At 42.7% G+C, this 120,746-nt stretch overlaps 10 protein-coding genes across 14 annotated transcripts; 4 read left to right on the plus strand and 6 right to left on the minus strand.

Annotated features, from left to right (window-relative positions):
• LOC102186304 (protocadherin alpha-1) lies at positions 702-2,674 on the minus strand. Its single transcript, XM_013965469.2, is given in 12 exon segments — positions 702-767; positions 770-846; positions 849-908; positions 911-959; positions 961-1,191; positions 1,310-1,487; positions 1,566-1,636; positions 1,871-1,954; positions 2,120-2,289; positions 2,292-2,469; positions 2,472-2,569; positions 2,572-2,674. Coding segments are annotated over 12 exon segments (1,365 nt in total).
• ZMAT2 (zinc finger matrin-type 2) lies at positions 45,751-51,246 on the minus strand. The gene is made up of 6 exons (XM_005683052.3): positions 51,115-51,246; positions 50,688-50,781; positions 49,624-49,747; positions 48,350-48,423; positions 47,772-47,917; positions 45,751-46,783 (listed from the first exon to the last, which is right to left on the minus strand). The coding sequence occupies exons 1-6, from the start codon at positions 51,130-51,132 to the stop codon at positions 46,640-46,642; spliced, it is 600 nt and encodes a 199-aa protein (XP_005683109.1). The 5' UTR covers positions 51,133-51,246; the 3' UTR covers positions 45,751-46,639.
• HARS2 (histidyl-tRNA synthetase 2, mitochondrial) lies at positions 52,068-59,238 on the minus strand. 2 transcript variants are annotated; one of them, XM_005683053.3, is made up of 13 exons: positions 58,940-59,238; positions 57,484-57,558; positions 56,979-57,098; positions 56,762-56,857; positions 55,813-55,938; positions 55,604-55,711; positions 55,244-55,342; positions 54,861-54,954; positions 54,261-54,388; positions 53,926-54,168; positions 53,654-53,770; positions 53,285-53,431; positions 52,068-52,869 (listed from the first exon to the last, which is right to left on the minus strand). In XM_005683053.3, exons 1-13 carry the CDS (start codon positions 59,045-59,047, stop codon positions 52,810-52,812), a joined length of 1,521 nt encoding a protein of 506 aa, XP_005683110.1. In that variant the 5' UTR covers positions 59,048-59,238; the 3' UTR covers positions 52,068-52,809. The 2 variants fall into 2 exon arrangements, with proteins under 2 accessions (XP_005683110.1, XP_017905758.1); XM_018050269.1 differs by lacking the exons at positions 55,813-55,938; positions 56,762-56,857.
• On the plus strand, positions 59,310-72,323 carry HARS (histidyl-tRNA synthetase). The gene is made up of 13 exons (XM_005683046.3): positions 59,310-59,476; positions 59,749-59,838; positions 65,211-65,330; positions 66,813-66,908; positions 67,523-67,648; positions 68,264-68,371; positions 68,516-68,614; positions 68,841-68,934; positions 69,118-69,245; positions 69,342-69,584; positions 71,123-71,239; positions 71,424-71,570; positions 71,893-72,323. The coding sequence occupies exons 1-13, from the start codon at positions 59,387-59,389 to the stop codon at positions 71,962-71,964; spliced, it is 1,530 nt and encodes a 509-aa protein (XP_005683103.1). The 5' UTR covers positions 59,310-59,386; the 3' UTR covers positions 71,965-72,323.
• On the plus strand, positions 72,416-75,728 carry DND1 (DND microRNA-mediated repression inhibitor 1). 2 transcript variants are annotated; one of them, XM_018050270.1, is made up of 4 exons: positions 72,416-72,575; positions 72,865-72,982; positions 73,352-73,813; positions 74,956-75,728. In XM_018050270.1, exons 1-4 carry the CDS (start codon positions 72,435-72,437, stop codon positions 75,417-75,419), a joined length of 1,185 nt encoding a protein of 394 aa, XP_017905759.1. In that variant the 5' UTR covers positions 72,416-72,434; the 3' UTR covers positions 75,420-75,728. The 2 variants fall into 2 exon arrangements, with proteins under 2 accessions (XP_017905759.1, XP_017905760.1); XM_018050271.1 differs by having other exon boundaries at positions 72,488-72,762.
• WDR55 (WD repeat domain 55) lies at positions 75,725-80,564 on the minus strand. The gene is made up of 7 exons (XM_005683051.3): positions 80,043-80,564; positions 77,412-77,512; positions 77,239-77,326; positions 76,960-77,139; positions 76,767-76,866; positions 76,510-76,679; positions 75,725-76,428 (listed from the first exon to the last, which is right to left on the minus strand). The coding sequence occupies exons 1-7, from the start codon at positions 80,231-80,233 to the stop codon at positions 76,110-76,112; spliced, it is 1,149 nt and encodes a 382-aa protein (XP_005683108.2). The 5' UTR covers positions 80,234-80,564; the 3' UTR covers positions 75,725-76,109.
• Positions 82,543-95,288, minus strand: IK (IK cytokine, down-regulator of HLA II). The gene is made up of 20 exons (XM_005683045.2): positions 95,151-95,288; positions 94,517-94,583; positions 92,354-92,446; positions 91,774-91,833; positions 90,606-90,773; positions 90,265-90,379; positions 89,728-89,798; positions 89,589-89,635; positions 88,357-88,520; positions 87,350-87,458; positions 86,959-86,998; positions 86,572-86,797; positions 86,314-86,332; positions 85,470-85,548; positions 85,094-85,174; positions 84,472-84,529; positions 83,309-83,397; positions 83,020-83,128; positions 82,813-82,847; positions 82,543-82,728 (listed from the first exon to the last, which is right to left on the minus strand). The coding sequence occupies exons 1-20, from the start codon at positions 95,164-95,166 to the stop codon at positions 82,701-82,703; spliced, it is 1,674 nt and encodes a 557-aa protein (XP_005683102.1). The 5' UTR covers positions 95,167-95,288; the 3' UTR covers positions 82,543-82,700.
• Positions 95,398-97,553, plus strand: NDUFA2 (NADH:ubiquinone oxidoreductase subunit A2). The gene is made up of 3 exons (XM_005683043.3): positions 95,398-95,572; positions 95,695-95,801; positions 97,241-97,553. Exons 1-3 carry the CDS (start codon positions 95,472-95,474, stop codon positions 97,330-97,332), a joined length of 300 nt encoding a protein of 99 aa, XP_005683100.1. The 5' UTR covers positions 95,398-95,471; the 3' UTR covers positions 97,333-97,553.
• Positions 97,511-103,103, minus strand: TMCO6 (transmembrane and coiled-coil domains 6). Of its 3 annotated transcripts, none has more exons than XM_018050273.1 (12): positions 102,922-103,103; positions 102,692-102,804; positions 100,847-100,962; positions 100,557-100,740; positions 100,151-100,255; positions 99,903-99,988; positions 99,566-99,682; positions 99,248-99,359; positions 98,958-99,144; positions 98,723-98,817; positions 98,174-98,341; positions 97,511-97,948 (listed from the first exon to the last, which is right to left on the minus strand). In XM_018050273.1, the coding sequence occupies exons 1-12, from the start codon at positions 103,004-103,006 to the stop codon at positions 97,835-97,837; spliced, it is 1,482 nt and encodes a 493-aa protein (XP_017905762.1). In that variant the 5' UTR covers positions 103,007-103,103; the 3' UTR covers positions 97,511-97,834. The 3 variants fall into 3 exon arrangements, 2 of the variants coding, with proteins under 2 accessions (XP_017905762.1, XP_017905761.1); XM_018050272.1 differs by having other exon boundaries at positions 97,518-97,948; positions 99,236-99,359; XR_001918296.1 differs by lacking the exon at positions 100,557-100,740 and having other exon boundaries at positions 102,922-103,060.
• CD14 (CD14 molecule) lies at positions 108,859-112,302 on the plus strand. Its single transcript, XM_005683042.3, has 2 exons — positions 108,859-109,532; positions 109,617-112,302. Exons 1-2 carry the CDS (start codon positions 109,524-109,526, stop codon positions 110,733-110,735), a joined length of 1,128 nt encoding a protein of 375 aa, XP_005683099.2. The 5' UTR covers positions 108,859-109,523; the 3' UTR covers positions 110,736-112,302.

Here is a 120,746-nt window from a genome sequence, read left to right on the forward strand (position 1 = left end):
AATGGAAGGTGCTCAGTAAGTGTTGCCTATTCAATGATCCTATAATAACAAAATCATTCCATATCAATCTTTCTAGAACCAGGAGAACTCAAAGTCATTGGCATCAGGATAGTGACCATAATGGCAACCAAAAAATAACTATTTTAATACAAAAATTAAAATATCATCCTAAAATATATTTTAAATTACTTTTGCTTAAAATGATTTTTTAAATTGCCCACTTTGAAACTTAAAATATTAAGGAAAGGCAAATGGTTTCTAAAAATTTGCCTATAATTTTTTGTCCGGAGCTGGACATTTCATTATGAGATATAAATAAACTTGAAAATGTCACTGTATTTGACTACATTAAGATCCTATGTTAAATATGCTCAAACCTACTTAATACTTCAGTATTTCTTTCAAAAGCATCCTGCTATTTAAACCAAGGAGTATGATGATTTGTCCCTATATGTGCTTGTTGTTTGACTCCAAGTTCCATTCAAGGTGCAGCAATATATAATAGAATAAACATCTACAATAAATGGTAAGATTTGTTCTGACTTTAGCGAACACTTGGAATACAGTTTTTAAAGTGACATTTGAAAAGATGGTTAGATAAGTTAAAAAATTAAAAAACTAAACCTAAAGCTTGGAAGTTGAATTTACATTACCAGAAAGATCCGAATTTGTTTCTGGATATTCATTTCCTCCCAGCGTGTTCAGACCTGAACAAAAACGGAGCTGGAAGCCATGAGGTCGGTGTTGGGTGGTCCCTCCCCAGAGCACCCGCCCTCTGCTGAGTCTGCTGAGAGTAAGACCAGCTCCCCACCATGATGGAGCACACCAGCTTAGGCTTCGTGGACCACATGCACCCTCGCTGGGCAGCACGGAGCACCACAGCGACGTGTACAGCGGCAGCATGACATCAACAGGCTGGACACCGCACAGATGGTGATGGTCAGGTACACGTTGACATCCCACTAACACCATTTCTGCTCCGGCGATGCCCATCGAAGCCCACAAAGAGGCCTTGAGCACCCGGCTGCTGTCCTCTGGCACAGTAGCCATGGCCGGCAGCGCGGGCTCACCCTCGTCCTTCACCAGCACCAACAGGTGCAGTGCGTCCACCTTGTCCAGGGCGTGCGTCGTGTGAATTTCGCCAGTGTACAGCCCCACGAGGAACGCGCTGTGCTCGCCACCTACCACCGGCTACAGCTTGTATGAGAAACACACATGGTAGCCCCGAGTCCTTAAGACAGCTTGTGGTATAGCCCAGTCCGCATCCACTGTGTGCGCCTTTGCCACCACGTGGCCCGCACTCACCTACCCTGCCACCAGCTGGCTCACCGCACGGCCCAGTCACCCAGCTCAGGAGGCAGCAGCCAGGCATGTTGCAGTTCACATTGGCCACCTCCACGAACATGTTGGTCGTGGTCGACAGGGAAAGTGAGCACCTTACAGTCACCATCACCACATATTTCAACATGCTTTCACAGTCCAGGGCTCTGTCCAACACCAATTAATTCTTTTAGGTGGACATCAGCTTGAAGGGGACATGAGGCCTCAGGGTGCAGGTCACCTACCCACTGACACCACAGTCACAGTTGGACAAATAGATGAAGGCAATGACAGTGCAGAGTGAAGGGTCCTCTAACTGGTAAAGAGTGTTATCATTTACATCCAGCACTCACTAAAACCTTGCAGTCATTTGATACTGGAGGACCTCCTTTATCAACTGCTTTTACCTGAATTTCATAGGGTTTCATTTCTTCGTATTCAGTCTACCAAATAGCCTAATTTCCCCTGAGCTGGAATTATTTTTGAAGCTGTTTCTTTTTATGTCAAGAGGGATATCATTGCCAAAGGAAAAGGCAGTTTCACCATTTACACCTTCATCAGCGTCACAGGTGTTTAATGTGATCACTAATGTTCCATTTGCTATAGTCTCTAATAAGTACACTGTGTACACGGCCTGGGCAAACAATGGAGCGTCAAGCACTGTGATCAGCAGCTGAACTGTACCTTCTAGTTCTGGTTTGCTCCCGTCCCAGTGGCTGTCAATCATAAATGAAGTTCTGTTGTTTCTTCTTATCCAAAGACTTCAATTCAAGTTAAAGTGACTTAGTTCACCACGTGCCTGTACACCCAAAGAGAAATAAACCCTGGAGCTGAGGGTTAGACTAGCATTGGTACCAATGTCTGTGATAGCAGCGCCCTCTATCGGGAAATACGAATCTAGCAATCTAGATTCAGAAATAAATTAACCTGTTTCTCTTGCTCCAAAGACCAGAGGATTTTTATTAAAGCGTGCACCTCCACATCCACAGGGAAAACCTGAGGCGGCCTGTCCACGATTACCTCTAGGTGGATACTACATTTGGCCCTCTGTCCACACAGCTTCTCCCAATGGATCTGAGAATTCACAAACAAAATGCCATTCTTCAGATTCATCTTCAGAAGTTCCCTGTGGAACCAGTTCCCCATGCAACCCAGAACAGGCATGGCACCAGCTCCACCAGCTCCAGCTCCAGGTCCTGGGTGATGCGACCCACGAAGGTGCTGTGTTTGGCTTCCTCAGGGACCAAGAATGTATCTGGCCACTGCCAATCCCTCAGGCTGTAAGGAGCAGAAGTGAGAGCAGCAGGCTCTGGAGTCTGGCCACCTCTCCTTGAAAATAGCATTGAAAAAGCATTACACCTTTCCTGTCACTCTCACTTTACTTTAAAATCTTGCTTTTTTAAAGCTTCATATTTGAAATAAATTATCTTTTTACAGTTTTTGTCTTCTCTCTGGTGGTGACAAAATGGTTTCCTTCTTTAGTTTTTGGTAATTAGTCTATGGAAACATGAGCTTCCTTGGTGGCTCAGTGGTAAAGAATCTGCCTGCAATACAGGAGATTCGGGTTCAATTCCTGAGTCGGGAAGACCCCCTGGAAGAGGGCACGGCAACCCACTCCAGTCTTCTTGCCTGGAGACTCCCCATGGACAGAGGAGCCTGGTTGGCTATAATCCATAGGGTCACAAAGAGTCAGACATGACTGAAGCAACTTAGCAGCAGCAGCAGCAGCATATGGAAACATAGGCTTCCCAGGTGGCACTAGTGGTAAAGAACCTGCCTGCCAATGCACAAGATGTAGGAGACACAGTTTCCATCCCTGGGTCAGGAAGATTCCCTTGAGGAGGGCATGGCAACACACTTGAGTATTCTTGCCTGGAGAATCCCATGGACAGAGGAGCCTGGTGGGCTGCAGTACATAGCATTGTAAAGAGTTGGACATGACTGAAGTGACTTAGCAGGCAAGCATATGGAAATACACAGAATCTCAAGGGACCATAAATAGCCAAAACAATCCTGAAAAAGAGCAAAGCCAAAAGACTCACATTTCCTGATTTCAAAACTTAATACAAAGCTACAGTAAACAAAACAGTGTGGCACTGTCATAAAGACAGACACATAGACCAATGGGATAGAAAAAAAGAATCCAGAAAGAAATTCTTACATATATGGTCAAACGATTTTCAACAAAAGTGCTAAGACCATTCAAGGGGAGGAAAAATAAGTCTTTTCAACAAATGGTGCTGGGAAAACAGGATATGCTAAATTGCTTCAGTTATGTCCAATTCTTTGTGGCTCCTCTGTCCATGGGATTCTCCAGGCAAGAAGACTGGAGTGGGTTGCCATGCCCTCCTGCAGGGGATCTTCCTGACCCATGGATCAAACCCACATCTCTTACGTCTCCTGCATTGGCAGGTGGGTTCTTTAGCACCACCTGGGAAAACAGGATATCATTATGAGTTATACCCTTACTGACCACCACATACAAAAATTAACTCAAATAGATCCATGACCTAAATTTAAGACTTAAAACTGTAAAATACTTAGCTGAATACATGGCAAAAGCTTCATGACTTTCAATTTGGTGATGATTCCCTGTATGTGGTACAGGCAACAAAATAAGAAATAGACAAATTAGACTCTGAAAAAGTTGAAAAATAATTTTTCCATCAAAAGACACTATCAAGGACTTCCAGTTTCTAGTTCTGAATGTAAGAGGTTTTGAAATCACCACTCCATTCTAACAACAAAAATTGAGCAGACTGAAAAAAGTCAACAACCTCTTTTGGATATGTAAGAGAAGGGAGGACATAGGGCAAACCACTGCCCCCAAAATAAAAGAAATAGGGAAATACAGAAAGTCAGAGATTACTGATACAGAGACCCAAGAGCAGAAGCCACTATGGGAATCAGAGCTGGAGCAGGAGTATTTAAATTATAATGCATAAAGTGCTTGAGGCTCAATGTGGAAGAGTCTCAGAGTTGAAAAATCTAGGGGGAAGCATTTTGAGGTGGAGGAAATAGGAGAAGGCAATGGCACCCCACTCCAGTACTCTTGCCTGGAAAATCCCGTGGATGGAGGAGCCTGGTAGGCTGCAGTCTATGGGCTCGCTAAGAGTCGCTGAGCGACTTCACTCTCACTTTTCACTTTCATGCAATGCAGAAGGAAATGGCAACCCACTCCAGAGTTCTTGCCTGGAGAATCCCAGGGATTGGGGAGCCTGGTGGGCTGCCGTCTATGGGGTCACACAGAGTCGGACACAACTGGAGTGACTTAGCTTAGGGAAAAAATATTTTGAAATTTATCTCCCAGAGCTTGACCATATGCCTACAGTAAATATCAGAAAAAAAATCCCTTCATGTTTCTGGCAGTGGGAGGGGAAAAGGAAACATTGTGAAATACCCAGAGTACTCTTTGCTTCTTAAGAAGCCTTCCCTCAGGGGAAACTAATTAATGGAAGTTTAATTATTTATTATTTATTATCAGAGCCTAACTGACCTAAAGGAAAGGAAATACCCAGTTCCAGCAGACTCTAACCTTCCATAAGACAGAAGAAAAATACCCAATTCCAGGGCATTCTAGCTATCCTGTCTGACCTGTAGTGGAGGGAATGAGAAACACTTGTGAAGTTCATAGTGCAGAAGCATAAGGTCACTAAAAGACTGAGACCTAATCATAGGACTATAGAATGTTTCCCTTCTCCCCACACCTCACTACCTCATTATGACTAGACTAGTTATAGCAGTTCTTTCTACCAGGTATATTATATCCAGCTATCAATAAAAAATTATGAGGTATACCAAAAGGGGCAAAAAACTCCACAATTTGAAGAGCAGAGCAAACGTCAGAACCAGACATGACAGGAATGTTGAAATTATCAGATTGGGAATTTAAATAAACTATGGTTAATATACTAATGACATCAATGGATAAAATAGACAATATATAAGAACAGAAGAGATGGGCAATGTAAACAGAGATGGAAGTCCTAAGGAAGAATCAAAAAGAAATGTTAGAGATTTTTTAAAAATGTAAAGGAAATGAAAGATAACTTTGATGACTAATGATGAATTTGATCTTCATTAGTCAACTGGACATGGATGAGGAAAGAATCTCTGAGCTAGAAGATACATCAATAGACTCCTCAGAACATGGTAAGCAAAGAGTAAAAAGGTTTTAAAAAAACAGGACATAAAATCAAAGGACAGTAGGCCAAATTTTTAAAAGTATAACATGCACATAATGAGAGTACTAGAAGAAAGAGAGAAAAGGAAAAAATATTTGAGATAATAATGACTGAGAATTTCCTCCAAATTAATTTCAGACATCAAATCACAGAACCAGGAAGCTCAGATAACACTAAGCAGAATAAATGCCAAAATATCTACATCTAGGCATATCAGTTTCACATTGTTAAAAATCAAAGATTAAATTAAAGTTATATTATTGTACTACAGTTTTACTCTATGTTATCATCAGGGGAAACTGGGTGAAAGGTACACAAGATCTCTCTGTATTATGACTTACAACTAAATTTGAATGTACAATTATCCCAAAATAAAAAGTTTAATTTAAAAAATCCTGAAAGAGGCCAGAGGGAAAATACACTTTACCTATACATGAACTAATATAAAAATTATATCTGACTTTTCCTCAAAAATCATAGAACTTTCTCAACTTGATAAAGTGCATCCATGACAATCCTATAGAAAATTCAGTCCCTCGGTCATATCCGACTCTTTGCGACACAGGGGACTGCAGCACACCAGGCTTCCCTGTCCATCACCATCTCCCGGAGCTTGCTCAAACTCATGTCCAGCAAGTCGGTGATGCCATCCAACTATCTCATCCTCTGTTGTCCTCTTCTCCTCCTATCTTCAATCTTTTCCAATATCAGGGTCTTTTCCAATGAGTCAGCTCTTCGCATCAGGGGACCAAAGTACTGGAGCTTCAGCTACAGCATCAGTCCTTCCAATGAATATTCAAGACTGATTTCCTTTAGGATTGATTGGTTGGATCTCCTTGCAGTCCAAGGGACCCTCAAGAGTCTTCTCCAACAACACAGTTCAAAAGCATCAATTCTTCAGCACTCAGCTTTCTTTATGGTCCAACTCTCACAACCATACATGACTACTGCAAAAACCATAGCTTTGACTAGATGGACCTTTGTCAGCAAAGCAATGTCTCTGCTTTTTAATGTGCTGTCTAGATGTGTTACAGCTTTTCTTCCAAGGAACAAGAGTCTTTTAATTTCATGGCTGCAGTCACCATCCAAAATGATTTTGGAGCCCAAGAAAAGAAAGCCTGTCACAGTTTCCCCTTCTATTTGCCATGAAGTGATTGGACTGGATGCCATGATCTTCGTTTTTTAAATGTTGAGTTTTAAGTCAGCTTTTCACTCTCCTCTTTCACTTTCATGAACAGTTCTTCTTCACTTTCTGCCATAAGGGTGATGTCATCTGCATATCTGAGGTTACTGATATTTCTCCCAGTGATGTTGATTCCAGAAAACATTATACTTAATTGTGAAGAACTGAATGTGTCAACCTCTGATTGGAAACAAGGCCAAATGCTACTCTTTAGCATAGTGCAGGAAGTTCTACTCCGTGCAATAAAGCAAGAAAAGGAAATAAGAGGAATATGGATGAGAAAAACAAAGCTGCCCCTAATTACAGATATCACAGCTGTATACATTAAAACCTCAAGGAATTTTTAAAAACCTCCTAGAAAAGTGAGTTCAGAAATGTCACAGAAAACAAACATACAAAAATGAATGTATTTTCATATACTAACAATGAAAATATACATACCAAAATTAAATTTAAAATACAATACTACTTACATTAGCTCAAAAAAGATACTTAGGTGTAAATGTATACCATATTCTGGAAACAACAAAACACTGATGAAAGAAATGGAAGAATATCTAAATAAGCGGGAATTTCTATTGTGTTCATGAATTGGATGACTCAATATGTCATGGGGAGATGTTACTTTTCCCTGAATTAACATATGGATTTAGCACAATTTTTACCAAAACCTCAACAAGATTTTCTATAGACAGACAAGATTATATGGAATGATAGAGGAACTATAATACCTCAAGCAATTTGTTAAAACAGTAAAAATTAGAAGGAACCAGTGTATCCTATTTTAAGAGTTATTATACAGCTTCAGAAATCAAGTCGTATTATTGGTACATAAATAGACAGGTAGATCAATCTATGGAACAAAATAAATAATCCAAAAATAGACCCACTCAAATGTTCTGAATTAACTGAATTTGTCAAAGGTGCAAAAGCAATTAAATGCAAGAAAGATAGCTTTTCTAGCAAATACTGTTACAGCAATTGGACTTTGTTAGGAAAAACAAAAAAACAAATTAAAAGACCCACCAAAGTCTCATATCTTATATTAAAATCAATTCAAAATGGATCATTAACATAAAATAAAACATAAAACTCTAAAACTTTTACCAAAAATAGGAGAAAATCTTTAAGATCTAAGGGTAGGGAAAGAGTCCTTAGACTTGATAGCAAAAGCATAGTGTGTAAAAGGAAAATTTTGATAAATTAGACTTCATCAAGATTTAAGAAAGTTTACTTTGTGAAATACCATATTTAGGGTATGGGAATAAAAGCTAAAATTTTGGAGAAATTGTCTGCAAGCACATAAAACTGACAAAGAACTCATATCTAGAATGTACAATGAAAAAACAAAATTCAACAGTAAAAAACTGAATAGCCCAATTATTTTTAAAATATAAATTTATTTATTTTAATTGGAGGCTAATTACTTTACAATATTATATTGGTTTTGCTGTACATCAACATGAATCCGCCGTGGGTGTACACGTGTTCCCCATCCTGAACGCCCCTCCCACCTCCCTCCCTGTACCATCCCTCTGGGTCATACCAGTGCACCAGCCCCGAGAATCCTGTATCATGCATCGAACCTGGACTGGCGATTTGTTTCACATTTGACATTATACATGTTTCAATGCCATTCTCCCAAATCATCCCACCCTCACCCTCTCCCACAGAGTCCAAAAGACTGTTCTATACATCTGTGTCTCTTTTGCTGTCTTGCATACAGGGTTATCATTACCATCTTTCCAAATTCCATATATATGCGTTAGTATACTGTATTGGTGTTTTTCTTTCTGGCTTACTTCACTCTGTATAATAGGCTCCAGCTTCATCCACTTCATTAGAACTGATTCAAATGTATTCTTTTTAATGGCTGAGTAATACTCCATTGTGTATATTTACCACCGTTTTCTTATCCATTCATCTGCTGATGGACATCTAGGTTGCTTCCATGTCCTGGCTATTATAAACAGTGCTGCGATGAACATTGGGGTACATGTGTCTCTTTCAATTCTGGTTTCCTCAGTGTGTATACCCAGCAGTGGGACTGCTGGGTCGTATGGCAGTTCTAGTTCCAGTTTTTTAAGGAATCTCCACATCGTTCTCCATAATGGCTGTAATTTGCATTCCCACCAACAGGGTAAGAGGGTTCCCTTTTCTCCACACCCTCTCTAGCATTTTTTGCTTGTAGACCTTTGGATAGCAGCCATTCTGACTGGCGTGAAATGGTACCTCACTGGGGTTTTGATTTGCATTTCTCTGATAATGTGTGATGTTGAGCATCTTTTCAAGTGTTTGTTAGCCATCTGTAGGTCTTCTTTGGAGAAAAGTCTGTTTAGTTCTTCGGCCCATTTTTTGATTGGGTCGTTTATTTTTCTGGAATTGAGCTGCAGGAGTTGCTTGTATATTTTTGAGATTAATTCTTTGTCAGTTGCTTCATTGGCTATTATTTTCTCCCATTCTGAAGGCTGTCTTTTCACCTTGCTTATAGTTTCCTTTGTTGTGCAGAAGCTTTTAATTTTAATTAGGTCCCATTTGTTTATTTTTGCTTTTATTTCCAATATTCTGGGAGGTGGGTCATAGAGGATCCTGCTGTGATTTATGTCAGAAAGTGTTTTGCCTGTTCTCTAGGAGTTTTATAGTTTCTGGTCTTATGTTTAGATCTTTAATCCATTTTGAGTTTATTTTTGTGTATGGTATTAGAAAGTGTTCTAGTTTCATTCTTTTACAAGTGGTTGACCAGTTTTCCCAGCACCACTTGTTAAACAGATTGTCTTTTCTCCATTGTATATTCTTGCCTCCTTTGTCAAAGATAAGGTGTCCATAAGTGCGTGGATTTATCTCTGGGCTTCCTATTTCGTTCCATTGATCTGTATTTCTGTCTCTGTGCCAGTACCATACTGTCTTGATGACTGTGGCTTTGTAGTAGAGCCTGAAGTCAGGCAGGTTGATTCCTCCAGTTCCATTCTTCTTTCTCAAGATTGCTTTGGTGAATAGCCCAATTAGAACCTTGACAGACATGAAGAAACATTTCACCAAAATATATATACAGATGTCAAAGAAACACATGAAAATATTTTCAATATCAGTAGCATTTGGGTACATGCAAATTAAAACTATAATAAGATATCATTATATACCTACCAGAATGACTAAAATAAAAAGTTAAAATATCAAGTGTTAGCAAGGATGCAGAAAACTAGACCATTCATAAGTGGCTTCTAAGAATATAAAACACAACAGTCATTCTGGAAAATAATTGCCTATTCTTTTGGAAAAAATAGACTTAAAATTGCACTCCTGGGTACTTATCCCAGAGTAGTAATAACTTACATTCACACAAAAACCTCTAGATAAATGTTAATAGCATTATAAGCATTGTTTACACTATCCAAAACACTGGGGGAAAAACAAGATACTCTTCAATAGGAAAATGGTATAAAAAACAAACCTGAGGACTTCCATTGTGGTTCACCAGTAAAGAATCTTCCTGCCAATATAGGAAACACATATTGGATCTCTGATCTGGGAAGATCCCACATGCTGTGGCGTGGCTTAACCCATGTGCCACAATTCTTGAGCCTGTGCTCTAGAGACTGGGAGCCACAACTACTGAAGTTCAAACATCCTAGAGCAGGTGCTCCACAACTAGGGAAGCCAACACAATGAGAAACCTACACACTACAGCTAGAGAGGAGCCCCCACTTGTCACAACTAGAGAAAAGCCCACGCAGCAATGAAGACCCAATACAACCAAAGTTTTTTTTTAAGCTGAAAAATACAATAACTGAAGTGAAAAATTCACCAGGGTAGTTCAACAGCCAAAACCAGCAGGCAGAATAAAGAATCAGCAGACTTGGAAGGTAGGACAATGGAAATGTTTGAGGAACAGAAAGAAAAAAGATTGAAGAAAAGTAACTGGAGCCCTAAGGGACTCATGGGACACCAAGAATTAGAATATATACATTATTGGAGCCCAAGAGTGAGAAGAGAAGGAGAAATGAGTAGAAAGATTATTTTTAAAATATACTGGCCTTCCCGGGTGGCTGCCAATGCAAGAGATGCAAGAGATATGGGTTCAGTCCCTGGGTCAGGAAGATCCCCTGGAGTAGGAAATGCCAACCTGCTCCAGTATTCTTGCCTGAAAAATTCCATGGACAGAGGAGCCTGACAGGCTACCGTTCATGGGGTTGCAAGGAGTCGGACATGACTGAGCAACAAAGTGCACACATGTATCTACAAATCCAATAAACTCAAGGAACTCCAAAGAATAAATATAAAGAAACCAACACTAAGACATTATAATTCCACAACAGAGATTTCAATACTCCACTATCAATCCTGTATGAAATAACCATGCATAAGATCAACAAGGAAACAGAAGACTTGAACAACTGTCTGTAGAAACTAGATACTAGAAACTAGATACAATAGACTTCTACAGAAAACTCCATCAATAAAATGTACACTCAATGTACTAAAATGTACTCAAGTACACATGAAACAGTCTCCAGGATAGACCATAACCAAGACATGAAGCAAGTTTTGATAAATTAAAAAAGATAACTCACTAAAGGGTGTTCCCCTTTAATGGAAATTAGAAATTAATAACAAAAAAATTGGGAAATGCAAAAAATATGTAAAAATTAAATAATATATTACTAAATGACCTATCATCAAAGGAAGAAGTGTCAAAAAAATAACAGTTTGTGGTAAATAAAAATAGAGCACAACATACCAAACCTTAATGGGAGACAAGTGCTTAGAGGGAAATTTACAACTGCAAGTTCAAAAAGAAGGATGATCTTAAATTAATAAATTAAACTTCTACCTTAAGACACTGAAGGGAAAAAAAGAAGAGCAAACTAAATCTAAATAAACCAGAAGAACATAAATAGTAAGACATAATGGATATTGATGAACTAAGGTACAGAAAAAAATAAAATATCAATAAAACTAAAAGACAGTTCTTTTAAAAGATCAGTAAGATTGACAAAATTTAGCTAGATTGACGAAAAGAAAAGGAATAAAATTACTAGAATTGGAAATGAGAGAAAGAACATGAGTACTGACCTTGTAGAAATAAGAATCATATATGGTAAGGTTCCTATGTTGTGAGCAAGTGTGGACCAACAAATTAGATAATGTAGGTGAAATGGGAAAATTCCTAGAAAGACACAAACTACCAAAATTGATTATAGAAAAAATATAAAAATCTGAATAGACCTATAACAAGTGAAGAGATTGAGTTAGTCATTTAAAAAAAAAAAAACAAACACAACTTTCTACAAGGAAAATCCCAGGATCAGATAGTCAGGTAGTCATTTAATAGAGGTTTTGCATCACACCTGCCAAAAAATAGAAAAAGAAGGAATATTTCTCAACTCATTCTATGAGGCCACTGATAGTAAAAGCAGACAAGATATTATAAGAAAAAAAAGAACATATAGAGACTTCCCTGGTGGTCCAGTGACTAATAAGGCTCTGTGCTCCCAACGCAGGGGGCCTGGGTTTGACCTGTGGTCATGGAACTAGATCCCACATGTCACAACTAAGAGTTTGCATGCAGCAACCAAAGATTTCACCTGCCACAACAAAGATCGAAGATCCCACAAGTCGCAAGTAAGATCCAGTGCAGCCAAATAAAAAATTTTAAAACCTACTCATATCTCTTATGAATATGACAAAAATACTCAACAAAATATTAGCACATTGAATCCAGCAAAATTTTGAAAAGATAAAGCATCATGACTAATGGTGATTTATCCCAGTAATGCAAGGTTGTTTCATCAACTGAAAATCTATTAGTGCAAAACTCTAAATCAATAAAAGACAAAACCACATGATCATCTTAATAAACATTATTCTTTTTTATTTTGGGCTATGGGAAGTCCAAACAATGACACAGAAATCCAAACATAGCTACATGTTGAAGTCTTTCCCAAGTGAGAACATAAAATTTAAGATGCAGTAAATGAGAGTTTTGTGAGTTGAGGAAAAGGAAGAGGGGTAAAAGTAAGGAATCAATGAAAATTGAACAAGGTCCTGGAAGTGAAAGATGGGTAATGGAAAAGTAGAAAAGATATGGAGGGGAATGTAATGGGCTTTTGTGGATCTACAAATAAGGCATTTCTAATTTTCTCATGATTTTAATTTGCTTTAAGCAATTATTATGTCAGGCAATTTTAAAGTCCAGTTTCAAGGTGGAAGAGTCCTCACAGAAATTAAATAAAGCACTCCACTGGGAAGTAGAAATATGATTTCCTTTGTGCCTCAAAATGTACAATCTAGTCTATATCAAAATTTCTCCAAAGTAACTATTATAATTCCAAATTATACCTGGTAAAACTGCACCAGTAAAAGACATAAGAACATAAATTAGCTTTTACTACAGAGTTTCTACACTACCCATTTTGTTTCTGGGATAGATATTCTGATTATCTACAAACAGAAGTATAAAAAATGAAGGCTTTCTTTGTTAATTAAATTATATTATGAATTCTCCCAAACTGAGAAAGATGTAAATGTTGCCTAAAGTTCTTCCTAAGTTCCTAAAATTTGTTTTCACCAGAATGAATTACTTGATGAAAACTAAGATATCTAACATGAATAAAGGTCTTTCCACATACCATGCATTCATAGAGTCTCTACCTGGTATGAATTCACTGAAATTGAGTAACCTGATAGCCACTATTTTAGGCTTTGCCACATATTTTATATTTATAGAATTTTCATCATTATGAATTCTCTTTTGCATATCAGGATGTCTTCTTTGATTAAAGGCTTTCTCACATTCCATATATTCATAATAATTCATACCAGTGTAAATTCACCGACATGTACTAAGGATTGAAATATGTCTAAAAGCTTTCACACATTCCTTACACTCAAAGAGCTTCTTGCCAATATGAATATTATCAAGGAACCTGTTGATGCATGCTAATAGTTTTCCCATTTTGATTACACGCAGAGGATTTTTTGGCCAATATTACTAAACTGGTATTAAGTAAGTCGTTCATGCACAGTAAAGACTTATTAAGTATTTTATAGTCATAAAGCTTCTCAGCAGTATGAGTTCTCTAACCTATAGTAAGGACTGAGTCTAAATATCTTTCCATGTTTTTTAAAATCTGTATGCTATATTGGAGAATAGTTGACTTCCAATGTTGTGTGTATATACTTATATTCATTTTCAAATTATTTTCCCATGTAGGTTATTATAGAATATTGAGTAGAGTTCCCTGCACTATACAGTAAATCCTTATTGCTTATCTATTTTTATTTTTTAGCATACCTATTTTAAATATAGTAGAGTGTATATGTTAATTCCAAACTCCCAATTTATACCTCCCCTCCCACACTTTTCCCTTTTGGTAACCATAAGTTTGTTTTCTAAGTCTATGAGTCTTTGTTTTGCAAATGAGTTCATTCATATCATTTTTTTAGATTCTGCATATAAGCAATGTCATATTACATTTGTCTTTCTGTGTCTGACTAACTTAGTATGAAAATCTGTAGGTCCATCCATGTTTCTGTAAATGGAATTATTTTACTCTTTTTACAGCTGAGTAATATTCCATTGGGGGCTTCCCTGATACCTCAGTTGGTAAAGAATCCACCTGCAATGCAGGAGACCCTGGTTCAATTCCTGGGTCAGGAAGATCCACTGGAGAAGAGATAGGCTGCCCACTCCACTATTTTGGGACTTCCCTTGTGGCTCAGGTGGTAAAGAATCTGCCTGCAATGCAGGAGACCTGGGTTTGGTCCCATGGTTGGGAAGATCCTCTGGAGAAGGTAAAGGCTATCCACTCCAGTATTCTAGCCTGGAGAATTCCATGGAATAGCAGAGTCGGACATTACTGAGTGACTTTCACTTTAACTATTCCATATCTTCTTTATCCATCAATCTGTCAATGAACATTTATGTTGCTTCCATGTCTTGGTTATTGTTAACAGTGCTAAAATGAATGTTGGGATGTATGTATGCTTTTGAAACACGTTTTTCTCCAGGTATATGCCCAGGAAGGGGATTGCTGGATCATATGCTAGGTCTATTTTTAGTTTTTTGAGGAACCTCCATACTGTTCTCCATAGCTCTACCAATTTACATTCCCACCAACAGTGAAGGAGAGTCCCCTTTTCTCCACACCTTTTCTAGAGTTTATTGTTTGTAGACTTTTTAATAACGGCCATTCTGACTCTTGTGAGGTGATATCTGATTATAATTTTGCCTCTCTCTAATAATTACTGATGCTGAGCATCTTTTCATTTCTTGCCCATCTATATGTCTTCTCTGGAGAAATGTCTATTTAGATTTTCAGCCCATTTTTTGATTGGGTTGTTTGGTTTTTTGATACTGAGCTGCATGAGCTGTTTGTAAATTTTGGAGATTAATCACTTGCCAGTCAACTGTTTGCAAATATTTTTTCCCATTCTGTGGGTTGTCTTTGCACATTTTAAAAACAATTTATTTTTAATTGAAGGATAATTGCTTTACAATATTGTGTTGGTTTCTGCCATACATCAGCATGTATCAGCTATAGGTATACATATATCCCCTCCCTCCTACCTCCCATCCCATCCCACACCTCTAGGTTGTCACAGAGCCTCATTTTGAGTTCCCTGAGTCATACAGCAAATTACCACTGGCTATCTATTTTACAAACAGTAGGGTATATATTTCCATGCTACTCTCTCCATTTGTCCTACCCTCTCCTCCCCTCCCCATGTCCATAAGTTTGTTCTATATGTCTGCGTCTCCACTGCTGCCCTGCAGATAAGTTCATCAGTACCATCTTTCTAGATTCCATATATATACATTAATATATGATATTTGTTTTTCTACTTCTGACTTTCTTCACTCTGTATAGTAGGCTCTAGGTTCATCCACCTCATTAGCACTAACTCAAATGCATTCCTTTTTATGGCTGAGTAATGTTCCACTGTACAGACATTTAGGTTGATTGCCTGTCTTAGCTATTGTAATTAGTGCTGCAATGAACATTGGGGTACATGTATCTTTTTAATTATGGTTTTCTCAGGGTATATGCCCAGTAATGGGATTTTGGGGTCATATGGTAGTTTTATTCCTAGTTTTTTAAGGAATCTCCATACTGTCTTCCATAGTGGCTGTATCAGTTCATATTCCCAGCAACAGTTTTACACATTTCTTATATTAATCAGTACCTCACCAGTATGAATTCTCTCATATTAAGTCACTTGTACAGACACAATAATGATGTTCTCATTTCTTGCTTTCGTACAGATTATCATCAGTATGAATTCTCTCACTTAAAGAGTGAACTCAATTCAGTCTAAAGTCCTTCTTTTATAGTCCCGCGATTTCTCACCTGTATGAATTCTCTGAAGTTGAGTAACTTGTCCACACATAAAGGCTGTCCTTTACTCCTTACATTCATAAAATTTATCACCAGTATGAATTCTCTGCCTTGAGGAAAGAATGCAATCAAGTCTGTAGACCTTCCCACGTTCTTTATATTCCTATGATTCTTCACCTGTATGAATATTCTCATGTGGACAAACTGTCCACACACAATGAAGGCCTTATCACATTTCTAATATTCATAAAGCATCTCACCAGTGTGAATTCTCTAATACATGGTAAAGACTGCATTAAGTCTAAATATCCTTCCATATTTCTTACATTCATTGGTTTCTCATCAGTATAAGTTACCAATGTTAAGTAATTTGTGTGCACATAAGAAAGGCTTCCCCACATTACTAATGGTCATAAAGTTTATCACCAGTATGAATTCTCTGGTTTACAAAAAGAACTCAGTTAGTTCTAAACAACTTCCTACATTCATTATATTCACAAGATTTTCCATCAGTATGGATTCTCTGGTATTGACTATATTATCCACACAAATAATGGCTTTCTCATATTTTTCTTTTTATAATTTTATTTATTTATTTAGGCTGTGCTGGGTCTTAATTGCTGTGCAGGCTTTTCTCTAGGTGTGTGGGGGCTACTCTCTAGTTTTGGTGCATGGGGTGCTCATTGCAGTGACTTCTCTTGTGGAGCACAGGCTTTAGGGCATGTGGGCTTCAGTGGTTGTGGTGAGTTGGCTAAATAGTTGCAGATCCCAGGCTCTAGAGCACAGTCTCTATAGTTGTGGCACATGTGGGCTTAGTTGCTCTGTGGCATGTGGGATCCTTACAGACCAGGGATCAAACCCATATCTCCTGCATTGGCAGGTGGACATTCTGCTACTGAACCACCAGGGAAGCCTTCACATTCTTAACATTAGTAAATTTCTAACCAGTATGAATTCTCTATGGTATGGTAAAGACTGACTGACTTAAATTTAAACATCTTCTCACAGTCATTGTGTTTTCACCAGTATGAGTTCTCTGATGTCTTTTTGTTTTGTTTTGCTTTGAGTTCCCTGATGGTGAGTAAACTGATATCCACTACTAAAGGTCATTCCACATTCTTTCTGATTACATTATTTCCAATTAGAGCATGTTTTCTCTCAATTTTGATAAAGGTTGGATTTATGTTATTGATTAAACAGAATTTCTGAGTTATATGTTAGAGAATGAGACAACATGATCATTTTTGTAGCTATTTTGTTGGTGCAGAAGTAATTGTAGTTTTCCATTGTTGAACTCTGCCATTTGATATTGGAATACATTCTTAAATGAATGTGGTTATGTTATACATCATTTTAACATGTGTTTCTCACTTTATATTTTTTTGCTAATGGTGTATTGTTGTTGTTGAGTCGCTAAGTTGTGCTTGACTTTGCAACCCCACAGACTGCAGCACATCAGGCTTCTTTGTCCTTCACTGTCTCCTGAAGTTTGCTCAAGTTCATGTCATTGAATCAGTGATGATATCTAACCACTTCGTCCTCTGCCACCCACTTCTCGTTTTACCTTCCATCTTTCCGAGTATCAGGGTCTTTTCCAATGAGTTGGCTCCTCATATCTGGTGGCCAAAGGAAGTACTGGAGCTTCAAAATCAGCATGAGCCCTTCCAATGAATATTCGTTTAATTTCCTTTATGATAAACTGGTTTGATCACCTTGCTGTCCAAGGGACTCTCAAGAGTCTTTTCCAGCACCACAATTCGAAAGCATCAATTCTTTTGTGCTCAGCCTTCTTTACAGTCTAACATTCATATCTGTACATGTCTACTGGACAGATTTGCTGACATATTGAGTGCAGCATTTTAACAGCATCATCTTTTAGGATTTGAAATAGCTCAACTGGAATTCCATCACCTCCAATAGTTTTGTTGGTAATAATGCTTCCTAAGGCCCACTTGACTTCACACTCCAGGATGTCTGGCTCTAGGTGAGTGACCACACCATTGTGATTATCCTGGTCATTAAGATCCTTTTTGTATAGTTCTTCTGTGTACTCTTGCCACCTCTTCTTAATATCTCCTGCCTCTGTTAGGTCCTTACCATTTCTGTCCTTTATCATGCCCAAATGTTCCCTTGATATCTCCAATTTTCTTGAGGAGATCTCTAGTCTTTGCCATTCTATTGTTTTCCTCTATTTCTTTGCACTATTCATTGAAGAAGGCCTTCTTATCTCACCTTGCTATTCTCTGGAACTCTGCATTCAGTTGGGAATATCTTTCCTTTCTCCCTTACTCTTTACTTCTCTTCTTTCCTCAGCTGTTTGTAAAGCCTCCTCAGACAACCACTTTGCCTTCTTGCATTTCTTTTCCTTTGGGATGGTTTTGGTCACTGCCTCTTGTACAATGTTATGAACTTCTATCCATAATTCTTCAGGCACTCTGTCTACCAGATCTAATCCCTTGAATTTACTTGTCACCTCTACTGTATAATCATAAAGGATTTGCTTTAGATATATCTGAATGACCTAGTGGTTTTTCTCCACTTTCTTCAGTTTAAGCCTAAATTTTGCAATAAGAAGTTGATGATCTGAGCCATAGTCAGCTCCAGGTCTTGTTTTTACTGATTGTATAGAGCATCTCAATCTTTGGCTGCAAAGAATATAATCAATCTGATTTCAATATTGACCATTTAGTGATGTCCATGTATACAGCCATCTCTTGTGTTGTTGGAAAAGGATGTTTGCTATGACCAGTGCATTCTCTTGGCAAAACTCTGTTAGCTTTTGCTCTGCTTCACTTTGTACTCCAAGGCAAAACTTGGCTGTTACCTCAAGTATCTCCTGACTTCTTACTTTTGCATTCCAAAATAGATATAGCTACAATAAGTTCCTAATGGACACACAATATAAAAATATGTAAATCATGACATCAAAAATATAAAATGTGTGAAGCAGAGTAAAAAGGTAGTTTTTGCATGTGATCAAATTTAAGTTGTTATCAGCTTAAAATAAATTGTTATATCTATGTTTCAAGTAAGCCACAGGATAACTACAAAAAACAAAAATCTATAGTAGATACAGAAAAGATAAAGAAAATGTAATGAAAGTACAATTGACCCTTGAACAACACAGATTTGAACTGTGCAGGTCCATTTATTCACAGATTTTTTTTCCCTAAAGTAAATTCTACAGTACTACACAATACGCAGTTGACAAATCCTAGGACATGGAACTGAAGATACAGAGGAACCATAGGTATGGTGGAACTGCATATACAGAAGGCCAATCATAAGTTTTATGTGGATTTTTGACTGCATGGGGTGTTGTCACCACTAACCACTGTGTTGTTCAACTGTATACCACTAACATGGAAAACCATCAATTCACAAACAATGATAGCAACAAAGGAGGAAAAGAACAAAGAACTACAATATGGCTAGGAAACAATTAACAAGATGGCAATAATAAGTCCTTACCTACCAATAATTATTTTAAATAAAAATGGGTTAAAATCTCCAACCAAAAGGCGGAGTGGCTAAATGGATTTTTTTTTAAAGACCTTGAATATGTGCTACCTACAAGACACTCACTCTAGCTTCAAAAACACACATAAGCTCAAAGAAGATATTCATGATTATGGAAGCCAGAAGAGAGCAGGAGTAGCTATACTCATATTGAACAAAATACTTTAAGTCAAATACTGTAACAAGAGACAAAGAAGGTCATTGTATAATGATAAAGAAATGAATTCAAGAGAATATATAAGTTGTAAATATATACATACCCAACATCAGACCACCTAATTATATTAGGCAAATAATAACAGATATGAAAGGAGTAATCAACAATAATAATTTCCAATTTTTTCCTATTTTATGTGTGCTCAGTTGTTAGTCAACTCTGCAACTGCATGGACTATAGCCCCCCAGGATATTCTATCCATGAAAATTTCCAGGCAAGAATACTGAAGTGGGTTGCCATTTCCTCCTCCAGGGGATCTTCCCAACCCAGGAATTGAATCCACATCTCCCATGTCTCCTGCATTGGCAGGTAGATTCTTTACCAGTGTACCACCTGAGAAGCACCTAATCAACAACAATAGAAGACTTTAATACACAAGTTTCTACAGTTGATAGATCAGCCAGACAGAAGCATTGAGCTATGCTTTAGATCAAATGGACCTAACAGAAATATATAGACTATTCCATTCAACCGCAGTAGACTATACATTCTTTAAAGCATACCTGGAACATTCTCCAGGATAGATCAGGTGTTAAGTCACAAAACAAGTCTTAGCAAATTTTAAGATTGAAATTATACCAAGTGTCTTTTCTTATCACAATGGCATGAAATTAGAATTCAATAACAGGAGAAAAACTAGAAAAATCACAAATATGTAGAAATTAAACAACACACTCCAGAGAAATGAATGGGTCAAAGATGAAATAAAAAAATCTTGAAATAAGTGAAAATAGAAACACAACATATAAAAACTTACAGAATGCAGCAGGAGTTCTAAGAGTAAAGTTTACTATAACTACATTAATTTAAAAATGAATGCTCTCACATAATAACTAAAATTTACACCTCAAAAGAACTAGAAAAATAAGAATAAACTAGGCCCAGTGTTAGTAGAAGGAAGGAGATAACAAAGAGAAAAACAAAAAGAAGATCAAGAAAAAAGATTTTTAAGATTAAATGAAATTGATAAAACTTTAGCTAGACTTACAAAGAAAAAAGAGAATTAAAATAAATAAAATTATACATGAAAGAGGAGACATTACAACAGATACCCACAAAGATAAAAAAGATTATAAGAGATTACTATATCCAATTATATGCAACAAATTGGTAAACCTAGAGGAAATAAATATATTCTCTTATCAACTGTGAATCATGAAGAAATAAAAATCTGAACAGACCAAGAACAAATAAGGACACTGAGTTCAGCAAAAACCTTCCCAATAAGTAAAAGCCCAGGACCAGAGGGCTTTATAGGTGAATTCTACAAAACAGTTACAGAAAAATTAATACAAATTCTTCTCAAAGTCTTCCTAAATTTGGAGAGAAGGAAACAATCTCAAATTCATTTTACAAGCCCAACATTACCCTAATATCAAAGCCAGATAAGGCTACTTCAAGAAAGCTACAGACTGAAAAAAAAAAAAACCTACAAACAAATATCCCTGATGAATACAGATGCAAAATCTCTCAACAAAATACTAACAAATCAAATTCAACAGTACATTAAAAGGACCAAGTAACATGAAAAAAAAAGGACCAATTAGGGAAATTCCCTGGCCATCCAGTGATTAGAACTCTGTGCGTTCACCGCTCAGGGAGCATGCTCAGTCCCTGGTCAGGAAACTAAGTAAGCTTCCCATTGGCCATGTAGCACAGCCAAAAAAAAGATCAAATGAGATTTACTCCTGGGATGCAAAGATGGTTCATCATATGCAAATTGATAAATGTGATATTCCATACAAAATTAATGAAAGAATAATAATATGATCATCTTAATAGAAGCAGAAAAAGCATTTGAAAAAGTTCATTATCTTTTCATGATAAAAACTCTCAACAAATTAAGTATAGACGGAACATACTTCAAAATAATTAAGGTCACATATAATAAGCCAACAAGCAACATCATATTCAGTGGTTAAAGTGTGAAAACTTTCCCTCTAATATGAGGAACAAGACAAGGGCACTCACCCTTGCCAGTCCTATTCAACACAGTACTAGAGTCCAGCTAGAGAAATTAGGCAAGAAAAAGAAACAAAAGGCATCCAACTTGGAAAAGAAGTAAAATTGTAGATGACATGATCTTATATATTTAAAAAATCCTAAAGACTCCACTCAAAAACTGTTAGAACTAATCAATGAATTCAGTAGTTTCAGCATTCAAAAACAATATTAAAAAATCTGTTGCATTGTTTTACACTAACAAACTATATGAAAAAAATCCCATTTAAAATAGGATCAAAAACAGCAAAATACATAAAAATAAATTTAACCAAAGAAATACATGAATTATACAATAAAAGTTATATGACACTGATGAAAGAAACTGAAAAAGAGAAGTGAAGTGAAGTCGCTCAGTCGTGTCCGACTCTTTGCGACCCCATGGACTGTAGCCCATCAGGCTCCTCGATCCATGGGATTTTCCAGGCATGAATACCGGAGTGGGTTGCCATTTCCTTCTCCAGGGGATCTTCCCGACCAATGGATTGAACCCAGGTCTCCCACATTGTAGGCAGATGCTTTACTATCCAAGCTACCAAGGAAGCCTGGAAAAAAAAAAAAGGGGGAAAAGACACAAATAAACAGAAATACATCACATGTTCATGAATTGGAAGAGTTAACACTGTTTTAAAATGTCCATACTATCCAGAGCCACCTATAGATTTAATGCAATCCCTAATAAAATTCCAATGACATTTTTCACAGAAATAGATATAATCTCCAAATTCATATGGAACCAAAAATGATCCCGAGTACTGAAAGGAATCCAGAGAAACAACAACACGAGGCATCATGTTTTCTGATTTCAAACACTATTACAAAGATATAGGAATCAAAATACTATGGTACTATCATTAAAACTGAAATACAGACCAATGGAACAGAATAAAGAACCTAGAAATAAACCCATAGTTATGTGGTCAGCTGATTTTTGACAAGGAGTGACGAACACTAAGTGGGGAAAGTATATTCTCTTCAATAAATGGTGCTGAGAAAACCAGATATTCACATACAAAAGAATGAAATTAGACCAAGCTCCTTTCTTACACTATTTACATATATTAACTCAAAGTAAACCAAGAGATTAAATGTAAGCTATGAAACCATAAAAACCCTAGAAGAAAAATAGGGCAATAACTCCTTGACATGAATCTTGGCAATGATTTTCTGGATATGACACCAAAAACACAAACAAGAGGAAATATCAATGAGTGATATTTGTTGATATTTATCAAACTAAAAAGCTTCTACATGGCAAGAAAAATAATCAATAAAATCAAAAGGCAACCTACAGAATGGAAGAAAATATTTGCAAACAGCATGTCTGATAAGGAGTTAATATCCAAAATAGGTGAGTACAACTAATTTAAAAAAATTTTCTTAGTGGGCAGATCTCTTGACTAGGTGTTTTTCCACAGAAGATATACAAATGGCCAACATGTACATGAAAACGTGCTTAATGTCATTAATCAGCAGGGAAATGCAAATAAAAAACATAATTAAATATCACATCTGCTACAATAGCTATTATGCAAAAAAATACAAGAAATAAATACTGGTGAGGATGTGGAGAAAAAGGGGCTTTGGGTACTATTAGTTGAAACGTAAACTGGTGCAGCCACTACAGAAAATATTTAGTATGGAGGCTTTGCAAAAAATTAAAAATAGAACTACTATATAATCCAGCAATCCCACTTCTAGATATATTTTGAAAGGAGATGAAATCAGTTTCTCCAAGAACTATCTGCATTCCCATATTTATTACAGTATTATTCACAGTAGCCAAGATATGGAAACAACCTAACTGCTGCTTCTCTCTCTCTCCTTTCACCTTTTATTTATTTATTTATTTTCAGCCTAAAAAATTAAAATCTGCCATTTGTGACAACATGGATAAACTTGATATTATACTAAGTGAAATATTAATAAGTGAAATGAAATATTATACTAAGTGAAATGCATCAAACAAAGAAAGACAAATGCTGTATAATCTCTCTTATAGGTGGAATCTAAAATCATTGAACTCATAGAAACAGTAGAAAACAGTAGTTGCCAAGTGCTGAGGAGTAAGGGAAAAGGGGAGGTGTTGGTTCAGTTAAGTTCAGTTTAATTCAGTCGCTCAGTCATGTCCAACTCTGCGACCCCATGAATTGCAACAAGCCAGGCCTCCCTGTCCATCACCAACTCCCGGAGTTCACTCAAACTCATGTCTATCGAGTCAGTGATGCCATCCAGCCATCTCATTCTCTGTTGTTCCCTTCTCCTCCTGCCCCCAATCCCTCCCAGCATCAGAGTCTTTTCCAATGAGTCAACTCTTTGCATGAGGTGGCCAAAGTATTGGAGTTTCAGCTTTAGCATCATTTCTTTCAAAGAACACCCAGGACTGATCTCCTTTAGAATGGACTGGTTGGATCTCCTTGCAGTCCAAGGGACTCTCAAGAGTCTTCTCCAACACCACACTTCAAAAGCATCAATGCTTTGGTGCTCAGCTTTCTTCACAGTCCAACTCTCACATCCATACATGACTACTGGAAAAACCATAGCCTTGACTAGATGGACCTTTGTTGGCAAAGTAATATCTCTGGTTTTGAATATTCTATCTAGGTTGGTCATAACTTTCCTTCCAAGGAGTAAGCGTCTTTTAATTTCATGGCTGCAGTCACCATCTGCAGTGATTTTGGAGCCCAACAAAATAAAACCTGACACTATTTCCACTGTTTCCCCATCTATTTCCCATGAAGTGATGGGATGCCATGATCTTCATTTTCTGAATGTTAAGCTTTAAGCCAACTTTTTCACTCTCCTCTTTCACTTTCATCAATAAACTCTTTAGTTCCTCTTCACTTTCTGCCATAAGGGTGGTGTCATCTGCATATCTGAGGTTATTGATATTTCTCCCGGCAATCTTGTTCCAGCTTGTGCTTCTTCCAGCCCGTGCTTCTTCCAGCCCAGTGTTTCTCATGATGTACTCTGCATATAAGTTAAATAAGCAGGGTGACAATATACAGCCTTGACATACTACTTTTCCTATTTGGAATCAGTCTGTTGTTCCATGCCCAGTTCTAACTGTTGCTTCCTGACCTGCATATAGGTTTCTCAAGAGGCAGGTCAGGTGGTCTGGTATTCCCATCTCTTTCAGAATTTTCCACAGTTTATTGTGATCCACACAGTCAAAGGCTTTGGCATAGTCAATAATGCAGAAATAGATGTTTTTTTGGAACTCTCTTGCTTTTTTGATGATCCAGCGGATTTTGGCAATTTGATCTCTGGTTCCTCTGCGTTTTGTTGAAAAGCATCAACTTTCAGGGGACTTCCCTGGCCATCCAGTGGTTAAAATTCCATGCTTCCAGTACATGGGGCACAGGTTCAATACCTGGTCAGGAAACTAATATCCCACAGGCTGCCTCAGAACAGCTAAAAAATTTTTTTAATTTATTTATTTAAATTGGAAGCTAATTACTTTACAATATTGGGGGTTTTTTTTGCCGTACATTGTCGTGAATCATCCGTGGGTGTACGTGTGTCCCCCAGAGAGGGGAGGGGTACAAACTTTCAAGTGTAAGATGAGCAGGTTCTAGGAAACTAATGTACAACATGGTGTCTAGAGTTAACAATAGTATATTGTATACTGAGAATATTATGTAATGTTCTCACCATAAAAACAACAAACTGGTAATTATGTAATATGAAAATGTGTTAAATAACTTAACTGTGATAAGCATTTTGTAATATATACATGCATTAATATCACACACAACAAAAATCAAAGATCCCATGTGACCCAGCACAGTCAAATAAATAAATAATTTTTTAAAAGACTCAGATGTAATCTTAGAATTAAAGAACACTTCCCTCCTTCCCATACACCTTACCACCACATCTTTAGGGATCCTGTAAAACAAAAGATTGCAACTGAAAAAAACATATATCAGATCTTACTTAACAAGTCTCTACATAGAACTAAAGACAACGAGGAAGACAAAAACAAGAACACTAGAGGAAATTTTAACCTCTCACACCTACAGCTATGGGTAAAAAAAGACTAACCCCCAGCCAGATGAAGAAAACTTCACACAAACAAATCTATTTACCTCATTTTCTTTTAACTGGTACATCCTGTTCAGCTTTCAACAAAAAAACTTACAAGCTATATTTAAAGGGATAAAGACACAGACTGAAGAGACAGAACAAGAATCAGAATCAGATATAACAGAGATGTTAGAATAATAAAGACTCTAAAATAATTATGTTATTTATTTTGTTTAAATTGTTAAAATAATGTTATTTATGTTGTTTAAAATAATTATTTTAAGGGCTCTAGTGGAAAACATACAAAAACAGATGGTAATGTAAGCAGAGATATAGAAACTCAAAGAATCAAAAGGAAATACAAGAGATGAAACTCAAATCAATTGCATATAACTTTTTCTAAAGAAAAATCCAAACAAAACAAAATTTCTCTCCAATTCTCCCAGAAAATTTTGCTTGCCACAAAGTGGCTATTGAAACTGTTGGAATACTATCAACTAAAATTAGAATGTTTCATGAATTTGAAGATGCTATGAAAGAAAGCACATATACACCATCTTTAACAGAAACCTAAAATGAGACCCAGTATCACTTCTTTTCCTCTTTCCTCATGGATAGGTTTTTCCCAAGTTATCCATGTAAAATGTCTTAGACCTACAATAACCTTTAAGTATATATTAATAACATAATTTGATACTTCAACTCCTCTATTATCAATATGGCAGTTATTTCAGGTGATAGATTGAACTTTCAAGATTTCATGAAGTAAGTCTGACAATTCACTCTGCCACTTGAAGAAAAATTATCAGGTACATAAGGATGAGAGCAAGATGACCGGAGTCTGTTTTCAGGCTTGGTATTTCCAAAGCCAAACAGAATCCTAATGATCATTATATAATGTTATGCTGGAATTGTGTTTCAGCTCTTGCTTGAGTCTGGAATATAAACAACCTTGAAATTGTATTTGGAGGGAAAGAAATTCTAAGAAGTGTTTATTTTTCAAATATGGATTTTAAAAGGGAAATAAATGTTCTAATTTACAAAAAAAGTAAATGCTAGAAATTGGCAACACTACAAGAGAAATGATGAATGCTCATCAGTAAACTGGGCACAGCTAAGGAAAGAATCACTGAGCTTGAAGATATTTCAAGATAGAAACTCCCAAACTGAAAAACAAAGAAAAGAAAACAGTGTGTTTTTGGGGTGGGGGGGGATGAAGAGAATATCTAAGAATTTGGGGACAATTACAGAGAAATAGAATCAATGGAATAAGTATAAAATAGAAAAGTATTTATTTTAAGAAGTTGGCTCATTCTATTACAGAGATTGACAAGTCCAAAATCTTCAGAGTGAGCTGTCAGGCTGCAGACAACAGAAGAGATGATGCTTCAGTTTGGTTCAGGTCTGAAAACCATCTCCTGGCAGAATTTACTCTTCCTAAGGGAAGATCAGTCTTTTCAAAGGATTGATGAGGTTCAGACACATTGTGGAAGACAGTCTGCTTTACACAAAGTCATTGACTTAAATATCAATATCATCCAAAATATACCCTCACAGAAATATCCAGAAAAGTATTTGACCACATATTTAGAGATTGTTATACAGGCAAGTTGAATTATAAAATTAGCCATCAAATCATGCAAACAAGAATAGAGCAGAATGGAATATTTTAGGTCTTGAAAGAAAAAACCCCATCAACCTAGAATTCTGTATCCAGTAAAGTTACTGTTCAAAAGTGAAGGAGAAATAAAGACTTTCTCACAAAGCAGTCACTGAAGGAATTTATCACCTGTAGATCTGCCTTGCAGGAAATATTTAAAAAGTACTTCAGAGAGAAGAAAAATAATATAGATCTATCTAATGAAAGGAACAGCATTTGATAAGGAATAATGTAGCCACACATTGACCAACACCCAGTAGCCAGGGAAGTTTAAATGCTCAACAAGGACCACCAGTGGGACAGCCAGGGCACCAGGCATGTCATTCAGCTATGTCGAGTGGCTGAAGGGTACGTCCCTGCTTTTTAAGGCCTGACAAAATGTGGTCTACTGGAGAAGGGAATCACAAACCACTTCAGTATTCTTGCCTTGAGAACCCCATGAACAGTATGAAAAGGCAAAAAGATATGACACTGAAAGATGAACCCACCAGGCTGGTAGGTGCCCAATATTCTACCAGAGCAGAGCAAAGAAATAGCTACAGAAAGAATGAAGAGGCTGAGCCAAAGTAGAAACGATGCCCAGTTGTGGTTAGATCTGGTGGTGAAAGTAAAGTCTAATGCTGTGAAGAACAATATTGCATAGGAACCTGCAATGTTAGGTCCATGAATGAAGGTAAATTTGATGCAGTCAAACAGGAGATGGCAAGAGTGAACATCGATATTTTAGGAATCAGTGAACTAAAATGAACAGGAACGGGAGAATTTAATTCAGATGACCATTATATCTACTACCATGGGTGAGAATCCCTTAGAAGGAATGGGGTAGTCCTCATAGTTAACAAAAGAATCCAAAATGCAGTCCTTGGTTACAGTCTCAAAAATGACAGAATGATCTCAGTTCATTTCCAAGGCAAACCATTCAACATCACAGTAATCCAAGTCAATGCCCCAACCTCTAATGCTGAAGAAGCTGAAGTTGAACGATTCTATGAAGATCTACAAGACCTCCTAAAATTAACACCAAAAAAGATGTCCTTTTCATGAGAGGGGACTGGAATGCAAAAGTAGGAAGTCAAGAGATACCTGTAATAACAGGCAAGTTTAGCCTTGGAGTACAAAATGAAGCAGAGCATAGCCTAAGGGAGTTTTGCCAAGAGAACACACTGGTCACAGCAAACACTCTCTTCCAACAACACAAAAGATGACTCTACATATGGATATCACCAGATGGTCAGTACCAAAATCAGACTGATTATATTCTTTGCAGCTGAAGATAAAGAAGCTCTATACAGTCAGCAAAAACAAGACCTGGAGCTGGCTGTGGCTCAGTTCTTCAGATCCTTATTGAAAAATTCAGGCTCAAATAGAAGAAAGTAGGGAAAACCACTAGGCCATTCATATATAACCTAAATCAAATATCTTATGATTATACAGTGGAGGTGATGAATAGATACAAGGGACTAGATCTGGTAGACAGAGTGCCTGGAGAACTATGGATGGAGGTATGTAATGTTGTATAGGAGGTGGTGACCAAAACCATCCCCAAGAAAAAGAAATGCAAGAAGACAAAGTGGTTGTCTGATGAGGCCTTACAAATAGCTGAGAAAGGAAGAGAAGCTAAAGGCAAAGGAGATAGGGAAAGATATTCCCAACTGAATGCAGAGTTCCAGAGAATAGCAAAGAGAGATAAGAAAACCTTAAATGACCAATGCAAAGAAATAGAGGGAAAAAATAGAATGGAAAAGACTAGAGATCTCTTTAATAAAACTGGAGATACCAAGGGAAATTTTCACACAAATATAGGCATAATAAAGTATAGAAATGGCAAGGACCAGCAGAAGCAGAAGAAGATTAAGAAGGGGTAGCAAGAACAGACAAAAGAACTGTACAAAAAAGTTCTTAATGACCGAGTTAACCAGGATGATGTGGTTGCTCATCTAGAGCCAGACATCCTGGAGTGTGAAGTCAAGTGGGCCTTAGGAAGCATCACTATGAGCAAAGCTAGTGGAGGTGATAGAATTCCAGCTGAGTTATTTCAAATCTTAAAAGATGTTGCTGTTAAAGTGCTGCATTCATTATGCCAGCAAATTTGGAAAACTCAGAAATGGCCACAGGACTGGAAAAGGTCAGTTTTCATTTCAATCCCCCAAAAAGGTAAAGCCAAAGAATGTTCAAATTACTGTACAACTGCACTCATTTCACATGCCAGCAAGATTATGTTCAAAATCCTTCAAGCTAGGCTTCAGCAGTATGTGAACTGAAAATTCCAGATTTACAAGCTGTACAAGAGGAACCAGAGATCAAATTTCCAACATACGCTGGATCATAGTAAAAGCAAGGAAATTCCAGAAAAACATCTACTTCTACTTCGTTGACTATGCTAAAGCCTTTGATTATGTGGATCACAACAAACTGTGGAGTATTCTTAAAGAGATAGGAACACCAGACCACCTTATCTGCCTCCTGAGAAACCTGTATACAGGACAAGAAGCAACAGTGAGAGCTGAACATAGAACAATGGACTAGTTTGAAATTGGGAAAGGAGTATATCAAGGCTGTATATTTTCACCCTGTTTATTTAACTTATATGCCGAATACATCATGTGAAATGCTGGGTTGGATGAATCACAAGCCGGAATCCAGATTGCCAGGAGAAATATCAACCTCAGATATTCAGATGATACCACTTTAACAGCAGAAAGTGAAGAGGAACTAAAGAGCCTCTTGATGAATGTGAAAGAAGAGAGTGAAAAAGCTGGCTTAGTCTGACGTAGGGTGCAGCTTGCTTGGGGCAGGTGCATGGGGATGACCCAGAGAGATGTTGGGGGGAGGGAGGTGGGAGGGGGGTTCATGTTTGGGAACGCATGTAAGAATTTAAGATTTTAAAATTTAAAAAAAAATAAATAAATAAAAAATTAAAAAAAAAAAAAAAGCTGGCTTAAAACTCAACATTCAAAAAACTAAGATCATGGCATCTGGTCCCATCACTTCATGGCAAATAGACGGGAAAAATGTGGAAAGTGTCAGATTCCTTCTTCTTGGGCTCCAAAATCACTTTGGACGGTGACTGCAGCCATGAAATTAAAAGATGCTTGCTCCTTGGAAGAAAAGCTATGACAGACATCAGTCAGTTCAGTCGCTCAGTCATGTCTGACTCTTTGCGACCCCATGAATCGCAGCACGCCAGGCCTCCTTGTCCATCACCAACTCCTGGAGTTCACTCAGACTCACGTCCATCGAGTCAGTAATGCCATCCAGCCATCATATCCTCTGTCCCCTTCTCCTGCCACCAATCCCTCCCAGCATCAGAGTCTTTTCCAATGAGTCAACTCTTCGCATGAGATAGCCAAAGTACTGGAGTTTCAGCTTTAGCATCATTCCTTCCAAAGAAATCCCAGAGCTGATCTCCTTGCAGTCCAAGGGACTCTCAAGAGTCTTCTCCAATACCACAGTTCAAAAGCATCAATTCTTCAGCGCTCAGCCTTCTTCACAGTCCAACTCTCACATCCAAAGCAGAGACATCACTTTACTGACAAAAGTCCATATAGTCAAAGCTATATTTTTTCCAGTAGTCATGAATGGATGTGAGAGTTAGACCATAAAGAAGGTTAAATGCGAAGAATTGATGCTTTTGAACTGTGGTGCTAGAGAAGACTCTTAAGCGTTCCATGGACAGTGAGGAGATCAAACAAGTCTATCTTAAAGGAAATCAACCCTCAATGTTCACTGGAAGGACTGATGCTGAAGCCAAAGCTCCAACGCTTTGGCCATCTGATGTAAAGAGCTGACTTACTGGAAAAGAACCTGATGCTGGAAAAATTGAAGGCAAGAGGAGAAGGGGGTGACAGAGAATCAGATGGTTGGATGGCATCACTGACTCAATGGAAATGAGCTTGAGCAAACTCAGGGAGATAGTGATGGACAGAGAAGCCTGAAGTGCTGCAGTTCATGGGGTTGCAAAGAGTCGGACACGACTAAGCAATAACAATATAAAATATTTTTTTTCTTATACTTAATTGAGTGCAGGTTGCAATTTGTTCAAAATAAAACAGAAACAATATACCAGATGGTTATAGCTGATGGATAAGTGATGATAGCAATGTTAGAAAGGGACAAGAAGAAATGGGGAAGACTTTGATTTAAGGTACATAATTACCCATAAAGTGATATAGTGTTATTTGAAAACGAATGTAAGACTAATCTTAAATGTAACGACTAATAAATTTTAGAAGAATAGTCAATATACTAAGAGAGGTCAGGAACTGAAATTACATAAAATGCTCAATTAAAAGCAGAATAGGCAGAAAAAAAGTGAAAAACAAAAAGGTGAACAAAAAACAAGGGCAACAAATACAGACACAAATAAGGTAAATATTAATCCAGCTATATCAATCATCACTTTAATGTGAATGATCTAAATATACCAATTAACAGATGATATAGAGTAGATAAAAAAAATAAGACCAAACTATATCTTGTCTATAAGAAACCCACTTTAGATATAAAGACATATATAGGTTAAAAATAAATAGATGGAGAAAGATATGCCATACTAACACTAATCAGAAGAAAGCCAGAAAGCAGAGAACCCAGAACTGTGCTCTGGGACAACCTAGAAGGGTAGGATGGGGAGGGAGGTGGGAGGGAGGTTCAAGAGGGAGAGGATATATATATATATATATATGGCTTATCATATTGATATATGGCAGAAACCATCACAATATTGTAAAGTAATTATCCTCCAATTAAAATAAAATAAAAATTTTAAAAAGAAAGCTGGAATAGTCATTTTAATTTCAGATAAAGCAGATTTCAGAGCAAAGAAAATGATCAGTGACAAAGGTAGACATTAAGGTGGGAGGGGGGTTCAGGATGGGAGACACAAGTATACTCATGGGTGATTCATGTCAATGTATGGCAAAATCCACTAAAATATTGTAAAGTAATTAGCCTCCAATTAAAATAAATAAATTAATTTTTTTTAAAGGTGGACATTACATAATTTTAAAAGGGACCAATTCTCTAGGAAGACATAACAATTCTGAATGCACATGTCCCTAACCACAAGCGTTAAAATACATGAGGCAGGGGCTTCTCTGGTAGCTCAGTGGTAAAGAATCCTCCTGCCAATGTAGGAGATACAGTTTCAATCCCTTGTCCGGGAGGATACCATGTGCTATGGAGCAACCAAGCCCATTTGCCACAACTATTGAGCATGTGCTCTAGGGCCCAGGAGACACAACTACTGAGCCTACAAGCTGCAGTAACTACTGAAGCCCCTGCACCCTAGAGCCCATGCTCTGAAAAAAGAGAAGCCGCTATAATGAGAAGCCTGTGCAATGTAATTAGAGAGTAGTCCCCACTCGCCACAACTAGAGAAAAAGCCATACAGCAACAAAGACCCAGCACAGCAAAAAACAAAACAAAACAAAAAACATACCTCTCACTAACATAATGGGTCAAAGAAGGAGTCACCAAAGAAATTTTAAAATAACTTGAACTAAATGAAAATTTAAGTATCATACATCAAAATTTGTGGGATACAGGGAATTCCCTGGCAGTCCAGTAGTTAGGACTCCATGCTTTCACTGCTAGGAGCCCAGGTTCAATCCCTGGTCAGGGAATTAAAATTCCACACCTGTGGCATAGCCACACACACACAAAAAATGTTATGGGATATAGCAAAAGCAGTACATAGAGGCAAATTTATAGCAATGAAACATATACTATTAAAGAAAGATCTGCTGCTGCTGCTGCTGCTAAGTTGCTTCAGTCGTGTCCAACTCTGTGCAGCCCCATAGATGGCAGCCCACCAGGCTCCCCCGTCCCTGGGATTCTCCAGGCAAGAACACTGGAGTGGGTTGCCGTTTCCTTCCCCAATGCATGAAAGTGAAAAGTGAAAGTGAAGTCGCTCAGCTGTGTCCGACTCTTGGCAACCCCATGGACTGCAGCCTACCAGGCTCCTCCATCCATGGAATTTTCCAGGCAAGAGTACTGGAGTGGGGTGCCAACGCCTTCTCCTAAAGAAAATCTAGAATCAGTAATTAAGCTTCCATCTTATGAAATAGAAAAAAAGCAAATTAAATCCAAAGTAAGCAGAAGAAATCTTTAAATACAATTAGAGGAGATATACTTAAAATTTGAGTAGAAGTCAATGAAATTGGAAACAGGAAAACAATAGGCAAATTCAATGAAACTAAAATCTGGTTGTTTGAAAATATAAATTGATAAACCTCTTGCCAAGCTAACCAAGAAAAAAAAGACAGAAGTTACAAATCACAAAGTCCACTGAAAGAAGCATTATAATTATTGATCCCTCAGACATTAAAAGAATAATAAAAGAATGGTAAGAACAATGCTGTCAATGCTGTATATTGTCACCCTGCTTATTTAACTTATATGCAGACTACATCATGTGAAATGCTGGGCTAGATGAAGCTCAAGCTGGAATCAAGATTGCCAGGAGAAATATCAATAACCTCAGATATGCAGATGACACCACCCTTATGGCAAAAAACAAAGAGGAACTAAAGAGCCTCTTGATGAAGGTGAAAGAGGAGAGTGAAAAAACTGGCTTAAAACTCAACATTCAAAAAACGAAGATCATAGCATCTGATCCCATCACTTCATGGCAAATAGATGGGGAAACAATGATAACAGTGAGAGACTTTATTTTCTTGGGCTCCAAAATCACTTTGGATGGTGACTGCAGCCATGAAATTAAAAAGATGCTTGCTTCTTGGAAGAAAAGCTATGACAAACTTAGATAGCATAATAAAAAGCTGAGACATCACTTTGCTGACAAAGGTCCATATAGTCAAAGCTATGGTTTTTCCAGTAGTCATGTATGGATGTGAGAGTTGCACCATGAAGAAGGCTGAGTGCCGAAGAATTGATGCTTTTGAATTGTGGTGCTGGAAAAGACTCTTAAGAGTCCCTTGGATCACAAGGAGATCAAACCAGTCAATCCTAAAGGAAATCAATCCTGAATATTCATTGGAAGGACTGATGCTGAAGCTGAAGCTCCAGTACTTTGGTCACCTGATGCAAAGAGCTGACTCACTGGAAAAGACCCTGATGCTGGGAAAGATTGAAGGCAAGAGGAGAAAGTGGCAACAGAGAATCAGATGGTTGGATGGCATCACAATGGACATGAGTTTGAGCAAACTCCAGGAGATGGTGAAGGACAGGGAAGCCTGGCATGCTGCAGTCCATGAGGTCGAAAAGAGTCAGACATGCCTGAGTGACTGAACAACAACAAAAGAACAGTGTTATACACACAAATTCGAAAACCCAGATGAAATAGTCTAATCTTTTGAAAAATACAATCTGCCAAAACTCACACAAGGAGTTAAATATATATCTATTAAAAAACTGAATCAATAACTAATAATCTTCCAAAATAGAAAGCACCAGTCTCAATGGTTTCCAATTCTACCAAACATTTAAAAAGGAAATGATACCAATTCTGTACAATGTCTTCCAGAAAACAGAAGCAGAAAGAACATTTTATAAGGCCAGTATTACCCTAACACCACAGACAATGATATAAGAAAGGCAAACTACAGGTCATTTTTCTCATAGCATAGATGTAAAAACTTCAACAAAATATTAGCAAATCAGATGCTACAAGATGCTATAATTATACTCTCTTAAAGAAAGAAAGAAGTATGACCCAATAGAATTTATCCCAGATATATAAGAATGAAATACTAGGAATTACATTTAGTATTCACCAAATCAATAGATCTAAGAAAAAAGGTAATAATTATTTCCATATGTGTTAAGTGCCCTTCAATAATACTTAACACACATTCCAGATTTTTTAAATAATTAAGATAGAAAATGATAGTAATATCACTATACTGATTATATGTATATATACATTATATGTATTATATCACAAAATATAATAAACATATTTTATGTATACATATACATAATTATGTTAAAGATGCATCTTAAAGGGGAAACAGTGGAGGAATTCTTATAAATGCCTGGAACAAGATAAGGATTCTTTTTAAAATTTATTTTATTGAGGTAGAGTTGATTTACAGTGTTGTGTTAATTTCTGTCACACAGTGAAGTGATTCAGTCATACATCTATATATGCATTCTTTTTTGTATTATTTTCCATTATGTTTATCATAGGATACTGAATATAGCTCCCTATGCTATACAGTAGGACTTTGTTGTTTTTCCATTATATGTATATATAATAGACAAAGATGATTTTGTAAATCTGATTATAAAAATTTTGTTTCAGAAAGATCATTTTGTTAATCCTAAGAATAAATAAGAAGTGCTTGTAAGCTATTGCAATGGTTCAGGCAAGAAGTGATAAGAGCCTGAGCAACAGCAGATAACTGCTAAGGAACCAAAAGAATGCTGGTTAAGTTCAAGCTTCCAGGTTGGGGAGATACATCTGGATAGAAAAGTCTGTATGTTATCTCTGTATGATATCAAATAAACCAAATAAAGATGCAGAGAAAAACATGAATAACTTCAAAACTTTAACCATCAGAAGAAAAAAAGTATGATTTTTATCTTGAAGTGAATAGTCTTATAAGTATATTGTGTACTTTGTCTTGTTGCAGTCAAGGAAATTTAAGTGAAGGTTTAATCTAATTAATGTTCTGTAAAAGCAACTCTAGAGAAGGTTAGTTATATAATAAAAAAAATTGGCAGAGTGCTAAATGAACAATATTAGGGCAATGGTCAATTAAATAGTAACATGTACTATCTTTGGAACATTTCATAGGTATGGACAATGTATTTTGGAGGGTATTTAGTAGGTTAAATAGTCATGATACAATGACAAGTAGAAAAGCAAGATACAAAACTGTGTAAACAGTACAATCCTAATTTTGCCAAAAAATATGTATCTAGGAGTGAGATTACAGGTAATTTTCACTATCCACTTGCTTTGCTTTTTTTTCACAACAGTAAAGATGTTTATCAGCTTTCACAATCAATAGTCAGACAAAAAATAAAAGATAAATACAATTGCAGGCTATAATGGGAACATGATTAACTTAACAATATAAAATAATAACATAGAATTTGGGGGCTCAAGCAGAGTGATGCGGTTAAGTGGAGGTGCATACATGTACATGTTTTCCATCCACCCAGCCAGTCTATGTCTTTTGGTTGATGCATTTAATCCACCTACCTTTAAGGTAGTTATTAATGTGTATGATCCTATTACCATTTTCTTAATTGTTTTGGGTTTATTTTCTATAGGTCTTGTGTTTCCTGCATAAAGAAGTGCCTTTAGCATTTGTTATAAAACTGGTTTGGTGGTGCTGAATTCTCTAAGCTTTGCTTGTCTGGAAAGCTTTTGATTTCTCCATCAAATCTGAATGAGAGTCTTGCTGGGTAGAGTATTCTTGGTTGTGTGTTCTTTCCTTTCATCACTTCAAATGTATCGTGTCATTCCCTTCTGGCTTGTGGAGTTCCTGTTAAGAAATCAGCTGATAACTGATGGGAATTCTCTTGTATGTTATTTGTTGTTTTTCCCTAGTTGCTTTTACTATTTTTTCTCTTTCATTTTTGTCAGTATGATTACTCTGCGTCTTGGTGTGTTCCACCTCGGGTTATCCTACCTGGGACTCTGCTTCCTGGACTTGGTTGACTATTTCCTTGCCCATGTTAGGGAAATTTTCAGCTGTTATCGCTTCAGATATTTTCTCAGGGCCTCTCTCTCTTCTCTTTTTAGGGCTCCTGCTGCTACTGCTGCTGCTAAGTCGCTTCAGTCGTGTCCGACTCTGTGTGACCCCACAGACGGCAGCCAACCAGGCTCCCCCTTCCCTGGGATTCTCCAGGCAAGAACACTGGAGTGGGTTGCCATTTCCTTCTCCAGTGCGTGAAAGTGAAAAGTGAAGTGAAGTTGCTTAGTCGTGTCCGACTCTTAGCGACCCCATGGACTGCAGCCCACCAGGCTCCTCCATCCATGGGATTTTCCAGGCAAGAGTACTGGAGTGGGGTGCCATTGCCTTCTCCATTGTAGGACTCCTATATAATGCAAATATTGATACACTTAATGTTGCCCCAGAGGTCTCTTAGGCTATCTTCGTTTTTTTTTTTTTTCCATTCCTTTCTCTATATTCTATTCTGTAGCAGTGATTTCTACCATTCTGTCCTCCAGATCACTTATGTTTTTCTGCCTCAGTTGTTTTGCTATTGATTCCTTCTAGTATAATTCATCTGTTTGTTTGCTGTTTAGTTCTTCGGTAAATATTTGCGTCTTCTCCATTCTGTTTCCAAGATCCTGGATCACCTTCATTATCATTATTCTGGATTCTTTTTCTGAAACATTGCCTATCTCCATTTCATTTGTTTTTCTGGGGTTTTATATTGTCCCTTCATCTGGGATATAACTCTTTCATCCTGATTAACTTTCTGTAATGTGATTTTTGTTCTAACCAAACTGTGGGATTGTGGTTCTACTTGCTTCTTCTGTCTGCCCTCTGGTGGATGAGGCTAAGAAAGTGAAAGTGAAGTCACTCAGTCGAGTCTGACTCTTTGTGACCCCATGGACTGTAGCCTGCCAGGCTTCGCTGCCCATGGGATTTTCCAGGCAAGAGTACTGGAGTGGGTTGCCATTTCCTTCTCCAGGAGATCTTCCCGACTCAGGGATTGAACCCGGGTCTCCCATGTTCTGGGCAGAGGCTTAACTGCTTAACTGTCTGAGCCACCAGGGAAGTCCTTAGATGAGGCTAAGGGGCTTCTGTAAACTTCCTGATGTGAGAGAAAGGGTGGGAAGGACTAGGTCTTGCTCAGTAAAGCTTTAATCCAATTATCTGCTGATGGGTGGAGTTGTGCTCCCTCCCTGTTAGTTATTTGGCCTGAGGCAACCCAATCCTGGGGCCTCCTACAGCTCTATGATAGGGTTAATGGCAACCTCCAAGAGGACTTTCACCAAGGGAGACCTTCCAGGACTGTTGCTGTTAGTGCTTCTATCCCTGTGGTGAGCCCCTGACAACACACGCCTCCACAGGGAGACCCTCCAGCACTAGCAGGTAGTTTTGGTTCAGTCTCCTGTGGGGTCAATGCTCCTTTCCTCTGGGCATTGATGCATGCAAGATTTTGTTTGTGCTCCTCAAAAGTGGAGTCTCTATTTCCCCCAGTCTTGTGGAAGTCCTATAATCAAATCCTGCTGGGCTTCAAGGTCAGATTCCTTGGGGATTCCCAGTTCTTTTGTTGAATCCCCAGGCTGAAAAGCCTGACAAGGGGCTCAGAACCTTCACAACACTTTGGTATTATTGTTCTTCAATTTGCGGGTTGCCCAGCCTGGAGGTGGGGTTGTATGGGATTTGATTTTATCATGATTGTGCCCCTCCTACTGTCTCGCTGCAGCTTTTTCTTTGTCATTGAACATGGAGTATTTTTTTTTTTTTTTGGTGGGTTCCAGTGTCCTCCTGTATATGGTTGTTCAACAGCTAGTTGCAATTTTGGTGCTTTTTCAGGAGGAGATGAGTGTACATCCTTCTACTTTGCCATCTTGAACAAGAAGCCAGGATGCTTTTTATTTCTACTACTATTTAACACTGCATTGGAGTAATTATCCAAAGCAATCAGAGAATGAAAAACAAATGAGGTATACAAAACTGGAAAAGTATAGAACAATTCAGCAAGGTGTTAGGACATAAAATTTACATACAAAAACCAACAACCTTCCTATACATAAACAATAACAAATTAGAAACTGAAGGCAATGGCACCCCACTCCAGTACTCTTGCCTGGAAAATCCCATGGACAGAGGCGCCTAGTGGGCTGCAGTCCATGGAGTCGCTGAGAGTTGGATACGACTCAGTGACTTCACTTTCAGTTTTCACTTTCATGCATTGGAGAAGGAAATGGCAACCCACTCCAGGGTTCTTGCCTGGAGGATCCCAGGGACGGCAGAGCCTGGTGGGCTGCCGTCTATGGGGTCGCACAGAGTTGGACACGACTGAAGCGACTTAGCAGCAGCAGCAGCAGCATGGAATATAAGGTCCTATTTATAAATAAAAAGTATAAATTATTAAAAGCAAACTTATCAAAAAATGCACAAAATTTCATGTATAGAAAACTTTGATGTACTTCTAAAAAACACAAAAGTGGGTTTGAGCAAGTAAAAAATATTCCTTGTTCTTAGAGTAAGTTCTTTTGACCTAACATCATAGAGATCTCAATTGTCTCCAAATTATTAGATAAATTAATATAATCCTAATAAAAACATCTATTTCTGCTTTATTGACTATGCCAAAGCCATTGACTGTGTGGATCACAATAAACCATGGAAATTTCTGAAAAAAAATGGGAATACCAGACCACCTGACCCGCCTCTTGAGAAATCTGTAGGCAGGTCAGGAAGCAACAGTTAGAACTGGACATGGAAAAACAGATTGGTTCCAAATAGGAAAAGGAGTACATCAAGGCGGTATATTGTCACCCTGCTTATTTAACTTATATGTAGAGTACATCATGTGAAATGCTGGGCTGGATGAAGCACAAGCTGGAATCAAGACTGCCAGGAGAAATATCAATAACCTCAGATATGCAGATGACACCACCCTTATGGCAGAAAGAACTAAAGAGAATCTTGATGAAAGTGAAAGAGGAGAGTGAAAAAGTTGGCTTAAAACTCAACATTCAGAAAACTAAGATCATGGCATCTGGTCCCATCACTTCATCACAAATAGATGGGGAAACAGTGAGAGACTTTATTTGGGGGGAGGGGCTCCAAAATCACTGCAGATGGTGACTGCAGCCATGAAATTAAAAGACGCTTACTCCTTGGAAGGAAAGTTATGACCAACCTAGACAGCATATTAAAAAGCAGAGACATTACTTTGCCGACAAAGGTCCGTCTAGTCAAGGCTATGGTTTTTCCAGTAGTCACATATGGATATGAGAGTTGGACCATAAAGAAAGGTGAGCGCCAAAGAACTGATGCTTTTGAACAGTGGTGTTGGAGAAGACTCTTGAGAGTCCCTTGGACTGCAAGGAGATCCAACCAGTCCATCCTAAAGATCAGTCCTGAATGATGTTGAAGCTGAAACTCCAATACTTTGGCCACCTGACGCGAAGAACTGACTCATTTGAAAAGACCTTGATGCTGGGGAAGATTGAAGGCAGGAGAAGGGGATGACAGAGGATGAGATGGTTGGATGGCATCACTGACTCAATGGACATGAGTTTGAGTAAACTCCTGGAGTTGGTGATAGACAGGGAGGCCTGGCGTGCTGCAGTCCATGGGGTCGCAAAGAGTCAGACATGACCGAGCAACTGAACTGAACTAAATAAAAATACTAACAATATATGGATGCAGACCTACTAGAAAAATAACATAGGAGAATAGAGAGGAATCATCTCATACCCATTAAGATGAACACTATTAAAAAAACAAAATAACAAATGTCAATGATATGGAGAGACTGAAATCCTTGTGCACTATTGATAGGAATGTAAAATTGTACAGCTGCCATGGAAAACAGTATGGAGACGCCTCAGAAACTAAAAATAAAATTACAATGAAAGTGAAGTCGTTCAGTTGTGTCCAACTCTTTGTGACCCCATATGTAGCCTACCAGGTTCCTCCATCCATGGGATTTTCTATGCAAGAATACTGGAGTGGGCTGCCATTTTCTTCTCCAGGGGATCTTCCTGACCCAGGGATTGTAGGCAGACGCTTTACCGTCTGAGGCACCAGGGAAGTCCAAAGTTACCATATAATCCAACAATTCCACTTCTGGGTATATATCCAGGAAATCCTATCACATGCCACAATACATTATACTAAATGAAATAAGCCAGTCACAGAAAGACAAATACTGACAATTTCATTTATATGAGTTTCCTAAAGTAGTCAAATTCATAGCGACAGGAAGTAGAATTGTGGTTGCCAGAAGCTAGGGGCAAGGTGGGGGTGGAGAGTTAATAGATATGGTTTCAGTTTTGCAAGATGAAGAAAGTTCTGGAGATGGACAGTGGTGATGGTTGCATAAGAATATGAACATAGTTAATTCCATTGAGTTAAATCCATCCATTGTACTCTTAAAAATGGTTAAGATGGTAAATTTTTTCTGTGTATTTTACAACAATATTAAAAAACAAAGAAAACTGACCTAGCTTCCAGGTTGCATAGAATAATGCTCAATATCACTAATCATCAGGGAAATGTAAAACAAAACCACAAAGAAATACCACCTCACACCTGTCAGAATGGCTATCATCAAAAAGACAATAAATGAAAACTGTTGGCAAGAATGTGGAAAAAAGAGAATCCTCATACACTGTTGGTGGGAATATAAGTTGGTGCAGCCACTATAGAAACAGTATGGAATTTTCTCAAATAATTTAAAAATAGAACTGAGGTATCCTAGAAAAATCAATTAGATTTGAAGAAAAAAAAAAAAAATCTTCTGGGCTTCAAGCAAAATGACCAAATTACTTAGGAAGGAAAAAAATCAGGTTGGTAACAGGTTTCACAACAGCACACAAGAAAGGCAGCAAATAAGTTTTTAAACACCCTTCAGAAAAGAAGCGAGACCCAAGATTTTATATCCAGCCAATATGTCCTTTATATACTAAGGCTATAGAAAATCAGTATTAAATATGCAAGAACTCAGAATACTGTACTCAGGAGCCTCTTTTGAGGAATTTACTAGAAAATTAGTTTCATCCAACCAAGAACTAACAGGAAAATTCAGAAAGCATCATGATGGTTAGTGTTAAATATACTAATTAGTTGTAGATCTGCAAGTAAAATAAAGGGGGTAACAAGGATGGGAAAGAGTATGCAAATTGTTTTCTGAAAACAATATGTCTCAATTTGGGAGGAGAGCAAGGGGAAAAAAAGGATAAAATAATTGATCTTTATATAAGTAATGGGTTGCCTCAGCGGTAAAGAATTCGCCTGCATTGCAGGAGCCACAGGAGAGGTAGGTTCCATCCCTCGGTCGGGAAGATCCCCTGGAAGAGGAAACGGCAATCCACTCCAGTATTATTGCCTGGAGAATTCCATGGACAGAGGAGCCTGGGGAGTCCATGGGGTCGCAGAGTCAGACACAACTGAAATGACTTAGCACAGCACATATAAGTAATGAGGGAGTCAAGATACAGCTGACAAAGTAAATCATACAGCCACCTATGGAAAAGTTATTTGAGGACTTAGAAAAGACAGAAGTATAACGGATAACTACTGAAACAAAAACGCAAACGTTACTTAACATCAAAGGTAGTTTTCAAAGGTTTTTTTTTGGGGGGTGGGGGGTGGGGGGGGGGAGGTTAGCACTTCCTTACTTCCGAGAAATTCTAGGTGAATCCAAGATGCGCTAGGTTCACATCTGTTATTTCCTGCCCCAGTTATAGAACCAGGCATTTCTCCAAGGATCCCCGGTTCCTAGTCGAACGGGAGGCTAAACAACCACTGGGAAAGGTAGTCACGTTGGCACTCCCGGCGGGGTAGGAATCTCAAAACGCTGTTTCCGAGCGGGATCACTGGGAAAACGAAGGTGGGACTGCGGCAAAAGGACTGGAGAGCGCCCGCGGGTCTCGAACCACTCTCAGAGAGAGTAATTTAATCACTTTGTAGTCGAAGGAACCGCTGAGCTACGGCCAGCCCGAAAAAGCTGACTGTATTATGTCCTCTTGACTGCTGAGCAAGAGTTGCGTCATACTAAACCAATCAGAGTATACGTGATCTAGGCTAACTTGGAGACCTTAGTAAACCCATCTGCTCCCCCATCCCGTCCAGATACTTGGAGTGCGCACCTGTGGACACACAACAGTGAGAAGGGCCCAAGTCTTTCCTCTCCTATCTCCTAGTAAGCTCTTCCGCAGTTGCTTCCGGGCCCTTTCCCTTCTATTACTCGGCAGTCACCTGGTCAACTAGTCTCTGGAGGTCTCCTCCAGCCTCTTGCTCCCTCGACAACACCGCCCCTCCCCACCCCGCCCCGCCCCCCCCACACACACGGCCGCTAAGTGAACTTAGCAATTTTCAGAGTGCCCTGAGTCAGATTTGTTATTCGGGCCTTATCTTGGAAATTTGCTTCTAACCAGGTAAACCCTAGGGCGCCTATCCCAGCCTGTTACACAGAACCGTTATCCCAGAACTGTTACACAATTCCCAGGTATTATGTAGTATTACTTGTTACTGTTTCACAAAATTATTAGAAACTGCATATGAATACCCTATTCCTTTTGTGTAAACAGCCACAATTCCTACTTTTTTCCAGTTAACCATGTTTACGATTTCAGTGTGCATCCCTTCAGTTCTATACACACTATAGTCTTGACTGGTGGGAGAGAGGGGCGCAGGTAGGCTTATTGGGGATTAGTTGGTTGGGTATTGTTTTGTTTGTTAACATGTCTTGGAGAGCTTGTCAGTATGTATATAGATCTAATTCATACATACTGTAATGGCTGAATTTTACTTGAGTATAAATGCACTATTTTTACTTAAAATGTTTCACTGTTATAGCTACACTAAATATCCTTGTATGTGTATATATACATAAGCAAGTCTGTTTTTAGGACAGATACTTATACAAGTAGAATTGCTGGATTAAAGACTCTTCATATTTAAATTTTTGGAAGTTATGGGAGAGATTTGAGAGGCCCTGGGGGTGCCAGAAGCCAAAGAATCATCAGAAGCCATACAGATCTTTCGTTCCCTAAATACTTTAATTGGCAATTCCACCAGAAGAATGTACATTCCATGATAGCTGGGGCCTTGATACCTTGTCCCAGAAGATACTACCAGGACCTAGAACAAGTTCAGCATCTCAGAACTCACTGAATGAATGAACTCACGTCGGCCAGTGACAGACAAACTCTTCAATCAGAATGCAAAATTTCCTTGGATTTTTAGAAAGACCACAAACATCAAGAAAGTTTCTCTTCTGAGAAATTCTTCTAGGATTGCTTTAAACTCCTAAATTTCCATCCCATCTCCTTCCTCCCCCACTTTTAATTCACCAGCTTGAATCCCTCTTAACACCCATGAGCTAGACAGATCCCTTGGAAACTCAAACCACTTGCCAGTCCCAAGGGAACGTAGAGAAAATGGACTTCAAAATTGCTTTTCAGTAGAGGTAACCAGAAGTCAGATTCCACCAGTATCAAAACGGGAGGGAAATCACTTGAAGTCAAGCTGAATTAGCTGCCTGAAGAATACTGAAGCACTGAAGGAACTCAGCACGTTGACAAATTCTCCAGTCTGTCTTGAAAGGGGGAACAAAAGGACCCAGGGGACAAAGGCAGATTCTTACCAGAGGACCTGTAGAACACAGAATCCTGCCAAGGAAAGCACCAACTAATATGCCTACAACAAATACTGTAGGACAAATTTTGAACCAGTAATGATGCTCTGTGTTTCCAGTGGCAAGATTCAGCATCAGAAATAAAATTAGGTAAAAGATATGTCTGACAGTAAGGAAATTTTGCACAGAAGTCCAAAGGGAAGAGTATGTAGTACTCTGAGGGACCTACAAGTGGTTCAGATGCTACATAAAGGTGTCAGAAGAGCTAGATGAGGCAGAAAATGTCAACAACCCATATGGTAGCAGCCTTGTTAACCAAAATAGAGCCCACTTTTCAAGGTACAGAACCAACTAACGTTGCTATAGAATTCACGTGCTTAAAACTCGTGTTAATTACCATTTGTGTTTTTTTACTTTAAGGAACTGATTTCCCCCTGCCCCCGCTCTGCATCCCTGGGACCTGGCATAGTATCTGATCCAGAGAATACCAAAGTCGTTTTTACTTTAACCAGTCTGTGCCATCTAATTCTCAAGTTAGACCAAACTAGGCAAGGCAGCTTCTTAATGGTTCTCAGTGGGGCTAGCGGAAGGAATTCTGTCCCTCCATCCCAACCTCCAGGGGACACAGACATCTTTAACTGTCACAACTTGGAGAAGGTGCTATTGGCAACTAGTGAGTAGATGCTAAAGATACTCTAAATATCCTACAATACACAAGGGTGCCCCCACAACAAAGAATTATCCAGGCCAAAATGTCAACAGTGCAAAACTGAGAACCCTGTGCCTAGCCTAACTGCAGATAGTTAAGAAAACACTAAGTTTTCAACCCTGAGCTCTGCTGTTCCAAAACCAGCAGATCAAAGGAGGCTAAAAAATAGGAAAAGTTTTTTTAAACTCCTCCAGGCACAGATCCCATCAGAGGGAATTATAACTCGTCTTGAAGGAAATCTAGAAAAAAAGTGACACGGCTCAAATACAGGGAGAAGAAAAAGTGTGGGGAAGAAAAAAAAAACAATACACAGGGAAGAATATGGAATGTTCCCACCAAATGTGAAATAGGCCCAGTCAATGTCATTTATTATACATGTTGAACAGCCTCTGAGACCCAAGGGCTCCCATATGAGGTTTTTTCCTTTTTCTTTTTTGCATCAAACAGGTTCTTCCAAGAGCCTGCTTACAAGGAAGACAAAAACAGGGTAATCTTCAATAAAATGAAACAAATAGGAAAAGCTGAACAGATTTTACATATGAAGAACAAAAGTTTAAAAACTCACCAAACAAAAACCACACCACTCATCCCATTTAATTTCCTGTTACATGCTCTGAAGAAGCTGAGAACACCAGGCCCCAAGGCAGTGATGCTCTTGAGGCTCTAGCTCAGGCTCCCTCTATGTGACAGATTCATGCACACGCACCCGCACATACCACAGATCCAGGCAGAAGTACACATGCATGCACAGGTGGCCAGAGAACCACAAGGGAGATGGAGAGAGGTTGGGGGGCGGGAAGGGGGAGTCAAGGATATACTGTCAACTGGAAACTGGGGACCCAGAGAACCCTTCTGCTGTAGGCTGAGTCAAAATTAAAACAAAGGCAGAACACAGGATAAATGTAGGATGCTCAGATAAGAGATGGACAGATGAAGAGGGAAAGATTCAAGGGAGTTTCGGGAAAGCAGCCTCAGAAGAGGGGTTTTTCTTTATTGGGAAATCAGATGGTCAGAGGTCCTGTGTCTCCAGTGATGTACTGAGGCTGACGGAATATGCCACAGCATGTTCCTTTGCATTCTGTGCTCTCTCCCAAGGCAGAGGAAAACCAGAAACACCCACCCTCTAGCCCTCCCCATTGCCACTCTTACCAACTTTCCCCAGTACCTCCCCCAAAATGACGCCCACACACACACAGTTAGGCCCAGCAAAAAGCCAAGCATAGAAAGCCTCAGTAACTCTTCTTGGTGGAACCAAAGCCAGAAAAGCCCATCACAGCTGCCATTTCATCATCCTCCTCAAATGTCAAGTCCTCCTCCGCCCTCCTTTTCTTCTCCTTCTGCTTCTCTTTCTTGTAGGCTTTGGCCTTTTCCTCCTAGAGGGGAAATCACTCAGAATCAGTTCAGACTCCTGAGCAAATCTTGCTGAAACAGAAAGGTGAGTGTCCTTCCCATCTTTAGAAGAAAAATATAGACAAGTAAAATTTCAAGAGCAGAGGAAAAGCCACAGTAAAGATTCTAAGGGACAGGAAAGAGAAGTTTCAGCCTGTGGAAAGCATTTCTTAATCCTACATCCCAGTTCATCTCTAGCTCACAACAAGGTGATAGGAGAAAAGCCACAGGGCATACAGTATAAGCCAGGAAATGGTCTAAGTGCTTCATGTATATTACATACTAAGATCTCTAATATGAGGAAACAGAGGTACAGAGAGGTTATATAGCTTGTCCAAGATTCACAGCCAGTAAGTGGAGGAAACAGAATTCTGACCCAGTCAGCCTGGTTCCACAGGCCTAATGGAGACTGCTGCTGCTGCTGCTGTTGCTAAGTCGCTTCAGTCGTGTCCGACTCTGTGCGACCCCATAGACGGCAGCCCAGAAGGCTCCTCTGTCCCTGGGATTCTCCAGGCAAGAACACTGGAGTGGGTTGCCATGTCCTTCTCCAATGCATGAAAGTGAAGCGTGAAAGTGAAGTTGCTTAGTCGTGTCCGACTCTTAGCGATCCCATGGACTGCAGCCTATCAGGCTCCTCCACCCATGGGATTTTCCAGGCAAGAATACTGGAGTGGGTTGCCACTGCCTTCTCCGAATGGAGACTAGGTGCACTTAATTAATAACTCAGGTAGTAAAAAGAAAAAAAAAGTATGGCCCAGAAAGTTTAGAAAAAAAGGACAGGTTTAGAGCCATTTCCTTTAGATTATGAGAGTCCCAAACAAGGGCAATAAATGTTTCCCTTACTGTATAGGAGTTCAGGAGACACAATTCTCCTCTGGGAGTGGGAGTGGAATGAGGAAAAGAGCCTAGTCATGATTCATAACATAAAATTTAAAGCTGAAGGAGAAGGGAGAGAAGGATAGTAGAGCCTACCTCTTCTCTGAGTTCTTTCATCCGTTCCTCAAAATCATAATCCTTCTGCTTCTCTTCCATCTTCTTCTTGTTTACTTCAAAACGTTTCTTCACTTGATCCAAGGTGGAACGTTCCACACGCATAGACATACCCAGGTTTCGCTGATCTGGGTAGGGTCAACAGAAAAAAAGGTAAGGTTCTTAAAACTTCCTAAGTCCCTCAAAAAGTCTTTTCCTGACATTAAAAACAAAACCAAAAACTCATAAAACATGCAGTAAAAAATATCAGGACTAAAAAATACTTCTTGGCAGCAGCCCCCAATAACAAGATAAAGCAGCTTTCAACTACTCTTACTGAGCAAATGCACACCAATAGTTGGGCCCAGGAGAAAACCATGTTTTGGACTTGTCGAGAGCCTCAAACATATTTTCACCTCATGGACTCCAGGAACGTTAAATAAAGTAAAGAATGGCCTATGCTGAAGGAACCAGAGAATGCCCTAGACGTAAAAAAGAGGCTCAATAGAAACTACCCTCTCCCTTACACCATCACCAAAATTCAATCTCAGCCTCAATCATAATCTACCTCCAAGCCTTACGTTTCTTTCCATTAATGTGATCCAAGAAGTTAATGGAGTCTTTCACCACACAGTCACAGACATTGCAGTAGTACCTAGAAAACAAAAAGAAACAACACTAGCTTCAAATTTGCTTATAAAGATTTTATCGTTTTCAGCCAAGAAACTGATAATATTTAGGTAAAAATTCTTTTTAGAGGAGACACTTCTCATTTCCACAAAGCCTTTGCTCTTGAAAGAGTGTGGCTTCCAGCCTCCAAGATGGCCCCCACAATGATGCCACCTATATTCCTACCCTATATAGGCCCTTCCCAACTTGTACCAGGGTTAGTCCACGTGATCAATAAATTATATCAAAAGTAATGCTATGTCACTTCCAAGATTAAGTTTTTTTAAAAAAACATGCATTCTGCTTAGTCTGTTCATGTAGATCACCTACTCTGGGGAAGCCACTTGCTTTGTTGTGAGCAGCACTATGGAGTGGCCCATAGAGCATAGAACTGAGGGCTCCAAATCACAGTCACGTGACACAGTTTGGACAAAGATCCTCCAGCCCCACTTACACCTCAGATGAATGCAGACCCAGCAGACACCCTGATGTTAGCTTTGTGAGAGACCCTGAGCCAGAACTACTTAGATAAGCCTTTTCCATATTACTTACCCATGTGAGATATTGTGAGCTATTCTTTGTTTTATGCTGCTAAATACTGGGTTAATGTATGAACACAAATAGCAATAGATAACTAACACAAAGAGGAAAGTTAACAGTGAGTTTACTCAGAGAAGCAGCTCAGAGAAGTGTCACTTATTGTTATCTGTGTTATGCTCCTGCTGGAAAACACACCTAAACAGAGTAGTAGTGTTAGGCAAAAAGATGAAGAGTTCCTGTGAGACCTTTCTTCCTAAAGGTAAGGGTCTAGGAGGAAGGTGCACAACCAGAAAATATGTAACTACAACTTCTGTAGCCAATCTTGAACCTCAACTCCCTTTATTCATGGTCAACATTTTCTGGGCTCCATTTTAGTTGCACCTAATTTCTCCCCTAGAAATCTCCTCAGTAGTCCTTTCCTTCATTTTTTCCTTTGGAAGGAGAACAAATAATCCCTTTTAAAATATTAAGAAGTAGATATAGTGCTAATATGAAGAAGCCTACAGAGTAACCCCCTCTTACAGACATGTTAACTAGAGACCCTGGAGGGAAATGGATAGAATTACAGGAAACAAGGTTGTTATTCTGGGGGCAGGTACTGAGCATAACATTTCCTGGCTGCAGAGAAAGATGAGAAGCCACTCACCCTCCCATCTCAGACTGTGGGGTAGTCTTGGTAATGACAATTGTCTTTCCGAGTTTGGATTCCAGGTCCACCTTGTAGTCCCTATGCCGGAGAAGCTCTCGCTTAACTGGCTGCACTGGTTTTCCTGAAATATAATGGGGAAGGAAGTCCCTTCATTATTAGAGTTCCTTAACCAGAAAGGAAAAGAAACGCATAAAGTCCAAATTCCAGAGGTCTACTTTCATTTCTTTTGTGAAACATGAAGCAAAGGACACAACAGTCACTTGTAGCAGCAGCTACGGGGAAGCTCAACACAAAAAAATGACAAGCAATTCTTAACTCTTTACATCTTTTCTCCACTTTAAAGCCAAAGAATCTAAAAGCAATTTTTAAAATGCATTAATTAACTGAAGGCAAGAATTGTGAATCTGCACAAAAAGCAACCTTTTAAAAGAACAGCAAGACTACTCTTAAAAGGAAGACCAATATTTGGGAAATAATCTGTTGCATGCCAAGCACTATTATACAAGTTACATAAAAACTAAAAGGTTTAGAGTGTGTAACCTGGTGTGGAAGAAGGCAGAAGAATGTACGGTTTGAAAACAGACGAGAAAGGAAGATATTTCTTTCTACATAGTGGAATCTCTAGAAGAGGAGCACCAACTCCCTGACACTGTCTATCGCTCAGAGAACAGTCCTAGACGCTAGGTTAAATAATACCATGTTTCCTGCTGAGAGAAAAAGAGGCTCTTCAATAGTAGTTAACACACAGCAGCGAAATACTCCTCCTCCTGTCGCTACTAAGGATTCCACTCTCTTCTCTGTACCGGAGGAAAGTACTAAATGAGCCAAGCAAAGGCAGAGCAAGGAAGCCGAAAATCACAGAGCTGGAAAGCACCTCAAAAGCACTTCAATCCATCTCGCTTTCACCTTATATCTGAAGAAATCGAGAACTAGGGAGGGAATACTCTGGCAGATATTACAGAAGTATGGAGGACAGCGCATTTCAACTCCCCACCCACTCACTCTCCAACCACTGCATCGCCTCTACAACACAGTTAGGACTTAATGGAGCAAGTACCCACCATCCTTCTTTTCTCTCTCTTCCGTGAGCCTCTTCTCGGCGAGCTTCTCATATTCATCTTTGTCCCACTTTCGGCGAAAGTCCAAGTTTTTTGTCTGGGGGAAGAAAAATGCGCTTAAGATTCGCCGCTAATCGTGTCCAACTCCTGGAAAAACTGAAGAAACCGCGTCCACGCTGCCAAGGCGGCCCAGGACCTGAAGAGAGTGAAGCCTCTCCGGACACCACCAGGAGGCTAAGGTTACCTCAGGACCCCAACCCGAGCCCTCCCCGATTCCACAGACCCTGCGCGAGAGCCTCACTGGGGAGCTCTTGAACTGGAGCCATTATGTTGCGAAGAGGCGTCGGGAAGCCAGTTGGGTGTGGAATATTCAACGCCGAGAAGCCACCCTCTACCCGCGACTCCAAGCCTCCTCACACACAACACCTACCCCACTGCCTGACGCCATCTTCACTGCGAAGTGAATGGGAAGCCGGAAAATGCCGTAAAAAGCGGCCTTGAGCCGTAAAGCAAGCTTGCCTCCAATCAGCTTAGAGTCTCGTGTTCTAAACGAGCGAAGAACTGGAGGGCTTCGAAAACAGGATTGTCAGCCCCGCCTCCGCGCCAAGGAAATGGCGCATGCGTAAGGGAAGTATGAAGCAACACGGAAGTAAGGGCGCCTGCAAACGTTTTCGTCCTGGCTTTCAAAACAGGCAGACTCAACTCATCTTAACAAGAGGAAAATAAGATCCAGATCAGTGCTCTCTGATCTAGTCTAATAAACTTGCGTGCATTCCAGGAGTTTCCAAACATTTAAGGCTGAAGCGCTGTTATACGGTCTCAAATGCTTCACTTTAGTGATTCACCGCAAGCACTAAAAATACGGGCTCAGAGCACTTAACTGAAAAGATTGCAGCCTTCCCAACACACAAATACAAATCGCTTTTTGCAGTTTGTCTCTTTATCTTGAAGCAATGCTACCACTCTTTGGTTCACTCATTTTTCCTCCAGCTGAGTACATTCGGGTCATTCAATCCATCAGTGTCAGTTCAGTTCAGTCGCTCAGTCGTGTCCGACTCTTTGTGACCCCATGAATCGCAGCACGCCAGGCTTCCCTCTCCATCACCAACTCCATAGGGCACAGTTTAAACAACATGATCGGACTTGGGAAGGTGGGTATCAGCAACACTCCCGTGAAGAACTCTAGCAGATGTCTCACTATACACTGATTCAGTGGTGTGACTTTATCTCTAAGTTGGGGGAAGAGGGAACTGTGGTCACTTCCTTCACTCAATACAGAAACATCACCCCAGGGAGATAACTCCTAGTTCACAGAATCCTCCCGTGTACACTCAAGGGTTTTCCATGGCCTACGCAAACCAACCCCTTGATACCAATTACTCAAACTACTCCATTAAAATTTTATTTAATATATTATACAACCACTTCAAGAACAGGTACCTCCATGGCAGGACATGGAAGTCAGAGAAGTGATTCCGGCACAGGTAATGGGCCCCCAAAACATATCTCCATCTTGTCAGGTCAGCTATTAAGTTCAACATTCAAGATTATTAAACAAACAGGCTCACCCTGTTATTATTAACAGTGGATGGGCTAGAGAGATGTCACATCAATACGGGCAGTGCAATGCCCTTAGGATAGCATCTCTGTTCTCAAACAAAACAGAAAGAAGTCATTTCCCGTCCTTGCTGTCTCCCCAAAACTCCCTGGACAGCCCATGACTAGGTTTTGGACAAACTTTCCAGAAGCCATAGTGGAAGGCTAAATATTTGACTTTTGATCTCAATGGTTCAGAATCCTCTCAATCTGAGGTGACTTTCCAAGAAACTTGCTGACAGCAACCACCTCAGCACATTGTTGGTAGCGTTCAATGGCATTTCAAATCTGCCATCTGCCTTGGCAGTTAGAGCGTATCTCTTTCACATACCAGCCATCTGTGCTCAGGCATAGCTGCTCACACTAGCCTAGGAGTCCTCAGGGCGTTCTACAGTTCTGTATGCAGAAAGGATGAAGGATCCAGACACACTTGTCATCCATTCTGGCCAGCAGGTGTGAAGTCCATTAGGAAGTCAGTCCTAGGTGAAACCTTTTCTACAAAGATCAGCAGATGGCATTCAGGTAATGATCAAGACTCAGACAGTCGTTTCTGAACTTCAGCCACTAGATTTTCCCGTTTAATGGCCACCTGAAACATAAGAGAACCCTCACATGACAAACTAGAGAGTGATACTAGGTTCTTAGCCTCTATTCTTCTGGATTCATTTAACTCTCCAACTGCTCCCACTACTTGGGCAACCAGTAGGGAGGAGTATGTGCTTCAACCTGACCTGGAGAATGTTCCCCCTCAAGACTAAAGTGATTCAAACACCTAATCTATGTCTGTTTGTTGATTAATCTTGAAATACCCATGGAGATTTCACTTGTCCTTCTGCCCATCCAGCCAATCATCAGCTATAATGGTTTCCCAGGATGGAGCCTCATTCACCTCTATCACTATTAAGCCTGGAGATACTTCCACAGCTAAAATATACCTATTTCTCAAAGAATCTAAGAAAGATAGAAACACTTGGTCCCTTCTATTTCTGGCTGGCCTGACTCACCTCCTCCCTGCTGGGCACTGAACGGAGCTTGATGACCCCTTCCTTCAGTTCTTGCTCACCAATGATGACCACCAGTGGAATTCCCATGTTCTCACAGTAGTGCAGTTGGGGTAGTAGTTTAGGGTTGTTCTTATACATCAGCTCTGCCTAAAAAGGGTGAAGTTAAGAATAGGGAATTTAGAAGTTAAGTATACCACTGAAATCCCAGGAGCAAACATATCTAAAAAGTTAGTAGCTAGCCTACTTGTACCCTAAGAAGATACTCCAGTGAAGACTAGAAAGGTCTTGAGTTCCACCCTAGGTATAAGCTAGAAGTGGGCCTGGTGCACGAATTCTACCTAGATGGTGTGGATTTTAGCTCCTTTATACCTTGATCCCAGCATCCCAAAGCTCTGCAATTAGCTTCAACCGTTCTTGAAGAAAGTTCTTCTGTGGTGTGGCCACAAACACTTGGGTCTCTGTGGTCCGTATCTTCTCACCAAAAGTCTAGTAAAAGAGAGAGAGAAAGTAAACTAATAAAAACTTCTTTTGCACCAATATTTCAAAAAAACAAAAACAATCATCAAAAAACAGTCCAACTGCACCTCCAGAAACGAGTTTTTAAGGTATGCAGCCCCACTCTAACCCTACCAAGGACCTACCTTCATCCTCTGCTCCACGATGGAGAAGATTCGCTCTACCCCAATGCTGAGCCCCACACATGGCACCTTGTGGCCTCTGGGGTCAAACATGCCCACCAGCCCATCATAGCGACCACCAGCAGCCACGCTGCCCACATTCAGTGGCTCCTCCTCAGCATGCACTGGGGTCTGTAGCAGCACTGCTTCATAGATCACTCCTGTATAGTAGTCCAGGCCTCGAGCCAAGCTCAGGTCAAAGGAGACCTGCAGAGACAAAGTTATAGTCAATGTCACAAAAGACTCAGGACCCTGAGAGCCCTAGACACAGCAAGAGGTCAACTCCCTACTCAGCTAACCTTCTCAGCAACTCCAAATACAGTCAAGTATTCAAACAGCAGCTTCAGGTCTCCCAACCCCTCTAGGGCCTGCTTGTTCTGGGATAGTCTGGGATCCTGGAACATTTGCTCCACCAAGGATATCCCACCTGGGGAAACATGTGGGGAGAAATAAAGTCTGTGCTATACACCCAGATGTGTTTCATTCAAATTTAACCCTAACATGCTCCAACAAGTCCTCCTCGTTTTTAAAAAATAAAAATAAAAGATCTTGATCACATCCAACCAGATTTCTCTCATCTACCTCCATTTTTGACATCTGAAGACATAACTAGTTACAGTAAGTAAAGTGAAGTCACTCAGTCGTGTCCGACTCTTTGCGACCCGTGGACTGTAGCCCACCAAGCTCCTCCGTCCATGGGATTCTCTAGGCAAGAATACTGGAGTGGGTTGCCATTTCCTTCTCCAGGACAGTAAGTAAAAAGGTTATTAAATTCAAACCAGGCTCTGGAACTTAGCACATTTATGGAAAGGAGCTGTTTCAGAGGCAGAAGTTATACACGGATCACCCTTACTCTGGTTCTATCACGTACCTCTAAAATAAAAAACACTGGTTCTTACCATGACATTGGACATAATCCCCAATTCGATCAGCCATTTCAGGAGCCAGGCCTTTCTTTACCACCATCTCATGTCTCACATCTTTCCAAGATATCTGCACAAACATCCAAACATTAGGCTAGCCCCAAGATCCCTCTTTCTCTAAATGGAAAAGGACATCTTGTTTCATTCATTATGTATGTCACAAGTAGCTAACACTATACTCAGCACAGTTAGAGGCAGCTTAGGAAATCTAGCCATAATCTCCACTGCACAGCAAAATTCAGGTCTTGTTTCAAATGTCTCCTTACATTCCTCCCAGAAATAACTCACTTCTGGCCACAATCTCCTCTAAGGGTATAGGTTTGAAGACAGGGTCTACTGAAGCATGTCTTCTTCGTTACCTTGTCTAGTTTGTCTACCGAAGAGCAAATGGCATGGAACTTGCTTTCAGGAACACCACAGACAGCAAATATCCCATCCAAAATCCGCCGGTCATTGACCTGTGAACTCAATGGAAGCAACCCAAATGCCTTGTCAATGACCTCTCCATCAAAACAATGGCAGTCTCAACTCTCCTGACTCAAAAGGAACAGAAGTTTCACAGAATGATTATACAGATATAGATATTAAATGCAACACCTGTACAAAGAAAATCCTAGAGCTATAGGCTCAATGGCTGGTGTCACCTATGTCTTGAGACAGTTGAGACAGCATTAGGCCAAATACAGACTTCGCCTCTCAATCCTCAGCTCTGGCCTCACCTTAATGAGAAAATCCCCCAAATGCAATTCGCTAAGGATTTCACACATGATCTTCAAACATTCTGCATCAGGGATCATAGGGTCAAATTGACCAGCAATGTCAAAATCCTGCAGCAAAAAAAAGATGGGAAAAAAATTACTGAGCAGCCAGTTCCCCGGTTGTGGTCCCCAGAACTATCAAACCATGCTGCCTCCATCAGGTCTCTTACACACTGGTAGAACTCCCGGTAGCGGCCTTGGACTATGGTTGGGCTCTCCCGCCGCCACACTTTTCCAACATGATAGCGTTTCATCTTCTTCACTTTATTCATGGCCAGATAACGAGCAAAAGGGACCTCACATAAATAGGTTAAGGAAGAACGATACTGCATCCAAAGTTTAGGCCCAGTGGAAGGACATTAGGGAGGACTGGGGCTCTATCAATCAGATCTCACCCACCAGAATTAGAACAAGGGCCTTCTTTGTCTCCCTTCTCACTATACCCATGGCTTAGCGATCAATATATGTTAAATAGTGTCAGATGAAGGAATTTCAGCTAGCAAGACTGTAAGTTCTGTAAAAAGCAGTGGAAACAGAGATAGAAATGACCCAAAAACTTCAAGTCTGGGCATTCCCTCCCACTCAGATCAATTCTTGACTGTCTTGGAAGAGTCAGGCTTCAGAACCTGGATTTGTTTACAATTTGTAGGTCAATTTTTCTTCAAATGCTCAAGGACCACCTACATCCTAATTCCCAAGTACCTGTTTAAAATGCAGATTGCTAACTCCCACTCCAGCTACAGAATTAAGAACATCAGCAGCTAGAGGTCAAGAATTTATATTTCAGCAAGCTTCCCCCAGGGATGCTGACATACTTTTTTTTTTTTTTTTTGGCTGCACTGCATGGCATGGGGGAATCTCAGTTCCCCAACCAGGGATCGAACCTGCACCCCATGCATGAGTCTTACCACTGAACCACCAGGGAAGGTCACCTAACACACTATAAACTTTAAATGACAAGGCACTAGGACAGGCTGTGCTGGCAGAATTGCCTTCTGGAAGAAACTAGAAGTAAAGACTGCTGCCAATAAGACTATAGGGTCCCAGAGCCACTCTTTCTCGGTTAGCCAGAGTCGCCCTCTGGGTTTGAAAGAGGGAAGCCTCCAGAACTCAGGATACAGTAAGGTCATAGCGCAATGACAACAGCTCTCCGCCCTGATCCTTCAGATCATAGATGAGCCCAGAGTCCTCTCCATACTTCTCAGTAAGTATTTCCTACAGAGGTCAAACACAAAGTGCCATGGTTAAAAGGAAAACTCCAGAACATAGGCTAGAAGCCCTTTAGGAAATAAGGCAGGTGAAGAAATGGGGTTCCTGTACTTTTTTCTCCTCTTACCTTTAGTTCAAATGCCGGGGTATCCAACCCCTTTGCTCCATGACGTTTAAAGCAGCTAACAACCACATTAAGAATTTTCTCCCTCACCACCATCTGCTGGGGACTAAGATCTCTGGTACCCTAGAAATCAAAAGGAGCCAGAGTAAAAACAAAATCAAGTCCATTTAAGACAAAGAGTTAAACTATATCTACAATCTAAGGTGTGGAGTTGAAATCACTTTGAGATCAGATGACTATGAGCCCCACCCAGTACCTCCAGAATAGTAAAGACTTTTTAAAAATTAGTTTAAAAAAATGTTAAAAGTAGGGAATTCCCTGAGGGTCTAGTGGTTAGGACTCTGTGTTTAGGATATGGGTTCAATCCCTGGTCAGGAAAGTAAGATCCTGCACTGTAAGACACAGAGTATGGCCAAAACAAATAAAAACATTAAAAGTGGTTGGGAAGGGAAGCAGAGGGCAGAACTCTAAGGCACTTTAATGGACAGGGTGGGGTACAGGGTATTACCTTTGGGGTCTTGATAATAAAATTTGACTTCTCTTGATAAGGTTTCAGTTGGGATGCAAACAGTGCCTCTGCAACCTGGCAGAAAAAAATGTGAGATACAGTTCCTCTCATACTGGCCAGAGGAACTTCCCTGGTGGTCCAGCAGCTATGGCTCCACACTCCCAATGCAGGGGGGCTGGGTTTGATCCCTGGTCCTCTGGATCCCACATGCTGCAACTGGGAGTTACCATGCCACAACTAAAAGATTTTGCATGCTGCAACTAAGACTTAGCACAGCCAAATACTGGCCAGGACTGTGGTATCTGTGGCCCTGTGCACCACCAACCTGCAAATACTTTTGGCCCTGTGCAATAGGAACTCTGAACACTACGCTATCTATCCTAATCTCAGCGCACTTCCAAAAACCCAGCTGTATATGCAATACATAGAAGATCAGGTGTTTACCATATAAGCTTCCTGCACACACAACCACCATATTTGGAGTTTTCAAATATATGGAAAAGTTTAACCACCCAAAAACAATGAAGGCACAAAGAAACCCAAGCCTACCACCACTGACCATCTAGAAGTAGGGGCTAGTATGATCTCCAGTTCTCAGTTTCCACTCAAAGAGCAAAAAATAAAAATTGTTAATAAGACAGCAATGGTCACTAGGCTTAGAGATAGGGAAAAAATAACTTGAAGACAGAAGAGAACCAGCCCAAGAACAGCCCATTCTTTTTCTTCCAAGAACAGAGAACAATGCCTGTGGAACAAACAGGAATGGATTAAAAAAAAAAAGATTAGCAGGATGCTGTGACTGCAAATAACAAAAGATATGCACCCTGTTGGTCATAACACAAAGCATGTACTAGGAAGTCATCCGTGTCTTTCCCAAGGTAAAACAGAATCTGTGATTTTATTACCAGCAGACTGTACACCCTTCCAGAAATATAGAGGGTGTAGTTCATACTTTGGCTGATTCTATCCTCCAAGTCAGGGCAGTGAAGCCCACAGCCCCTCCTAAGAATCCATAATCTTTGAAAACTACAAACTGGGATAAGGGAGATTCATTTTGAGGTAAATTCTAACCTGAACTCATCCTACTTATGGTCGTTAGTGGGAATGATCACATTCTTTGCTTAAAAAAATTTTTTTAATGTGTTTGAACCCAAAAGGTTCAGATAAGGGATTGTGGACCTGTACTAAAACGCTCCCTTACTACGCAGCCACACAAGTCATTTAACCTTGCAGCCTCCGCTTCCTCATCTATAAAATGGAAATATAACCCCAACCTCTCAAGATTGCTTTGATGATTAAATAATAAAGCATCCTAAAGGCCTTAGCTCTGTGTTGGTACATGGAGGGCACTCACTAAATACCGACTGTAATACGGCTGGAGTACAGGCTGAAAGTCCATGCTTTCAGACCTGGAGATCCTGCCCCGACAGACCAGAGCTACCTCAGTCTGGCTCACCTGACTGTGAGAACTGACTGCCCTGATGCACACAGCACCGGGCGGCCGCCGGAGCTGGCCAAGCAACACAGTCCAGGCTCTCCCATGCAGGAGTCCGAGCTGGGGCATCTTGCGGCAGGAAGCAGGATTTCCGGAACAAGAGGCAAAGAACCTAAGAATGAGGCAGACAGGACCCCAGGAAGGGTTACAGGACACTGTGGAGGCGAAGCCGAGCACCAAAGATGAGATAAGTGTTTCTTCACTTCTCAAACCTAGCACACTAGCTCCACTCTTCCCCGGCTCCCGCCCGGCCTCCGCACTTCCGGTAGGAGCCGGAAGTAACTTTTTTATTGGGCGGTGGCTCTCTAGGCGTATGGGCCAACTACTCGATATCCGGAAGTCCTCCGAGTCGAGGCTGTGGCCACCGCAACCTATCTAGCCAGCAGTCAGCTCCAGTCGGCAGCAAGTATGGCCGATCGTGCGGCGCTGGAGGATCTGGTGCGAGTCCAGGGAGAGCGTGTGCGGGGCCTTAAGCAGCAGAAGGCCAGTGCCGAGCAGGTACGACCCAGGCGGCGGGAGAGAGGACAAAACAAGGCCAGCGAGGACAGAGCGGGGGTGGTCAGCTCAAAGGATAGGGATCTGGAAGAAGGGACTGGACTGGTAAATAGCAGGACGAGCTGAGTGGGGAGGTAGTTAGGGTAGGATTTGGGAGAAGCAAAGCTAGGAGAGAAATATGCTCCACATCCTGATAAGGAAGGGATACTGAATGAATGGCGGGAGCGGGAGGGAGTGGCAGATGTGGTAGTCCAGCTCCTGCTTTCCCTCCACAGATCGAGGAGGAGGTGGCAAAACTACTGAAACTGAAGGCACAGCTGGGCCCTGATGAAGGAAAACCGAAGTTTGTGCTCAAAACCCCCAAGGTAAATATAATTCCTTTAGGGAGCCTCCTAGAGGGTCCCTAATTCCACTCACAGGACTCATATGCCTGCCTCCCTGAACCAGATCACTGAGGAGGATCTGAAATGTTGCAGAGGATACAGCAGTTGCTCTTGGCGCCAGGCTGAACTGGACTCTTATCTGAGTCATTCTGGGATGACAAAGTGATGGAAGAAACTAGGCCAGCTGGGTGCTTAGGGGAGTCTACTCCTCCTTTCATTCAGTAAATATTTACTGAGTGCTTACTGTGTTCCTAACAGTGTACAAAGCAGTGAGTGTACCATGGTGAACAATATAGCCTGCCCTCAGAGAGCTTGGGCTTCCCTGGTGGATCAGTGATAAAAGAATTCATCTGCAATGCACGAGACATGGGTTCAATCCCTGGGTGGGGAAGATCCCCTGGAGAAGGAAATGGCAGTATTTTTGCCTTGGAAATCCCATGGACAGAGGAACCTGGTGGGCTACAGTCCATGGGTTCGCAAGAGTTGCACACAGCTTAGCGACTAAACACCCACACACACAGAGCTTACATCCTGCAATGGAAACAGACTGGGGAAGAAAAATAATCCCACACATGGATATGTAATACAAGTTGTGTTAAGTTATGTAAAGAAATAGAAGGGATGCTCTGAGAAAATTAAGGGAGAACTGCAGAGTCTGAGGAAATAATAAACTAGTTGATCTGTAGATGAGTGGGAGACAGCCAGGTGAAGAATGTGAGGAAGACAGGTCCAGGCAGGAAAGGGAAATCCTGAAGCAAGAATCTTGGTACTATCCAAGAACTAGAAAAAGACTTTATGTCTGGAATCAAATAGAGAGGGACAGCAGAGTGGAATGAAGTTGCTAGCTCAGCCTCCATTATTTCAGTTCAGGTGATACTTTCTGTCACCTGAAGTTCTATAAACCAGACTACTTACTCATCATCTAGGTACCCTTGGCACTTCATAAATACTGTTATTGCATTTATTGCTGACTTTTCATTATTCACATGGTTGATTTAACCTGAGAGGCTGAGACTAGGTGCCTGGGACTAAATAGGTATTCAATGAATGTATGTGAAATTTACTTCCACTGTAGGAGATGATTTGTCTTCCTTATGTTGAGATGTCACCTTTTAAGAGTAAATCTTTGGGCTCCTAAAATCACTGAGCTATTCTTTTCTACATGTAACTCATTTCAAACATTAAAAAGACAGTGTAAAAACCCAAGGCAGTAACCATCAATAGCTATTCAAACTACTGGGTGAAAAGATTAATGGGGATTTACTGATAGATCAGGCTGGCCTCACCTAAACCAGCGTTTCTAAAAGTAGGACAACCAGATATTATATTCCACCAGATGTGATGCAATAAGAAGTACACAGCACCACCTATGAAGTGTTCTTGCCAAGAACAACTGAAGCTGAATCTAAATCAGTCTTCAGATCTAACTACCAGTTTACTAGAAATATGGGAAATGGAGGAACACATGTTAAATGACCACCATTGAGTTTACTGTTAACCAAATCTAGAATGAGAAAAATTCTTTCAGAAAAATGACTCAATTTCCTCAACAAGAAAGGATAATTAAAAAAAAAAGAAAATTGTTGCAGATTAAATAGACATGAGACACATAACCCAGTAAAAGGCCTGAAGTTATTTAGAATCTGATTCAAACAAGCCAAGCATAAAAAGATATGACTGCAACAACTGGGAGTAATAAACATGGTTTGGGCACTATCTAAAGGGTTGCTGTTAAGTGGACTGATCATAAGTTGTGTTGATTGTAAGAAAGGTATTACAGCGTTTTGTTTTTTAATCTTTGTATGTTAGAAAATCATACTGAAATATTTGTGGATGAAAGTATATGATATCTAGGATTTAATTTAAAATACTCTAGGAAAAAATGCTGGGGCTTAGTTAAAAAATAGCAGATGTTGATAGTTGTTCAAGCAGGATAGTAGATACCTGGTGGTTCAGTGTATTATTCTCTATAATGTATGTTTGAAATTTTCCATAATGTTAAAAGAAAATGTGGATATAGTCAAGAGTTAATATCCACTCTAGTTGGTTGAAATACATTTCTTGACGTGTGATTCTTAGTTAACAAAAAACTCAATATTACAGGGAAAGGACTCTTTCAGGGGACCTTCCTGGTCAAAATTATTTTCATAATGTTACATGCCCTTTTCATTTCATTTGCAATGAAGGTGCAAAAGCACTGGTGTGTAGAACTGCTGGTGTCTTAGCACAAATCAAGATGCTGGCATGGAGCTTTACTAATAGCCATTTTATGTTCTTTACTTTCAAAAACTCACAGGGGAAAAAAAATTCAGTTTTACTTAAGAGTGTCCTTGATAAAACAGTAAAAAATTATTAATTTTATTGATTATTGACCCTTGAGTACACTTTTTTAATACTCCACATGATGTAATGGGAAGCACGCATAAAGCACTTCTGCTGCAACCCAAAACAGAAAAAATACTTGGTGCCATGTATGAATTGTAAGCTGAACTAACTGCTTTCTTCATGCAAAACCTTTTGTATTTGAAAGAAAAACGGAAAGATAAACTATTGATCTGGATATCTGGCAGATCTTTTTAACAAAAATGAATAAAGTGAACCTTGACACCTCAAGGGAAACATTCAACAGTACGTGTTGCCAGTAAAGTAAAATTCAGGTGTTCAAGAGAAAGTTCAGTTCAGTTTAGTTCAGTTCAGTTGCTCAGTCCGACTCTTTGTGACCCCATGAATCGCAGCACGCCAGGCCTCCTTGTCCATCACCAACGCCTGGAGTTCACTCAGACTCACATCCGTCGAGTCAGTGATGCCATCCAGCCATCTTATCCTCTGTCGTCCCCTTCTCCTCCTGCCACTAATCCCTCCCAGCATCAGAGTCTTTTCCAATGAGTCAACTCTTCGCATGAGGTGGCCAAAGTACTGGAGTTTCAGCTTTAGCATCATTCCTTCCAAAGAAATCCCAGGACTGATCTCCTTCAGAAGGACTGGTTGGATCTCCTTGCAATCCAAGGGACTCTCAAGAGTCTTCTCCAACACCACACTTCAAAAGCATCAATTCTTTGGCACTCAGCTTTCTTCATCAATTCTTTGGCACTCAGCTTTCTTCACGGTCCAACTCTCACATCCATATGTGACTACTGGAAAAACCATAGCCTTGACTAGATGGACCTTTGTTGGCAAAGTAATGTCTCTGCTTTTGAATATGCTGTCTAGGTTGGTCATAACTTTCCTTCCAAGGAGTAAGCGTCTTTTAATTTCATGGCTGCAGTCACCATCTGCAGTGATTTTGGAACCCCAAAAAATAAAGTCTGACACTGTTTCCACTGTTTCCCCATCTATCTCCCATGAAGTGATGGGACCAGATGCCATGATCTTCGTTTTCTGAATGTTGAGCTTTAAGCCAACTTTTTCATTCTCCTCTTTCACTTTCATCAAGAGGCTTTTTAGTTCCTCTTCACTTTCTGCCATAAGGGTGGTGTCATCTGCATATCTGAGGTTATTGATATTTCTCCCGGCAATCTTGATTCCAACTTGTGCTTCTTCCGGCCCAGCGTTTCTCATGATGTACTCTGCATATAAGTTAAATAAGCAGGGTGACAATATACAGCCTTGACATATTCCTTTTCCTATTTGGAACCAGTTAGAACTTGTTATTTTCCACCATGAGCTTGACAGCTTCCCAACACTTAAAACTTTCTTGATGAGATCTATGGTGACATGAACAAATATGGTTTTCTGATATTGTATAATGAAGCATATCAACATTTGGAAGATCTGTATAACTGTTATCAAAGAACCAATATTTTCTAAATGACCAATGCATGATGTTATAAAATCATGCCTGAGTAAAACAGCCATTCCAAGTACAAGACAGAGTAACAGATCCTTTTACACTGTAGTAAAATATAGATAACATAAAATTTGCCATTTCAGCCATTTTTAGGTGTACAGTTCAGTGGCATTAAGTACATTCATATTGTTGTGTGACTATCACCACTGTTCATCCTCTAGAACTTTTTTACCATACTAAACTAAAATTCTTTACCCATTAAATGGGGTAGTGATACCCCATTCTACCATCCCTCCAGTTCTTGGTAAGTAGTGTTCTACTTTCTCTCTATAAATTCTGTGTTCCTTATAATGGATTTTAATGTGACAGTGTAAAAAGTTCATTGTTGTAGTTTTAGATTCCACATTGTAACCAATCCTTAAGAAGCTTTCCCTCATCAGATTTTGGTGTAGTTTAAGAAAATCTAAAGTTAGCTGAAAAGTTTATTCAAATATTCCTCCTTTTACAATTATACATCTCTGTAAGGCTAGGTCACTTCATGGGAAATAGATGGGGAAACAGTGGAAACAGTGTCAGACTTTATTTTGGGGGGCTCCAAAATCACTGTAGATGGTGATTGCAGCCATGAAATTAAAAGACGCTTACTCCTTGGAAGGAAAGTTATGACCAACCTAGATAGCATATTCAAAAGCAGAGACATTACTTTGCCAACAAAGGTCCATCTAGTAGTCATGTATGGATGTGAGAGTTGGATCGTGAAGAAAGCTGAGCGCTAAAGAATTGATGCTTTTGAACTGTGGTGTTGGAGAAGACTCTTGAGAGTCCCTTGGACTGCAAGGAGATCCAACCAGTCCATTCGAAAGGAGATCAGTCCTGGGATTTCTTTGGAAGGAAAGCTGAAACTCCAGTACTTTGGCCACCTCATGCGAAGAGTTGACTCATTGGAAAAGACTCTGATGCTGGGAGGGATTGGGGGCAGGAGGAGAAGGGGACGACAGAGGATGAGATGGCTGGATGGCATCACCGACTCGATGGACAGGAGTCTGAGTGAACTCCGGGAGGTGGTGATGGACAGGGAGGCCTGGCGTGCTGCAATTCATGGGGTCGCAAAGAGTCAGACACAACTGAGCGACTGAACTGAAGGCTAGATTTTCTTTATATACTCAACCAGAACAACATATCACCACAGAATTGAAAGCAAAAAGCATATATGAGAATAGAGCTGACTTCTGTTAATCCAGACATTAAAGATTTGCAAAAATGTAAATCAATGTCACTCTTGTCACCAAATCTTTTTGTTTTGGAAAGTAGTTACATTTTCCTAAAACGTTATTTATGTTAACATGTAAAAGATGGGTCAGAATTTAGAAAGGTGAGAGCTAATGGGTGTGGTGGTTAATAGGGAATTGTTTGCACCTGTTTTACACCTCGGTGACCTGTAGGAAATCTAAGTTTGGGACAGAGTTTTCATTCATCATCAATGAAGTCATACTTGTATATTTCTAGACTGTATTGTTCTTTGTTTTTAAACCGCATCCTTGGTTCTTTGGCTGATTTTGATTCCAAGGGCACAAGAGATTATAGTCCCCGGCAGATGGCAGTTCGGGAGAAGGTGTTTGATGTAATCATCAGCTGCTTCAAGCGCCATGGTGCAGAGGTGATTGATACACCTGTATTTGAACTAAAGGTGAGAGATGGATGAAGAGAAATTATGTGGTGGAAGAATGGGGATACCAACAACAAAGAGGGTGGCAAGGAAGTGAGGCCCAAAGGCCTCTCTCTTATTGCAGACAAAGCTTGGTATTTTCTCCATGAGAAGGCGGGTGAGACTGGCATAGAGGGAGAGAGCCTACTTTTTATTTACCTTGGTTGCAGCCAGCAGCTTCCAAAAGAGAGCCCTTCTCAGGAGTGGAAGCTGTTATGGCTCCAGACTACCCTCAATTCTGTGTCACCTGTACCCAAGATGTTTCCTAGATATAAGCATATCAAACATATAAAGGATAAATACACAACCAAGTCTCCTACTGATGGACCCTGAGGTGGTTTCTAGTTCTATTAAAAAGCAGTTCTTTGCATCACTCCCTGCTTAAAACCCACTGGCTCCCAGTGTATTTATAATAAAATCTAAGCTCTTTACTCAGGCTTACAAGGCCCTACATGATGTGGCAACTGCCCACCTTTCCCTTCTCATCTCATGCTATTTTTCCCCTTGTCCACTTTGCTACCATGGTCTTTTTTTCTGTTCCTGAAACATACTAAATATGTCTATAGTAGAGCCTTTGTTCTTGCTCTTCCCTCTTCCCGAACTCCCTTTTCCCCTAGCTCTTTGCATGACTTTAATTTCAGAGTAAATTAGACATGACAGATTTTCATTTCATATCTTAATTAAAATGCCATTCCTCAAATAATCCTCTCCAATGCCTTTTCTAAAGCAACCCTTATCTACCATATCAACCTATTTTACTTCCATTAAAGCAGCTATCACTATCAGAAATTATGTTAATTGTTTCCTTGCATTAATGTACTGCCTGTCTCTTGTCATTACTTCAGAAGATCCAAGAGGGCATGGATTGCCTTTGTTCATGGATGGAGACACAGGGCTTAGAACAATGTCTGGTACTAGTGGGCGTTTATCTACAGGATAAATTCCCAAAGATAGAATTTCTGCATCAAATGGTTGTACTCATTTCTATTTCTAGCAACTAGATTAGTTTTACAAGTGCTACCATAACAAAATACCATAGACTAGGTGGCTTAAACAACAGAAATGTATTGCCAGGAAGCTGGAAGTCCAAGATAAGCTGTTGGTTCCTTCTAAGGGTTATGAGGGAAGGATCTGTTCTTGGTCTCTCTCCTTGGCTTTTAGACGGTGTCTTTTCCCTGTGTCTTCACGTCGTCTTTCCTCCTGTGTCCAGATTTCCTCTTTTTATAAGGACATGAGTTTTACTGGATTAGGATTCACCCTAATGACCTCATTTTAGCTTAGTTACTTCTTTAAAGACCCTGTCCCCCAATAGAGACCTAATCTGAGGTGACTGGGGGTTCAATATATGAATTTTAGAGGAAATGTAAGTTGAAATCAGTCATTGTTAGAATGGGGGGTTTTGTTTTTAAAACTTCCTTTAAAATTTTTATATTTATCTTTGTGATCACATTTCTTTTTCTCCAGGAAACACTGACTGGAAAGTATGGAGAAGACTCTAAGCTGATCTATGACCTGAAGGACCAGGGTGGGGAGCTGCTCTCTCTTCGATATGACCTCACTGTATCTTTTTAAACTTCGGATGGATTGGCCCTCACTAGGCTGGGGCTTTTTCTAGCCTCAGGTTTGAGGGCAGCTAGACATAGGTAGGATCAAATATAATCTTGCAATCAGGGAAATTCTTTGTCTAAAGCAGGAACTGCACTTTGGCTAAACAGAGCATAGCTAGCCTTAGAAGACTTCTGAAACCCTGAGTGAGACCTCAGCTTTATGTCAGGGTCCAGTTCTGACTCTGGCAGCAATCCCCTGGCTTCAGAATACATCTCGCTTGTCCTATCTAATGGACGGCGTTCTCCTTAATTGACCAAAAGCCTGTTTCCTTTATCTCCAAGCTATGTCAGAGAATCATCTGCTTAGACATCGCTGAATAGGGCCTCCTTTCTGCTCCCCAGTCAATCTGCCCAACCCTCTGCTGTGCTCACCACAGCCCCAAAAGAAAAGAGCCTTAATATTTTTTTGAGACTTCAGCTGCCCCTGTGGTAACACAGTTGATTCTTGCTGATGTTCCGAAATGCTGTTAATCTTACAGGTGGTGGTTTTAACCCAGCTTCTGTTAGTGAGAATCATCACCTTCCAGACTGTGATAAGTGGGCCATTCTCCTTAACTTTGTCATCAGGTTCCTTTTGCTCGATACTTGGCAATGAATAAACTGACCAACATTAAACGCTACCACATAGCAAAAGTATATCGGCGGGATAACCCAGCCATGACCCGAGGCCGATATCGGGAATTCTACCAATGTGTGAGTATGGGGGCAGGCTGGGTAAGGCAGCAGTCCCTTGAGCTAGTAGAACCTATTGAGTACTCATGGTGTCCTGAACAAACTAGATGCCCCAGATAATGCTAACCCTAAGATTCTTTAGTATTTTCACATACAGGACAAGGATTATTCTCCTCATTTTACATATGAGTAAACTTGAGGCTCAGAAAGATGAAGAGACTATAAGGATAAGAAAGGCAAAGTTAGGACTAGAAGTCTTGGTCCAGTGCTCTTTATATTAAACCACAGTGATATGATGACAGCAAAGGATGAGGAAATTGGATTTGAGGTACTGTCATCCAGACTGGTGGCAGAGCTTCTAAATGAAGAGAGAAAATGACTGAGGCCAGGTAACTCCCCTGGCAACAGTGGAAGGAAATAAGGACAAATACTGAAAGGAATAACCCAGTAGATGGGAAGAAAACCAGGCCTGGTAAGAGACCCAGGAAGGCTGGGGTTTTCCTCTGGGCTGACAGACGGAAAATGAAGAACGTGGCCTGCACATGAGTGCAGTGAGGCTGCCTCCAGGGAAAGCACAGCTCCCAGGAGCCTTCCCTCAAGGCCCCTGAGGATCCCTAACTACCCCTCTCCCCACAGGATTTTGACATTGCTGGGCAATTTGACCCCATGCTTCCTGATGCAGAGTGCCTGAAGATCATGTGTGAGATCCTGAGTTCACTCCAGATTGGCGACTTCCTGGTCAAGGTCAGAGCTGAGTGGAGCTGCGGGGGGCAAAGCTGGGCCTGGCCTCTCACAGGAGAAGGTCCTGGTACAGAGGCAACAGGAGCCTAAGCATCCAGCACTGTAAAGGGCCATGTAAAGAGATTCCTTATCATTGGGTCGCTGTAGGTGAATGATCGGCGCATCTTAGATGGGATGTTTGCCATCTGTGGTGTTCCAGACAGCAAGTTCCGCACCATCTGCTCCTCAGTGGACAAGCTGGACAAGGTAACCACCAAACACTTGACTCTTCTTTTCCCAGGTCCAGCCTTGCCCTGAGATACGGAAAAGATTAGGAGAGAGAGGGCCCTGCCTCTATGCCCACAGAGGAAGATTAGCTCCAGGATATACGTTGACAGGCAGCTTCTGCTCAAGACACCCCTGAAGAGGGCTTATACTTGCTCTGCCCTGGGGAAGCTGTCCAGGGTTCCCTGACCCGTTTCTGTCTGTCCAGGTGTCCTGGGAGGAAGTAAAGAATGAGATGGTAGGAGAGAAGGGCCTGGCACCTGAGGTGGCTGACCGCATTGGGGACTACGTCCAGCAGCATGGTGAGAAACAAAGCCTGCCTCCCAAGCAGCCATTCCACTGCCCTCATGCTAAAGCCGAAATTCCTTTCTGTATGTGTACATGCATAGGAGAAAGAGAGAGATAGAGAGAGGAGTGTGTGAGTATGTATGCATACATGTATCTTTTTCTTCTTGTCAGTCTGGTTCACAGATCTGTCTCCCCAGGTGGAGTATCCCTGGTGGAACAGCTGCTTCAGGATCCTAAATTGTCCCAGAACAAGCAGGCCCTCGAGGGCCTGGGAGACCTGAAGCTGCTATTTGAGTATCTGACCTTGTTTGGCATTGCTGACAAGGTGAGTCAGGTTGGGATGGGAGCCTCAGCTGAGCTCTGGGGCTGAAGGCCGGTCCTTGAGCCTCATCTGATACTGACCATGTTCTTGTCCCCCCAGATCTCCTTCGACCTGAGCCTTGCTCGAGGACTGGACTACTATACTGGCGTGATCTATGAGGCGGTGCTGCTACAGCCCCCAGCCCGAGCAGGGGAAGAACCCCTTGGTGTGGGCAGCGTGGCCGCTGGAGGGCGCTATGATGGGCTGGTGGGCATGTTTGATCCCAAAGGACGCAAGGTGCCCTGTGTGGGGCTCAGCATTGGAGTAGAGCGGATCTTTTCCATCGTGGAGCAGAGGCTGGAGGTAGGGCTTGGAGCTGGGTGGAGGAAATTCTGGGTAGCTGGTGGCACCTGAGCTATCTTCTTTGATCTCTAAGGAGGAAGCAGTACTGCACTGATCAAGGAGCATCTTTGCAAAGAAAGGGAGAAGAAAGTTGCTGTCCTTCAGACTCTCACCCTATATAGGCCAGCTTGATGGATCTTTAATCATTCTTTCTTCACAAAATCCTTTGCTCTGGGTCCCTACTTTGCTCAGAGCTGTCAGAAATCCAGGCCAATATATCTAAAGACCTCAATCTTTCTCATAATACAGAATACTTAATATTTTACTCCTCTGTGCTTGGGCACTGTGCTTCATGCCTTTCATGCACTGTCTAAAAAACTTCTTAAACAGCCTTCTGAGGGCAGTAGTAGTAGTTTAGTTATGAAGTCATGTCTGACTCTTGTGACCCTATGGACTGCGGCCTCCCAGGCTCCTCTGTCCATGGGATTCTCCAGCAAGAATACTGGAGTGGATTGCCATTTCCTTCTCCAGGAGATCTTCCCAACCCAGGAATCAAACCTGGGTCTCCTGCATTGCAGGCAGATTCTTTACCAACAGTTATGAGGGAAGCCCAAGAGGGTAGCTACTTTTATTATTTACATTTTTCAGACAAGGAAACTGAAGATTATAGATCAAATAATTTGCCAAAGGTTTAAGTGGCACAGTCAGAATTTGAATGCAGGCAGTCTAACTCTAGTCTTGCTCCCAGTCACTCTGATACTCTAAGTGGGAAGCATGTATCTGAGGCTCTGGGATCCTTCAGATGGCTATCTTGACTCTCCAGCACCTACAGTAATATGAGGAAAGCCCTTCGTGGCCTCAGGCCCACTTCTGTTGCTCCTGTTCTTAGGTAACCTCCCCACTGCTCCTATCCTTTTCTTGAGGTCACTGTTTTCCAACTGAAGTTCCAATGGGCAGCTTATATTGTAAGAACAATAGAAATAGTTTTCCATAAAAAGAAACAGGCAGCAGCAGCATTCTTTCTCCCCTCCATCCACACCCCTCCTATGGCTTTAGTGTAAGAGACAGTCTCTTGACTGTCAGTACTAGAACTGCTACGGGTGATTGGATTGCCTGTGTGAGTGAAGAATATCACTTCCTTATGATAGATCCACAAGATAGTAGATGGAGATAAGCTTGTTCATAAACTGTACATAAGCTACCTTTGTGTGTGTTCAGTCACTCAGTTGTATCCGACTCTTTGTGACCCCATGGACTGTAGCCCGCCAGACTCCACAGTCCATGGGATTTTCCAGGCAAGAATACTGGAGTGGGTTGCCATTTCCTTTAAAAACTACCTTTACCCTCCATTATTTATTCTGGGAAGTCATATGCATAAGCCACTCAATTCATTTCTTATTCTTCTAAGAGCTAATTTTTGCCCAATTGCTAAATGAGAAAAGACTAGCCTGCCCTGATGGACTTGGGGCCTGCTCTCAGAATATTGATAAGAGCCTGCTCTGTTTGCTCACTGAAGGTGTCGTAAAGGGTAGCTCAGCTCTTTCTTAACTCTTTTCTAGGCCTTGGAGGAGAAGGTACGGACCACAGAGACACAGGTGCTTGTGGCATCCGCACAGAAGAAGCTGCTGGAAGAGAGACTGAAGCTCGTCTCAGAGTTATGGGATGCTGGGATCAAGGTAGAGGAGGCAAGCCCTCGGGTGGCAGCACATTTGGAGCTGAACACACATGAAATAAAAGCTTGTCCACAGTGGCCCTGCCATTGCTATGACTTCTTGGGGTTAAGATCAGAGCGAGGGGCCCCAAGAAGGTTGTCCCTGAGGACTGCAGAAGCCAGCTTTTTTCTTCCCTTGTGCCCTGCAGGCAGAACTGCTCTACAAAAAGAACCCCAAGTTACTGAATCAGCTGCAGTACTGTGAGGAGACAGGCATCCCACTGGTGGCCATCATTGGTGAGCAAGAGCTCAAGGACGGGGTCATCAAGCTGCGCTCAGTGGCCAGCAGGGAAGAGGTAAGTAGGTAAGCAGGAAGGGGGAGGGACACAGAATGAATGCCATTTCTGGATGCAGCGGCCCATTCAAGACCTGAGCAAAAGCCTGGTATTCATATTAGCCCCCTAAAGGACTAAGGGGATAATATGATACTATGCTTATGGTCTCCATCCCCACATACCCTGTGACTCTCTGGCTTCCTCAGGAAGCACTGTCTCCCCTGACATGTTTGATTGGGTTCCTGCTCCCAGCGGAGCCAGGCCTGATGACTAGAGGAAGACATGGGCACTCAGCAGTGGAACACAAGATGCTCATACCACCTTGTCCTTCCTTCCTGGCCAGGTGGACGTCCGAAGAGAAGACCTTGTGGAGGAAATCAAAAGGAGAACAAGCCAGCCCCTTTGCATCTGCTGAGTTGAGCAAACTATCAGAAGAAAGTGGGACTGACACTATTTAAGGCCAAGATAAGACTCGGCATACCTACTTCAACAGCTTTGCACATTTCTGTCCCAACAGGAAGACCTGAAAAGTGGTCAGAACAGAGACTTTTTTTATTTTTATTATGATTATTTTATTTGTAATCACAGACCAAAATGGTCAGGTACTATACCATCTATCCATATGGCTCTGGGGGCTTAGTAGTCCTGTCTGTGTCCCTGGGCTACAGGGACCTGGCACAAGATGGTCTCTTCTGCAGAGCCCTACAACCAGGTGGAGGGAACGCTCCCCACAACCAGCCTTGGAAGGTCCAATAAAATGCCTCAACCACTGGAGCCTGCCTGTGTCACTGACGCCTAGCCCTGCCTTCCTGGTCAGAGTCTGGGTCTCCCACTGCGACCACTTCAGCGGTAGAAAATGGGGAGAGACACTTAACAGTAGCCCCCATGGGCTCTTCTGCAGGGTGGAGGGTGTCCCGGACGTTCTCACCTGTATGTAGCCTCCATCCTGCCAGTCTGCAAGCCATTTTTGAAGAGGTGGAGCTGTCTGCAGACCCACTCGCTAAGGTCTCCAGCTTTCACCTGCGGGTGCGAAGTTCGAGCGGCGCAAGTTCGGCGGATACCCCACCCCCTTGGTGGGCGGGGCCGTGCTCAGAGCCAATGAGAGCTTGGGGGTGGGGTAGGGAAGCTTCCAGATAGGCAGACAGGGAGAAGGTTATAAAGGGGGTACGAGTGAGCCAGCTGGGAAGCCATGCAGTCCAAACGCGATTGTGAGGTAAGTGGTTGGCTGCTAGAGAGTCCATGAACCCTGGGCATCACTGGTGAGACGGGGGCGGATGCAGCAGTCCGCCATTCCAACCCACCCTTTTCCCCTCAGCTGTGGTGTGAGAGGGTGAATCCCGAAAACAAGGCGGCGTTGGAGGCGTGGGTCAGGGAGACGGGCATCCGGCTGGTGCAGGTGAACGGGCAGAGAAAGTATGGCGGGCCACCCCCAGGTAAGGTCTTCCCAGCCGTATGCCTGCTAGGGGACTAAGCCAGCCTCTACGGCCCCTTCTCGCCGCGTTCAGGGGAGGGAGGGGCCTACCCCGAGGCTCCACTCGGAGCTTAGAAACCCCAAACTACCTGCTACACGCACCCCTTCCCACCCACCCGCCCCCTCGAGGAAGAGAACAAGTCTAGTTTTAAGATGCCAGTCTCATTGGTAATTCAGTCACTCGATTATGCCGACGACCTGGAGGATTACGGGTGTTTTACCCATTTCACAAACGTGTGCACACGTACTCCCTCATGCGCTCGGTCCCTGGACCCCGACCCAGGAACCATCCGGTTGTATGACGGTGCCCTTCCCCACCCTCTTCTCCCAGGATGGGTGGGCAGCCCGCCGCCGGCCGGGTCGGAGGTGTTTATCGGGCGGCTGCCCCAGGACGTGTACGAGCACCAGCTGATTCCACTGTTCCAGCGCGTTGGCCGCCTCTACGAGTTTCGTCTGATGATGACCTTCAGCGGCCTGAACCGCGGCTTCGCTTACGCCCGCTACAGCTCGCGGCGCGGCGCCCAGGCCGCCATCGCCACGCTGCACAACCACCTGCTGCGGCCGTCCTGCCCGCTGCTCGTGTGCCGCAGCACCGAGAAGTGCGAGCTGAGCGTGGACGGGCTGCCGCCGGGCCTGAGCCACCGCGCGCTGCTCCGTGCGCTGCAGCCGCTGGGACCCGGCCTGCAGGAGGCGCTGCTGCTGCCCAGCCCCGGGCCGACGCCCACACAGATCGCACTGCTCAAGTTCAGCTCGCACCGGGCCGCAGCCATGGCAAAAAAGGCCCTGGTGGAAGGTAGGACTGGAGACTGCGGGGGACCGCTGGTTGGGAGCAAACACTTTATGCCGGGCACTTACCTCTACAGGTCAGCATAGTTCAACAAAGCGGGTTAAAGGTGCTAGAGCTTAGGGTCAAGTTTGAGACAGACTTGACCTCACGTTTTTTATATTTTCACTGGTCCTACCAGCTATCAGTAACCTAAACTTAACACTTTCCACGCATCATCTCCTGACTTAACCCCATTTCACCGTAATGAAACAAAACATTGTCCCTCTTGAGATTGGAGACTGGTTTAAAAAAAACTGACTTGCCAGAGGCAATCAACTGAGGTGACCTTTTACACATTGTAGAACCTGCTTCCTGAGACTGAGAATAATTAAACAGCTTTTAGCACATTCTTTTGTTCTTGGCAAGTTCGTGGCAAGTATTCATGGTAAAGTTTAGCTATTATGATGGTTACGAGGTAGGCAAAGCCTGCAATCAACCAGTACCCCTAGGGAACTTAGAAGGTAGCAGTTATTAGGTAGGTCCCTTTGTAAATAAACACAGTGAAGCCTAGAGAAGTTATTTAAGTTGCCTGGGATCACAGGCTTCCCTGGTGGCTCAGTGGTATAAGAATCCAGCTGCCATTGTGGGAGACACAAGAGACAGGAGTTTGACCCCTGGTTCAGCAAGATCCCCTGGAGGAGGAAATGACCACCACTCCAGTATTGCCTGGGAAATCCCTTGGACAGAGGAGCCTGCTGGACTACAGTCAATGGGGTTGCAAAGAACCAGACACAACCAAGCATACACACATGCACACTTGGATACCACCACAAGGAAATGGGGAGGTTAGAAGTTAAATAGGCTTATGTGACTCCAGGGGCTTCCCTGGTGGCTGAGACAGTAAAGAACCTGCCTGAAGTGCAGGAGACCCAGGTTCAGTTCCTGGGTCGGGAAGATTCCCTGGAGAAGGAAATGGCAACCCACTCCAGTATCTTTGCCTGGAGAATTCTGTGGACAGAGGAGCCTGGTGGGCTGCACTCCATGAGGTCACAAAGAGTTGGACAGGACGGACCAACAGATTAAAAAGATTTGACTCCAAAGGACTCAAGAGTGTCTGGGAGTTTGGGCCGGGGGCTTAGACCGACCCTGTTTCTGTCTTTTTCTTGCAGGGCAGTCCCACCTCTGTGGAGAACAAGTGGCTGTGGAGTGGCTTAAGCCAGACCTGAAGCAGCGACTCCGCCAGAAGCTCATGGGTACCTCGCTACAGTGCCTACAGCCAGAGGGCAGCCGATTAGCCCTGGCCAGGGACCAGGGGCTCGAGTTCCAAGGGTCTCAGGTTGCCTTGCAGCTGCTGTGCCAGCGGATGAAGCTGGGCAGCCCAGTGTTCCTCACCAAGTGTTTGGGCACAAGCCCTGCTGGCTGGCACCGCTTCTGGTACCAGGTGGTGATCCCTGGGCATCCAGTGCCCTTCAGTGGCCTCATCTGGGTTGTGCTGACCCCAGATGGGCAGGATGGGCATGAGGTGGCTAAGGATGTAGTATCTGCACGGCTGCTGGAGGCAATGAGTGAGTCTAGGGCCAGCCTCCTTTGGTCTACTGGGGCTGAGGCAGGAGGTACCATGGTTCAGCAGTGACCTTATCCTCTCTACAGGCAGCCTTTGTCTGCACCCGGCCCAGCAGGCCTGGGCAGCCACTATCTGATCCCAACAAGAGGAGGAGCATAGACCCTGCCCTAGACCTGACAGACTCCCAGCTGGGGCAGGGCCCCAGAACACCTGGGGGCAGCTCAGGTTTGGCCAAAGTTGTGGTAAGGGAACTTCCCTTCTCCCATTGTGGGGTTTCATCTGACCCCAAGGTGTTCTGTGTCACACACACATACACACACACACCCTCTCTCCTCCTCCCAGTTTAGTATGAATCTTTGTTTCTTATTTCCCTGTTTTGTCTTCTTTGTTGAAGTTTTTATTTGAGGGCTGGTGGAGCCAAAGGGTCAAACATCTGCCTTTGCCCCCACTACTTGGTGGTGTGGTTTTGTTGTATGTGTAGTTTTGAATTCTTCTATGCTGGTTGTATTTATATTAAACCCCTGGTTGGTGTATACCTGTGTCCATGCTGTCTTGCCCCAACTGTGGGCTTTGTCTTACACTGGCAGAGTGAGCAGCTGCTACAAAGCCAGTTCCATTCCTCACAGCAATGTGCTGATCCTGAGCATCTTCTTGTGCTGCACAATAGGATACTTTCAGTTCCCAGTCTCTCTAGGGATCCAACCCAGAAAACAAGACTTTTGTCCACTTAGAACCCATCCTGAGGTTCAGCTCATCCCTTCAGTCACTGTCATCCTCACTCTCTTCCTCCTCCAGAGTTGTGGCATCCTCTCCCTCTTCCCTCAGTCCTGCAAAGAAGTCATCAGTGCTCCAGGCCTTGCTGCTCAGTGCCCGCAGTGGTCCTCCCTTTTTCTTGCGTCGGCGGTAGTCATCCACCACCACAGCCCGCAGCTGGGCCATGTCCCAAAACTTGAGTCGCTGGTCGTGGCCACTGCTGGCCAGGAAACGGCCGCAGTGGGAGAGAGCTAGCTTCTCTACAGGCTCCTCAGCATGCTGGCCCACACTGCCCACCACTCGGTTCGGCAGGATGTTGACAGCCCTGGGCAGAAAGAAAAGTGTTGGGTATGGGATGGTTAGGTCTGCCCTTCCTATGACTTGAGGGCCATCTGGTTTCTCTCACCTGATGACTCCATCAGTAGAGCCAGCACACAGCAGACTCTCCGTCACTGGAACCATGCAGTCAATGGACTCGGCTCTCAAGGCAAAGCGGTCACTTGTGGCGCCAAAGCCATCCCAGTTGAAGAGGTAGATGGTACCTTCACTGGAGCCACATGCCACCTTCTTCCCATACTGCAGGGAAACAGGGCAAAACAGGTTTGTGGAGCCACATCAGATCAAGTCCCTATCACACCCTCATCCCACCCAACCCAGTCGTACTTTCATAAGTGTGACAGAGGTGAGGTCTCCAGATTGGGGCTCAGAGAGCAACTCAAACCGCCGTCGCTTGATGTTGAAGACACCGAGGCAGCCATCTCCACTATAGAGAGAGCAAAGCAGCAGGAATGGCTGGAGGTACTCACTGAGGGATGTGATATAGGAAAAGGGGTGGGACACAGCTTTGAGGCTGTACCTGGCTGTCAGCAGCAGCTTCTTGGCGGGATCCAGAGCCATGTCAGCAATGTACTCCTCATGCTGCCGCATATCCATTAAGGGGCCCTCCTTCCTTTGGTCCCAGAGGCGAATGCCACCTGTATCATCCCCAGTGGCCAGAACATTCTCATCCACCAGCAACAGACTGTTGATGGGGGCACTAGAGACATACAGAATTTCCTGGAGCACTTTTGTCCCAGTAGGGATGTACCAATCAATCCTTACCATTTATATTGACACACAATCGGCTTCCCCTTACCCGTGAGCCTTGGAAATGCGTCTTTCCAGTCGGCCCAGCTCCACATCTAGAAAATGGATGGCTTTGTCCTTGGAAACAGTAACAAGTTCTGGGGGGGGAAATGCCCAGGTCATGGTACTATTCATTGCCCCCTTCCCACCACCACATCGCTGGCAGCCTTCCCTAATACTCACTCTGCCCATCTTCAGAGAAGACAACGGCTCGGCAGGACTTGAGGTGGTGACCTGAGGACCAGAGCTCCTTGGTTTCTCCCTCTTGGCAGGAGTAGGAAAAGCTGGGGAGAACAGAAGAACAATGAATGACCCCAGACCTCACCTGGCAGTGTAGGACCAACTAGCCAACTTTCCATCTACCTAGGAGTTACTGATAGTACACCTCCAAGCCCAAGGAGCATACCATCCCATTCTCCCATTTTCAGTGAGCTTCAAATGTTACATCTTTTTTCACTCAATATGTTTTGGGACCTCATCCCACCCCCATCCCTCTTCATCATTGGAAACCCAAGCCTGGGGAAAGATTAGGTCTGAATCACTCTGAAGTTCAAAACTAACAACAGAAGAACAGGCCAGAGGTTGGAAATGTAAAGATTAATAAAGACAGAGATCTTACACTCCAGGTCTATGGGAGCTAAGTGTGAAAGTGTTAGCCATCTACAATCCCACAATCCCATTGACTGTAGCCTGCCAGCTTCCTCTGTCCATGGAATTCTCCAGGCAAGAATACTGGAGTAGGTACCCATTCCCTTCTCCAGGATCTTTCTCACCCAGGGATCAAACCCAAGTCTCCTGGACTGCAGGCATATTCTTCACAGTCTGAGCCACCATGGAAGCCCAGGGGAGCTAAGAGAAGCCACAATTAATTATAGCACATTGTGACCACATGCTGAAATAGTGGTAGGATGAAAAGGGAGAGAGAAGAGGAACCAGCCTGTAAGCTCAGCTTTGAGGCAAGTACCTGTCCAGAGATTATCCACAGTGCCTGCCTCAGCAGATTTTCAAAAAGGGCCCAATAAATGTTCTGTCCAAGTGCCCAACATGAAAAAGCTGCTTAATAAATATTCACAAACTGAATGATACCTTGGAAGGGAAGAGTGTCTTGGAAAGCTAACCACGTTGATGACACCTGAGTTGGATCATGAAGAATAAGTAGTTCACCTGGCAGAAAACAAGGGGCAGATACTAGAGACAGATGCTGATGTCCTTCCCAGGGCAGAAAAAAGGGATGAGGACAGTTCTAGTGGCAAGAGAGGTATGGCTAAATCTTGAAAGATAAGCTGAACTGGGCTTAAAACAATCATGCAGGACAAACAGAAGTCTGAATTGAATTCTCTGGGCAAAAGGAACCTCTCTGGAATGGTCATGAGTTAACTTCAAGGCCTCCAGAAGGCAGTGGCTAAGCGTAGGAAGAGGAGACAAACAGAAGCCATGAGGGGTATGAAGAAAGGTGACTCCCAAGTACCTCACATTGTAAATACGGACAGAAATAGTAAACCTCTCTACAAAATAAGTATTACTGTTATTTTGTATTTTTCTGGCTGCGCCACTCAGCTTGTGAGATCGTAGTTCCCCAATCAGGGATCGAAACTGGGACCCTGGCAGTGAAAGCAGCAAGTCCTAACCACTGGACCACCAGGGAATTACCCATTGTTTCCATTTCCAAAGATTAAAAAAAAAAAAAAATTTAACTTGCCCAAGGACACTGTAGCTAATGAGGGGTTTGGGATTTAAATCCATTAAGTAAATCTGATAGACCAACCCTCCTGGTTAGGGCCTTCAATGGTTTTTCACTGCTTCCACCATATAATTTTTATTCAAAAAGCAAACATGTATTGAGCACTCACCCTGGGCTAGAAGCAGCAGACATAATGAGAACTAAACAGACTACAGATTATACACTCCAGAACACTGTATTTCAAACTCTAGTCGTGACCCATTAGTGAGTTGCAGTCAGCATTTTCTGTATGCCCACGATTACAATAGGATAAAATAAACCAGAAAAAATCAAAGTGCACCACACAAAACACAAAAGCTATTTTTACTGTGGGGCGAGGTCAAAAAAGTTAAATTTTTTTTTTTAGTGGAGGAGAGAGCGTTCAAATCATTACACAAATTACACATCATTATGCAGTTTAGGAGGAAAAGGTATCTGGTGCCAAGGCAGCATCTAACAGGTAATCTAATTTAGTCTGCACCACCTTGGAAGAGTGAGGAGATGCTGAGAACTCTGGGACAATAGGTACAAGAGGGAAATTCCAGGCAGAAGGATAACATGTGCAAAGGAGCTGAGCCCTCAAGGTCCATTTTTTAAAAGTTAACAATGAATAAGCACAGAAAGCAAAAAAACTGAACAAGGGCCAGAAGGTCAAGGCCCTTAACCAGATTAAGGAATCTGAATCCTAAAAACAAAGGTAAACTATTGAAGGGTTTTAATCAAGGAAGTGAAGGGGTCGGATCTGTGTTTTTTAAAAATCAGTTAAAATGGCCAAGAAGGGAAAGCAGGGGGCCCAGTTGGTCCTGTTTCAGAATCAATACATATTTCGGTCGGAAGTAAGTGTCCTGAAGGCCTACTTGTCCGGGCTCCGTCAGGGCATTCCAGCCACTCTTTCAGTTCTTTTAAGAGATTTGCGTGGTAACCTGCTTAAAGCCGAACGTTATTAAACGAACTGGACAAGATTTGAGTCTTGTAAACTTAATCTCCCTGTAACTTTCTTTCCTCATCCCAGCTCCATTCCTGAGGAGCTTCCAGACTGATCAGGTCCAGGCCCACCACACTCTTCACGCCCCCCATCTCTGCCCCGCACTTACACAAACACGTCCCCGTCCACGTCCCCCGCTGCCAAAAGGTCGCGGGCCGGATGGAACGCCAGCCCACTAGCCGGAGCCTCCAGGACGATATCTTCCGGAGTGTCCCGGATCCGGGCTGGGGCTTCCGTGGCGTGGGGATCCTCCTCGTCGCTCCCATCCTCCGCGGGCCTCTCCTCACACATGCGGTCCATGCACCAGAAGACCTGAGCCGCGAAGGAACCGAGAAGTGAACCGAAGAACCAGCTACACAGAGGTAGGAATGGCCCAGGGAACCGCTTCAGGATTGAGGCGCTGGACAGGAAGTGGCGTTTAGGCGTTCTCCGTAACCCGGAAGAGGCGGAGCCGGACTCGCTGGTAGGTGGAAACGAACGGAGGAGCTCGGCCGCTTAAGCGCGGTACTTCCATGCGTTGCAATGGAGAGTTGCTGGGCTGGCTATACAGCACAACCCTCAACCCCTTCCTTGGCCTCTTCACCTGGAGATGGGAACTGCGTTTTCCTGATCCAGGCTGACAGCCATAAAGAAGGCTAAGCCGGGAAGAACTGATGCTTTTGAATTGTGCTGGAGAAGACTTGAGAGTGCCTTGGACAGCAAGGATATCAAACCAGTAAATCTTAAAGGAAATCAACCCTGAATATTCATTGGAAGAACTGTTGCTGAAGCTCCAATGCTTTGGCCATCTGATGCGAAGAGTCGACTCTCTGGAAAAGACCCTGATACTGGGAAAGATTGAAGGCAAAAGAAGAGGGCGACAGAGAATGAGATGGTTAGGTAACATCACAGATTCATGGACATGAATTTTAGCAAACTTCAGGAGATAGTGAAAGACAGGGAACCCTGGCGTGCTGCAGTCCATGGGGTCTCAGAGTCAGACACGATCTAGTGAGGGAACAACCACCCCCAAAAGGTAAGGATGACTGCCTGCCCTCAGGGGAGGAGAGGAGGATGCCAGTCATTCATGGCTTGGTGAAAGACCAAGATGAACCACAACCAGTTTGATCGGTAAGCAACAAAAGCCCATACTGCAAGAATTTGCCTTGCGGGGGTCCTTGACAGCAGGTAGCCCACTCACACTTAAGCTGCAGCCACGGATGGATGCTGAACATCCTCGTGGCCAAAGCAACAGTGCCCCATCAGTTCCTACTGTTTGGCTGCAGACCCTCAGCAGGACTGGGCCAGCAGTGCTGAGCTGGCAAGGAGTTGCTGAAAAGGAAAAATTGGCACAACAGTTGACATTCTGATTACCAAAGATTCTGCAAAGATGAGAGCACTCTGTATTGTGGGACAGATAAGGAGCATGGGCTCCTGTCTGAAGAAAATGTTCTCACATTGTAGTATAAGCCTTCTAAGACATCTTACATGCTGATACCCAGCTCCCTTAAGAAGAGGTGAAATAAGTGAGGTTAAGAGACCTCAGCAAGGCTCCAAGTCCCTTGTATGGTCTTTTGAGTCCTTGTTCCTCACGAAGCAGCCACCTGGTTACTTCCACAAGACTTGGTGGTACTTGCAGAAACTTAAACTGGCAGTCAACTCCCAGGTCTGGATCTTAAGTGACCCTCTAGGTATCTTCATCTGAGCCAGGTCGGTTTCTGTGACCTTTTCCCTAATTGTGACTGCTGCCAACCACCATGAAATCAGGGTATCACTTACTGTCTGAAATTAACCCATCTAGGTGTTATTGCAGACAGAGCCCAATTTCAGCCTCCTAGATGCCATGCACAAAGCTGGCTTCCTCAAAACACCCTTACTCTCTCAAGGTGAAAGTAACCAAAGGCAATGGCTAAGGCAGCCATCTAGCTTTTCTTGGATCTTGTAAGCCCTCAGGTTGTACCTCTGGGCAGGCAGTGGCAGCTATGGACCAGCCAGAAATAAACTGTGACCTTTGTTGACAAGTACCAAAGTACTGGCAGTTAAGCTGAGAAGAAAAGGGTGGTGGAGTGAGCTGAAGGCCAGAGAGCCCACACCTAGGTCTTGACAAACTGTTCAGTGTGTTGAAGGGCACCAAACCCCTCTTAGCTAGGACAGGGATTCCTCAAGTGAGGGATTCCTCACTTCCCCTCCAACCCAATAAGCAGTGATTTCTGCTTGGAATTACTGAAGATCCCAGCAAGGCATAAATCTGTGAAAGGTTTTTTGTTCCCAGGAGTGTTTCTCATCAGGTGCCTTCACCTAGAACCCAGTCATGCACAACCTTGGGATCAGACTGGCAGCTCACTGGGCTAACCCTAAGTCCCAGAGAACCTCTACCCTAAGACTAGGTCCCCAGATGAGTCTGCTATTTAAGACCAATCATCTTTGTTTTTCTGTGCTTATCAGTGAGGGTCAATCGTCCCTTCTCCACTGGGTATCCTGGCTACTATATATATTGCTTAGGAATCTATTAACAGAAGCACAGCTCAGCAAAGGACTGAGCTGACTTTTTCCATGTGATTTTTATACAATCAGTGGGATTAGCAGACTTCTTGGTGTACCTGGGCCCTCAACATATATAAGGTAAGACAGCAGGTTAACCAACTTTAATGGGATCAAAACATTATACAATAAAATTTATACACATTCACACAAAAAAAATCTTTCAACTTTTTTTTGGAATTGTATAAAGCAAGCAGCGGGGAGTAAATCCTTGTGGAGATTATTCATGGAGTTGGAACCAGAGATTTTAGTATTTTGGTCTTTTCACTTCAACTCTGCAATAAAAGGAGAAATGAACATAAGATCAATATACTAAGCAATTCTCACCAGTCCCACAGAGGAAAAATAATGCTGCTCACCCATCAGCTTCCATCTTCTTCCTCTTCTCAATGATCTGCAAGAACAACAGTAATAGTTGATAGACTGCCATTCTAAGCTCACCTGAAACCCAAAGCTGACCTCTCTCCTACTTCCATGGCTCTCCAACCCCTTGCCTGGTTCCTGAATCTGTGGGCAAGTATGTCTTCCCAGCTCAGGCCCTCCTACCCAGAACCAGTCCCACTCACTGCACTAATCTTTTTCCACTGGCGATCAAGCTCTGCTTTGTCATTGGTTTCCTTGAAGCGCCTGGTTTTCCGCCCTTCAGACATCTTGATGCCATACTGGAATGCAGCTCTGAAGGGAAAAAAGGGGAGTTGAGGGAAGGAGGCATCAGAGGTTACAGAGCAGTAGCAAGGTATTCCCGAGGACCTATGAGCAGAGAACTGATTTTGTAATGTTTCAGCCAGACTACACCCTCTACACCAACCCCCATCCCTCTCCTCACTCTTGGCTATATTTAGTACCAAGACTCACTTGGGCAAAGCCTCCTTGTTGTTCATATACTCGCTATATTCCTCCTGGGTGTCAAAGTCCCAGCGGCCTAAAGGACCTTTCTTGTTACCCTGTTGCAGGACAGAATGGGGGGGCAGGGAAGGAAGAGTTGTCAGTGGAAATCAAATTTTAGCCCTTCATTAAAGCCAGGCTCTCCTATAATCCCAGGTTTTATCATTAATAAATCCTACCTTAATAATAAGTGTTTACTATGTACTTACTATGCGTTGGGAAGATCCAATGCAGAACAGAAAGGCTGCCTACTCTAGTATTCCAGCCTGGAGAATTCCATGGACTGTATAGTCCATGAGGTCGCAAAGAGTCGCACAACTGAGCGACTTTCACTTCACTCACTCCTATGGGCCAGGCATTATTCTGCACATTTAACATGTACCTTGTTTAATTCTCTCAGAAACTGTTCTGAGAGAACTTAAGAGTTCTCTCCAGAGGAAACTGAAGAATAAGCAGTAACATAATTTGACATGGTCACAACACTAATACCTAGCAGAGCCAGGGTTAAGCAAGGCTCCAAAACAGAATTAAACCATGCTGTTAAGCACAAAAGTACAGAGAGAACAAGGAAAAAGATGACACTGCTTCACCCTTATTGGTATTTGTTTAAGGCTTAGAGGAAATATCAATCCTGGCTATAATAAAACTCAAGTTATTTTCCTTTTTCTCCTGCCAGTTATTTTCTTTTTTTAAAAAAAAATTCTATTTTTACTTTATTTTACTTTACAATACTGTATTGGTTTTGCCATACATTGACATGAATCCACCAAGGGTGTATACAAGCTCCCAATCCTGAATCCCCCTCCCACCTCCCACTGCCAGTTATTTTCTAAAAACTGAAATTCCTTCTGCCCTTTTCTACATGTGCACTAAAGGCCTGCTTACTGCCCAAGATGGAATTCAAAGCCTGGCACTTTATAGAAAATAAAACAGAAACATATTCTTGGCCCTATCTCATTTGACTTTGTCGTGACGCTTTAAAACACTTAAGCTGCCCAAGACCCACAATGCCACTGCTCCTACTACTCCAGCTAACGGAAGATGAGCCTCAGGAAATGACAGATCTTTTGGGAGGAGGAAATGGGATATGTGTTAAACAGTAACTGCCCCCACCCATTCTTCCAGCTCCACACCTGGTCCATTTTGCTATAATCCACCTCCTCATCACTGTCCACAGCCATGTCATCCATCCTAAAAAGAAGCAACAGTTTAAAAGAGATGGTGGATTTCCAGACTCCTATGCTTCATTCAGAAACCTACCTACTAAGAGACTATATGCCTAGGAATAGCCATCCCTCCTAGGCCTCCCACACAGAGCCTAACAGAATACTTTATCTAGTAAGAAGTACCCCTGGGTTCCAGGAAGTCAAATTTCCACATCACTGCTACTACCCCCAAACTTGTTCTCCGATCATCCCAGTCCGCCTTCTTCAATAGAGTCTCGGGACCGCCCTGGTAGTCCACTGCTTAGCAATCCACCCACCAGTGCAGGGGAACAAGTTCAATCCCTGATCTGGAAAGATTCCGCATGCAGGTGGGCAACTAAGTTTGCGTGTCCCAACTATTGAACCTGAGCTCCACAACAGGAAAAGCTACTGCAACTAGAGAGTAGCCCCCGCTCGTCACAACTAGAAAAGACCCACACACAGCAAAAAGACCCAGCATAGCCAAAAATAAAATTAATTAAAAATAAATAAACAGCTATGTGACGATTATTATTAAAAAAAAAAAAAAAAAAGAAAAATTCTCACGTACGTGGCTGGATAGCACTCAGCATAGCTATTGGACATGCCAAAGAAATCTCCCAGCTGCTTCTTGTCCTCTGGCTTCTTCAGCATATGCTACATTAAAGAAAATAATTCTACCAACAGCAGAAAAACTTCAAGCAGGAAGGGCCAAGGGCTAGAAGCCCCAACATGAAAACTCTTAAGAAGAGGGCTAGAACGTGAATGGGTCCTTTGAAAAAGGGGAAATACATGACTTCATCCTTGTCAAAATCCAGCACGAAAGGATAAGAGCAAGACATGTGAGGGTTGGGGGGAAGGGGTGGTGGTTAAGGGGAAGCAGGTGGAGTTGGAATGAAAAGAGAACAGTCTGCTAGAACCCATGAAAACATTGAAATAAAGGATATGATTCCGTGCCTTCCCAGCCAGCAGATCCAGCAAACTTTTCATTGATGGACTTGATCAACTCCTTGGCAGATCCGGGTCCTGTGCAAAAGAGAACTCTGTTCAGACTTTTAAATAAGGAATTTACAACCTCTTCCCTACAACACACTTCCCACCTGTGCTTTTTGTAAGAACATTTTTTTAAGCAACAGAATTCTTTTTCAACTAAAGAAGTGTTAATCAAATTTCAACTCAAAACGAGCTACTCTGCTTGAGATGCAGTCGTGTGCCCAGAATATCCTTCGCTCAACCTGCCTCACATCCTCAGAACCCCAGAGCTGGGAGAATTACATCAAACAAACATGGCCGGACTCAGAGGGAGAGGGAGAGGCTGGGATGATTTGGGAGAATGGCATTGTAACATGTATACTATCATGTAAGAATTGAATCGCCAGTCTATGTCCGACGCAGGATACAGCATGCTTGGGGCTGGTGCACACTGATGACCCAGAGAGATGTTATGGGTAGGGAGGTGGGAGGGGGGTTCATGTTTGGGAACACATGTACACCCGTGGTGGATTCCTGTCAATGTATGGCAAAACCAATACAGTATTGTAAAGTAAAATAAAGTAAAAATAAAAATTAAAAAAAAAAAAAAAACAAATATGGCCTACTATTGTGCAGAAAGACTGAATTCCACACTTATCTTCTATCTACCCCATAAAGCAAGGCATGGATCTTTCGAGAACCCAGAATAGGAAGTTCCCCAGTCCCACGCTTGGCAGCTCTGAAATCTGAGTCAGACTCTCAGTCCAGAACAAAGCAGCACTGCCAGAGCCAATGCAAGATGCCACAGGTACAACTCACCTTTGTCAACATCCATGGGCTGGAAAGAAAACAGAAACTGAAGTGAGTGTCACCAAAAAGGATGCCCACTCATCTCTCCCCCAAGTTTGAAACAATTTGCTACCCCACCCCTTGCCCACATTTCCAGGACAGATTAGTTGGCCCAGTTGCTACTATGGAGCCATGAGGCACCTATATAACTCATGCGGGTTCTATACCTGGTTGGGCAGCCACAAAGATAGGCAGCCCCTCCATCTGGTGCCCGGGACTCCCACTCACCTCATCATCCACTTTTGGCTTCTCAAAGTAGCTGTGCCTCTTCTTCTCTTCTTCTCGCTCTCGGTCCCGCTCTCGGTCCCGGTCCCGCTCTCGCTCTCGCTCCCGCTCTCTGTCACGGTCTCTGTCTCTCTCCCGATCACGCTCCCGTTCCCGGTATCTCTCCCGCTCCTTGTCTCGAGGAGTCTTGGTTGTGGAGGGCACATAATCCCCAATATCTTCAAATATACTAGGAAAACAGAGATCCCAGGCTGACAAAGTCACACATATTTCTATCTCCCCCAACCATTTTTCCAGATTCTCACACCAAGGCGTCCCCCAAATGCCAAAGACAGGAAACCCAGAAGACCTTCTTCCCTCAGATCAGGAGTCAGGGGCTAGGATACATACTTCATGTCGGCTTCCGGGGGTTTCTTCTCTTCCATTTTCCCTGTAACATAAACAGAGTAAGGAGAACACTCCTAAGTTAATTTCCACCCAGCGTCACCATGCTCCCTAGCTCTTAATACCCTTTTATACATCTTCTTTTTAAAAGATGGGACAACAAAAGCTATCCCTACTTCCCCTCCCCATGCCTCAAAACTGACCACTGCTTCCTAGGTGGGTCAAGCAGACAGAACCTAGATGTAACTATCCCCCTCCTAATGCTTCACTGCTCCCATATTTCTCAGGTCTCCAGGAGCCTCCCAATGCTCTAGAACAGAAGGCTCTAGGAGACCTTGGTTCCATCCTCAAAAGCCCCTCAAAGGGTAAGGTTTCTCTCCCTAACCCTCCCGGTTACCTTTATCTTTCTTTTTGAGCTTCTTGTTGCGGGTACCCTGCCTCAGGTAGGAAAGGATCTGGGTGAGCTTGCTGATGACAATGTCATTTGTAGTCAGTGTGGTCTGGGCCTGAAAAATCCAAGAAGAATGTTATCCCACTGAGCAAGACTCTCCTCATTTATTCATTCATTTACTTTAACAAACTGAAGGATGGGTGAAAATTAACTAGGTGAAGACAGGTAGAGGAGGTGTTGTAAAAGGACATTCTGGACAGATGAAACAGCATACAAAGGCCTGGGTCAAATGTGAATTTAGTACATTCAAGAAAGCCAGGATGACTGGAGAACAAACAAGAACGTGAGGTAAAAACAGACTGCAAAGGCCAGTTACAGGGCCTCACAGGCCATGATAAAGACTTTGCTTTTTATCCTAACAGTAAGAAATCATCAAAAGCTTCTAAACCGTGATGAAACAAAATTCATGTTGTGGAATCATCACTCTAGTCATGTATAAAAATAATGGAAAAGAGGATGGAAAGACATGGGAAGTGGCAATGGCCATATAGTACAGGGTTTCTTTTTGAGGGTGATAAAAATGTTTTGTGGTTTTTTTTTTTTATGACAATGTTTTAAAATTGATTTTGATGCCAGTTACACATTCACAGTATATTCTATGAATATACTAAAAGCCACTGAATTGTACAATTTAAAGGGATGAATCGTATGGTATGTAAATTATATCTCAATAATAATAAAGGTAAACATAATACTGAAAGGGAAACAGAGTGGAAGTGTGAAGACTAATTAGGAACCTCTTTTAATAGTTTCAGCAAGAGATGATGGCTAAGAATGGAATGTTACTGTGTTACTGGCGGAGACAGAAAAGTCAATGAATTCAACGGAGATTCGGGAGGTTAAAATGTGGACAGGACTTGGTTAAATGTGGTAGATGAGGCTCAGGGCAACATCAAGGCTGATTACCAGGTTTGAGGCTCATGCGGCAAGCTCTTGGGACTTGGGTCACTCACCTCCATGGTGGGGCAATCAGCTTTGCTGCGGATAAGAGTAGTGGGGATGTCTGTGTCGGCGTACTCATCATCCAGGTCTACCACATAGGCCATGCGGCCTGGAAGAAACAGCTCATTCCGCTCATATGCTTTGCTCTTGAAGAGCATGCGGTAAACATTTCGGCCTACAAAAAGAGAAACAGCAGCAAGTAGCCAATAAGAACCTTCTACAACAACAGCTGCAGTTTACTTTTAGCTTGTAAGAATACCAAGTCTGAGAGTTAGGTGATTTACTACCACTTAAGTCATCTGACTACTGCACTCCTAGAGCTACTAAGAGACAGAACAAAGAATGGGACCCTGGCCATTTAACTCCAAAGTCTGAGCTCTTATCCACCCTTCTTACACTGCCTTCTGAATACTGTGTGCCTAGCACTGTATTAGGCCCTGTGAGGAAGAAGGATGAAGTTTACACTAATACTGATGAAGATCTGAAGATGGGGAAAAATAGCACTACTACATGCCCAATGTGATAGGCATGTTACACATATTATTTCTCTTTGTCCCAATAATCTCATGAGGTATATTAACGCCATTTTGCAAGTGGACAAGCAGGAGCTGAGAAACTGTGTTGGTTGCACCCCAAATCACATGCCTTGCATGATTTCACCACAGGATTCAAATGCAGGTTTCCAAATTCTGAGTTTTTAATCACCAACCATGCTACCTCCCTTAATGGATAAGCCCAAATCTGAGAGAGTCCAGCCTAACTGAAGGGACATTAGTGCGTGTGAGTGTGCTAAGTTGCTTCAGTCGTATCCGACTCTTTGCGACCCATACTATGGACGGTAGCCTGCCAGGCTCCTCTGTCCATGGGATTTCCCAGGCAAGAATACTGGAGTGGGTTACCACACCCTCCTCTGGGGATCTTCCCGACCCAGGGATGGAAACTGCATTTCCTGGATCTCCTGCATTGGCAGGAAGGTTCTTTATCACCAGCGCCACCTGGGAAGCCCAGGGACGTTAGTAATATATATGAAATAACTACTGGGGACATTAGTAATATATATTAAATGAGTAAGTCCACATCTGAGTTCTATTAAGAGTAGTAGTATGTGGGAGCTACTTGGTTTGGGGACAAAAAGAGATAAGAGTTGGTTGAAGGAGAGGGGAAGCTTATCCTGCCCAGAGCAGTAAATTCCCCACAAGTCATCTGGAATGCAGAGGCACTAGTGCAGAAATTCTGTACTCACCCAAACGTGTTTTGAATTCAATTTTATTTTCAGGATCCTCATCTTTCCTGAAAAGACAGAAAGAACATTCTTGCTAAATGTGTTCCTATGTTTGGCCCCACCTTTCTAAACTCTCAAGCTCTCCCTGATGTTTACTTACTTAGTTTCCTTCTGGGGCTTTTCCATCATTTCCTCCTCCTCTTTCTCTTTGCTGGCAATTTCAGCTCGTACCTGACAGGAAAGCACTTAAGGTTTATCCATTTATTCACTTTACATATCTTTACTGAATACCATTATGCCACACTGTGCCAGGAAATAAGAATTCAATACTAAAGAAAATAATATAGTCCTTGCTTTAATGGGGCTTATAAAAAGAAATGCAGACAAATTAAACAATTAAACAACAAAATGTGATAACTGCTATAAATAAAACAGAAGAGCTATGCAAGTGTGCAAGTAGTAGGGGGTGAGGAAGGGGGAGACCACCATACCTAGGTGATAAGGGAAGGTTTGCTTCCCCAAGAAGATAAAACTGAGGCTGAGACCTGCAGACAAATGCAACTGGTCCTACAGAAGGGTCACCATTAGACCTTTTAGACGGTTTGAACTAAGGGCAGTCTCCCTCGTCACCCAAAAAGGCCCTTAAACAAGCATTCAGCATGGCAGTATTACTCTCCACCTACCAATGAAGGCTCACCTTTTGAAGCAGAGCAAAATCCAAGCCTTTCACCAAATGGGTGTGTTCCATGTCACCACCCAAGAATTTAGACTCCTGGATCAACTGTCTTCTTTTCTCTGCAGCTGATTTGTCCCTGGAGAATGAAATAGACCACATAAGAACTAGCCTTTGAATAAATAAATTGAAAAATGAAGCCTAGAAAAAAAAAAAAAACCATCCTTTGTGGGCGGGAAGCGCCTCTTGAAATGGCTTGGTATGAGGAAAAGACTTTCCAGAGCAAGGAAAATGTGAAGAATTCATACTGCCACTGTATGACTCTGCAATGCTGAGAATCATGCCCTGGCCCGCTCAGTACTCACGCCTCAGCAGTGGGGCCCACAGCCCTGTAGTTAGCCGTGGTGCTTATCAGTTCCGTTTCCTCATAATCTTTGTTCACACCATCCCGCCGTTCCTTGGCACGGTCCCGGTACTTCTCTGCTAGTTCTCTCTCTCTCTCAATTTCTTGTTGGCGAAGCTTGGCATAATAACTGTGACCAGGGAAAGGCAAATGTGTGAGCCTCAGCCTGTTTCTGCCTGTTTCTTTATACCTTCATCCAACTCTCTATGCTGAAAGCTCATATATGTCCTGACAGAACTGCTGGTCACCTCTTTTTGTTTTCAGTATTTGTCTCCACTAGGTCTTATTGTGACACAAGGTATCTTCGATCTTTGCTTGGGCATATGGCATCTAGTTCCCTGACCAGGGATTGAACCCAGGCCCCCTGCATTGGGAGGGCAAAGTCTTAGCCACTGGACCACCAGGGAAGTTCCTGGCCACCTCTTGGCAGTCCTCAAAATTAGAGCTACAGCTTCTTCCAGCTCACAGATATGCTGTTCTAAAGCCACCTCAGTATACTCCATCAGTCACTTCAGAATCCTTCACTATCACCCAGCTCTATATCACTGAGTCTCTACAGGTATGACTTTTCCATATGGTAACCAGAAAGTCACCTGAATTTTTATCACCTTCCAAATTTCACCTGAAAATAGGTCATTTCTTGCCAGTCCTCCTCAAGAAGAGAGGAAAAAGTAAAGTTCGAGATCCAGGAAGCTTGGTATATAAAAAATAGCAATAACAATGATGACAGTGGCAACCAAGATTGACTGGATGGTTACTATATGCCAGGAACTGGTACTAAGTGTTTACATGGACTGTCACAGTTGATCCTCATGACAACCTAATAAAAATTATTATCACTATCTTGATTCTACCCATGAGAATATTGAAGATTAGAGACGTTGAGCAAAATGCCCAAGAATATCCAGCAAGAAACTGGTAAAGATGAGATTAAAACACCGCAAGGTGGCTCCAAAGCCCTAAACTGCCAAATAAACTGCCATTCTAAGTATCATTCCTCTCCACTATGAAAGCACAGAACCTCAAGACACGAAAGGAAAACCTCAATCTCTTGGCTCCTAACTAGCCCCTATTCCTTACCCCCAAACACCATCCACCACAAAACCCAATACTCCTCCACCTTCCTTTACCTTTTCTTTTTTCTCCTTCGTGCAGCTGGATCTTCATCCTCATTGTACTCTCTTGGCATCCTAGCAAAAAAAGAAATTCATGGATAGCAAAATATTGCCACAGCACCAGAAACCCCAAGAAGTGCCCTTGAGAATTAAAGGAAAGCCTAGAATACTGACCAAAGCAAAAACTGTCAGTTTTAATCAGGCAGAGATCCAGGTCAATATTTGTAGGTGAGTCGTCCTCAAATTTTAGAAAGCATCACAAACATCTGAAGGACTACTAAAATTATATATACCCAAACATCTGCCCTAGAATCTGAGTCTGTGGGGCTGGAATGGATCCAGAAATCTTATTTAAGCACCAGGAGCAACTCTAGTTGGTCCAACAAATGGTCTGTGGAACATACTCTGAGAAAAACTGAGATCCCTAGAGCATCCCAGTCTTTCCTGGAGCTTCAATCTCAAGAGGGAGAGAATCAAAACCATGGACTTAAAAAAAAAACGGGGAGGGGGTGCTTTCAAGTTCCTAAGACATCTAGTTCAATAAATTTTCCATAGGAAATAGTTAGAACACAGATTAGATCAACCCAGAACTTACTCATGGTGACGTGACTTAGAGGGTGGTGCAGAGGTAGGTGCAGCCCTTGGGGTCATGAGAAGTTTCCTGAAGTCTTCATTAGTGAGTTTTGATCTAAAGGGCAAAAATTTTTACAAATTAGTACCCGATGAGAATTGGAAAAGGAATATGTAAAAAATATGGTTCACTTTACTAGAAATCAGGGAAATACAAATTAAAACAAAGACATGCCTTTTTTAATGCATCAGTGCTAATGATTTAAAAGTTTGATAAATCAAGAATGAGTGAGAATTTGGGAAGTGGATATTCTCTTATCACTGACACGAACGTAAATCAGCACTGATAACTAGGAGGATGATTTGCCAGTATCTTTCTTAAAATTTAAATGTGTAATATCCTATGATGGAGCAACTCCATTCAACTGTATTTAACCTGGTCAATTACTGGCATTATGTGTATAAGGCCTGTGAAAGAGATCTAATTACAGTTTCAAAAATAATAAAAACTTGGGAAGGACCTAAACTCTCACTGGAGACTATTAATAAATAAACTGTGACAGTATTTCCCAAATGTGGAGAACATAGCACTGATGGTATAAGATGTAATTTTAACTGATACAGTGACCAAACTCAAGTAAGTTTCCTTTAAACTCTCTTCAGAGCAGGCCTCTTCCTTGGCCTGCTGAGCCCACTGTAGCAAAGAATCCTGCTAGGTCTCCCCCAAAATGACTCTTCAACACTACCAAAATACAAATTAAGACTATTGCAAAAAGGGATAAGGATCAAAATTCAACTCTGAATACAACAGAGACAATAGGGAATTTATGGAAAATTACTCAGACATCAAAGTGGAAGATGAATTTGATTAGATTAGCAAGAGGAGTGACTGGATCTCATTGACTGATTGATGGATGGATGGTATTCTCCATACCCTAACAGAATTCTTTGTTAAAATTGGGTTCAGGAGACCTGGAAAAAAACATAAGCCCTGCAGAAGCCTGACTAGAGTTTGGTCAAGAAGGGAGTCCTTCAGCAGAGGTGTGCATCCCTACTTCGGGGCTGACTACATTTCCACTTGGGGTCACTAGGACATAGCTATCCCATACTATAGAGTTCTGAGGGTGGCATTTTGGGGTATGAGCCCTGGCCCTAATCCACCAGCATTTTAGAAACCTATGTGGGGGATGTACAGCCATCACAGCTGGTGGCACCGGGATGGAATCACTTCTGTGTGTACTGTGTGGCAGAGTCCAGCTCCAGCCACCTGGACACTTACTACATGAACCTCACACGCCTCTCCCTGCCCCACAGTCTGGGGATCCACGTTCACTCCTGGAGGGACATTGATGAGACAAGGCTTGAGCTAAGAGAAAGCCAAAGGACAGGCTGTGAGGGAAGATGAAGGCAGGGTATCTTGCCAGGGAGGAAGATGAAGCTGAGTATCACACTAAGGGTGAGGGTTGGTTTCTGTTGCTGCTGAGGCAGAACAAGAACCAAGTAGGACTGGCTATTAGTATACTTGACGTCAACAAGTATGTAGGTAACAAGTAGGACAAGAAAAACTTTCCCTCTACCCTCTTATATTTATATATATATTCTGTACCAGAGATCTGCAAATGAAACTAACAAAAGACAAACTTAAAAAAAAAAAAGAAGTCCTTGTCACTGCCATGAAAATAAGGACTAAGATATTGAGAAGATCATCAGATGGCAAAATTATATACACACAATGTAACATCACTTAATTTTAATATTTTAACTCACAAGGCAATATTTTACTGAGATATAAATGCATGTGTATAAATGCATTTCAAAAGAGAAGCAAAAAAAGATATGTGTAAAACAGGTAAAATGGCTACCTCTAAAAAAGGGAATGAAATTGGGAATGTTATCAAAGACAACACTGACTTCATTCTGATGTTTTAATTTTATACAAAATTAATTCCTAAATAATGCAAAATTAAACATGAATTTAAAAAAATTAGCACTCACTCTGTCATTATTTCCCCTCTAACACTTTTATGTAGTTGGCCTGACCCAGTTAAAGTTCACAGAGATAATAGGGCAAGTGGTATGATTCTCTGACCATTCTTAGTGACAAGACATTCAGAATTCTTTCACTGTCACCACCACCACTTCGCTCATTCCCCAGCTCATTCTCACGGTTCTACGTCAAAACACTCACTGGTGGAAGGAGTGAGGATCGTCCACATCGTGGCCATCTGGAGCCAAGGGATTGGAGAATGGTTCGCCTAAGAAAAAGAATTGATATTAATTTAATAAATCTCTTTAGAGTCAGGCCCTGTGCAAAAGTTGGGGATTCAGTAGTGAACAATACAGATGTCTTTTCCTGTCAACTTGCTCACAATCTAGTGGGGAAAAAAGTCAAGAACAGCGACACTGACAATACAATGTAAAAAATGCTAAAGCAAAAAATACAAGGAGCTACGGGAGCGCAGAGGACAGGACCCCTAAAACCAGGCTGGAGGATCAGCCAAGAAATCCTGAACATGACATCTAAGATACTACGCAAAAGATAAACTGACGTAACTGAAAATTAAGTGATAGGGGTTGGGGGAGACTCACAGATAAATCTTATCTGTCGTGGGCTGGGACAAGAACAAGATTTAGGGACAATCTGGAATTTCCCGGCCTCGTTCAGGGCCCAAGTGCTTCGCCAGGGTCCAAGCGTCACACTCCCGGCCCGCCTCCACTCCGCCCCACCCCCCACATATACGGCTTAAATTCTGAGGCCAAAATAACACGCCACATGTCCCGAGTCCCGCGGGGAAAAAAAGGAGAGATGACCCGAGCCTTACTATCTCGCTCCGGCATTTCGTCCGCAGTTTTTCAACCCCAACAACGACCGAGGATCCGGTAACAACACAAAGCTACAGGAACCTCCCCACAATGCACCTCAGGAGGCCGCCCACAATTCCTTTCGGGCCCCAGCTTTTCCGTCTCGGCCGCGGGCGGAGAAATCAGAGCAGGCGTTGACTGGCAATGCTTTTATGGCATTGGCTAAGCGTGCCCCCGCCCTTTGCGTACACCAACCTATCACGGGGCTGGAGCGTCCAAAGCTGATTTGATAGGATTACTTGGCCGGAAGGTCTAGGGTGGATGATTGAGTACTAGCCGAGATGGCGGCTGCTGCAGCGATTCGTGGAGTCAGAGGCAAACTGGGCCTTCGTGAAATTCGTATCCATTTGTGCCAGCGCTCGCCCGGCAGCCAGGGCGTCAGGTGAGGCGCGGCCCAGTGAGGCGGGTGGGCTTCGGGGCGCCAGGGTCATGACCTCGACCTCCCGGGTGTCTGGAGAGGCCCGTGCCCACACCGCACGCGCGGTGCTCTCTCCTGCCCCGCAGGGACTTCATTGAGAAACGCTATGTGGAGCTGAAGAAAGCGAATCCCGACCTGCCCATCCTAATCCGCGAGTGCTCCGATGTGCAGCCCAAGCTCTGGGCCCGCTACGGTGAGCGCGGGACGCAGGGAACCAGAGACCCCGGAGGGGGAACAAAGGTTCGAAAAGAGAAAGAGCCGCCCAAGGTCACACAGAAACCTACACAGGGACTGGGACTCAGACTTCAGTTTTGCTGTTGATCTTGTTGCAAATAAGGAAATATACATTCGCAGAGTTAGAGTGTTTGTATCCAAGTAACAGGTGGAGACAGGCCCTACCCTGCATAGGAATCGTTTTTGTAGTTCAGAACAGGCTTCAGGTTGCCTGTGTTGAGTGCTTTCCTGTCCAAATCTCTTGAACCTTAAGTATATAACGGGTGGATTCCTTTTTCTCATCTTGTAGAGATTAAAACGCTGAATGAACAATTGTATGGAACATACCTAACGTTTTTCAGCAAAGATGCATAACACGGTTGAGCTTTTACATTTGTTCCCCAATCCTAGATTGCACTTCAGCCAGACTTCAGAAGCTGGCTTTTCAGGTTACAATTCAGGTAATCTTGTAGGTCTGAATTTCGATATCACCTCCTCAAAAAGGCATTCCTTGACCAGTTATGTAACATTGCCTCTTTACCCTGTTTCATTTTACCAAGTGTTTATTAACATACTACCTGTGTCATTTTACCACAATTTGAAAACTACTCTCATGTTGCCTGAACATAGAGACACAATAAATATTCATACTTACTGAATAATTGGGCTTCCCTGGTGGCTCAGACGGTAAAGAGTCTGCCTGCAATATGAGAGACCAAAGTTCGATCCCTGGGTCCGGCAGACCCCCTGGAGAAGGAAATGGCAACCCACCCCAGTATTATTGCCTGGAAAATTTCATTGACGGAGGAGCCTGCCAGGCTACACTCCATGGGGTCGCAGAGTCAGACACGACTAAGCGACTTCACTTTCACTCACTGAATAATGGTATTTTTAATCACAGCTTTTAATTACACTTTGCCCTAGGAATGTCTGGGGGAAGGCAGAGAGTCACACCCAGGGCAGATTGGTTTTAACAGTGCAGCTAACTGCAGTTTGCCATGCACTAAGTTGTTTGCAGGAAAAAAAATTTCCTTCTGAAAGCTAGTAGACTAGAGGAGATGGACACACAAATAACTTTAGTTAATGAACTATAGGAGCCATTAAAAGGGCACAATTAAGAGGCAGGCCCATGTAATACTCTGCTGACAATGATTAATACTCAGTGCTACCATGCCCCTTAAAACTTCCCTGAAACACTTTCCTTCCCATTATGACCACCCAGAATGAGCCAAAATTCTACTTAGACCTGGGCTTCCGAGATATGTTAGAGACCCACTGGATAAATTCTAGGCATGTCAAATACATTTTGGTCATATCTCTTTACTACCCTTCATATTCTACCAAGAGTGTAAGTGGAAGACTACTTTGGTAGCCTGTACAGTGCAGAGTGAATAATTAATAATTTTTCTGTCTCCTCAGCATTTGGCCAAGAGAAGAATGTCTCTCTGAACAACTTCAGTGCTGATCAGGTAACTAGAGCCCTGGAGAATGTGCTAAGTAGCAAAGCCTGAAGTCTCCACTGAGGATTAAAAACAACAGCCCCAGAGTCTGGGCTCTGCTGGACTAAGTACAATGTGGAGAAATGTATTCTGTTCTGTATAAAGATTGTGCTGAAAATGCTGTCTAAAGATGATCTGATTCGCATCCCACGAACTACCCCTTATTGTGCAACCATCTGAGGGAAAGCAGTTGAATATAAAAATAAAACTTATTTTATTCTGTCCCATCAAAAGCCATGAGCCACTGAATCCAAAAAAGGGAAAGAACAAGAAAACAGGAGGTTCCAGGGACCTATATTAAGTATACCACACTGAGTTCCATCTGGTCCTCTTGCCTGGACAGTGCTGGATGAAAGGGGAGGAGCTGGGATCCAGAGGTCTTGGCTTAGGCTTAGGTGTAAGAGCTGAGGGCATGATACCCTTATGGTTCTAAACCCCCCAAGGGGCTCTATAGGCCAGGACATTGGGGAGTAGGGGAGATAAGGAGTGGAGTACATGACTTTCAGAAGTCAAGTCACCCATGAAGAGCTGTCTGCTGGAGAGCATGCACGCGATCCTGGAGCTGTGCCACCTCCTCATGCCTTTGTAAGGCCTGCAGCCCTGACTGCTGCAAGAAGGCCTGGGCAGCCTGAGAGCAGGGAAGAAAGAGATTCAACACTGGGTCCCTGAGCGGCAGCACACAAACACCACAGCCTTGAGTTAGCCCACCTCTTCTTGGAAGAGTGTATTCCCAACAAGAGTACAGAAGTTTGGACCTGGAGCCCACCTAGGCTAGCCAGGCCCATGACTAAAGACTGTAAGGAAGGGGGCCATGGTGGAACAGGGGGACTGGGGACTAAGGCCAGAAACCCACCCCTGGCTGATAGAGGAACAGCAGCTGCAGCAGCTCCACACTCTGGCCTACTACTTCAGTGTCAGAGAGGGCCAGTGTGTCCAGCAAGGTGGGGAGCAGGAGCCCTGGCCATAGATGCTGACAGTAAGCGGGACCTTTCTCTGCAACGTTGCACAGAACTGTGAGCACCTGCAGACGGAAACATGTACACAGTATCCACAATGAAACCCAAAGATTTTAATGATAGCTGGAATGGGGTGCTGACCACATGCCCAGTCACCATGCCAAGCACTCTTAATATGCATATTCTGTAATCCCTTCAGGCACCCTCTGGTAGGATTACTATTCCCAATTATAAGTGAGGAAACTGAAGCTTAGTTAATAACTAGTAAACTATAGTTTAGGAACGCACACCTATACTGTTCTGTGACTGATGGTCTGGCCCTGAAGGAATGTATACCACACCACCTGCCTGCTCTCAGCTCAGGGTACTTCTGTGGGGTCAGGTCTGCTCCCCCTGTTTTACACTTAGGCCACCATATCTTGGACCCAAGGGACCCAAATACCTACCAATACGCTCACCACATTAGACACTGACAACAAGTGCAAGAGGGGCTCAATCAGATCCAGGGAGATCAAGGAGGTACAGAAACTAGGACTGTTTGCTGAAAGGGAAAATGTCAGAGTGAAGTTGCTTCAACTCTGGCATGAAACCAACCCACTCCCAATCCTACCCACCTCAGCCCAGACCCAGAGGAAATATTCCCAGGAGCTAAAGGTCCAGGCCAAGGCAAATCATGCTTACCAGTGAGGTTGTTAAGGAGCCAGAGGCCCTCAGGAAGCAGGCTGGGCTGTTTGTGGAGAAAGAACTGCAGAAGGATAAATAAGGCTGCCAGAACACGCTCATCTTGGAGATGCATTGGCCCTCCCACAGTCTCTGCTGCCGCCTCTGTCAGCAAGTTGCTTAGACACCGAACAACAGGGCATACCAGCTGTAAAGACAAGTAGGGGTTCAGGTTTAAAGAGGAAGAGGCAACCTGCACATGAGCTGAAACTGAATCAGAGGGTCACCCAGATATTGACCTGTCCACATACCAGCTCCAGTCCTGCATCCTCAGTTCTCTGGACAGCCGCAGCCAAGTCCAACAGCAGCAACCCCAGGGTGGTTAGAGCCCCCTGGGTGATGAGCAGGGCATTGTTGACCTGGCTGGGCAACAGGAAGCAAGCAGTCACTATTCAGTCAGTCCTTCCTTAAGCTGGCAAACAGTTTAGGTCCGTGTGTTCCCTGAGCTCCAAGAAGAGAGGACCAGAGAAGAAAGAAACTCATCCCCACAATTCCAGAAACTAAAGCCTGAGTGTCATGGAAGGAAGCCCCAGAGGAAGTCTGTTGCACTTTCCCAATTGCCCTATTACCTGCAGATGATATAGTGAAGGCACCAGGCAAACTCCACGGCTACCCCAAGGTTCAGCTTTGGGCCAGGTTGTAACAGTTGCAGTATGTGCTGGGGAAGAGTAGAGCCCAGGACCAAGCTGTCAGTAGAAGCAGAGGTGTGAGTAGGAACCACAGAAGGCAAGATGTCAATCACTCTTCCCAAACCCGAAGAGCCGGTGGGAAAGTGCCCAAAACCCAAAGTTCTTCCCAGTTAGGCACATGGGGTTGAAATGTCCAATGAGTTGGAAACAAGACTCAGGCATCCAGGGGCTACACTACCAAGTAGGTCACACCTGCCTACACATAAGTTTTACTTACGGGATAATCTTCTCTGGAGCTTCCTTAGCCTGCAGAAGCTGGGACAAGGCATATCCAAGGGCTTCCAGCACAGTCAGATGGGGAGACTAGAAGCAGAGTAGGGATCTGACTCTGGAACCTAGGCCATAAGGTTTCCTAAGACTTTCAATCCCTCAGCACAGAGAAGAGGCTGGAGCTGCCTAACCAAAGCAGGTGGGGCGTGTAAGGAGATGGGTACTCCAGGAGGAAGAAAGGAGGTGGACACTCACCTGGATGCAGGCAGCCAAGGCCGGAACAATGCCCTGAGGTAGAAGCTGCCTTCTCACAGCCTCACTCTCCACAATCAGGTTACCCAGGGTATACAGACAGAGCTCCTGAGAGCAGAACAACAAAAGCACTGGACTTGGCCTACCTCAGGATCTCAGGCTGGGGGTGGATGGGCCAGGGTTGAGGGGGAGGAGGGCATGGGTGGGGGCTGGGGTGGGAATGGGAAAGATGAAGCATCCCAGTCCCTGAGAATCTGAGCACAGGGGAATGGCAGGTGATGGTGCATGTATGGCTGTGGCTGTCAGGGAACCAGGTTTTCCTCTTTTACCTACCTGCCACTCAAACTGGACCCAAAAGCACAATTTTTAAATCCAACCCAAGAACAAGGTAGGACAGGACAGGGCTTACTATAAAGTCTGAGCTGTGACCGGAGAGGTAGGTGAGAAGGTAGGAAGTGGCTGGCAGGCAGGCCTCAGCCACCGCAGACTGCTCAGAGTGAGAGAGCTCATGAAGGCACCGAGCCGCCTCAAGCTGCAGCAGGGCCTGGTTGCTGGTCAGGAGCCCAACCAGGGTCCGAATGCTGCCCTCCAGCCTACGTGAGTGAGCACCAGAGTCCTTCTCAGCTAGCTGCCCATTCCCTCCACACCCCTGTCCATCCCCCAGAGCCCCAGCCACCCACTCACATCATCCACACTGACCTGATGAAGGTCTGTTGTGTCTCAGGGTGCTGCAACCCTCGACGAAGGCTGACCAGAGCCCTCTCCCTCTCTTTTTCCTCTATACCCCGCTGGGCCAACCGCAGGAACTCCTGGATCTGCGGCACAGGGCAGGAACATGAGACATGGCAACACATCGATCCCAGATAGCAAGGCATGAGTTCTGCTCGACTCCACCTGTGAGCCCTGCAATATGGTACAATCCCTAGAACTTGTCATTCACACTATTATGGCTAATAAATGCCAACCCTGCAGTAGAGTGGACTGAAGAGGAAATCAAAACTGTTCAATACCAGCCCTGCCACTTATTCTACAAGGGACAAAACCCAGTGTCTCACCTGAAAAATGGGAGTAACATCTACTTTGGTGTCTTACTGGGTTATTTCAAGAATAACATTTAAACCTCCCAGCCTGGCATAACCTACCCCTCCAGCCATTGTCCCCATACAATTGATACTGCAACAACATTTAGCATAACATGAATTATTTTTTTTAATGTTTCCAAGCTTTTGCAATATCGATCCCTTCTGCCTGGGATACCATCCACAGGTCCTCCACTTCCTTCAGATTTCTCTTCTCACTGCCTCTGGGAAGTTAGTTCTTTCTGGTATCCTTTGAAAGATTCAGTGGTTTCTACTGTGCCTCATGTTTCCTTCACCACAGGCAGTAGCACATCTGTCTCCTTCAGTGGGTTGGGAACATGTCAAAGAAAGGGACTCTTTTTTTGTGTACCTGAGTACTCAGCATAGGTGTCTTGGTACAAAATAGACACACAATAAATGAATGACACAACCTAGGTATAAGTTCTTCATAAACTATACACATAAACAAAGAATAAATATAGGGTATGCCTAATGCTTACTAAATGAATAAATGACCTGAAATAAGTTCTTTCGTTCACTTATTCCATAAATGCTAAGCATCTACTATACACCAGATACTATATAGGCATCTGAATTTTCAATGATGACAAATAAGATAAAGTCTAGTTAGAAAAAAGGTAACAAACAAGCAAATAGTATAATTAACATTCTGCAGACCTACTTTAGATGCAGCAAATGCAAAGCCTCTAGGAGAATAATGGGGCTGTATATTGTTCCAAGAACTGAAAAAAGGACAATGTGGCTGAAATGAGTAAACTGATAAGATTGCCAATGGCAGGGGTTATACTATGCTAGAGTGTGTAGATCACAGGATGGATTTTGGATGCATCTGCCTGATGTGTAAAGAATGAATTTTTTTAAATTAATTTAATAGGAGGCTAATCACTTTACAATATTGTGGTGGTTTTCGCCATACATCAACATGAATCAGCCACGGGTGTACAGGTGTCTCCCCATTCTGAAACCCCCTCCCAAAGAATGAATCTGAGAGAGGCAAAATTTCGGTAGATGACCTGTTAAAAGGCTTCTGTTCAGTATGCAGAGAAGAGGGTACTGTCAATTTTGACGGCAACGCCATGTAAAGACTTAGGAGGCAAAAAAAGGCGGGAAGGGGAGGGGAGGACTTGATGACATATTGGTGTTGGGGTAAGGAAGAGAGTTGTCAAGAATGATTTCCTGGTTTCTGGCTTGACCCACTAGACGAATGGAGAAGCAAATGGCAACCCACTCTAGTATTCTTGCCGGGAGAATCCCATGGACAGAGGAGCCCGGCGGGTTACAGTACATGGGAGTCACAAAAAGTCGGACAAGACTGAAGCGACTGAGCACTAGACGGATAGAGGTGTTGAAGGGTCCGCGTTCAGGTTTGGAGACAACCCTCGAGTACAACAGAAGGAATTTGCCGCCTAGTGGGTGACTGTCATCACGCACCCTGACCGCTCACCTGGGCTTCTCCGAGGATCACGACCACACGTCCCCCTTCGGCTTCCTCCGTAGCTTCGTCTCTCAGCAGCCTCTTGCTGACCAGCTGCTGCTCCCTCCGCGCCTTCCGCAGTGCTGAGGGGAAAGGAGCCGGCTGAGCATGGGAGGAGAACCCACAACCCAGGGCTCGTCCCGTTACCCCATAACCGACCGCCATAACCCCATCCTCCCGTGTTCCTCGCCCACCCGCACCTGCCTCCCGCTCCCGCCGGCGGCACCGTAGCTCCTCCACTCCGCAGCCTGAAGGCCTGAGGAGGCCCCGCCGTCCGCGCCACATGATAGAAGTGGAAAAACTCTGCAGGAACTGGAGAGCCAACAACTTTACCCAGAGATCCAAAACAGGACACAGCCGGCGCAGGCACAGCGCAGGGCGGAAGGGGAGGTGCCAGTGGGCGGGGCACGAAGCGAAGGGAAGGCGGAGCGGAACAAGGGGGCGCGACCACAGGCGGGCTTGCGCGAAGCGGCGAGAGGGTGGGGCAGACAAAGGGAGGGAAGATGCAAAGACAGGATTGAGTGGGGCGAAGGCGGAGAGGGGCTACTAATTGAGGGAAGAGACCATTCAGTTCAGTTCAGTTCAGTCGCTCAGTCGTGTCCGACTCTTTGCGACCCCATGAATCGCAGCACGCCAGACCTCCCTGTCCATCACCAACTCCCGGAGTTCACTCAGATTCACGTCCATCGAATCAGTGATGCCATGCAGCTATCTCATCCTCTGTCGTCCCCTTCTCCTCCTGCCCCCAATCCCTCCCAGCATCAGAGTCTTTTCCAATGAGTCAACTCTGCATGAGGTGGCCAAAGTACTGGAGTTTCAGCTTTAGCATCATTCCTTCCAAGAATACCTAGGGCTGATCTCCTTCAGAATGGACTGCTTGGATTCTCCAACACCACAGTTCAAAACATCAATTCTTCGGCGCTCAGCCTTCTTCACAGTCCAACTCTCACATCCATACATGACCACAGGAAAAACCATAGCCTTGACTAGACGGACCTTAGTCCGCAAAGTAATGTCTCTGCTTTTGAATATGCTATCTAGGTTGATCATAACTTTTCTTCCAAGGAGTAAGCGTCTTTTAATTTCATGGCTGCAGTCACCATCTGCAGTGATTCTGGAGCCAAAAAAAAATAAAGTCTGACACTGTTCCCCCATCTATTTCCCATGAAGTGATGGGACCAGATGCCATGATCTTCGTTTTCTGAATGTTGAGCTTTAAGCCAACTTTTTCACTCTCCACTTTCACTTTCATCAAGAGGCTTTTTAGTTCCTCTTCACTTTCTGCCATAAGGGTGGTGTCATCTGCATATCTGAGGTTACTGATATTTCTCCCGGCAATCCTGATTCCAGCTTGTGTTTCTCCCAGTCCAGCGTTTCTCATAATGTACTCTGCATATAAGTTAAATAAGCAGGGTGACAATATACAGCCTTGACATATTCCTTTTATTATTTGAAACCAGTCTGTTGTTCCATGTCCAGTTCTAACTGTTGCTTCCTGACCTGCCTACAGATTTCTCAAGAGGCAGGTCAGGTGGTCTGGTATTCCCATCTCTTGAAGAATTTTCCATAGTTTATTGTGATCCACACAGTCAAAGGCTTTGGCATAATCAATAAAGCAGAAATAGAGTTTTTCTGGAACTCTCTTGCTTTTTCCGTGATCCAGCAGATGTTGGCAATTTGATCTCTGGTTCCTCTGCCTTTTCTAAAACCAGCTTGAACATCAGGAAGTTCACAGTTCACATATTGCTGAAGCCTGGCTTGGAGAGTAAAAATCCCAATTTTACAGGTGAGAAAAATGAGACAAATACAATTATGGATCACTGTTCTGCATAAAAGGGAATGGCATTATTTTTGCAATAAAGTAATTGTTTCATCAACTTTGAGCACCACTAATCTACTAGGTAATGGGGAAACACTAGTGAATTAAACACCATGTTCCAGGGAATTCCCTGGCAGTTCAGTGGTTAGGACTAGGTGCTTTCAATGCCATACGCCCAGGTTCAATCTGCCCTCTGGAACTAAGATACTGAAAGCCGGGTGGCACAGCCAAAACAAAAACTGTTCCATACCCTCAAAATCTGAATTGTGCCCAACTAAGCCCTACATGGTCTATTTCCTGCATACCTCTCCAGCCGTGCCTTACTCATCTCTCCTAGGATTTTCGTTCCCTAAACAAGTCTTGCACTTTTTTCTCTTCTGGGCTCCTGCACAGGCTGTTCCGTTGTCTAGAGCCCAGTTTCTACCACCCCACCTCTACTAAAACCAGCCTCCTTCCTTTAACTAACACCATCCTCAAGATCTCTAGTGCCCTTCTCAGAACAACTGGACCAATGCCCCTGTTTGAGAGCATGTAGCACCATACACTTCTTTGTAACCCTTTTCACAGCTGTCATTGTTACAGTGTAATCTTTTGATGTTTTCTCCTCCCAAAGCCCCTTCACAACTCCAAGAGAGTAAAGTCCTGGTAGCACTTAAGAATTTTTATTGAGGGAATTCCCTGGTAGTCCAGTGGTTAGGACTCCATGCTTTCACTGCTGAGGACAGAGAGTTCATTCCTTGGTGGGGATCTAAGATACTGGGTAAGGTGTGTGCCAAGAAAAAAAAGTTAAAGAATTCTTATAGAAACTTCTGATCTTTTGAAATTAAAAGACACTTGCTCCTTGGAAGAAAAGCTATGACAAATCCTGGACAGCATATTAAAAAACAGAGACATCACTTTGCCAAAAAAATTTCAGTAGAGAGTTGGACCAAAAAGAAGGCTGAGCGCCAAAGAACTGATGCATTCAAATTGTGTTGCTGGAGAAAACTCTTGAGATCCCCTTGGACAGCAAACAGATCAAACCGGTCAATCCTAAAGGAAATCAATCCTGAATATTCAGGAAGGACTAATGCTGAAGCTGAAGCTCCAATACTTTGGCCACCTGATGCAAAGAGCTGCTTCATTGAAAAAGATCCTGATGCCGGGAAAGACTGAAGGCAAAAGGACATGGGGGCAGCAGAGAATGAGATGGTTAGATAACATCACTGACTCAATGGACATGAATCTGAGCAAACTCTGGGAGTTAGTGAAGGACAGGGGAGTCTGGTGTGCTTCAGTCCGTGGGGTTGCAAAGAGTCGGAAACAATTTTTTGAAAGCTACTACTTAGGCAAAAGTGCAAGTAAGAACAAATCCAGAAAAGCAAAGTGTACTTTGAACCAACTGTTCTTCAGACCAACTTCCTTCCCTTGGATTTAATTCCACTTCTTGGAGTCAGTCAAGGAAGTCTTTGATTTCTTCCACAAAACATCTAGTTAAATATCTTCAGAACATCATCTTATCCTCCACATTTTCTCTTCAGCTCCAGCATCCATCCAGCCTCTGGACATTTATTGAGCATTATTTATTTATTTAGTGGAAGCATGGAGCCCTAGCCCTCAGACCAGCAGGGAATTCCCTGAGTATCATTATCAACCCACCATGATCTGGCTAGGGAATAGGATCTAGGTCTTGTCCCCTTCCTTATGGGACAGGCTGGCTTCTAACACCTACCTCTTTCTCATAATATGAAAGATAAGGCAAGTCCCTGGGAAAAATCTATGCTCTGCCCAGAGTGTCTGCTCAGTTACAGCTGCCCAAACTGTTTTTGTTTTTTCTTTTTTGGTAGGGGAGGAGGACTTGTTTTTTGTTTGTTTGTTTTGTTGCACTTATCTGCCTGGCAACACTGTTAATCCTGTAAGAAACAGCTCTGTGTCCTATTACAGGCCTAGCTGTTTCTTTCTCTAGAGCTCCCACAAGTCCTTATTTTCTCCTGTGTAAGAATCCTGTTCACCATGGACTGTAGTTCTGTGTCTGCATTTGCCTCCCCCACCTTCTAGAGTACTTGAGGAGCTATGTGATGGTCACATCAGCATCCAGAGGCTTGGCATCAGCTCTGGCACTTGGTAGACAAATGATGATATTTTTTGAAAGAAGCTGTGACTTGGGGACCTTTGCAGAACCATTATTGCCCCTCTTAACTTGGAGTGTCTCCCCTAAGACGATGGAATCTTTTAAATCACTTTTAAAAATTGAAGTATAGTTCATTTTTGTTACATTAGTTTCAGGTGTACAGCAAAGTGATTCAATCATTTATATATATATATATTCTTTTTCAGATCCTTTTTCATTACAGGTTACTATAAGATATTGAGTAGAGTTTCTGCACTATACAGTAGATCTTCGTTGTTAAGGTGATGGAATTTGCTGAGGAGGCAGGCTTCAGTAGCGTGGGTCCTCTGAATGCAGAGACTCTGCTGAAGACAACAATGAAGGGCTACCACTACATCCTTTGTGGTGGTGTTGGGATTCCAAGCCTGTTTGCCTGACTGCAGTCAGTTGGTATATTTCACACTGAACTATACTCATATCTTGGTCCCCAGGGATGTCCCAGTGACATGGTCTGGCCTTTAGGCATGACTTTGGGTATTAGGACATGCCCAACAGGACATACAGGAGGCCGTGTGGTCCAATGTGGGCTCCCTGTTTGGGTTGGGGACAGATGTGTAGTTACTTCTGGGAAAAAGGGAAGTGAGAATTCAAATGTTTTTATGTAGCTCTTCGCCCAGAAATCTAGCAGTTCAGACTTACAAGGGCTCTTTTAAAAGTATAGCCCTTCTGAAACTGAGGGCAGTCATCAACTAGATCTCTTGAACTATAACTTGCTTAATAAATAATATCATGTAACTTGCCTTCACCAATCAAGCTCACCTTAGCCTTAATCGTTCCTGCAAATTACATACCTTCATGTAGCTTACACAGTATGTCACAAGACTCCATTAATACCTCTTTGTGGGTAATACCTCTGATGTACGGATCATTATAGTAATGGTTCCTTAAGCTGATTTTTCAGGAACTTAGAGTCAGCTCTTGTCCACTTCACATTCCAGCTGATTAAGACTGCTTGAAACCACAACCCTCCAACCAGGTCTGTGTGAGTGCTGGATGGATGGCCTTTTGATGTCAGAGGGCCAAAACTTCACCCTCAGACCATGCTAATACTACCATTTTATGAATGTCCCTCCCATGAAGAAGCATGTAATTCAGATACACCTGAGCAGAGTACTGATTACCTCACCTTTTTCCCTGTCCCCAATTACCTTCTTCTGCACCTCCAACCAATCTATAACCTTCACCCATAAATATCCTAAGCCCCTTTCCGTTGAGGAGGTAAATGTGAGATTTGTTTTTCCTGCTTCTCAGATACCCCAGGAATAAATCCTTTCTACAAACTTCAGTGTTTCAGTGTTTGGCTTAATGCCTGTTAGCCAAATGAACCTGGTTTGGTAACACTTCCCCATCCTCTGGGAAACTTGCTTTTCTTTTCTTGAAAGAGTAGGTGAGTTACTAATTAATCCTCATTCAACATAGGTCCAGCTTTTCCTTCCTAGGACATAGGAATTGTGCTGGGGAGAGGGCAGGAGAGAGCTAGGTGCAAGTGAGAAAATTATATTAGGAATATCTTGTTTCTCAAATTTCAGGATAGAGAAGTGGAAACTAAGAGAGTGAGGCACTTGGCCAATGTGTCTCTGTTCAACACATAGACTTCTCTACTTTTAAGAAAGCTGTTACTTTAAAAATTGTGAATCACCACATTCCACACCTGTTACATGTAACATTGTACATCAAGCATACTTCAATTAAAAAAAAAACTATCAGGATTACCTTCTCCTAAGACACACCTGGAGAAGGCAATGGCACCCCACTCCAGTCCTCTCGCCTGGAAAATCCCAAGGACGGAGGAGCCTGGTGGGCGGCAGTCCATGGGGTCTTAAGAGTCGGACAAGACAGTGACTTCACTTTCACTTTTCACTTTCATGCAACGGAGAAGGAAATGGCAACCCACTCCAGTGTTCTTGCCTGGAGAATCCCAGGGACGGGGGAGCCTGGTGGGCTGCAGTCTATGGGGTCGCACAGAGTCGGACACGACTGAAGCGACTTAGCAGCAGCAGCAGCAAGACACACCAAAGCTGGTCGATGAAGATTTCCGCTGTGTCTGTAACTTCCCTAGTGGTCCAGTGGTTAAGACTGCACTCCCAGTACAAGGGTGTGGACTTTCAATTCCTGGTCAGGGAACTAAGATCACACAAGCAGCAGGGACAAAAAAAAACCAAAAAAAAAAACAAAAAAAAAACCTGTTACTTTCTTAATAAACACATTTAAAGAACAAGTCAGCACAAAACAAAAAAGGACGTGGGGGGAAGCTGTTCTTTAGACCAACTTTCTTCTCTCGAACTAGCCCTTGGAGTCAATAAATGAAGTTTGCAGTCTCTTCCACAAAATATCCAGTTAAATATCTGAGGATATTCAGGGAGCTGAATTTGGGTGACAGGAAGTTAATAAAAACCACCAAGACTAGGGAAAAGTTATGGAAACTATCCAGGCTGAATCACTGGGATGGGGGCAGGGGACATTGAGAATCCTGGCCTGAGGAACTGGGGATCTCCTTTTCTCCAACCCAAACAAGCCTGGGGGCATCTGAGTCATCTGGGCACTGCCTGGGTCAGAGGAATAGAGGCCTTGCAAGATCCTTCCTGTTGTAGCCCCTCTCCTGGCAACATACTTCATTGCGAAATTTCCAGGAAGGGTAGCGAATGGGGAGTGACAGGGTTCAAAGAAGGGGGAGCAGAGCGACATCACAAGGTTACATAAACTCTCAGAGGCTTCCAAAGAATAAAGACAGGTTTGTGGAGCCTGGAAGCTGGCGTGAGCCACTGTAAAGGAAAGAAGCCACAGTCCAGCCGACAACCAGAGAGAGAGGCAGAGCCTCTGAGGATCTACCGACTATGGCGAGAGTATGCTCTCCGGGCGGAAGCGTGGGCTATCGGGGGAACCTTAGGAACCGGCTTGGGCCGCCCTGACCTCCGCTGTCTTTCCAGGTGTGCTTGCCCTGCCTGCTGCTGCTGCTGCTGCCGCCACTGCTGCGTGTGTCTGCGGACACGACAGAGCCCTGCGAGCTGGACGACGACGATTTCCGCTGTGTCTGCAACTTCACGGATCCGAAGCCTGACTGGTCTAGCGCCGTTCAGTGTATGGTTGCCGTCGAGGTGGAGATCCGTGGCGGCGGCCACAGCCTGGACCAGTTTCTCAAGGGAGCCAACACCGACCCGAAGCAGTATGCTGACACAATCAAGGCTCTGCGCGTTCGGCGACTCAAGCTGGGCGCTGCACAGGTTCCTGCTCAGCTTCTGGTCGCCGTTCTGCGCGCGCTCGGGTACTCTCGTCTCAAGGAACTGACGCTTGAGGACCTGGAGGTAACTGGCCCAACGCCCCCGGCGCCTCTGGAAGCCACTGGGCCTGCGCTCACCACCCTCAGTCTCCGTAACGTGTCGTGGGCAACAGGAGGTGCCTGGCTCGGCGAACTGCAGCAGTGGCTCAAGCCTGGGCTCAGGGCGCTGAACATTGCCCAAGCACACTCGCTTGCCTTTCCCTGCGCAGGGCTCTCCACCTTCGAGGCGCTCACCACCCTAGACCTGTCTGACAATCCCAGTCTCGGCGACAGCGGGCTGATGGCGGCTCTCTGTCCGAACAAGTTCCCGGCCCTCCAATATCTAGCGCTACGCAACGCGGGGATGGAGACGCCGAGCGGCGTGTGCGCGGCGCTGGCGGCAGCGAGGGTGCAGCCCCAAAGCCTGGACCTCAGCCACAACTCGCTGCGCGTCACCGCCCCGGGCGCTACCCGATGTGTCTGGCCCAGTGCACTAAGCTCTCTCAATTTGTCGTTCGCTGGGCTGGAGCAAGTGCCTAAAGGACTGCCGCCCAAGCTCAGCGTGCTTGATCTCAGCTGCAACAAGCTAAGCAGGGAGCCGCGGCGAGACGAGCTGCCCGAGGTAAATGTCCTGACTCTGGACGGAAATCCCTTTCTGGACCCTGGAGCCCTCCAGCACCAAGACGACCCGATGATCTCCGGCGTGGTCCCAGCCTGTGCGCGTTCGGCCTTGACCATGGGGGTATCAGGAACCCTGGCGCTGCTTCAAGGAGCCCGAGGCTTCGCGTAAGGTCGGGGGAAGAGCGGGGAGAGGAATGAATTGGCTCAGATCGCCCTGGCTCCGGGAGACCCTCGCCAGGACATCTCAACCAACCAGCCTTCTGCCCCATCCTTATTAAAATCTTAAACAGCAGATCCGTGTCATTCACTCAGCAGATGTTTACTGGGCACACTGCTGGGCAGGGAATCCATTATACTTAAACTTTCTTCATCCTAACTTGCTAGAAACCGTACCCGCCCCACCATAGAAAAGAACTACGGGGGGCAGAAGGGATAGGGAAGCATGTCTAGGGCTGTGTGGGAGAACCAAGGGTTTCCCTGCCATTCGAGGTTTTCTGAACAGATTACTAGAACCTGTGTTAAAGGATGTTTGAATGGTAAACATGCTTGGAAGGATACTGAATGTTTCCTCTCTGGTGCATTTTCCAGGAGCCAGCTGCTCTCTCTCCAAGGTAATAAAACCCGGAGCCATTTACTTATTCTTACTTATTCTTACTCCAGTGAGGAAAGACAGCTATGCCACTCATTCTACCTAAGCTCTGAGGTTTATAATTTCAGGGTTGCTCTCCTGTAGTGTAGAGCCCCTCTGCCCACAAAGGTACACTGATTTTCACTCTGTCTGGTAATAACGGGAAAGCTTGAGAATGGGGAACTGATGCAAGATGCTGTAATTTAACTTCTCTGAACCAGAGATTTTGCAATTATGTTAATATACAAATGTATGATTGTTCTTTGATTTGCAAACAGGATAACATCTTAGACCCTTCACAGCTTCTTTGGACCCCTGCACACGGCAATTAACAGTATATGTCCTCTGAACCACATTATCTCAGAGACCCAGGACATCAACCAAGAGGGACTGTTCCTTCTAAGGGTTCCTTCTTCACCACATCAAGAAGGCAGTCACATCCATAAGGGATCTAGATATGCCTCAACGGGGACCTGAAGAGGAGTGGGGAGAGGCATGTAAACACAGCCCTTCTCCTGCCTGCCTCCCTCCAGTGTCCAGAACCACACAGATAGGAACAGAGAGTGCACATTATTACATTGATGGGAGAGTTACACAGGTCATCAGACTCAAAGAATCACAGGGACAGCTAAATAAACTGCCAATCTGTGTGGCCAAACCTCACTGGTTCCATTTTGTCAGTTTCATCTTAGGCCCACAGTCCTGCCCCCTCCCCTCTCTGCACAACTGAGCTTTACTCTACTCACTAGAAGTGTACCCAAGCCAGACAAGTTACCTAACAGCTTTCACTCTTGCCTTCATTTGATATGAAAACTAGAAGGAAAAAAAAAGAAAACTGGAAGGATACCTTTTGCTGACACAGATGGTTAACGGTCATGAGACCCTCAGGGAGGAAAAAGCCCAGGTTCCCTTGGATGCAGATGTGCAGCTTACTTGGTAGTCAAATTCTGTTTTTAGCCTTGACCACTTTAAATCTCAGGTATCCCCGTCTCAGAGTGCATCTGTGAGTGCCTCTGGATCTTGGCTGTATGTAAATTCACAACACTCGCATTATGTAAGTAACAAGGCTGTATGTCAGTACCCACAATAAACTTTAAACTGTACTTTATGGAGTTGCCTGCTTCGTTTTTTCATCTCAAAGTTCTTTCTCAGTCCGATGGATATTATTCAATATATCTGCCTCCCAACACTTTTGCATGTCGATAGTTTTCCCAATACCATTTTTTGAAAAGGCACTGAATGGACTTGGCACCCTTGTTGAAAATCATTTGACCATGTATGTCAGGTTTTATATCTGGGCTCTCCATTCAATGGTGGTGGTAGTGGTTTAGTCATTAACTTGTGTTTTTTGCAACCCCATGGACTGTAACCTGCCAGGCTCCTCTGTCCATGGGATTTCTCAGGCAAGAATACTGGAGTGGGTAGCCATTCCCTTCTCCAGGGCTCTTTTCAAAGCTACTAATCAATATATCTGTCTTCATGCCAGTACCATACTGTTTGGTTACCTCGGTAATAAGGTGTGAAATCAGGACATGTGAGGTCTCTAATTTTATTCTTCTTTTCAAGATTGCTTTGGCTTCTTGGGGTCCCTTGAGAGTCCATATGAATCTTAGGATGGATTTTTCTATTTCTGCAAAAAAAAGCCACTAGGTTTTGATAAGAATTTAATTAAATCTGTAGATTGTTTTGGAGAGTGTTGATATCCTAATAATATTGTCTTCCAATCCATGAACATGGGATGATTTTCCATCCACTTGTATCTTTTTTCATTCTTTCAGCAATTTTTGTAGTTTTCACTGTACATGTCTTTCATCTCTTTAATTTCCAAGTATTTTATTTTATTTTTGATGATATTTTAAATGGAATTGTTTTTCTTAATTTCCTTTTCAGACTGTTCATTGTTAGTGTGTAGAAACTGCTGAATTGAAACAGACTGTGGGGACTTTTATCAGGTACTCTTGTACTTATTTTGGCTGTGCTGGGTCATCATTACTGCATGCAGGTTTTCTCTAGCTGTGGTGGGCAGTGTCTGCTCTCCAGTTACAGAGCACGGGTTCAGTAGTTGCAGCACGTGGACTCAGTAGTTGTGGTAGACAGACTTGCTTTGCAGCGTGTAGGAACTTCCCAAACCAGAGAACAAATGTGTGTCCCCTGCATTGCAAGGCAGATTCCTAACCACTGAACCACCAGGGATGCCCCAGGTACTCTTAACTACTCATGCATAGTGAAACTGAGAGAAACAGACTCTTGGGTTAATTCCTACTTCCGAAGGCCCCTACATTGGACTTATCTACAGAGAGGGTTGCTGACCTCAAAGTCACCTTGAAATGACATTCAAACAGAGGAAACTGCACCTACACCAGGACAAGAAGAAGACATCAGAAGTAGACAGCTTACCCAAGATGCTAGGCCTGATCCATATGATCATTGATGTTTCCTTAACTTCTTGGACCTTTGCATATAAATCAAATGTTTTTCTATCATGGGCACAATTCTATGCTAGTTTTTTTTTTTTAAATCAATCCAGTTGTTGTATTTATGGCCAAAAACCTGTGTTTAGTACTTCCAGATTACCTTGGTGGATTTCTCCACTCCAAGGCTCTCACTGGATGACCCTTAGGAAATTTACCTTGTTTTAAAATTTTTTAGAAATTATTTGGCTGCACCAGGTCTTAGTTGTGACACATGGGATATATGATTTTCCTTGGGGTATGCGGGATCTCTAGTTGTGAGGAGATTTACTTTAGAAGAAAGAAAGTTCAGTCCTGTCAGACCACTCTTGATATTACTAGGTGGGATCCTCTCACCTGGCCAATAAATAATACCTGCTGTGACCTTCGCCATAAATATGAATTTTCCTCTAAAGTTACTCAAGCTTAATCAGAGCAATAAGGAAAAATTCAGTGAAGGAATAAAACTTCCCACAATCATGGGATGGATTTATGTGGTTAACACCAGGCTGTGGTCATTTAAGTTTTAAGGTCCCCACAGTTGCAAGGAGTCACTCATAATTGGGCTTCCCTGGTGGCTCAGACAATAAAGAATCTGCCTGCAATGCAGGAGATCCTGGTTCAATGCATGGGTTGGGAAGAACCCTTGGAGAAGGGAATGGCTACCCACTCCAGTATTCTTGTCAGGAGAATTCCATGGACAGAGGAGCCTAGTAGGCTACAATCCATGGGGTTGCAAAAAGTCAGACATGCCTGAACAATTAACACTTTTATCTTGGAAACAATTAAACTATACTAAGAATAACCAGCCTAGCAACACTAGGAAACTGGACTGGGAGGCTTATGGACAGTGCCAATTAAAATTGGTACAGAACAGACTAAGTCAGATGACCTGAGGATATACTGGGCTGCATCTAATGCAATTTTCTGGCTTAATTTTCACTTATGATTTTAATAATACTGCTAGCTATGTTATTTATACTTTGCCTGTTTCACAAGATTAAATTGTTTTTTCTTGCATAGCTAAATGTGTGACAGAGTCTCTGACAAAAATACATAGTTTTATATGAGATCAGTGATTGTAATAGTGTAACTCTAGATATGGGAAGATATAATAAAAGGAAATTTTTCCTAAACTGTATCATATTAGGAAGACAAGTGGTCCAGAGTCTTTTGATTACTGTTGGTAAGGCTTAGTTCAGTAACAGCACATTGAGTGGCCTATCAGTGAAATCTTCATCAGACCTAGGAATGAATCTTCCTAGCACTGTGGGACAAAATGGTCATGAAATGCCTCCCAAAGTATGGTTGAGATTGTGACCATGAGGAGGCCCTGTCAACTACAAATTGGCACTTGCCATCTGCCTCTACAAGGATTAAATCATATGCTACTGCAATGGCTGATTTTCAGCATCCCCCAAAAGGAGTTCAGGGTGAAGAACAGAAATGAGTCACTGTGCTCAGGGAAAAACTGGCGGGACAGGTCTCCAGATAGTTGGATATTGTCAGGGACTGATTTTATGAGCCTAATCCTTGTATCAAAATCCTTCATGGTGATGACTGTTCCTTTTGACTAGCAGAACCTTCTGGAAAAATATGTGCTCAACTCCATGTACTCTCCCTTCACCACAGTCACATAGATGCTGACCTTCTCCCCTTCCTCTCTAGAGCAGTTTCTCAGAGCTATCTGAGGTGCTGTCTCCTGGACTGCAGTCCTCATTTTCCTCAAAAAAAACTTAACTTGCAACTTTCTTGTTGTGCATTTTTTTAAGTCAACAAAACCTGGAATCAAAGAACACTGGGCATTAGAATACACAAACATCAAGCTATAAATACCTACTTGTGCTTAGCCATTACTACCAAAAGCATCATTTTTAAAATAAGCAGATGTGTGTCAATCAGTGCAAAATACAATAAAGACTTGTTAAAACAGAACAGTACTTTGTTTCAATGGCTATATAAAGGAGGTGGTTTTGTTTTTGTATGCATCTGGTCTGACAGCAAGTTGTATTTTGCATTTAAAGCAATACATGCCCTGAAAGCTTATATTTTCAGTTGTGTGCTGAAATCAGAGACCATCTCTTTTTTCTTTTTATTAGAGCCATACTAGTGAGTATGAGGAGAAGGCAATGGCACCCCACTCCAGTACTCTTGCCTGGAAAATCCCAGGGACGGAGGAGCCTGTTAGGCTGCAGTCCGTGGGGTCGCTACAAATTGGACACGACTGAGCGACTTCACTTTCACTTTTCACTTTCACTTTTCACTTTCATGCAACAGAGAAGGAAATGGCAACCCACTCCAGTGTTCTTGCCTGGAGAATCCCAGGGACGGGGGAACCTGGTGGGCTGCCGTCTATGGGGTTGCACAGAGTCGGACACGACTGAAGCGACTTAGCAGCAGCATCAGTGAGTATGAAGTAATACCTCATTGTTTTTGATTTGCATTTCTTTAATGACCAAGGATTTTGAGCATCTTTTCACATGCTTGTTGAGCTTCTTTGAATAAATATCTATTCAAATGTTTTGCCTAGTTTTAATTTTGTTTATCTTTTTGCATTTCACTGGTGTATAATGATGTTGAGCATCTTTTACTGCATATATCATCTTTGGAGACATAGCTGTCCAAATCTCTTCCTCATTTTTTCCTTGAGTAGTTTGTCTTTTTGTTGCTGAGTTGTAGGAACTCTCTATCTATATCTTGGATACTAGATCACTGTCAGACATATAATTTACAAATATTTTCTCCCATTTTGTTGGTCGTTTTTCATATTTTGATGCACAAACATTTTTAACTTTGATGAAATTCAGTTTATTATGTTTTCCTTTGTTATGCTTGCTTTTGGTATCATATTTAGGAATTCACTGCCAGATTATGTCATGAGGATTAATTTCTCTATTTTCTTCTATGAGTTTTATAGTTTTAACTCTTAAATTTAGGAAATTGATCAGTTTGAGTTAGTTTTTGTGTATGATCTGAAGTAAGGGTCCCGTTTCATTCATTTGTATCTGGATATTCAGGTGTACCAGTGCCATTTATTAAAAAGATGAATCCTTCTAATTAGGAGATAGATGGCCCCAGGCTGAACAGTTTCTCCCCTGTGAACAGAAACTCCATTAAGCAGGATGATGGAAGAGGCTGGGCTCTGCCCAGATAAGTGATAAAAGACCACATATTCTTGAAGTTAAGGAAACCTCCCTTCCTACACATGTGCAGAAAGGCTCCTTGGAGGTCAAAAAGGATGGAGGTGTCACCTCATAGTAAGTGAGGCAATCGCCTATAGGTCTCTTCACTAGAATCCAACTTGGCTAAGAGATGCGCATGCGCACATAGGAGAACCCTGAGATATACCAAATACGGGCTCAGAAGCAGGCCCAGCAAAGTGATTGGCCAAAGAAAACTTGGAAGAAATGCCCCAGAAAAGTGATTCAAGCTACGATGAGGGTGCGGCTTTCTCTGAGCCCACCTGTAGGTCTACCCACATGTGCTATACTCTTTTTTGTCCTAATAAACTCTTGTTTCACTACTTTTCATCTTTGTGGAAATTCTTTTCTGCAAAGTCAAAAAATCAGGGCTTTGTCACTGACCACCAGTCTAGTGGCTAGGATCTGGTACCCTGACTGCCTAGTCCTGACCTTGATCTCTGGTCAGGGAACTGAAGCCCCATCTCAGGCAGCTGCAAGCAGAGGTCAGCCAAGATCATTTCCTCACTGAATGTTCTTGACGTCTTTGTCAAATCAGCTGTCCATAGAAACATGGGTTTATTTCTGGATACTTACTGCTCTTTGGCTAATCTCTGCCTTTACGCCAGTACCACAGCATACTGTTCTATTACTCTTGCTTCACAATAAGTTTTGAAATCAGGAAGTATGAGTCCTCCAACTTTGTTCTTCTTTTATAAGATTGTTCTGACTATTCAGCATCTGTTGAAATCCATACGACTTTAGAAGGAGGAACAGTGGCTGAGAGTGAAGGAATGAAGGAACTCCAATATTACACTAACACTTAAAAAGAGGCTCAGAACACACCGAGGAAACCAGAATTGAAAGAGACACGTGTACCCAATTGTTCACCGCAGCACTGTTTATAATAGCCAGGACATGGAAGCAACCTAGATGTCCATCAGCAGATGAATGGATAAGAAAGCTGTGGTACATCTATGCAATGGAGTATTACTCAGCCATTAAAAAGAATACGTTTGAATCAGTTCTAATAAGGTGGATGAAACTGGAGCCTATTATACAGAGTGAAGTAAGCCAGAAAGAAAAACACCAATACAGTATATTAACACATATATATAGAATTTAGAAAGATGGTAATGATAACCCTGTATGTGAGACAGCAAAAGAGACACAGATGTATAGAACAGTCTTTTGGACTCTGTGGGAGAGGGAGAGGGTGGGATGATTTGGGAGAATGACATTGAAACATGTATAATATCATATATGAAAAGAACAGCCAGTCCAGGTTCGATGCATGATACAGGATGCTCGGGGCTGGTGCACTGGGATGACCCAGAGGGATGGGATGGGGAGGGAGGTGGGACGGGGATTCAAGATAGGGAACATGTGTACACCCGTGGCGGATTCATGTGGATGTATGGCAAAACCAATACAATATTGTATTTAGCCTACAATTAAAATAAATGAATGTATATTATAAATAAATAAAAGAGGCTCAGAGAAAACAATGACCTGTCCTTTAGTTCAGTTACAAGATGTCGGAGGGGGAAGCCATCTAATCCTGAGACCACTTTTGCTTTTGGAATCTGCCAAGATTGGGGAGAAGACAGTCAATCTGTGGCTGGGTGACATTTTGGTAGTAAAATATAATGACAGGCTGAAGTAATTACTCTTTATTTTCACATAACAGCTGGTGGTGGTTTAGTCTCTAAGTCGTGTCCGACTCTTGCGACCCCATAGACTGTAGCCCACAAGGCTCCTCTGTCCATGGAATTTCCCAGCCAAGCATACTGGAGTGGGTTGCCATTTTCTTCTCAACGGGACCTTCCAGACACAGGGATTGAATCTGGGTCTCCGATGCTCCAAGCGGTCTCCTGCATTGCAGGCGGATTCTTCACTGACTGAGCTACCGGGGAAGCCCACATAACAGCAACACAATGAGATATAATAACAGGCATTGTTGCTAAGCGTACAGTATCGGTATTGATAGGCAAATGTATGGGAAAATACAAGCCTCCTATCCCTACCCCAAACTGATTCCTCCAAAGGTTAGGCATATTCATCTTGTTACTATTGCTCCACCTGTTATATAGATGTACAACGAATACTCCAATACTTTGGCCACCTGATGTGAAGAACTGACTCACTGGAAAAGACCCTGATGTTGGGAAAGATTGAAGGTGGGAGAAGGGGAAGACAGAGGGTGAGATGGTTGGATGGCATCACTGACTCAATGGACATGACTTTGAGTAAACTCCGGGAGTTGGTGATGGACAGGGAGGCCTCGCATGCTGCAGTCCATGGGGTCACAAAGAGTCGGACACGACTGAGAGACTGAACTGAACTGAACAAACTGAATACGGAATATAGATGGTCAGACGGGTATCATTCTTTTGGCTATAAGAGATCCTTGGTGAAAAACCAGAGTAGTTTGTGATATAATGAAGAACATATCTGGTCTTCGTCTCCAGTTACTAGCACAAAGCTTCAAAAACCTTTGTAATTACCTAAGCAATAGGAATCTCTTTGTTATGCTAATGAGATAACTTCTGGCAGGGTCCCTATATAGCTTCAGGATGGAGGAGGTTGCTCACCAGAAAAAAGAAAAAAAAAAAACAAAAAACTATTCAGGGACTTTGCCTGGCAGTTCAGTGATTAAAACTCTGAGCTTCCACTGCAGGGTGCGCAGGTTAGATCTCTAATAAAGGAACTAAGATCTCGCAGGCCACTAGTGTAACCAAAAACAAAACAAAAAAAATTGCAGATAAAAGGGCTGGAGTTGGATTCAGTCATATAATTTATGATTTAATTAATCATGACTCATTGAAAAATGCGGGACAATGAGGCTCAGGGAGCTTCCTGGTTGGTGAACATACTGATGTACTGGGAAGGCACACCCTCACTCCATAGAGAAAGGAGATCCTTCACTCAGAACCCTCCCAGGCCTTGTCCAATGTCGACCTAAAAAAGTGACTGAGCACAGCACAGCTGAGTTCTGTAAGTCATTCTAGCAAAGTATGGAAGCTGCAGAAGAGTCTGAAGTTGGGGCAGTCTTACTGCAACTGTGTCCTCACCTGTGAAGTTTGGCCAGACTCTGGGGATCTCGTGACAGAAGCAGTTTCATCCTACATGGAACATGATTCAGTCACAGAAAGGAAAGAAGTACTGATAGATGTGTTAGGGAGTTAGAATAGGAAACAGGAGTCCAGAATGGCAGTGGCTAAAAGACAAGGGAGGGAAAAGCCCGCGGAAATGGAACAAAAGGAGGTCCGAGGACCGGAGTGAGGAACTCAGGTGGAACAAACAGCACTCCTGGCTGGCCCAACTTACACAGGGCAGGCCCAGGGGGGAAAATCACATAAAAAGAGGAGCCAGAGGGCCGCGGTCTCTCTCTCTCCCGCGTGCCGGTGCCCTCCCCCACTCTCTTCTCTTCAAGTCTTTGGATCAGCATTCCCTCATGCCTCGAGGATGTATTTTCCTGCTATTTTCTAAAGAAAATAGAGCTGTAACACAGAGCTGTAACACTGATCTAAGAGTTATAACATGGTCTGTTCGAGACCTGAGAGCTATAACATGGCCCGTTGGAGAGCTGTGACCCGCCGAGGTCTCTAACGTCTGTTGCTTCAAATTTTTGTTGAGAGGAGACAGAAGCACCAAGGAGCGTACACTGGGCTTACAGGTGCTACAAGCCAGTCACAAAAAGAACGTGAGTCCACTTACATGAAATGTCCAGAATAAGCAAACCTAGAGAAACAGAAAGGTGTTAGTAGATGAGTGATTGTTTAAGGGTCAGCATAGGGTGGGGGTTAGTGAGGCTACAGTAAAGGAAATCCAGTTCCTTTATAAAGGGATGGAAATGTTTTAAAATTAACTGTGGTGATAGTTATACATGTCTGCAAACTTACCAAAAACCATTGAAACAC

Source organism: Capra hircus, chromosome 7 (genome assembly GCF_001704415.2).
Source record: "Capra hircus breed San Clemente chromosome 7, ASM170441v1, whole genome shotgun sequence".
NCBI lineage: Eukaryota > Metazoa > Chordata > Mammalia > Artiodactyla > Bovidae > Capra > Capra hircus.

What these genes read in the sequence shown, in the direction of transcription:
- WDR55 (XM_005683051.3), bottom strand. Translation starts at nt 80,233, where the DNA reads ATGGACCGCATGTGTGAGGAGAGGCCCGCGGAGGATGGGAGCGACGAG. An exon ending in CGCATTTCCAAGGCTCACGG is followed by an intron (nt 77,140 to 77,238) that starts GTAAGGGGAAGC and finishes GTATGTCTCTAG; the next exon opens with TGCCCCCATCAACAGTCTGT. An exon ending in CCTCTGTCACACTTATGAAA is followed by an intron (nt 76,680 to 76,766) that starts GTACGACTGGGT and finishes GTTTCCCTGCAG; the next exon opens with TATGGGAAGAAGGTGGCATG.
- ZMAT2 (XM_005683052.3), bottom strand. An exon ending in AGAGAGAGAAAAGAAGGATG is followed by an intron (nt 49,748 to 50,687) that starts GTGGGTACTTGC and finishes ATTATATTTCAG; the next exon opens with GAAAACCAGTGCAGCCAGTT. An exon ending in TCACATTAATGGAAAGAAAC is followed by an intron (nt 47,918 to 48,349) that starts GTAAGGCTTGGA and finishes GACCCTACCCAG; the next exon opens with ATCAGCGAAACCTGGGTATG.
- DND1 (XM_018050270.1), top strand. Translation starts at nt 72,435, where the DNA reads ATGGGCTCTTCTGCAGGGTGGAGGGTGTCCCGGACGTTCTCACCTGTA. An exon ending in GTATGGCGGGCCACCCCCAG is followed by an intron (nt 72,983 to 73,351) that starts GTAAGGTCTTCC and finishes CTCTTCTCCCAG; the next exon opens with GATGGGTGGGCAGCCCGCCG. An exon ending in AAAAAAGGCCCTGGTGGAAG is followed by an intron (nt 73,814 to 74,955) that starts GTAGGACTGGAG and finishes TTTTTCTTGCAG; the next exon opens with GGCAGTCCCACCTCTGTGGA.
- TMCO6 (XM_018050272.1), bottom strand. Translation starts at nt 103,006, where the DNA reads ATGTGGCGCGGACGGCGGGGCCTCCTCAGGCCTTCAGGCTGCGGAGTG. An exon ending in TGATCCTCGGAGAAGCCCAG is followed by an intron (nt 100,963 to 102,691) that starts GTGAGCGGTCAG and finishes CCTGTGCCGCAG; the next exon opens with ATCCAGGAGTTCCTGCGGTT. An exon ending in ACACAACAGACCTTCATCAG is followed by an intron (nt 100,741 to 100,846) that starts GTCAGTGTGGAT and finishes TCACTCACGTAG; the next exon opens with GCTGGAGGGCAGCATTCGGA.
- IK (XM_005683045.2), bottom strand. An exon ending in GATCCTCACTCCTTCCACCA is followed by an intron (nt 92,447 to 94,516) that starts GTGAGTGTTTTG and finishes TTTGCCCTTTAG; the next exon opens with ATCAAAACTCACTAATGAAG. An exon ending in AAGAAGATGGAAGCTGATGG is followed by an intron (nt 82,729 to 82,812) that starts GTGAGCAGCATT and finishes CTTTTATTGCAG; the next exon opens with AGTTGAAGTGAAAAGACCAA.
- NDUFA2 (XM_005683043.3), top strand. Translation starts at nt 95,472, where the DNA reads ATGGCGGCTGCTGCAGCGATTCGTGGAGTCAGAGGCAAACTGGGCCTT. An exon ending in CCCGGCAGCCAGGGCGTCAG is followed by an intron (nt 95,573 to 95,694) that starts GTGAGGCGCGGC and finishes CCTGCCCCGCAG; the next exon opens with GGACTTCATTGAGAAACGCT. An exon ending in CAAGCTCTGGGCCCGCTACG is followed by an intron (nt 95,802 to 97,240) that starts GTGAGCGCGGGA and finishes CTGTCTCCTCAG; the next exon opens with CATTTGGCCAAGAGAAGAAT.
- HARS2 (XM_005683053.3), bottom strand. Translation starts at nt 59,047, where the DNA reads ATGCCCCAGCTCGGACTCCTGCATGGGAGAGCCTGGACTGTGTTGCTT. An exon ending in TGGGGGATTTTCTCATTAAG is followed by an intron (nt 55,343 to 55,603) that starts GTGAGGCCAGAG and finishes TTGAGTTCACAG; the next exon opens with GTCAATGACCGGCGGATTTT. An exon ending in TATTTGGAGTTGCTGAGAAG is followed by an intron (nt 54,169 to 54,260) that starts GTTAGCTGAGTA and finishes TTGTCTCTGCAG; the next exon opens with GTCTCCTTTGACCTGAGCTT.
- HARS (XM_005683046.3), top strand. Translation starts at nt 59,387, where the DNA reads ATGGCCGATCGTGCGGCGCTGGAGGATCTGGTGCGAGTCCAGGGAGAG. An exon ending in AGAAGGCCAGTGCCGAGCAG is followed by an intron (nt 59,477 to 59,748) that starts GTACGACCCAGG and finishes TTCCCTCCACAG; the next exon opens with ATCGAGGAGGAGGTGGCAAA. An exon ending in CACCTGTATTTGAACTAAAG is followed by an intron (nt 65,331 to 66,812) that starts GTGAGAGATGGA and finishes CTTTTTCTCCAG; the next exon opens with GAAACACTGACTGGAAAGTA.